Source organism: Rhinoderma darwinii, chromosome 3 (assembly GCF_050947455.1).
Source record: "Rhinoderma darwinii isolate aRhiDar2 chromosome 3, aRhiDar2.hap1, whole genome shotgun sequence".
NCBI classification, from domain to species: Eukaryota; Metazoa; Chordata; class Amphibia; order Anura; family Rhinodermatidae; genus Rhinoderma; species Rhinoderma darwinii.
Genome location: NC_134689.1, coordinates 397,988,912 through 398,118,907, shown reverse-complemented (window position 1 = coordinate 398,118,907; position 129,996 = coordinate 397,988,912). Strand labels below are relative to the sequence as shown.

The 129,996-nt window shown below is 42.5% G+C and overlaps 3 protein-coding genes across 11 annotated transcripts in view; 1 reads left to right on the top strand and 2 right to left on the bottom strand.

The window, feature by feature from the left end:
* The first annotated feature begins 9,855 nt into the window (after window positions 1-9,855).
* Window positions 9,856-73,679, top strand: CNN1 (calponin 1). The gene is made up of 7 exons (XM_075855463.1): window positions 9,856-9,937; window positions 65,593-65,714; window positions 65,852-65,918; window positions 67,173-67,310; window positions 69,112-69,222; window positions 69,650-69,796; window positions 71,653-73,679. The coding sequence occupies exons 1-7, from the start codon at window positions 9,878-9,880 to the stop codon at window positions 71,899-71,901; spliced, it is 894 nt and encodes a 297-aa protein (XP_075711578.1). The 5' UTR covers window positions 9,856-9,877; the 3' UTR covers window positions 71,902-73,679.
* A 12,916-nt stretch (window positions 73,680-86,595) lies between these two features.
* ELOF1 (elongation factor 1) lies at window positions 86,596-98,983 on the bottom strand. 2 transcript variants are annotated; one of them, XM_075859049.1, is made up of 4 exons: window positions 98,851-98,983; window positions 93,401-93,525; window positions 88,670-88,740; window positions 86,596-86,822 (listed from the first exon to the last, which is right to left on the bottom strand). In XM_075859049.1, the coding sequence occupies exons 2-4, from the start codon at window positions 93,514-93,516 to the stop codon at window positions 86,758-86,760; spliced, it is 252 nt and encodes an 83-aa protein (XP_075715164.1). In that variant the 5' UTR covers window positions 93,517-93,525; window positions 98,851-98,983; the 3' UTR covers window positions 86,596-86,757. The 2 variants fall into 2 exon arrangements, with proteins under 2 accessions (XP_075715164.1, XP_075715165.1); XM_075859050.1 differs by lacking the exon at window positions 98,851-98,983 and adding an exon at window positions 94,308-94,355.
* A 21,035-nt stretch (window positions 98,984-120,018) lies between these two features.
* The window catches only part of ACP5 (acid phosphatase 5, tartrate resistant), a 189,442-nt gene continuing 179,464 nt past the window's right edge, over window positions 120,019-129,996 (bottom strand). For 7 of the 8 annotated variants that reach the window (XM_075859042.1, XM_075859043.1, XM_075859044.1 and 4 more), the window contains 4 exons: window positions 127,019-127,294; window positions 124,522-124,649; window positions 123,516-123,861; window positions 120,019-121,305 (listed from right to left, as the gene is read on the bottom strand). In XM_075859042.1, coding sequence (XP_075715157.1) covers window positions 121,066-121,305; window positions 123,516-123,861; window positions 124,522-124,649; window positions 127,019-127,285 — 981 coding nt within the window. In that variant the 5' untranslated portion in view covers window positions 127,286-127,294 and the 3' untranslated portion in view covers window positions 120,019-121,065. Of the gene's footprint in view, window positions 121,306-123,515; window positions 123,862-124,521; window positions 124,650-127,018; window positions 127,295-129,925 lie in introns of all 8 variants that reach the window. The other variant, XM_075859040.1, reaches the window with a different exon arrangement.

Below are 129,996 nucleotides of genomic sequence, written 5' to 3'. Positions count from 1 at the left end.
AAGATGTTACAGGGGTAATAAGAGGCTCAGGAGCCGGGATACTGTAATAAGATGTTACAGGGGTAATAAGAGGCTCAGGAGCCGGGTTACTGTAATAAGATGTTACAGGGTAATAAAAGGATCAGAAGCCGGGTTACTGTAATAAGATGTTACAGGGGTAATAAGAGGATCAGGAGCCGGGTTACTGTAATAAGATGTTTCTGGGTAATAAGGGGATCAGGAGCCGGGTTACTGCAATAAGATGTTACAGGGGTAATAAGAGGCTCAGGAGCCGGGATACTGTAATAAGATGTTACAGGGGTAATAAGAGGCTCAGGAGCCGGGTTACTGTAATAAGATGTTACAGGGTAATAAAAGGATCAGAAGCCGGGTTACTGTAATAAGACTTTACAGGGTAATAAGAGGATTAGGAGTCGAGTTACTGTAATAAGATCTTACAGGGTAATAAGAGGATCAGGAGCCGGGTTACTGTAATAAGATGTTACAGGATAATAATAGGATCAGGAGCCGGGTTACTGTAATAAGATGTTACAGGGTAATAAGAGGATCAGGAGCCGGGTTACTGTAATAACATGTTACAGGATAATAAGAGGGTCAGGAGCCGGGTTACTGTAATAAGATGTTACAGGGTAATAATAGGATCAGGAGCCGGGTTACTGTAATAAGATGTTACAGGGTAATAAGAGGATCAGGAGCCGCGTTACTGTAATAAGATGTTACAGGGTAATAAGAGGATCAGGAGCCGGGTTACTGTAATAAGATGTTACAGGGTAATAAGAGGATCAGGAGCCGGGTTACTGTAATAAGATGTTACAGGGTAATAAGAGGATCAGGAGTCGGGTTACTGTAATAAGATGTTATAGTGTAATAAGAGGATCAGGGGCCGGGTTACTGTAATAAGATGTTACAGGGTAATAAGAGGATCAGGAGCCGGGTTACTGTAATAAGCTGTTACAGGGTAATAAGAGGATCAGGAGCCGGGTTACTGTAATAAGATGTTACAGGGTAATAAGAGGATCAGGAGCCGGGTTACTGTAATAAGATGTTACAGGGTAATAAGAGGATCAGGAGCCAGGTTACTGTAATAAGATGTTACAGGGTAATAAGAGGATAAGGAGCCGGGTTACTGTAATAAGATGTTACAGGGCAAGAAGAGGATCAGGAGTCGGGTTACTGTAATAAGATGTTACAGGGCAAGAAGAGGATCAGGAGTCGGGTTACTGTAATAAGATGTTACAGGGTAATAAGAGGATCAGGAGCCGGGTTACTGTAATAAGATGTTACAGGGTAATAAGAGGCTCAGGAGCCGGGTTACTGTAATAAGATATTACAGGGTAATAAGAAGATCAGGAGCCGGGTTACTGTAATAAGATGTTACAGGGTAATAAGAGGATCAGGAGCCGGGTTACTGTAATAAGATGTTACAGGGGTAATAAGAGGCTCAGGAGCCGGGTTACTGTAATAAGATGTTACAGTGGTAATAAGAGGATCAGGAGCCGGATTACTGTAATAAGATGTTACAGGGTAATAAGAGGATCAGGAGCCGGATTACTGTAATAAGATGTTACAGGGTAATAAGAGGATCAGGAGCCGGGTTACTGTAATAAGATGTTACAGGGGTAATAAGAGGCTCAGGAGCCGGGTTACTGTAATAAGATGTTACAGTGGTAATAAGAGGCTCAGGAGCCGGGTTACTGTAATAAGATGTTACAGGGTAATGGGAGGATCAGGAGCCGGGTTACTGTAATAAGATGTTACAGGGTAATAAGCGGATCAGGAGTCGGGTTACTGTAATAAGATGTTACAGGGTAATAAGAGGATCAGGAGTCGGGTTACTGTAATAAGATGTTACAGGGTAATAAGAGGATCAGGAGCCGGGTTACTGTAATAAGATGTTACAGGGTAATAAGAGGATCAGGAGCCAGGTTACTGTAATAAGATGTTACAGGGTAATAAGAGGATAAGGAGCCGGGTTACTGTAATAAGATGTTACAGGGCAAGAAGAGGATCAGGAGTCGGGTTACTGTAATAAGATGTTACAGGGCAAGAAGAGGATCAGGAGTCGGGTTACTGTAATAAGATGTTACAGGGTAATAAGAGGATCAGGAGCCGGGTTACTGTAATAAGATGTTACAGGGTAATAAGAGGCTCAGGAGCCGGGTTACTGTAATAAGATATTACAGGGTAATAAGAAGATCAGGAGCCGGGTTACTGTAATAAGATGTTACAGGGTAATAAGCGGATCAGGAGTCGGGTTACTGTAATAAGATGTTACAGGGTAATAAGAGGATCAGGAGTCGGGTTACTGTAATAAGATGTTACAGAGTAATAAGAGGATCAGGAGCCGGGTTACTGTAATAAGATGTTACAGGGTAATAATAGGATCAGTAGCCGGGTTACTGTAATAAGATGTTACAGGGTAATAAGAGGATCAGGAGCCGGGTTACTGTAATAAGATGTTATAGGGTAATAAGCGGATCAGGAGCCGGGTTACTGTAATAAGATGTTACAGGGTAATAAGAGGATCAGGAGTCGGGTTACTGTAATAAGATGTTACACGGTAATAAGAGGATCAGGAGCCGGGTTACTGTAATAAGATGTTACAGGGTAATAAGAGGCTCAGGAGCCGGGTTACTGTAATAAGATATTACAGGGTAATAAGAAGATCAGGAGCCGGGTTACTGTAATAAGATGTTACAGGGTAATAAGAGGATCAGGAGCCGGGTTACTGTAATAAGATGTTACAGGGGTAATAAGAGGCTCAGGAGCCGGGTTACTGTAATAAGATGTTACAGTGGTAATAAGAGGATCAGGAGCCGGATTACTGTAATAAGATGTTACAGGGTAATAAGAGGATCAGGAGCCGGGTTACTGTAATAAGATGTTACAGGGGTAATAAGAGGCTCAGGAGCCGGGTTACTGTAATAAGATGTTACAGTGGTAATAAGAGGCTCAGGAGCCGGGTTACTGTAATAAGATGTTACAGGGTAATGGGAGGATCAGGAGTCGGGTTACTGTAATAAGATGTTACAGAGTAATAAGAGGATCAGGAGCCGGGTTACTGTAATAAGATGTTACAGGGTAATAATAGGATCAGGAGCCGGGTTACTGTAATAAGATGTTACAGGGTAATAAGAGGATCAGGAGCCGGGTTACTGTAATAAGATGTTACAGGATAATAATAGGATCAGGAGCCGGGTTACTGTAATAAGGTGTTACAGGGTAATAAGAGGATCAGGAGCCGGGTTACTGTAATAAGATGTTACAGGATAATAAGAGGGTCAGGAGCCGGGTTACTGTAATAAGATGTTACAGGGTAATAATAGGATCAGGAGCCGGGTTACTGTAATAAGATGTTACAGGGTAATAAGAGGATCAGGAGCCGCGTTACTGTAATTAGATGTTACAGGGTAATAAGAGGATCAAGAGCCGGGTTACTGTAAGAAGATGTTACAGTGGTAATAAGAGGATCAGGAGCCGGATTACTGTAATAAGATGTTACAGGGTAATAAGAGGATCTGGAGCCGGGTTACTGTAATAAGATGGTACAGGATAATAATAGGATCAGGAGCCGGGTTACTGTAATAAGATGTTACAGGGTAATAAGAGGATCAGGAGCCGGGTTACTGTAATAAGATGTTACAGGATAATAAGAGGGTCAGGAGCCGGGTTACTGTAATAAGATGTTACAGGGTAATAAGAGGATCAGGAGCCGCGTTACTGTAATAAGGTGTTACAGGGTAATAAGAGGATCAAGAGCCGGGTTACTGTAATAAGATGTTACAGGGTAATAATAGGATCAGGAGCCGGGTTACTGTAATAAGATGTTACAGGGTAATAAGAGGATCAGGAGCCGGGTTACTGTAATAAGATGTTACAGGGTAATAAGAGGATCAGGAGCCGGGTTACTGTAATAAGGTGTTACAGGGTAATAAGAGGATCAGGAGCCGAGTTACTGTAATAAGAGGCTGAAGAGCCGGGTTACTGTAATAAGATGTTACACGGTAATAAGAGGATCAGGAGCCGGGTCACTGTAATAAGATGTTACAGGGTAATAAGAGGATCAGGAGCCGGGTTACTGTAATAAGATGTTACAGGTAATAAGAGGATCAGGAGCCGGGTTACTGTAATAAGATGTTACAGGGTAATAAGAGGATCAGGAGCCGGGTTACTGTAATAAGATGTTACAGGGTAATAAGAGGATCAGGAGCCAGGTTACTGTAATAAGATGTTACAGGGGTAATAAGAGGATCAGGAGCCGGGTTACTGTAATAAGATGTTACAGGGGTAATAAGAGGATCAGGAGCCGGGTTACTGTAATAAGATGTTACAGGTAATAAGAGGATCAGGAGCCGGGTTACTGTAATAAGATGTTACAGGGTAATAAGAGGATCAGGAGCCGGGTTACTGTAATAAGATGTTACAGGGTAATAAGAGGATCAGGAGCCGGGTTACTGTAATAAGATGTTACAGGGGTAATAAGAGGATCAGGAGCCGGGTTACTGTAATAAGATGTTACAGGGTAATAAGAGGATCAGGAGCCGGGTTACTGTAATAAGATGTTACAGGGTAATAAGAGGATCAGGAGCCGAGTTACTGTAATAAGATTTTACAGGGGTAATAAGAGGATCAGGAGCCGGGTTACTGTAATAAGATGTTACAGGGTAATAAGAGGATCAGGAGCCGGGTTACTGTAATAAGATTTTACAGGGGTAATAAGAGGATCAGGAGCCGGGTTACTGTAATAAGATGTTACAGGGTAATAAGAGCATCAGGAGCCGGGTTACTGTAATAAGATGTTACAGGGTAATAAGAGGATCAGGAGCCGGGTTACTGTAATAAGATGTTACAGGGATAATAAGAGGATCAGGAGCCGGGTTACTATAATAAGATGTTACAGGGTAATAAGAGGCTCATGAGCCGGGTTACTGTAATAAGACGTTACAGGGTAATAAGAGGATCAGGAGCCGGGTTACTGTAATAAGACGTTACAGGGTAATAAGAGGATCAGGAGCCGGGTTACTGTAATAAGATGTTACAGGGTAATAAGAGGATCAAGAGCCGGGTTACTGTAATAAGATGTTACAGGGTAATAAGAGGATCAGGAGCCGGGTTACTGTAATAAGATGTTACAGGGTAATAAGAGGATCAGGAGCCGGGTTACTGTAATAAGATGTTACAGGGTAATAAGAGGATCAGGAGCCGGGTTACTGTAATAAGATGTTACATGGTAATAAGAGGATCAAGAGCCGGGTTACTATAATAAGATGTTACAGAGTAATAAGAGGATCAGGAGCCGGGTTACTGTAATAAGAGGATCAGGAGCCGGGTTACTGTAATAAGATGTCACAGGGGTAGTAAGAGGATCAGGAGCCGGGTTACTGTAATAAGATGTTACTGGGGTAATAAGAGGATCAGGAGCCGGGTTACTGTAATAAGATGCTACAGGGTAATAAGAGGTTCAGGAGCCGGGTTACTGTAATAAGATGTTACAGGGTAATAAGAGGATCAGGAGCCGGGTTACTGTAATAAGATGTTACAGGGTAATAAGAGGATCAGGAGCCGGGTTACTGTAATAAGATGTTACAGGGTAATAATAGGATCAGGAGCCGGGTTACTGTAATAAGATGTTACAGGGTAATAAGAGGATCAGGAGCCGGGTTACTGTAATAAGATGTTACAGGGTAATAAGAGGATCAGGAGCCGGGTTACTGTAATAAGATGTTACAGGGTAATAAGAGGATCAGGATCCGGGTTACTGTAATAAGATGTTACAGGGTAATAAGAGGATCAGGAGCCGGGTTACTGTAATAAGATGTTACAGGGTAATAAGAGGATCAGGTGCCGGGTTACTGTAATAAGATGTTACAGGGGTAATAAGAGGATCAGGAGCCGGGTTACTGTAATAAGATGTTACAGGGGTAATAAGAGGATCAGGAGCCGGGTTACTGTAATAAGATGTTACAGGGTAATAAGAGGATCAGGAGCCGGGTTACTGTAATAAGATGTTACAGGGGTAATAAGAGGATTAGGAGCCGGGTTACTGTAATAAGATGTTACAGGGTAATAAGAGGCTCAGGAGCCGGGTTACTGTAATAAGATGTTACAGGGTAATAAGAGGATTAGGAGCCGGGTTACTGTAATAAGATGTTACAGGGTAATAAGAGGCTCAGGAGCCGGGTTACTGTAATAAGATGTTACAGGGTAATAAGAGGATCAGGAGCCGGGTTACTGTAATAAGATGTTACAGGGTAATAAGAGGATTAGGAGTCGGGTTACTGTAATAAGAAGTTACAGGGTAATAAGAGGATCAGGAGCCGGGTTACTGTAATAAGATGTTACAGGGGTAATAAGAGGATCAGGAGCCGGGTTACTGTAATAAGATGTTACAGGGGTAATAAGAGGATCAGGAGCCGGGTTACTGTAATAAGATGTTACAGGGTAATAAGAGGATCAGGAGCCGGGTTACTGTAATAAGATGTTACAGGGTAATAAGAGGATCAGGAGCCGGGTTACTGTAATAAGATGTTACAGGGTAATAAGAGGATCAGGAGCCGGGTTACTGTAATAAGATGTTACAGGGGTAATAAGAGGATCAGGAGCCGGGTTACTGTAATAAGATGTTACAGGGGTAATAAGAGGATGAGGAGCCGGGTTACTGTAATAAGATGTTACATGGTAATAAGAGGATCAGGAGTCGGGTTACTGGAATAAGATGTTACAGGGGTAATAAGAGGATCAGGAGCCGGGTTACTGTAATAAGATGTTACAGGGTAATAAGAGGATCAGGAGCCGGGTTACTGTAATAAGATGTTACAGGGGTAATAAGAGGATTAGGAGCCGGGTTACTGTAATAAGATGTTACAGGGTAATAAGAGGCTCAGGAGCCGGGTTACTGTAATAAGATGTTACAGGGTAATAAGAGGATCAGGAGGCGGGTTACTGGAATAAGATGTTACAGGGTAATAAGAGGCTCAGGAGCCGGGTTACTGTAATAAGATGTTACAGGGTAATAAGAGGATCAGGAGCCGGGTTACTGTAATAAGATGTTACAGGGTAATAAGAGGATCAGGAGCCGGGTTACTGTAATAAGATGTTACAGGGTAATAAGAGGATCAGGAGCCGGGTTACTGTAATAAGATGTTACAGGGTAATAAGAGGATCAGGAGCCGGGTTACTGTAATAAGATGTTACAGGGTAATAAGAGGATCAGGAGCCGGGTTACTGTAATAAGATGTTACAGGGGTAATAAGAGGATTAGGAGCCGGGTTACTGTAATAAGATGTTACAGGGTAATAAGAGGCTCAGGAGCCGGGTTACTGTAATAAGATGTTACAGGGTAATAAGAGGATTAGGAGCCGGGTTACTGTAATAAGATGTTACAGGGTAATAAGAGGCTCAGGAGTCGGGTTACTGTAATAAGATGTTACAGGGTAATAAGAGGATCAGGAGCCGGGTTACTGTAATAAGATGTTACAGGGTAATAAGAGGATTAGGAGTCGGGTTACTGTAATAAGATGTTACAGGGGTAATAAGAGGATCAGGAGCCGGGTTACTGTAATAAGATGTTACACGGTAATAAGAGGATCAGGAGCCGGGTTACTGTAATAAGATGTTACAGGGGTAATAAGAGGATCAGGAGCCGGGTTACTGTAATAAGATGTTACAGGGTAATAAGAGGATCAGGAGCCGGGTTACTGTAATAAGATGTTACATGGTAATAAGAGGATCAGGAGCCGGGTTACTGTAATAAGATGTTACAGGGGTAATAAGAGGATCAGGAGCCGGGTTACTGTAATAAGATGTTACAGGGTAATAAGAGGATCAGGAGCCGGGTTACTGTAATAAGATGTTACAGGGTAATAAGAGGATCAGGAGGCGGGTTACTGTAATAAGATGTTACAGGGTAATAAGAGGATCAGGAGCCGGGTTACTGTAATAAGATGTTACAGGGTAATAAGAGGATCAGGAGGCGGGTTACTGTAATAAGATGTTACAGGGGTAATAAGAGGATCAGGAGCCGGGTTACTGTAATAAGATGTTACAGGGGTAATAAGAGGATCAGGAGCCGGGTTACTGTAATAAGATGTTACAGGGTAATAAGAGGATCAGGAGCCGGGTTACTGTAATAAGATGTTACAGGGTAATAAGAGGATCAGGAGGCGGGTTACTGGAATAAGATGTTACAGGGTAATAAGAGGCTCAGGAGCCGGGTTACTGTAATAAGATGTTACAGGGTAATAAGAGGCTCAGGAGCCGGGTTACTGTAATAAGATGTTACAGGGTAATAAGAGGATCAGGAGCCGGGTTACTGTAATAAGGTGTTACAGGGGTAATAAGAGGATCAGGAGTCGAGTTACTGTAATAAGATGTTACAGGGTAATAAGAGGATCAGGAGCCGGGTTACTGTAATAAGATGTTACATGGTAATAAGAGGATCAGGAGCCGGGTTACTGTAATAAGATGTTACAGGGTAATAAGAGGATCAGGAGCCGGGTTACTGTAATAAGATGTTACAGGGGTAATAAGAGGATCAGGAGCCGGGTTACTGTAATAAGATGTTACAGGGTAATAAGAGGATCAGGAGCCGGGTTACTGTAATAAGATGTTACAGGGTAATAAGAGGATCAGGAGCCGGGTTACTGTAATAAGATGTTACAGGGTAATAAGAGGATCAGGAGCCGGGTTACTGTAATAAGATGTTACAGGGTAATAAGAGGATCAGGAGTCGGGTTACTGTAATAAGATGTTACAGGAGTAATAAGAGGCTCAGGAGTCGGGTTACTGTAATAAGATGTTACAGGGTAATAAGAGGATCAGGAGCCGGGTTACTGTAATAAGATGTTACAGGGTAATAAGAGGATCAGGAGCCGGGTTACTGTAATAAGATGTTACAGGGTAATAAGAGGATCAGGAGCCGGGTTACTGTAATATGATGTTACAGGGTAATAAGAGGATCAGGAGCCGGGTTACTGTAATAAGATGTTACAGGGTAATTAGAGGATCAGGAGCCAGGTTACTGTAGTAAGGTGTTAAAGGGGTAGTATGAGGGTCAGTAGTTGGTTACGGTAATTACCGGGGGGTAAAGAGCTAGGTTACTATTATAACACTTGGATTGGTTCATACATCTCTTCCACTCTGTGAAGTAAAATAAATATAAGATGTATATAATACAGGCAGGCAAGGAATTCCAGACATATACTCTCCTTATAAGTCCAAGCCTGTATATACAAACAGATCTTTATTTGAGGTCTGGATGAGAAGTGATAATGGATTTCTTGTATTTGTTGCTCTATGTAGGAGAGTATTGGAAACTGCCATGTTCTGCAGAGCTTACAATCTAGTCGGTTATTTTCTGTGTTTGGAGCAGATCACTCTCCGCCTCTGCTTCATTATTGGATCTCATCAGCTGTTGTTTAGCTCAATAACCTCTCTTATTAATGCTTTCTCACTCCGTCCCTTCCTCCTCCGTCTATTTAACCCTTTAGTCATCTGATCCTATTAAATTGTATTTGCATTCGCTTTCACTCTCTATCTTTATTTCTCAATCCTCTGTCTGGATTCCTCCCTCTCCCCTCTCCCCTCCCTCCCTCTCTCTGCCATCATCAGTCCAAAAAATTCCAAAGTTGGAAAATCTGACACAGTCCTGATATATCTCACTATATAAATATATATATATTTCATTTTTTTTTTTTTTTTTTTTTAATACCAACACGTTGACATCACAGGGAATACCGCTCCACAATTGGCCACACACTGAACCAATCCCTCACCCTCTCCACAGACACACATCTCCCGGATAATGAGACATTTAAAAAGTTGAAGGAAAGATTTTAAGAGCATCTTCTGAAGGAGCAAGGCTACAGGACAGATCAACATGTCTGCTCACTTTAACAGAGGCCCAGCCTATGGACTCAGTGCGGAGGTTAAGAGCAAGGTGAGAGGCTTGTCCCAAGAGCATGCAATCTAAAATATTATATGTAGCCCCTGTATTTCACATATATGGACCCCTAATCTGACAATATATTGTCTATATGAACGCCCACCTCAGGCTACTTACTACAGCTAACACTTTATATATAGAGTTTTCTGTCTGATCTGCGGAGCTGACACTCTTTCCTGCTGACACTCTTTCCTGCTGATGGGTTGTTGATATTGGATCTGAAGATGACTTGTTTCTTATATGAGAAAAGTTATATGACCCGTAGAGCTGACAATCTGATCTCAAAGCTTTTTGGTATTATTATGTGGTCCGCAAAACTTTCTATTGTCATGGTTCTATACCCCAAGTGTTCGTGTCCTGTATCCCAAGTGTCAGTGTCTCATTATCTTGTACCCCAAGTGTCAGTGTCATTATCCTGTACCCCAAGTGTCAGTGTGTCTTTGTACTGTACGGCAAGTGTCAGTGTGTCACTATCCTGTACCCCAAGTGTTAGTGGGTCATTATCCTGTAGCCCAAGTGTCAGTGTGTCATTGCCCTGTACCCCAAGTGTCAGGGTGTCATTATCCTGTACCCCAAGTGTCAGTGTGTCTTTGTACTGTACCGCAATTGTCAGTGTGTCACTATCCTGTACCCGAAGTGTTAGTGGGTCATTATCCTGTACCCCAAGTGTCAGTGTGTCATTATCCTGTACCCCGAGTGTTAGTGGGTCATTATCCTGTACCCCAAGTGTCAGTGTCATTATCCTGTACCCCAAGTGTCAGTGTGTCATTATCCTGAACCCCAAGTGTCATTGTGTCATTATCCTGTACCCCATGTGTCAGTGTATCATTATCCTGTACCCCAAGTGTCAGTGTGTCACTATCCTGTACCCCAAGTGTTAGTGGGTCATTATCCTGTACCCCAAGTGTCAGTGTGTCATTATCCTGTACCCCGAGTGTTAGTGGGTCATTATCCTGTACCCCAAGTGTCCGTGTCATTATCCTGTACCCCAAGTGTCAGTGTGTCATTATCCTGAACCCCAAGTGTCATTGTGTCATTATCCTGTACCCCATGTGTCAGTGTATCATTATCCTGTACCTCAAGTGTCAGTGTGTCTTTGTACTGTACCGCAAGGGTCAGTGTGTCACTATCCTGTACCCCAAGTGTTAGTGGGTCATTATCCTGTACCACAAGTGTCAGTGTGTCATTGCCCTGTACCCCAAGTGTCAGGGTGTCATTATCCTGTACCCCAAGTGTCAGTGTGTCTTTGTACTGTACCGCAATTGTCAGTGTGTCACTATCCTGTACCCGAAGTGTTAGTGGGTCATTATCCTGTACCCCAAGTGTCAGTGTGTCATTGCCCTGTACCCCAAGTGTCAGGGTGTCATTATCCTGTACCCCAAGTGTCAGGGTGTCATTATCCTGTCCCCCAAGTGTCAGTGTGTCATTATCCTGTACCAAGTGTCAGTGTCATTATCCTGTACCCCAAGTGTCAGTGTTCCATTATCCTGTCCCCCAAGTGTCATTGTCATTATCATGTACCCCAAGTGTCAGTGTGTCATTGTTCTGTACCCCAAGTGTCAGTGTGTCATTATCCTGTACCCCAAGTGTCAATGTGTCATTATCCCGTACCCCAAGTGTCAGTGTGTCATTGTCCCGTACCCCAAGTGTCAGTGTGTCATTGTCCTGTACCCCAAGTGTCAGTGTGTCATTATCCTGTACTCCGAGTCAGTGTGTCATTATCATGTACCCCAAGTGTCAGTGTGTCATTGTCCTGTACTCCGAGTCAGTGTGTCATTATCATGTACCCCAAGTGTCAGTGTGTCATTGTCCTGTACTCCGAGTCAGTGTGTCATTGTCCTGTACCCCAAGTGTCAGTATGTCATTGTCCTGTACTCCGAGTCAGTGTGTCATTATCATGTACCCCAAGTGTCAGTTTGTCATTGTCCTGTACTCCGAGTCAGTGTATTATTGTTCTGGGAGTCACATTTCCCCTGGATGTCCAGATGAGTATCTATGAACGTCTGATCTGTAGAGCTAGCACTCTATTAATATATTTCTGTCTTGTGTGTAATCATCTGGCAGCCTGAGCTGGATTCTTGAGACATGATGGATCAGTTTCACAACAGTGTAATAAGCTTGTTTGTTGACAGATTGTTGATTCTACTTAAAAGCATGCCTGATGCTACTGATGTGTGATTCACCTCGAGAGTAGACACTCATGCCCTGTCTACACTTATAACACGGGTCTGAGGGTCATTCATCTACTGCCCCCAATGACCAACCATATTCCCACCAACTGTTTATCATAATCAATGGATAGACCACTGGCTCATGCATAACATTCTAGGAGCCTATTCCAACCTCTAATGGTGGTCTTGGGCTTATTAGGAGAAGACGTACGGTATTACAGAATTCTTGGATTATGTATAGAGAACCTCCAAGGTACTGGTTGCAGTAAATGACGTTACGTGTATACGGTGTAGACTTGAAGACTGATTCTACATTGGTACATCGTCAGTAATAGTAGATATTACTAATTGCAGTATCCTGATCTCAGCGGTAGTTCAAGGCAAACATTGGGTTAACAAGTTCTAAAAATAAGGTCCACAACCACTTAACCTAAAGGGGATGAACTATCTCTCCAGTGATGTATTGTTGAGCTTATCTGCCATTTCTGACAGATTCTTCATTACTATCTTATTCAGTCACTTGCAGTACCATAATTCAACACTGTAATAGCAAATGCTTTCCCATAGACAACAATGCAACAGCGCCCCCCTTAGCTTGAATCTTGCTAGAACCAATGAAGCTAAACTGATCATTTTTGAAATGCATTAACTTTTATATGTCAAAGCAAGCCAATCATTTTGGAGAATTTATTAAACTTCACAAATTTGTTACACGGGGTGGAAATACAATTTATGCGGCTACACTGTAGCCTAGTAGGTATTGGGGCCCATTGCCACCTTAAGACCAGGTTCCTTCTAGATTGCATATTAGGGACAGAGCTATTGAATGGCTCACAATTATTGGTGGATTGTTAGAGAGGCATAAAGGGGGACTCTATGATGGGTAATTGGCGTGGGAGGTGCCCATGTGCTGTTCTTGCATGGGGGCCCTTTGCTGTCTATGTCGGCCTATGGTCATTGCACTTGAAGGTGGGTATGGTTGTCGGAGCTAATTTTAGCAATGATAATACTGGGGGTTTAAAGGCTTTAAGGCAGCAGCATATGTGAGGATTTAGCCTATAATGCACCATGAATGTGGTAAGTCACAAAGCATTTAGGTGGAGTAAGCAAGTCCTCCAAAAGGGGTAGGCAAAAAAACATCTTAACCCTTTACAAATTGACCTTTTTGTTTTCTCATCCAACTAATACAAAGTCATTCATTAAAGACTGATGGTCTTTAAATCCTAGGTTCTTCATTGTCTTTTTACAGAAGTAGGAGAGCAGGGGCTATGCATCTCTTGGACACCTGGGTGACTTTGTGACAAAATGATAACGTCATAGCTGCTAAATAAAGGTTGTTGTAATTTCTCTACTTCCTAAACCAAGCTACAGGAGGAAGAAGAGGTCTGAATTACAGCACCTTCTCAACCCTTTAATGCACTGTGATGTAGATGTACCTCATCGGTAGGATGTCATTCTCACATGATACCGTACATGTAGGTTATGGTGATCGCTATGCCCATGGGATCATGAACGGGGATCATGAACGGGAGTGTGGCTATGATTGACAGCCACATTCCAAGAGAGTGAGATTGGAGAAAACTGACACTTCGCTAACGCTTGTGTGAGATTTACAGCACCTCAAGCGTAATCTTGGAAGATTACGCTGTAAATGACAGCCCAGCGTGATCTCGATGTGCTGTGCTGTAAATCACACACAAACGGTAGCGAAGGGTCAGGATTCTGAATAGACATCACGTGCTGGCTGGTAGTGATGTCTATTAACTCTCAGGATACTTCAGTAACGTATGTGTGTATGTGGCTGCATATAGTGATCTAGTAAGAACACAATGCTGCTGTGTAAATGAATGGGGAGAAGTGTATGACGCTGATTGGTCACTGATTGGTCAGCGTCATACACTTCTCTCCACAACGCCCACTTGGTCAAAAACGAAAACACGCCCAGTTGGGCATTAAGAAACTCATTAAAATAGGTCATAACTCCGTCAAAAATGATCGTTTTTCTAAATAAAAACCACTGCTGTAATCTACATTACAGCGCCGATCACCTCATGTTCAAGATAGGCCACTTATAATGTGGTGACAGAGACTCTTTAAACTGTTTAAATCAGGACTGATTGGTAATAATGGTATGCCAGCTATTATCATAAGTAGTAAATGTAATAAGGAAAAAAATAGCTTTTTATTAATGCATTCTGCTATTTAAAAGAAAAATATTAAATGAATGAAACACTACCGTACATGTACCCAAAAATTATGTAAGACCTATACAAAATAAGAGCTCACATAGCTACATAGCCTTATCAATAGAAAAAAAGTTATGGCTGACCGGAATTGTAGGCCTTAAAAAGACAAAAGGTCCTAGTTTTACACAGGACGATTATCGGGTAGACAAGCATTTATATAACGCTCGTTCCCGATAAATGCCCTGTGTAAACGGGAACGATCAGCAGATGAACGAGCAAACGCTGGATCATCTGCTGGTCGTATCGTTTTAAAAAAGTTAAATATTATCGTTGTCGACAGCACATCTCTCGGTGTAAACAGAGAGACTAACTGACGACATGATGGTAATGAATGGGTACGAGTGATCGGAGTAACCACCGCTCGTCCCCATCCATAGCTCTGTGTGACAGGAGCAAATGAGTGCCGATCAACGATGTCTCGATCGGCGTTCGCTGCAACGGCCGATTATCGGCAGGTGTAATAGGGCCTTTAAAGGGGTCGTCTTATCAGAGACAACTCCTATTAGATTGCAGTTGCCGGAGGTTCGGCTTTCGGAAAACACTTGTCTGGCCAGACATTTCCCCTGCAGCGGCTGATAAATGGCCGTCCATGTAATCCATGTAATATTTTTAAGTCTCGCTAGAACGGGAGCGGCTCTTACTGAGCAACTCTTCGTTCTGGCTCATAGATGTCCCTCTAGGACATCCATATAGGGCATATGGACGGGGATTGTCATCTTTCCACTAGCAAAATATTCCTTAAAAGGTATCTAAGCAAGGGTTTGTGAAGAGCAGACCTCCCTTCTAATAATTCATGGAGGAGACTGTGTCAATTGAATTTCATTCCAGGTTTTAATTGCTTTTTATCCAATCGAAATTTTCTCCAGTCATTAGGCAATGGTGTAGATGGATGGGTTCCACATAGTGTGGGTGTTATCCTAACTTCTATAATGGGCATGTGTGGTTTGGCAACATGTGGAGATGCGGTTTAGTGCAATCTCCGAATGACAAAGATCATATTTAGCTGGCATGTGTGAAAGGATTTAATTTATGACATGACAATAGTTCAGTATTGTAGGGTGTAGACCAAAAAAGTACAAGTTCTTTAGAAAACCCTTGTCTTCTGTCAATGATGTAAGCAATAGAAGCTGGATCGAGTGCAAAATATGGGAGAGTTTAAGCTGCTTCACAACGATATGATTTTTTGGGATAGCTCTCAAGGATTCTCTTGTCCACCTTCTGATGGTCTCTTCCTTTAGACTAAAGCTTGGCAGTTTCTTCATGAGGTCCATAAATGTATACTGTACTGTGTGTAATAAAGCTCTTCTAATGACAATAAACATGTCAATGCATGCTGGGGAAGCTCCATGCATCTATACGATCCATCCAATGTGTCATAGAAAAATAAGGGTTGGAAGGTAAGAAGAAAATTGCAGTCTAATTACGGGCATCGGCGCCAGGCTGAAGAGAATCAGGAATGGAGTCGAGTGAATAGGATCTAGGAGATCTTTTATTGGGAAGATGACGCGTTTCTGGACCGGACTGGTCCCTTCGTCAGGTCGGATTGTATACCGACCTGACGAAGGGACCAGTCCGGTCCAGAAACGCGTCGTCTTCTCAATAAAAGATCTCCTAGATCCTACTCACTTGACTCCGTTCCTGATTCTCTTCAGCCTGGCGCCGATGCCCGTAATTAGACTGCAATTTTCTTCTTACCTTCTGACTCATACCTTGTCCCAGGTACTAAGGATTTAGCACCAAGGGACTGCAGTGGGTGGCAGCAGGCGATCTACACTTCACCACCTCACAATATTCTCGGAGGAGCGCCGCAATTCCCTCACCTGTTTTGCTGTACTAACTCATAGAAAAATAAGGGTCAGACTTATCTCAGCAGTGCCAGTTCGCGAAAAACCTCTTGCCTTGTTCAACCTCCAGATGTTCATTCATGGTCCTATTTTATGGCCTGATATGACTATTGTGCCAAGAATTAGGTAATGTCGAGAGATGAAAGAGCACCTCAGATGACCAGAAGCACTTGATATAACTCAAGAAGATCTTGCATGTTTAAAATAATTTGAACTGAAGAACAAGACCCTTCAAGAGAGAGATCACCTCCATATCTCAGTGGGTCTTACGACTGTATGTGTTAGTGACATATCTATGGCCACCCTTTTTCTTGTAAAGTATTAGTTACCTCCTTGAGCATTGACTATTTCTTGTCTACATTGTAGACGTGATGAGATGTCCAAAAGTTTTCTACACGTCATTATGGGATTTATTTACCATGTCGAGGTAGGGTGGGTCTTCAGAATCAGTCTTTGGTGCATTAAAGAGGTTATCCAAGACAAACTAACACTTCCAAAGTAGTTTATGAAGAACAGTCCACAAGGATTTTATATTGTCTATGTCCTAGCAATGCTAGTTACCATATATGAGGAGGTAGTTGAACGTGATGGTCACATCTTCAATGGCATAATGTCCATTGGGGCAAAGATCAGGGAATTCTGTTACAGGTGGCCTGGAGGTAACAGCTGGCCACCAATGAGAAATAATAGTGTTGACATTTTGTGTCCACTGTGCCGATAAATTGAGCGGAACAGAAAGAATACCAAGACCCCTTTGTGAAGACCAGCACCCATGAATGAGTTCAGTACACAGTGTCCTCCTCCCTTGTCTTATGATAACTGTTCTAGAATCCCTCTTCTTCTTCTGCCTCATCGGCCTACCCTATCAAACTATTAGATTCCCAGAGTCTTGCTCTTTCCTCAAGAGAACTGAATTTGTTCTCCTGTGACAGTTCTTCCTAATGTCCTCAATTTAAAATATCTTAGAGATGGCAGCCATAAGCCGGCCATAGATATTAGATATCTCTTGGAAGATTCCACTGATTTTGACAGGACAGGATCCAACGGGATAGATTTTAACTTGTGGCCTCTTTTCTCCATTCTACCATTCCACGTTGAATAGGAAGTGTAATCACGTCTATGGCCAGGTACAGACAATAGACCCCTATTGAGAGATCCATCGACATTTGCTTGAGATTTCTAACAATCTAATGTCTAAAAATTCTCTAACGGCTATTGTCACATATTTCTTCTATATTGACCACAATAACCTTCTGACCTGTCACTCCAAGAAAGGAATATAGAGGTCAATGGAAAACTGAATCAATTTTTCAAGATGCAGACCTCAAGGTCTGGAAATCACCCATCAATCCAACTAACTGGTATGTTTATATATCTACAGTTGGTATAATTTATGCATCTTCTAATAAATATAATTATATACAAGTATGTACAACTGCTATAAGTAAAACACCTTCTTGTATAAAGTGCTATGAACCATGCTGGTATAATCTGGGCATCATCTGATATATAATTATATATGAACAGCTGGTATAAGTTATACATCTTCTTGTATATAGTGATATGGAGCATGCTGGTATAATCTGGGCATCATCTGATATATAATTATATATGTACAGCTGGTATACGTTATACATCTTCTTGTATATAGTGATATGGAGCATGCTGGTATATACTGGGCATCTTCTGTATATAATTATATATGTACAGCTGGTATACGTTATACATCTTCTTGTATATAGTGATATGGAGCATGCTGGTATATACTAAGGCATCTTCTGCATATAATTATATATGTACAGCTGGTATAAGTTATACATCTTCTTGTATATAGTGATATGGAGCATGCTGGTATAACCTGGGCATCATCTGATATATAATTATATATGTACAGCTGGTATACGTTATACATCTTCTTGTATATAGTGATATGGAGCATGCTGGTATAACCTGGGCATCTTCTGTATATAATTATATATGTACAGCTGGTATAAGTTATACATCTTCTTGTATATAGTGATATGGAGCATGCTGGTATAACCTGGGTATCTTCTGTATATAATTATATATGTACAGCTGGTATAAGTTATACATCTTCTTGTATACAGTGATATGGAGCATGCTGGTATATACTGGGCATCTTCTGTATATAATTATATCTGTACAGCTGGTATAAGTTATACATCTTTTTGTATATAGTGATATAGAACATGCTGGTATAACCTGGGCATCTCCTGTATATAATTATATATGTACAGCTGGTATAAGTTATACATCTTCTTGTATATAGTGATATAGAACATGCTGGTATAACCTGGGCATCTCCTGTATATAATTATATATGTACAGCTGGTATAAGTTATACATCTTCTTGTATATAGTGATATAGAACATGCTGGTATAACCTGGGCATCTCCTGTATATAATTATATATGTACAGCTGGTATAAGTAATGCATCTTCTTGTATATAGTGATATGGACCATGCTGGTATAACCTGGGCATCTTCTGTATATAATTATATATGTACAGCTGGTATAAGTTATACATCTTCTTGTATATAGTGATATGGAGCATGCTGGTATATACTGGGCATCTTCTGTATATAATTATATATGTACAGCTGGTATAAGTTATACATCTTCTTGTCTATAGTGATATAGAACATGCTGGTATAACCTGGGCATCTTCTGTATATAATTATATATGTACAGCTGGTATAAGTTATACATCTTCTTGTATATAGTGATATGGAGCATGCTGGTATAACTTGGGTATATTCTGTATATAATTATATATGTACAGCTGGTGTAAGTTATAAATCTTGTATATAGTGATCTGGACAATGCTGGTATAACCTGGACATCTTCTGTATATAAATTATATATGTACAGCTGGTATAAGTATTACATCTTCTGTATATAATTATATATATGTACAGCTGGTATAAATTATACATCTTCTTGTATATAGTGATATGGAACATGCTGGTATAACCTGGGCATCTTCTGTATATAATTATATATGTACAGCTGGTGTAAGTTATACATCTTGTATATAGTGATCTGGACCATGCTGGTATAACCTAGACATCTTCTGTATATAAAGTATATATGTACAGCTGGTATAAGTAATACATCTTCTATATAGTGATATGGAGCATGCTGGTATAACCTGGGTATCTTCTGCATATAATTATATATGAACAGCTGGTATAAGTTATACATCTTCTTGTATATAGTGATATGGAGCATGCTGGTATAATCTGGGCATCTTCTGTATATAATTAGATATGAACAGCAGGTATACGTTATACATCTTCTTGTTTATAGTGATATGGAGCATGCTGGTATAACTTGGGTATCTTCTGTATATAATTATATATGTACAGCAGGTATAAGTTATACATCTTCTTGTATATAGTGATATGGAGCATGCTGGTATAACCTGGGTATCTTCTGTATATAATTATATATGTACAGCTGGTATAAGTTATACATCTTCTTGTATATAGTGATATGGAGCATGCTGGTATAACCTGGGCATCTTCTGTATATAATTATATATGTACAGCTGTTATAAGTTATATATCTTCTTGTATATAGTGATATGGAGCATGCTGGTATAACCTGGGCATCTTCTGTATATAATTATATATGTACAGCAGGTATAAGTTATACATCTTCTTGTATATAGTGATATGGAGCATGCTGGTATAACTTGGGTATCTTCTGTATATAATTATATATGTACAGCAGGTATAAGTTATACATCTTCTTGTATATAGTGATATGGAGCATGCTGGTGTAACCTGGGTATCTTCTGTATATAATTATATATGTACAGCTGGTATAAGTTATACATCATCTTGTATATAGTGATATGGAGCATGCTGGTATAACCTGGGTATCCTCTGTATATAATTATATATGAACAGCTGGTATAAGTTATACATCTTCTTGTATATAGTGATATGGATCATGCTGGTATAACCTGTGCATCTTCTGTATATAATTATACCAGCTGTACATATATAAGTTATGCATCTCCTTGTATATAGTGATATGGAGCATGCTGGTATAACCTGGGTATCTTCTGCATATAATTATATATGAACAGCAGGTATAAGTTATACATCTTCTTGTATATAGTGATATGGAGCATGCTGGTATAACCTGTGGATCTTCTGTATATAATTATATATGTACAGCTGGTATAAGTTATACATCTTCTTGTATATAGTGATATGGAGCATGCTGGTATAACCTGGGTATCTTCTGTATATAATTATATATATACAGCTGGTATAAGTTGTACATCTTCTTTTATATAGTGATAAGGATCATGCTGGTATAACCTGTGCATCTTCTGTATATAATTATACCAGCTGTACATATATAAGTTATGCATCTCCTTGTATATAGTGATATGGAGCATGCTGGTATAACCTGGGTATCTTCTGCATATAATTATATATGAACAGCAGGTATAAGTTATACATCTTCTTGTATATAGTGATATGGAGCATGCTGGTATAACCTGTGGATCTTCTGTATATAATTATATATGTACAGCTGGTATAAGTTATACATCTTCTTGTATATAGTGATATGGAGCATGCTGGTATAACCTGGGTATCCTCTGTATATAATTATATATGAACAGCTGGTATAAGTTATACATCATCTTGTATATAGTGATATGGAGCATGCTGGTATAACCTGGGTATCTTCTGTATATAATTATACCAGCTGTACATATATAAGTTATACATCTCCTTGTATATAGTGATATGGAGCATGCTGGTATAACCTGGGTATCTTCTGCATATAATTATATATGAACAGCAGGTATAAGTTATACATCTTCTTGTATATAGTGATATGGAGCATGCTGGTATAACCTGGGTATCTTCTGCATATAATTATATATGAACAGCAGGTATAAGTTATACATCATCTTGTATATAGTGATATGGAGCATGCTGGTATAACCTGGGTATCTTCTGTATATAATTATACCAGCTGTACATATATAAGTTATACATCTCCTTGTATATAGTGATATGGAGCATGCTGGTATAACCTGGGTATCTTCTGCATATAATTATATATGAACAGCAGGTATAAGTTATACATCTTCTTGTATATAGTGATATGCACCATGCTGGTATATGCGGGATTTCCTCTGGTTATGTTAGTGGGGTCTGGTTAGTTTGAAAAAAACTAAGAACTCAAATGGGGTGGTGCCAGGATCATTTTACAGAAATGTCTAATACATCATTTAAAACTCATATGTTTATAAGAAATTATTTAGAAACTGGACAAAAATTTTTTAGATGGGACGATTACTATTTTTCTTAGATTTTGCAGTGCATCTTATGTTGTAGAATATTTTGAAGGCAAAAAAATAAATACTTTAAATAGAGAGAAGACTGTGGTATGTACTCCATTCTACACAGAGTGACCAGATAGGAGGGAGGAGATATGTGTCATGGAGTCTGCCCCTCCCACCTCAGGGTGACACAGACAGGAGGGAGGAGCTATGTGACATGGAGTCTGTTCTACCCACCACAGGGTGACATGGAGTCTGCCCCTCCCACCTCAGGATGACACAGACAGGAGGGAGGAGCTATGTGACATGGAGTCTGTTCTTCCCACCACAGGGTGACACAAACAGGTAGGAGGAGCTATATATCATGAAGTCTGCTCCTCCCACCACAGGGTGACACAAACAGGTAGGAGGAGCTATATATCATGAAGTCTGCTCCTCCCACCTCAGGGTGACACAGAGGAGGGAGGAGCTTTGTGACATGGAATATGCTCCTCCCACCTCAGGGTGACAAAGGCAGTAGGGAGCAGACATATTTGGGCGACATACAGTGGCAGTGTGATCCTGACATGTGAACAGGGATCAGTTACAGCAAGTATATAAGAAATGACATATTTACCAGTCTGGAAGCGCACAGTGAATAGATGGATAATTTAACCCTGTGCCTTCCAGCAGGGAGCTGCCAGGCTGTACACTGTACAGGGAACCCGTCCTGGAAGAGAGAGCACAGACCATATAAGGCCGGCTCCTCTCACATGAAATGTCTCTACTATATAAGGGTATTGGTGAAATCCATAACCCAGGTGTGAATTGACCCCCTCCTTCCCTGCCACTATTCTCTCACATCCCCCATTCATACTGTCTGCCCCGTCTGTTAATTAGCAGCTGGCAATTACATGACAATCCTGGAGCAGAACATTCCTACATGAGAAATGCTCCGCCGCTGCCCCTTTCCTTCACTCTGCAGCTATTCTTAGGAAAAGGCTCTGTTCAGGGTGACTCTCAGGGATTTCTGGGTTCTCACAATCCATCTACACCACACGAGATTGGATATAGTACACTGTCCCTAACTTGGAGAATTAAAAGGGTTTTCCAGATTCATGTAAATAAGGTTAAATTAGGGTTCAATAGAAGTTCTGCAACATTCTAATATACTGTGTGATTCAATTCCTTATCATTTTCAAGATCTCTGCTTGCGGAATGGGAATATTCTTGTTTACCTCCGTCACCATTAATAGGGAAATAATCACCGAGTTATGCTCTGGACAACCCCAAACACAACCACCCGGTCACATCTTGCCACTGAGGAAACCTGCGTTGTACGACATGGAACACATTGAAATGATTAAGTAACCGTGTAATAGATGATCACGCCAAGTCTTGGAGGCTGAGATAGGAGGTGTTGTTTGTCGGACCCTCACACTGTAGAGCTGGTTTTATGTGGGTATTTAATGCCCCCTCTACCCTCAGCCAGATGTTGGGGACGTTCTGTGTCTGTGATTTCTAGGGACAGAGATCCTTGCACAGGCCTGAGGGTTATGGATATATTATAGATATAATGTACAGTTCGAAAACTTTCTTAGAACAATTTCTAAATGCAGAAAATCCAACAACCAGGGCTAAATCTCAAGTACAAATAGGTATTCTCTTGATGTAGTTTTATTTTGTATGATAATGTTTTGATTTTTTAATAAAAGATTGCCATATAAAAGTAATATTAAGGCTGGGTTCACACGACCATGTTACGTCCGTAATGTACGGAACGTATTTCGGCCGGAAGACCCGGACCGAACACACTACAGGGGGCCGGGCTCCTAGCATCATAGTGATGTACGATGTTAGGAGTCCCTGCCTCTGCGTGGAACTACTGTCCCGTACTGAAAACATGATTACAGTACGGGACAGTTGTCCGGCAGCGAGGCAGGGACTCCTAGCATCGTACATAACTATGATGCTAGGAGCCCGGCTCCCTGCACTGTGTTCGGTCCGGGTCTTCCGGCCGAAATACGTTCCGTACTTTACGGACGTAACATGGTCGTGTGAACCCAGCCTTAGTGTAGTTCTGACAGAATACTTACCTAAATAACAAAACTATACACAGCCTACATAAAAGTGCCCAAATAATATACAGTACACAGCCCACATAACAGTGCCATACACTGCCCATATAATAAGACCATACACAGCCCACATAACCGTGCCATACAGCATTCAAGTAATACGACCATGCGCAGCCCACATAACTGTGCCATACATTGCCCATATATTATATAGTACACAGCTCACATAACTGTGCCATACACCGCCCATATAATAAGTCCATACACAGCCCACATAACCGTGCCATACAGCATTCAAGTAATACGACCATGCGCAGCCCACATAACTGTGCCATACAGTGCCCATATATTATATAGTACACAACCCACATAACTGTGCCATACACTGCCCATATAATAAGACCATACACAGCCCACATAACCGTGCCATACAGCATTCAAGTAATACGACCATGCACAGCCCACATAACTGTGCCATACAGTGCCCATATATTATATAGTACACAGCCCACATAACTGTGCCATACACTGGCCATATAATAAGACCATACACAGCCCACATAACCGTGCCATACAGCATTCAAGTAATACGACCATGCGCAGCCCACATAACTGTGCCATACAGTGCCCATATATTATATAGTACACAGCCCACATAACTGTGCCATACACTGCCCATATAATAAGACCATACACAGCCCACATAACCGTGCCATACAGCATTCAAGTAATACGACCATGCACAGCCCACATAACTGTGCCATACACTGCCCATATAATAACACCATACACAGCACACATAACTGTGCCATACAGTGCCCAAATAATATATAGTACATAGCCCACATAACTGTGCCATACACTGCCCATATAATATACAGTACACAGCCCACATAACCGTGCCATACAGCATCCAAATAATATGACCATGCACAGCTCACAACTGTGCCATATAGTGCCCAAATAATATACAGTACACAGCCCACATAACAGCAACATACAGTACACAAATAATATATAGTACACGGCCCATATAACAGTGACATACAGCAGCCAAATAATATACAACACAGCCCACATAACAGCAACATACAGTACCCAAATAATATATAGTACACAGCCCACAAAATAGTGCCATACAGTGCCCAACTAATATATAGTGCACGGCCCACATAGTGCCATACAGTGCCCAAATAATATACAGTACACAGCCCACATAACAGCAACATACAGTACCCAAATAATATATAGTACACGGCCCATATAACAGTGCCATACAGCATCCAAATAATATACAGTACACAGCCCACATAAAAGTGCCACACACTGCCCATATAATAAGACTATGCACAATGTTCAAATAATAAGACCATGCACAGCCCACATAACCATGCCATACAGCATCGAAATAGGAAGACCATACACAGCCCAAATAATATGACCATGCACAGCCCACATAACTGTGCCATACAGTGCCCAAATAATATACAGTACACAGCCCTCATAACTGTGCCATACAGTGCTCATAATATACAGTACACAGCCCTCATAACAGTGCCATACAGTGCCCAAATAATATACAGTACACAGCCCACATAACTGTGCCATACAGTGCCCAAATAATATACAGTACACAGCCCGCATAACAGCAACATACAGTACCCAAATAATATACAGTACACAGCCCTCATAACAGTGCCATACAGTGCCCAAATAATATACAGTACACAGCCCACATAACTGTGCCATACAGTGCCCAAATAATATACAGTACACAGCCCACATAACAGGAACATACAGTACCCAAATAATATACAGTACACAGCCCACATAACAGCAACATACAGTACCCAAATAATATATAGTATACAGCCCACATAACCGCAACATACAGTACCCAAATAATATATAGTACATGGCCCACATAATAGTGCCATAGAGTGCCCAAATAATATATAGTACACAACCTGCATAACAGTGCCATACAGTGCCCAAATAATATACAGTACACAGTCCACATAACAGTGCCATACAGAGCCCAAATAATACACAGTACACAACCCCCATAAGAGTGCCATACAGAATCCAAATATTAAAACCATGCACCGCCCACATAACTGTACGATACATAGCCCAAATAATAAGACCATGCACCGCCCACAAAACAGTACCATACAGTGGCCAAATAATTAGACCATGCAGCCCACATAATAGTACATACAGTGCCCAAATAATATACAGTACACAGCCCACATAACCGTGCCATACAGTGTTCAAATAATAAGACCATACACAGTCCACATAACTGTGCCATACAGCATTCAAATAGTAAGACCATGCACAGCTCACATAACTGTGCCATACAGTGCCCAAATAATATGCAGTACACAGCCCACATAACAGTAACATACAGTGCCCAAATAACATATAGTACACGGCCCATATAACAGTGCCATACAGCATCCAAATAATGTACAGTACACAGCCCACATAACAGTGCCATACACATAGCAGTGCCATACAGAAATGAAAATATAACATATACTGTATATATCACAGTGTCATACTGTGCCCTATTTATAACAAGTGCCTAAATAATATGCTGTGCAGATCATATAATATCTATATACAATACCCAAATGATACCACGCTACTGTGCCCAAATAAAATAGCCATCCAGTGCAAAAGTAATCCCAACATACACATAAGATATAAAAATACCCACCTGGGCTCACGTTGTTATTAAAGGTTCCGTTTAACAGATCCATTGATTTTCTTTTTAAATTTTTTTTAGACAGATCAAAATGTATTCAAGGCAAACATATGTCATCTGTCGGCCCATTGACTTCTATTAACAAAAACAGGTACTGTCACATACGATTGTCTGCAGTGCTAAATGTCATCTGCCTCTTCCCAATATACACACTACCGTTCAAAAGTTTGGGGTCACCCAGACGATTTTGTGTTTTCCATGAAAACTCACACTTATATTTATCAAATGAGTTGCAAAATATAGTCAAGACATTGACAAGGTTAGAAATAATGATTTTTATTTGAAATAATAATTTTCTGCTTCAAACTTTGCTTTGGTCTTGGAATGCTCCATTTGCAGCAATTCCAGCATTGCAGACCTTTGGCATTCTAGCTCTTAATTTGCTGAGGTAATCAGGAGAAATTTCACCCCATGCTTCCAGAAGCCCCTCCCACAAGTTGGATTGGATTGATGGGCACTTCTTGCGTACCATACGGTCAAGCTGCTCCCACAACAGCTCTATGGGGTTGAGATCTGGTGACTGCGCTGGCCACTCCATTACAGATAGAATACCAGCTGCCTGCTTCTTCCCTAAATAGTTCTTGCATAATTTGGAGGTGTGCTTTGGGTCATTGTCCTGTTGTAGGATGAAATTGGCTCCAATCAAGCGCTGTCCACAGGGTATGGCATGGCGTTGCAAAATGGAGTGATAGCCTTCCTTATTCAAAATCCCTTTTACCTCCCACTTTACCAGCACCAAAGCAACCCCAGACCATCACATTACCTCCACCATGCTTGACAGATGGCGTCAGGCACTCTTCCAGCATCTTTTCAGTTGTTCTGCGTCTCACAAATGTTCTTCTGTGTGATCCAAACACCTGAAACTTCGATTCGTCTGTCTGTGAAGGATGGAGTGGACAGAAGTTAATGTTTATAATAATTTTCTTTCTTTAATAAAATATAGACTATAGAGTTGTGTACATAATTGTGATGAAGCAATAGTAGGATTAGATAAGTATACGTGGCAAGATGGCCCCTGAACATAACACTTTTTTCCAATCTTCCTCTGTCCAATGTCTGAGCTTTTGCCCATATTAATCTTTTCCTTTTATTAGCCAGTCTCAGATATGGCTTTTTCTTTGCCACTCTGCCCTGAAGGCCAGCATTCCGGAGTCGCCTCTTCACTGTAGACGTTGACACTGGCGTTTTGCGGGTACTATTTAATGAAGCTGCCAGTTGAGGACCTGTGAGGCGTCTATTTCTCAAACTAGAGACTCTAATGTACTTGTCTTGTTGCTCAGTTGTGCAGCGGGGCCTCCCACTTCTCTTTCTACTCTGGTTAGAGCCTGTTTGTGCTGTCCTCTGAAGGGAGTAGTACACACCGTTGTAGGAAATCTTCAGTTTCTTGGAAATTTCTCGCATGGAATAGCCTTCATTTCTAAGAACAAGAATAGACTGTCGAGTTTCACATGAAAGCTCTCTTTTTCTAGCCATTTTGAGAGTTTAATCGAACCTACAAATGTAATGTCCAGATTCTCAACTAGCTCAAAGGAAGGTCAGTTTTATAGCTCCTCTAAACAGCAAAACTGTTTACAGCGCTGCTAACCTAATTGCACAAGGCTTTTCAAGTGTTTTCTAATCATCCATTAGCCTTCTAACACAGTTAGCAAACACAATGTACCATTAGAACACTGGAGTGATGGTTGCTGGAAATGGGCCTCTATACACCTATGTAGATATTGCATTAAAAACCAGACGTTTGCAGCTAGAATAGTCATTTAGCACATTAACAATGTATAGAGTGTATTTCTGATTAATGTAATGTTATCTTCATTGAAAAAAACGGTGCTTTTCTTTCAAAAATAAGGAAATTTCTAAGTGACCCTAAACTTTTGAACGGTAGTGTATGTGTATATATATATATATATATATATATATATATATATATATATATATATATATATATAAAATATCCTGACAAACCTTTTTACATGTGACTCAAGGAAACCCTATAGGTGGTATATGTTAGCCTCACAGTGACCTACAGAGATGTAAATAGTACAATTTATTATACATTATTTACCTAAAACATATGTAAACCTTTTGCTACAATTGATTTACTTATTTAACATTAATGCAGTGTCATTATTACCAGTGTATAGATACTCGGTATTATTATACAGTGCAGTGTGATTATTACCAGTGTATAGATACTCGCTATCATTATACAGTGCAGTGTGATTATGATCAGTGTATAGATACTAGGTATTATTATACAGTGCAGTGTGATTATTATCAGTGTATAGATACTCGGTATTATTATACAGTGAGTGTGATTATTATCAGTATATAGATACTCAGTATTATTATAAAGTGCAGTGTGATTATTATCAGTGTATAGATACTCGGTATGATTATACAGTGTAGTGTGATTATTATCAGTGTATAGATACTCGGTATTATTATACAATGGAGTGTGATTATTATCAGTGTATAGATACTCGGTATTATTATACAGTGCAGTGTGATTATTATGAGTGTATAGATACTTGGTATTATTATACAGTGCAGTGTGATTATTATCAGTGTATAGATACTCGGTATTATTATACAGTGCAGTGTGATTATTACCAGTGTATAGGTACTCGCTATCATTATACAGTGCAGTGTGATTATGATCAGTGTATAGATACTAGGTATTATTATACAGTGCAGTGTGATTATTATCAGTGTATAGATACTCGGTATTATTATACAGTGCAGTGTGATTATTATCAGTGTATAGATACTCGGTATTATTATACAGTGCAGTGTGATTATTATCAGTGTATAGATACTCGGTATTATTATACAGTGCAGTGCGATTATTATCAGTGTATAGATACTCGGTATTATTATACAGTGCAGTGCGATTATTATCAGTGTATAGATACTCGGTATTATTATACAGTGCAGTGTGATTATTAGCAGTGTATAGATACTATCATTATACAGTGCAGTGTGATTATTAGCAGTGTATAGATACTATCATTATACAGTGCAGTGTGATCATTATCAGTGTATAGATGCTCAGTATCATTATACAGTGTAGTGTGATTATTATCAGTGTGTAGATACTCGGTATTATTATACAGTGCAGTGTGATTATTATCAGTGTATAGATACTCGGTATTATTATACAGTGCAGTGTGATTATTATCAGTGTATAGATACTCGGTATTATTATACAGTGCAGTGTGATTATTATCAGTGTATAGATACTCGGTATTATTATACAGTACAGTGTGATTATTATCAGTGTATAGATACTCGGTATTATTATACAGTGCAGTGTGATTATTATCAGTGTATAGATACTCAGTATTATTATACAGTGCAGTGTGATTATGATCAGTGTATAGATACTCGGTATTATTATACAGTGCAGTGTGATTATTATCAGTGTATAGATACTCAGTAATATTATACAGAGTAGTGTGATTATCATCAGTGTATAGATACTCTGTATTATTATACAGTGCAGTGCGATTATTATCAGTGTATAGATACTCTGTATTATTATACAGTGCAGTGTGATTATTATCAGTGTATAGATACTCCGTATTATTATACAGTGCAGTGTGATTATTATCAGTGTATAGATACTCGGTATTATTATACAGTGCAGTGTGATTATTATCAGTGTATAGATACTCGGTATTATTATACAGTGCAGTGTGATTATTATCAGTGTATAGATACTCGGTATTATTATACAGTGCAGTGTGATTATCAGTGTATAGATACTCGGTATTATTATACAGTGCAGTGTGATTATTATCAGTGTATAGATACTCAGTATTATTATACAGTGTAGTGTGATTATTATCAGTGTATAGATACTCTGCATTATTATACAGTGCAGTGTGATTATTATCAGTGTATAGATACTCTGTATTATTATTATACAGTGCAGTGTGATCATTATCAATGTATAGATACTCTGTATTATTATACAGTACAGTGTGATTATTATCAGTGTATAGATACTCAGTATTATTATACAGTGCAGTGTGATTATTATCAGTGTATAGATACTCGGTATCATTATACAGTGCAGTGTGATTATTATCAGTGTATAGATACTCGGTATTATTATACAGTGCGGTGTGATTATTATCAGTGTATAGATACTCAGTATTATTATACAGTGCGGTGTGATTATCAGTGTATAGATACTCAGTATTATTATACAGTGCAGTGTGATTATTATCAGTGTGTATAGATACTCAGTATTATTATACAGTGCAGTGTGATTATTATCAGTGTATAGATACTTGGTGTTATTATACAGTGCAGTGTGATTATTATCAGTGTATAGATAGTCAGTATTATTATACAGTGCAGTGTGATTATTATCAGTGTATAGATACTCAGTATTATTATACAGTGCAGTGTGATTATTATCAGTGTATAGATACTCGGTATTATTATACAGTGTAGTGTGATTATTATCAGTGTATGGATACTCGGTATCATTATACAGTGCAGTGTGATTATTATCAGTATATAGATACTCGGTATTATTATACAGTGCAGTGTGATTATTATCAGTGTGTAGATACTCGGTATCATTATACAGTACAGTGTGATTATTATCAGTGTATAGATAGTCAGTATTATTATACAGTGCAGTGTGATTATTATCAGTGTATAGATACTCAGTATTATTATACAGTGCAGTGTGATTATTATCAGTGTATAGATACTCGGTATTATTATACAGTGTAGTGTGATTATTATCAGTGTATGGATACTCGGTATCATTATACAGTGCAGTGTGATTATTATCAGTATATAGATACTCGGTATTATTATACAGTGCAGTGTGATTATTATCAGTGTGTAGATACTCGGTATCATTATACAGTACAGTGTGATTATTATCAGTGTATAGATAGTCAGTATTATTATACAGTGCAGTGTGATTATTATCAGTGTATAGATACTCGGTATTATTATACCGTGCAGTGTGATTATTATCAGTGTATAGATACTCGGTATTATTATACAGTGCAGTGTGATTATTATCAGTGTATAGATACTCGGTATTATTATACAGTGCAGTGTGATTATTATCAGTGTATAGATACTCAGTATCATTATACAGTGCAGTGTGATTATTATCAGTGTATAGATCAGGGGTGGGCAAACTTTTTGACTCGCGGGCCACAATGGGTTCTAAAATTTGACAGAGGGGCCGGGCCAGGAGCATTTGGAGGGAGTGTTTGGGCCGGATATACTAAAGCATTAAATGTAGTGTGTGCAAACCTCATAGCACAGTAAGAACACTACAACCCAATTTATTAACTGTCTTTCAAATGTGAAAAATAGCCCTTATCAGTTAATAAATTTGTCTCAAGGAATATGCAAGATATGGCATTTACATACTATTTCGCAGATACTGGGAGGAGGAAATGTAAATAGATTAAAATAACATACGCACTGTGATTTATCAAGATTGCGTCTGTTTTTAATAAGTTTCAATCGAAGGTGCAAAGTTAAAGAAATCAACATTTATTGAAAAATGGAATCACTTTCAACATTCAAAACATATTATTACACAACTAAATACTCAAGCTCAATAATATCTACTTGTGTTAAACTCCGCAAAATCATGGATGGATTGTCCTGACCGCGCGCTCTACAAACTCGCCACGGACACCCTCGCCTTCACGCGCAAACAGTACACGTGTATCGTTGCCAAGCACACAGACATAGGCTGTATTAAATATCCTACCTGCAGCTGAAGGGCTTAATGGTGACGTGAAACGAAGTGAAAATTAAAGTGAAATAAAGAGAAATACGCGCCACATTAACAACGGTCAATGTGTTTTGAGTGCGCCATCTATTGGGAAAACGTGGGCATTGCAGGGAAAGGGGAAAAAAAAGGAGGTTTTTACTATAATTTGGACAAGTTCGGCGGGCCGGATTAAAAAGCCTAACGGGCCGTATGTGGCCCGCGGGCCGTAGTTTGCCCATGTCTGGTATAGATACTCGCTATCATTCTATAGTGCAGTGTAATTTTTATCAGTGTATATATACTTGGTATTATTATACAGTGCAGTGTGATTATTATCAGTGTATAAATACTCGGTATTATTATACAGTACAGTGTGATTATTATCAGTGTATAGATACTCGGTATTATTATACAGTGCAGTGTGATTATTAGCAGTGTATAGATACTCTGTATTATTATACAGTGCAGTGTGATAATTATGAGTGTATAGATACTCGGTATTATTATACAGTGCAGTGTGATTATTATCAGTGTATAGATACTCAGTATTATTATACAGTGCAGTGTGATTATTATCAGTGTATAGATACTCGGTATTATTATACAGTGCAGTGTGATTATTATCAGTGTATAGATACTCAGTATTATTATACAGTGCAGTGTGATTATTATCAGTGTATAGATACTCAGTATTATTATACAGTGCAGTGTGATTATTATCAGTGTATAGATACTCTGTATTATTATACAGTGCAGTGTGATTATTATCAGTGTATAGATACTCAGTATTATTATACAGTGCAGTGTGATTATTATCAGTGTGTAGATACTCGGTATTATTATACAGGGCAGTGTGATTATTATCAGTGTATAGATACTCTGTATTATTATACAGTGCAGTGTGATTATTATCAGTGTATAGATACTCGGTATCATTATACAGTGCAGTGTGATTATTATCAGTGCATAGATACTCGGTATTATTATACAGTGCAGTGTGATTATTATCAGTGTATAGATACTCGGTATTATTATACAGTGTAGTGTGATTATTATCAGTGTATATATACTTAGTATTATTATACAGTGCAGTGTGATTATTATCAGTGTATAGATACTCAGTACTATTATACAGTGCAGTGTGATTATTATCAGTGTATAGATACTCAGTATTATTATACAGTGCAGTGTGATTATCATCAGTGTATAGATACTCAGTATTATTATACAGTGCAGTGGGATTATTATCAGTGTATAGATACTCGGTATTATTATACAGTGCAGTGTGATTATTATCAGTGTATAGATACTCATTATTATTATACAGTGCAGTGTGATTATTATCAGTGTATAGATACTCTGTATCATTATACAGTGCAGTGTGATTATTATCAGTGTGTAGATACCCGGTATTATTATACAGTGCAGTGTGATTATTATCAGTGTATAGATATCCGGTATCATTATACAGTGCAGTGTGAATATTATCAGTGTATAGATACTCGGTATTATTATACAGTGCAGTGTGATTATTATCAGTGTATAGATACTCCGTATTATTATACAGTGCAGTGTGATTATTATCAGTGTATAGATACTCAGTATTATTATACAGTGCAGTGTGATTATTATCAGTGTATAGATATTCAGTATTATTATACAGTGCAGTGTGATTATTATCAGTGTATAGATACTCGGTATTATTATACAGTGCAGTGGGATTATTATCAGTGTATAGATACTCGGTATTATTATACAGTGCAGTGTGATTATTATCAGTGTATAGATACTCAGTATTATTATACAGTGCAGTGTGATTATCATCAGTGTATAGATACTCGGTATCATTATACAGTGCATTGTGATTATTATCAGTGTATAGATACTCAGTATTATTATACAGTGCAGTGTGATTAGTATCAGTGTATACTCGGTATCATTATACAGTGCATTGTGATTATTATCAGTGTATAGATACTCAGTATTATTATACAGTGCAGTGTGATTATTATCAGTATATAGATACTCGGTATTATTATACAGTGCAGTGTGATTATTATCAGTGTATATATACTCAGTATTATTATACAGTGCAGTGTGAACATTATCAGTGTATAGATACTCGGTATCATTATACAGTGCAGTGTGATTATTATCAGTGTATAGATACTCGGTATTATTATACAGTGCAGTGTGATTATTATCAGTATATAGATACTCGGTATTATTATACAGTACAGTGTGATTATTATCAGTATATAGATACTCGGTATTATTATACAGTGCAGTGTGATTATTATCAGTATATAGATACTCGGTATTATTATAATGTACAGTGTGATTATTATCAGTGTAGAGATACTCGCTATCATTCTATAGTGCAGTGTAATTTTTATCAGTGTATATATACTTGGTATTATTATACAGTGCAGTGTATGAACATTCTATATACTAGTCCTTCTCAATGAATTAGAATATCATCAAAAAGTTAATTTATTTCAGTAATTCAATTCAAAAAGTTAAACTCATATATTATATAGATTCATTACACACAGAGGGATCTATTTCCAGCATTTTTCTCTATTAATGTTGATGATTATGGTAACAGTTAATGAAAACCCAAAATTTAGTCTCTCAGAAAATTTGAATATTATATAAGCCCAATTTCAAAATTGATTTTTAATACCGAAATGTTGTCCTACTAAAAAATATGTACAGTATATGCCCTCAATACGTGGTCGGTGCTCCGACTCTGCATGAATTACTGCATCAATGCGGCGTGGCATGGAGGTGATCAGCCTATGGTACTGCTGAGGTGTTATCAATGCGGCGTGGCATGGAGGCGATCAGCCTGTGGCGCTGCTGAGGTGTTATTGATGCAGCATGGCATGGAGGCGATCAGCCTGTGGCCCTGCTGAGGTGTTATCAATGCGGCGTGGCATGGAAGTGATCAGCCTGTGGCACTGCTGAGGTGTTATGGAAGCCCAGGTTACTTTGATATCGGCCTTCAGCTCGTCTGCATTGTTGGGTCTGGTGTCTCATCTTCCTCTTGGCAATACTCTATAGATTCTCTATGGGGTTTAGGTCAGGCGAGTTTTCTGCACAGTGATACTGTGGTTTTCAAACCAGGTATTGGTACTTTTGGCAGTGTGGGCAGGTGCCAAGTCCTGCTAGAAAATCAAATCAGCATCTCCATAAAGCTCGTCAGCAGAGGGAAGCATGAAGTGCTGGGAAATGTCCTGCTAGATGGATGTGTTGACTTTGGACTTGATATAACTCTAAATTTGGATTTGGCCAAGAAGTTGGGTATTGCCCCGCTGCTTCTGGAGAAACCCATTGACGTTTGTTCATTGCATGGTACTCCTGTGTCTGGAGGATTGGTTAGATACCGTACTCCTGGTCTTAAGTTTTCAGTGGGAAGTAACTACTGTGTGGCTATTTATTTTCTGTTGGTGTGCTCAACCCTCCTATCCAATTATTTTGGGGTATCCTTGGTTGTTTCTCCATAATCTAGTGTTTAATTGGACTTCAGGAAAATTTGTGCAGTGGGAAAAGTTTTGTTCAGGGAGATTGTAGTCCCCAAGTCTAGTCACAGTCATCAGTCTCCAGGGTCTGCCTGTTGAGTATCAAGAATTTGTGAAGACCCCTGCACCTATTTTCATCATTCCTCCTGATAAAATTGTGACAGGGATAACACAAGATAATTCTGATTTACTTTTGCAAGCTCAATCTCAGGCAACTCCAGAGAAACCCGCCCAATGGTTGTTTGTTCCTAGTAACCTTAGACCTGCTGTTCTTTTAGAGTGTCACGGTAGTAAGTTGGCGGGTCATCCAGGTATCACTAAAATGTGTAAGACCTTGTCTCGATCTGTTTAGTTTCCAGATATGAGAAGAGATGTGGAAAGGTTTGGGGAATGTGACATTTGTGCTCTCAATAAAACGTCTAGAGCATTACCATTTGGACAGTTAAAACTTTTGCCCAGTCCCAGGAAACCATGGACACACATATTAATGGACTTTGTTGTCGAGTTGCCCAGATACGGGAGGTTCCGTAAAATGGCCCATTTTATACCCTTACCTGCTTGCCCTCTGCTGATAAGCTGGCTACTCACTTTGGTCAACAAGTGGTGAGACTTCATGGTATTCCTGAAAATATTGCATCTGACAGAGGTTCACAGTTGGTGGCTAGATTTTGAAAGGCATTTTGTGCAAATTCAGGTATTGATTTGGGTTTCTCCACCGCCTATCATCCACAGACCGGACTGTTGCTATTTACAGATTCTGTTACCTCTGTGTTTGGGCGTTGGTAGGCAATGCCATTGGTCTGAATCTGGATTTGGTCATCATTTAGCTTTGCCTGGTTGATTAAGCCGGAGTACCTTTCTTGGGCTATATATATACTTCAGGCCTGGATTACTCAGGTGCTGGTTATATTATTTCTGGCCACAAGGGAGAGAAGAAAACTTGGACGGCACATCCACTTGCTATACTTGATCTATTGCAGCTCAGAAAAATGTAAAATATGTGCAAACATGAGGCTCTTCGTAAACATTTTGATCAAACGGTATAAGCCTATACTTATTTGTTCTAAATTTGGCCACTGAGACTACAAGGAAAGCTGAGCTTTTTCCATCTGTTCACTTTTTTGTGGTGTTGTGTGGTGGTCAGTGCTGCGGTGCTGTATCTGTGGGGGGACGTGACCCAGAGCCAAGGTGGCTTAGACTGGCAGCATGGGAGTAGTTAGTATCCTGGATTGCTCCCTCCATGGGTGCTGTGTTGCAGCGGCGCTGGTTGCCATGTGATACTGCACTTGATAGAGTAAGGACCCATTTAAAAGATGCCACCATGAAGTGGCAAATGGGCTTATACAGTTTGGTCAAAATGTAAATTAGAACCTCATGTTCATACATTTTCTAATTTTGCTGAGCCGCAATAGATCAAGTCTAGCAAGTGGATGTGCAGTCCAGGTTTTCTTCTCTCCCTTATGGATACTATTTCTGGCATGTACTAACACTTTCCAGATTCTTGTTTGAAGCTTTGACCCTTATCTGTCTGTTTGTTTCTGCTGTGGGACTCGTTGGCCCTCTGAGGGTTCTGGTTTTTGCATAGTGGTTTGATGTGTATCCTGGGATCAGCAGTTCCACTGGTTTGTGTGCCTTTCGTGTGCGTTTGGTCTGCTGCCAAGCTGTTGTCTTGCCCTGCTGTGGGATATTATTCAGATAGGGTCAGTGAGCGCTGTAAACTCTTGTCCAGTGTCTATTTGTCTGTTATCCGCCTGTATGCTATTTATCTGCCATCCACTTTTTTCGTGCATCGTCTCCATCTTCTACTACCTTTGGTGTTCGGCTCCGCTAATTGTGCCTTTCGTTTTTTGTTAGTGTTGATGCGTGCTTCACCCATGTGATAGCGCTTTCTGGTGTTGCGGTCTTGAGCACCACCAGTGGATAACTGGATACAAGCTGACAACAGACAGCAATAACAGACTGGATACAGGCTGGTAGTTGATAACTGGATACAGGCTGACAATAGATAGCAATAGCGGACTGGAATCAGATGCACACAGGAACCTTTGCATAATACAACTGAGTTTCTCTAATGTTGCTCAGGCACCAGGTGGACAATGGAGGTGCCTTAAAGAGGCTCTGTCACCAGATTTTGCAACCCCTATCTACTATTGCAGCAGATAGGCGCTGCAATGTAGATTACAGTAACGTTTTTATTTTTAAAAAACGAGCATTTTTGGCCAAGTTATGACCATTTTTGTATTTATGCAAATGAGGCTTGCAAAAGTCCAAGTGGGTGTGTTTAAAAGTAAAAGTACAACTGGGCGTGTATTATGTGCGTACATCGGGGCGTTTTTACTTCTTTTACTAGCTGGGCGTTCTGATGAGAAGTATCATCCACTTCTCTTCAGAACGCCCAGCTTCTGGCAGATCACGCTGTGACGTCACTTCCCCAGGTCCTGCATCATGTCAGACGAGCGAGGACACATCGGCACCAGAGGCTACAGTTGATTCTGCAGCAGCATCAGCGTTTGCACGTAAGTAGCTACATCGACTTACCTGCAAACTCCGATGCTGCTGCAGAATCATCTGTAGCCTCTGGTGCCGACTCGTCTGACACGATGCAGGACCTGGGGCAGGAAGTGAGTGATGTCACAGCGTGATCTCTCGAGAACACGGCTATGTCTGCACTGCCAGAAGCTGGGCGTTCTGAAGAGAAGTGGATGATACTTCTCGTCAGAACGCCCAGCTAGTAAAAGAAGTAAAAACGCCCCGATGTACGCACATAATACACACCCAGTTGTACTTTTACTTTTAAACACGCCCAGTTGTACTTTTGCAAGCCTCATTTACATAAATACAAAAATGGTCATAACTTGGCCAAAAATTCTCGTTTTTTTAAAATAAAAACGTTACTGTAATCTACATTGCAGCGCCTATCTGCTGCAATAGCAGATAAGGGTTCCAAATCTGGTGACAGAGCCTCTTTAAATAGTCCTAAGGGCAACAAAGATTAGATAAGGGAATTTAACACTTTGTGCGCCCTGGCCCTTTAAGAGGCGGCCAAAGCACGCTCACACTCAAGACATGACGGCCATGAGCGGAGGAAACCAGCAGTTGCCAGTGGCCTGGGAGAGAGGCAGGACCAGGTCGCTGGAGGAGGCAGGAGACCTGGCGGAGGGGACAGCCGGCAGGAGAAAAACGCGCCACCGGCGTTAAAGTATCATCATACAGTGCAGTGTAAGAATTTTCAGTGTATAGATACTCAGTATCATTATACAGTACAGTGTGATTATTATCAGTATATAGATACTCTGTATTATTATACAGTACAGTGTGATTATTATCAGTGTATAGATACTCGGTATTATTATACAGTGCAGTGTGATTATTATCAGTGTATAGATACTCGGTATTATTATACAGTACAGTGTGATTATTATCAGTATATAGATACTCTGTATTATTATACAGTACAGTGTGATTATTATCAGTGTATAGATACTCGGTATTATTATACAGTGCAGTGTGATTATTATCAGTGTATAGATACTCAGTATTATTATACAGTGCAGTGTGATTATTATCAGTGTATAGATACTCGGTATTATTATACAGTGCAGTGTGATTATTATCAGTGTATAGCTACTCAGTATTATTATACAGTACAGTGTGATTATTATCAGTATGTAGATACTCGGTATTATTATACAGTGCAGTGTGATTATTATCAGTGTATAGATACTCTGTATTATTATACAATGCAGTGTGATTATTATCAGTGTATAGATACTCTGTATTATTATACAGTGCAGTGTGATTATTATCAGTGTATAGATACTCAGTATTATTATTATACAGTGCAGTGTGATTATTATCAGTGTATAGATACTCAGTATTATTATACAGTGCAGTGTGATTATTATCAGTGTATAGATACTCAGTATTATTATTATACAGTGCAGTGTGATTATTATCAGTGTATATATACTCGGTATTATTATACAGTGCAGTGTGATTATTATCAGTGTATAGATACTCAGTATCCTTATACAGTGCAGTGTGATTATTATCAGTATGTAGATACTCGGTATTATTATACAGTACAGTGTGATTATTATCAGTATATAGATACTCTGTATTATTATACAGTACAGTGTGATTATTATCAGTGTATAGATACTCGGTATTATTATACAGTGCAGTGTGATTATTATCAGTGTATAGATACTCAGTATTATTATACAGTACAGTGTGATTATTATCAGTGTATAGATACTCTGTATTATTATACAGTGCAGTGTGATTATTATCAGTGTATAGATACTCAGTATTATTATACAGTGCAGTGTGATTATTATCAGTGTATAGATACTCAGTATTATTATACAGTGCAGTGTGATTATTATCAGTGTATAGATACTCTGTATTATTATACAGTGCAGTGTGATTATTATCAGTGTATAGATACTCAGTATTATTATTATACAGTGCAGTGTGATTATTATCAGTGTATAGATACTCAGTATTATTATACAGTGCAGTGTGATTATTATCAGTGTATAGATACTCTGTATTATTATACAGTGCAGTGTGATTATTATTAGTGTATAGATACTCAGTATTATTATACAGTGCAGTGTGATTATTATCAGTGTATAGATACTCTGTATTATTATACAGTGCAGTGTGATTATTATCAGTGTATAGATACTCAGTATTATTATTATTATACAGTGCAGTGTGATTATTATCAGTGTATAGATACTCAGTATTATTATACAGTGCAGTGTGATTATTATCAGTGTATAGATACTCTGTATTATTATACAGTGCAGTGTGATTATTATCAGTGTATAGATACTCGGTATTATTATACAGTGCAGTGTGATTATTATCAGTGTATAGATACTCGGTATCATTATACAGTGTAGTGTGATTATTATCAGTGTATAGATACTCGGTATTATTATACAGTGCAGTGTGATTATTATCAGTGTGTAGATACTCGGTATTATTATACAGTGCAGTGTGATTATTATCAGTGTGTAGATACTCGGTATTATTATACAGTGCAGTGTGATTATTATCAGTGTATAGATACTCGGTATTATTATACAGTGCAGTGTGATTATTATCAGTGTATAGATACTCGGTATTATTATACAGTGCAGTGTGATTATTATCAGTGTATAGGTACTCGGTATCATTATACAGTGCAGTGTGATTATTATCAGTGTGTAGATACTCTGTATTATTATACAGTGCAGTGTGATTATTATCAGTGTATAGATACTCGGTATTATTATACAGTGCAGTGTGATTATTATCAGTGTGTAGATACTCGGTATTATTATACAGTGCAGTGTGATTATTATCAGTGTATAGATACTCGGTATTATTATACAGTGCAGTGTGATTATTATCAGTGTATAGATACTCGGTATCATTATACAGTACAGTGTGATTATTATCAGTGTATAGATACTCAGTATTATTATACAGCACAGTGTGATTATTATCAGTGTTTAGATACTCGGTATTATTATACAGTGCAGTGTGATTATTATCAGTGTATAGATACTCGGTAATATTATACAGTGCAGTGTGATTATTATCAGTGTATAGATACTCAGTACTATTATACAGTGCAGTGTGATTATTATCAGTGTATATATACTCTGTATTATTATACAGTGCAGTGTGATTATTATCAGTGTATAGATACTCAGTATTATTATACAGTGCAGTGTGATTATTATCAGTGTATATATACTCGCTATCATTATACAATGCAGTGTGATTATTATCAGTGTATAAATACTCAGTATTATTATACAGTGCAGTGTGATCATTATCAGTGTATAGATACTCTGTATTATTATATAGTGCAGTGTGATTATTATCAGTGTATAGATACTCAGTATTATTATACAGTGAAGTGATTATTATCAGTGTATAGAAACTCAGTATCATTATACAGTGCAGTGTGATTTTTATCAGTGTTTAGAAACTCGCTATCATTATACAGTGCAGTGTGATTATTATCAGTGTATAGATACTCAGTATCATACGGTGCAGTGTGATTATGATCAGTGTATAGATACTCTGTATTATTATATAGTGCAGTGTGATTATTATCAGTGTATAGATACTCAGTATTATTATACAGTACAGTGTGATTATTATCAGTGTATAGATACTCAGTATTATTATACAGTGCAGTGTGATTATTATCAGTGTATAGATACTCATTATCATTATACAGTGCAGTGTGATTATTATCAGTGTATAGATACTCGGTATTATTATACAGTGCAGTGTGATTATTATCAGTGTATAGATACTCGGTATTATTATACAGTGCAGTGTGATTATTATCAGTGTATAGATACTCGGTATTATTATACAGTGCAGTGTGATTATTATCAGTGTATAGATACTCGGTATTATTATACAGTGCAGTGTGATTATTATCAGTGTATAGATACTCGGTATTATTATACAGTGCAGTATGATTGTTATCAGTGTATAGATACTCAGTATTATATACAGTGCAGTGTGATTATTATCAGTGTATAGATACTCATTATCATTATACAGTGCAGTGTGATTATTATCAGTGTATAGATACTCGGTATTATTATACAGTGCAGTGTGATTATTATTGGTGTATAGATACTCAGTATTATTATACAGCACAGTGTGATTATTATCAGTGTATAGATACTCTGTATCATTATACAGTGCAGTGTGATTATTATCAGTGTATAGATTCTCGGTATTATTATACGGTGCAGTGTGATTATTATCAGTGTATAGATACTCTGTATTATTATATAGTGCAGTGTGATTATTATCAGTGTATAGATACTCAGTATTATTATACAGTGCAGTGTGATTATTATCAGTGTATAAATACTCTGTATTATTATACAGTGCAGTGTGATTATTATCAGTGTATAGATACTCTGTATTATATAGTGCAGTGTGATTATTATCAGTGTATAGATACTCTGTATTATTATACAGTGCAGTGTGAATATTATCAGTGTATAGATACTATGTATTATTATAATACAGTGCAGTGTGATTATCAGTGTATAGATACTCAGTATTATTATACAGTGCAGTGTGATTATTATCAGTGTACAGATACTCGGTATCATTATACAGTGCAGTGTGATTATTATTAGTGTATAGATACTCGGTATCATACAGTGCAGTGTGATTATTATCAGTGTATAGATACTCTGTATTATTATTATACAGTGCAGTGTGATTATTAGTGTATAGATACTTTGTATTATTATACAGCGCAGTGTGATTATTATCAGTGTATAGATACTCAGTATTATTATACAGTGCAGTGTGATTATTATCAGTGTATAGATACTCGGTATTATTATACAGTGCAGTGTGATTATTATCAGTGTATAGATACTCTGTATTCTAATACAGTGCAGTGTGATTATCAGTGTATAGATACTCTGTATCATTATGCAGTGCAGTGTGATTATTATCAGTGTATATATACTTGGTATTATTATACAGTGCAGTGTGATTATCTGTGTATAGATACTCGTTGTTGTTATTATTATACAGCACAGTGTGATTATTATCAGTGTATAGATACTGAGTATTATTATAAAGTGCAGTGTGATTATTATCAGTGTATACTCCATATCATTATACAGTGCAGTGTGATTATTATCAGTGTATACTCCGTATCATTATACAGTGTAGTGTGATAATTGTCGGTATAATTATACAGTGCGGTGTGATTATCAGTGTATAGATACTTGGTACTGTTATACAGTGCAGTGTGATTATTATCAGTTTATAGATACTAGGTATCATTATACAGTACAGTGTGATTATTATCAGTGTATAGATACTATGTATTATTATACAGTGCAGTGTGATTATTATCAGTGTATAGATACTCGGTTTTATTATTATACAGTGCAGTGTGATTATTATCAGTGTATAGATACTCTGTATTATTATACAGTGCAGTGTGATTATTATCAGTGTATAGATACTTGGTATTATTATACAGTGCAGTGTGATTATTATCAGTGTATAGATACTCGGTATTATTATACAGTGCAGTGTGATTATTATCAGTGTATAGATACTCAGTATTATTATACAGTAGAGTGTGATTATTATCAGTGTATAGATACTCTGTATTATTATACAGTGCAGTGTGATTATTATCAGTGTATAGATACTCACTATTATTATACAGTGCAGTGTGATCATTATCAGTGTATAGATATTCGGTATCATTATACAGTACAGTGTGATTATTATCAGTGTATAGATACTCGGTATTATTATACAGTGCAGTGTGATTATTATCAGTGTATAGATACTCGGTATTATTATACAGTGCAGTGTGATTATTATCAGTGTATAGATACTCGGTATTATTATACAGTGCAGTGTGATTATTATCAGTGTATAGATACTCGGTATTATTATACAGTGCAGTGTGATTATTATCAGTGTATAGATACTCAGTATTATTATACAGTGCAGTGTGATTATTATCAGTGTATAGATATTCGGTATCATTATACAGTTCAGTGTGATTATTATCAGTGTATAGAAACTCTGTATTTTTATACAGTGTGATTATTATCAGAGTATAGATACTCAGTATTATTATACAGTGTAGTGTGATTATTATCAGTGTATAGATATTCGCTATCATTATACAGTGCAGTGTGATTATTATCAGTGTATAATACTCAGTATTATTATACAGTGCAGTGTGATTATTATCAGTGTATAGATACTCAGTATTATTATACAGGGCAGTGTGATTATTATCAGTGTATAGATACTCAGTATTATTATACAGGGCAGTGTGATTATTATCAGTGTATAGATACTCAGTATTATTATACAGTGCAGTGTGATTATTATCAGTGTATAGATACTCGGTATTATTATACAGTGCAGTGTGATTATTATCAGTGTATAGATACTCTATTATTATACAGTGCAGTGTGATTATTATCAGTGTATAGATACTCAGTATTATTATACAGTGCAGTGTGATTATTATCAGTGTATAATACTCAGTATTATTATACAGTGCAGTGTGATTATTATCAGTGTATAGATACTCAGTATTATTATACAGGGCAGTGTGATTATGATCAGTGTATAGATACTCAGTATTATTATACAGGGCAGTGTGATTATTATCAGTGTATAGATACTCAGTATTATTATACAGTGCAGTGTGATTATTATCAGTGTATAGATACTCAGTATTATTATACAGCGCAGTGTCATTATTATCAGTGTATAGATACTTGATATTATTATACAGTGCAGTGTGATTATTATCAGTGTATAGATACTCATTATCATTATACAGTGCAGTGTGATTATTATCAGTGTATAGATACTCAGTATTATTATACAGTGCAGTGTGATTATTATCAGTGTATAGATACTCGGTATTATTATACAGTGCAGTGTGATTATTATTGGTGTATAGATACTCAGTATTATTATACAGCACAGTGTGATTATTATCAGTGTATAGATACTCTGTATCATTATACAGTGCAGTGTGATTATTATCAGTGTATAGATTCTCGGTATTATTATACGGTGCAGTGTGATTATTATCAGTGTATAGATACTCTGTATTATTATATAGTGCAGTGTGATTATTATCAGTGTATAGATACTCAGTATTATTATACAGTGCAGTGTGATTATTATCAGTGTATAAATACTCTGTATTATTATACAGTGCAGTGTGATTATTATCAGTGTATAGATACTCTGTATTATATAGTGCAGTGTGATTATTATCAGTGTATAGATACTCTGTATTATTATACAGTGCAGTGTGAATATTATCAGTGTATAGATACTATGTATTATTATAATACAGTGCAGTGTGATTATCAGTGTATAGATACTCAGTATTATTATACAGTGCAGTGTGATTATTATCAGTGTACAGATACTCGGTATCATTATACAGTGCAGTGTGATTATTATTAGTGTATAGATACTCGGTATCATACAGTGCAGTGTGATTATTATCAGTGTATAGATACTCTGTATTATTATTATACAGTGCAGTGTGATTATTAGTGTATAGATACTTTGTATTATTATACAGCGCAGTGTGATTATTATCAGTGTATAGATACTCAGTATTATTATACAGTGCAGTGTGATTATTATCAGTGTATAGATACTCGGTATTATTATACAGTGCAGTGTGATTATTATCAGTGTATAGATACTCTGTATTCTAATACAGTGCAGTGTGATTATCAGTGTATAGATACTCTGTATCATTATGCAGTGCAGTGTGATTATTATCAGTGTATATATACTTGGTATTATTATACAGTGCAGTGTGATTATCTGTGTATAGATACTCGTTGTTGTTATTATTATACAGCACAGTGTGATTATTATCAGTGTATAGATACTGAGTATTATTATAAAGTGCAGTGTGATTATTATCAGTGTATACTCCATATCATTATACAGTGCAGTGTGATTATTATCAGTGTATACTCCGTATCATTATACAGTGTAGTGTGATAATTGTCGGTATAATTATACAGTGCGGTGTGATTATCAGTGTATAGATACTTGGTACTGTTATACAGTGCAGTGTGATTATTATCAGTTTATAGATACTAGGTATCATTATACAGTACAGTGTGATTATTATCAGTGTATAGATACTATGTATTATTATACAGTGCAGTGTGATTATTATCAGTGTATAGATACTCGGTTTTATTATTATACAGTGCAGTGTGATTATTATCAGTGTATAGATACTCTGTATTATTATACAGTGCAGTGTGATTATTATCAGTGTATAGATACTTGGTATTATTATACAGTGCAGTGTGATTATTATCAGTGTATAGATACTCGGTATTATTATACAGTGCAGTGTGATTATTATCAGTGTATAGATACTCAGTATTATTATACAGTAGAGTGTGATTATTATCAGTGTATAGATACTCTGTATTATTATACAGTGCAGTGTGATTATTATCAGTGTATAGATACTCACTATTATTATACAGTGCAGTGTGATCATTATCAGTGTATAGATATTCGGTATCATTATACAGTACAGTGTGATTATTATCAGTGTATAGATACTCGGTATTATTATACAGTGCAGTGTGATTATTATCAGTGTATAGATACTCGGTATTATTATACAGTGCAGTGTGATTATTATCAGTGTATAGATACTCGGTATTATTATACAGTGCAGTGTGATTATTATCAGTGTATAGATACTCGGTATTATTATACAGTGCAGTGTGATTATTATCAGTGTATAGATACTCAGTATTATTATACAGTGCAGTGTGATTATTATCAGTGTATAGATATTCGGTATCATTATACAGTTCAGTGTGATTATTATCAGTGTATAGAAACTCTGTATTTTTATACAGTGTGATTATTATCAGAGTATAGATACTCAGTATTATTATACAGTGTAGTGTGATTATTATCAGTGTATAGATATTCGCTATCATTATACAGTGCAGTGTGATTATTATCAGTGTATAATACTCAGTATTATTATACAGTGCAGTGTGATTATTATCAGTGTATAGATACTCAGTATTATTATACAGGGCAGTGTGATTATTATCAGTGTATAGATACTCAGTATTATTATACAGGGCAGTGTGATTATTATCAGTGTATAGATACTCAGTATTATTATACAGTGCAGTGTGATTATTATCAGTGTATAGATACTCGGTATTATTATACAGTGCAGTGTGATTATTATCAGTGTATAGATACTCTATTATTATACAGTGCAGTGTGATTATTATCAGTGTATAGATACTCAGTATTATTATACAGTGCAGTGTGATTATTATCAGTGTATAATACTCAGTATTATTATACAGTGCAGTGTGATTATTATCAGTGTATAGATACTCAGTATTATTATACAGGGCAGTGTGATTATGATCAGTGTATAGATACTCAGTATTATTATACAGGGCAGTGTGATTATTATCAGTGTATAGATACTCAGTATTATTATACAGTGCAGTGTGATTATTATCAGTGTATAGATACTCAGTATTATTATACAGCGCAGTGTCATTATTATCAGTGTATAGATACTTGATATTATTATACAGTGCAGTGTGATTATTATCAGTGTATAGATACTCGGTAACATTATACAGTGCAGTGCGATTATTATCAGTGTATAGATACTCGGTATTATTATACAGTGCAGTGTGATCGGCATCAGTGTATAGATACTCGGTATTATTATTATACAGTGCAGTGTGATTATTATCAGTGTATAGATATTCGGTATCATTATACAGTGCAGTGTGATTATTATCAGTGTATAGATACTCGGTATTATTATACAGTGCAGTGTGATTATTATCAGTGTATAGATACTCGGTATTATTATACAGTGCAGTGTGATTATTATCAGTGTATAGATACTCAGTATTATTATACAGTACAGTGTGATTATTATCAGTATGTAGATACTCGGTATTATTATACAGTGCAGTGTGATTATTATTAGTGTATAGATACTCAGTATTATTATACAGTGCAGTGTGATTATTATCAGTGTATAGATATCCGGTATCATTATACAGTGCAGTGTGATTATTATCAGTGTATAGATACTCAGTATTATTATAAAGTGCAGTGTGATTATTATCAGTGTATAGATACTTGGTATTATTATACAGTGCAGTGTGATTATTATCAGTGTGTAGATACTCGGTATTATTATACAGTGCAGTGTGGTTATTATCAGTGTGTAGATACTCGCTATCATTATACAGTGCAGTGTGATTATTATCAGTATATAGATACTCTGTATTATTATACAGTGCAGTGTGATTATTATCAGTGTATAGATACTCGATATCATTATACAGTGCAGTGTGATTATTATCAGTGTATAGATACTCGGTATTATTATACTGTGCAGTGTGATTATTATCAGTGTATATATACTCAGTATTATTATACAGTGCAGTGTGGTTATTATCAGTGTGTAGATACTCGCTATCATTATACAGTACAGTGTGATTATTATCAGTGTATATATACTCAGTATTATTATATTGTTTATTAATTTGCACCTACATACCATCCATTTTTTATGGCATCCGAGTGGCACCTGATAGTTTTCACGGACCCATTCTTGTTAGCGGGTGAAAACGGACCCAACTCACCGATCTGTGGAATGATAGGATGTGTCCTATATTTCCACGGATCGCAGACGGGACTTGGGCGGCACACACAATCATGTGCATCAGGCCTTATAGAGTTTGTTCCAGCCTCATAGTCAAATCTAGGTGCCTAGTAAGCCTAAGATACCTGTCACACAGGTAAGCCTTGGAGTACCCGCCAGAGAGATGCTTCCATCCAGTGCCAGGGATGCCCCCCATAGTGCTGGTTTAGCTACTCCGCGTCTGATGTGTGGCGCTTACATGCACCCGTCAGACATTGTAACTGATTTTATAGGTAACATCTGCAAGCAAATTCCCTAAAAAATTAGTTCCAAAATCAGTATACTTGGAGGGTATGCACCTTATTTACCAAGATTTTTTTTATAACTCCATTTTCTGTTTATGTTCATACAGAGTTTTTTGGTGCTGTTTCTGATGCAGAAAGCGCATTGGAAACTTGGCCAAAAAACGTCCGAAAACGCCTCCTATTGATTTAAATGAGAGGCGGAAGCTTTTGTTTCCCCCGCGAGAGGAAAATAATGCTCGCGGAAAAAAGAAGAGTCATGCCCTTTCTTCAGGCGTTTCCGTCTCTGACCTCGCATTGACATCAATGGGAGGCAGAGCAAGCGTTTTTTTGCACCTTTTTTTGCCCGCTGCACTCAATGGCAGCAGTAGAAGAACACTGCAAAAAAAATGCGGCAGAGACAGTGCAGGCAGGACAAAAATCAACCTCAAAATTCCGGTAGGAATTTTGAGGCTGATTTTTCCGCCTGCAAAAAACCTCTTTGTGATCAGGGCCTTACTCTCAGAACTATCCACTACAAGTATAATAATAACAATTTTATCCCTTGTGGTCCGGTGTGTTTAAAGCATTTGTGTTTGAGAAAATATTTTATTTATAATACCAAAATTGCTGGGCAGATGGAAATGACACTGTCTACAGGGGGGCTGTATAGCACAATCTACAGGGGGCACTATCTATAAGGTGGGTGCGTGTGGCACCTGGGGGGGCCCCAGTCAAAAGTCTCTCCTAGTTACCCCCCCCCCTGTATATAGTATAACCCTGGTGTTTAGGGCATTGATAGCTTTAATTAATTTATAGATAATAGGACTGAGCTACAATACCAGACACAGACTATGGACAAGAGTGGTGCTGTTTTTGGAAAGAGAAATTTGGTTTTTATTATGTAATCTCCTACAACCTCTTAAACAACATTCCTAGCGTCTAGTGGGTGCAACCGTCAAAGCCATTAATATTAGTCACAGAAAACCCCTTTAACAATAACATCCCTGGTGCGCACACCTCCCAACTTTCTAGTATTGCAAAGAGAATCAACTGATGCAGCCGCAGTAAATTTTTTCCCTGTTAAGCCACACCTCTAACCCTGCCCAATCATCGCCCATACACACACAGTTCAGCCCACACAGTATAAAGCCCCCATTGAGCCCCCCACACCATACAATGCCCCATAGTGGCCTCCACACAGTATAATACCCCAAAGTGCCTCACACACGGACACACAGTATAATGGCCCCATAGCTTCCCCCCATACAGTATAATGCCCCCATAGCTTCCCCCACATACAGTATAATGCCCCCATAGCTTCCCCCATACAGTATAATGACCCATAACTTACCCACACACAGTGTAGTGCCGCCATAGTGCCTCCCATGCAGTTTATTGCTTCATAGAGCCCCCTACACAGTATATTGACCAATAGTCCCTCCCACACAGTATAATGCCCCATAGCTACCCCATATCTAGTATAATGTCCCCATACAATATAATGCCCCCACAGCTGCCCCCATACAGTATAATTCCCTATAGTGCCAAATAAAAAAAAATATTCCCCTAACCCCATTCCCAAGACGAGTGGATGTGATCTTTCTGCTCCTCCGGTCCGTGCTATGAGTCGCTCGGCACAGACAGACACGATGATGTCACTGCACCACTCCTGTCTACACCGAGCCACTCATGGCCGACGTTGCATAGTGAATGCTCTAGCAGGGAGCTTACGGCTTCCTGCTCCAGCATTGGATTCAACTGCATCTGCATCCTGAGGAAGCAGGTACAGTAGAAACCAGGACATACCACCAGCCGCGCGGGACAGCAGGACACAGCCCGGAATCTGGGACTGTCCCGCTGGATCCAGTATGGCTGGGAAGTATGCTTGTGTGTAGTGGGTTTATAATATTTCTAGTATCTATTGAGTTAGTAATAATTTTTGGGGTATCTATTTGGTTAATATTATCTCTGGTATCTAGTGGGTTTAATGATAATATCCCTGGTGGCCAAGTGGTCAATCTCCTGTACAAGTTTAAGTGAGCACTGAGATTCTATTTTTGGAATCAAGAGTGACCTCAGATCATGGACCACCAACAATATCTATCTGCATTATGTCAGCATATACTCAGTGGTGAAAAAGTTCTCACCCTCCTCCAACATGTCCCCTTTTTTTGCATACTTGTCATACTGAATGGTTGCTGCCGGTCTTTTGAAGGCACCTTCCAGAAAAATGAAAAAAAAATCTAGTTTTCGCTGTATAAGAGTGTAGTCTGCTGCGCTTTCCTACACCGTGGACCATTGCATACGTTGGGGCTTTACTTTGGCACATACATGAGGTAAACAGAGCCGACCGCTAAATTCAGAATTCTGCTGATTTCCTGATAACAGAGAGCAGAACATTGTGGAAGCTCAGATGATACAGTTAGACATCGTGTTAGGTCACATGCCTGACAACGGGGTGGAGCTAAACTGCTGTCTGTCTCTAAGGGCAACCAGCAGAGTTCTAAAAGTTATGAATTTCAACGGAGAACAACATAAAATAACTCAAAATCTGTACAAATATAGAAAAGCAAAGGATTTGGAAAAGATATTGATTTTTTTGTTGAAAGTGCTATACATGCAGGTCACGTTTTTACCAGCAGATATTTTTAAGAGGAGCGCGTACAAAACCCAAATTTGGAGAAAAAGGGGCTAAGGTATTTTAGGACATCTGGGAACGCAGATCTGTCTGGATTTTCTTGTTGACATGGATGCGTCACAAGTCAAATGAGTCCAGACATTTTTTGAGTAGCTGAGAGGTATATTGGGACCGTTATAAAATGTATCTAAAACAGATTTTTATCTGCATGCACTTAAGAAAATGGCGCCCAGTCTGGAGGCATATTTAGAATGAGTGGTTAGATGGTATTTGTGTCTGATACCAGGGCTACATTAAAGCATGTTCAAATGGGGCATATGCTCCGGAATTTTGACCAGTTCTGGGACTCCACCATTCACCATGACCTACATTAATGTCATGACAACAGCTGCCACATTATTTATGAATTTTGTATTTCAGCACTACATAGCAGTTATCATGGCACTATTATGTGTGCACTCTATGGCAGTATTATATAGGCACTGTACAGTGGTTTTATATCAGTACCACATAGCAGTTATCATGGCGCTATTATGTGTGCACTCTATGGCAGTATTATATAGGCACTATACAGTGGTATTATATCGGCATTACATAGCAATGTTATTATAAGTGCACTCTATGGCACTATTCTATGGCAGTATTATATAGGCACTGTACAGAGGTATTATTTCAGCACTACATAGCAATGTAATTATTGTACTATTATGTGTGCACTCAATGGCACTATTATATGGCATTATTATATAGGCACCGGTACAGTGGTATTATATCAGCCCTACATAGCAATGTTATTATGGCACTATTATGTGTGGACTGTATGGCAGTATTATATAGGCACTATACAGTGGTATTATATCAGCACTACATAGCAATGTTATTATAGCACTATAATGCGTGCACGCTACGGCAGTATTATATAGGCACTGTACATTGGTATTTCAGTACTACATAGCAATGTTAATATGGCACTATTATGTGTGCGCTCTATGGCACTATTCTATGGCACTGTTATATAGGCACTGTACAGTGGTTTTATATCAGTACCACATAGCAATGTTATTATGGCACTATTATGTGTGCACTCTATGGCAGTATTATATAGACACTGTACATTGGTATTTCAGTACTACATAGCAATGTTAATATGGTACTATTATGTGTGCGCTCTTTGGCACTATTCTATGGCACTGTTATATAGGCACTGTACAGTGGTGTTATATCAGTACCACATAGCAATGGCACTATTATATGTGCACTCAATGGCACTATTATATGGCATTATTATATAGGCACTGTACAGTGGTGTTATATCAGTACCACATAGCAATGGCACTATTATATGTGCACTCAATGGCACTATTATATGGCATTATTATATAGGCACTGTACAGTGGTGTTATATCAGTACTACATAGCAATGTTATTATGGCACTATTATGTAGGCACTGTACAGTGGTATTATTTCAGTACTACATAGCAATGTTATTATGATACTATTATGTGTGCGCTCTATGGCACTATTCTATGGCACTGTTAGGCACTGTACAGTGGTATTATTTCAGTACTACATAGCAAATTTATTATGGAACTATTATGCATTCACTGTATGACACTATTATGTGCGCATTCTATGGCAGTATTATATGGGAACTGTATAGTGGTATTATTTTAGCACTGCAAAGCCATGTTGTTATGGCACTGCTATATGTTCACTATATGGCACTATTACGTACACACTCTATGGCAGAATTATAAGGACACTGTATGCTGGTATTGTTTAGCTACTTTTGGGATAATGGTACACTGCATTTCTCTCCTTTAAATAGAAAGGCATAGAAACACCCCCCCCCCCCCCCCCCACGCACACACATACTTATTTGCCCAATTACCTTGATCCTTTTGCTTAGGATGTGAGTAGTAGTGGTGCTGCGTATTCTGGAATTGTATAAGACGTTTTTTAGAGAAAAAAAATGCTGTCATATACGGTACATTGTTTTCTAATGGGCAATGAGCCTGTGTATCTAAGCCGATCATGTGTGATACTGTCTGTTGAGCAGGTGGATCTAAGCATATCATATGTGATACTGTCTCAGATAACCACATCGCACTACAGCGAGTTGAAACATGCTCTGGGTATAGCAGAGCTGTGTCTGTTTTGACTGTATATGGGAGATTGGGGTCTGTGCAGTTTCTTTTCTGCTCCCTAGTTTGGTCAATTCCAGATCTGTCAATGTTTGGGTTGGCAGAGCAGAGAGAGTTTCGTGTCATTGCATCATCTTCCTCATCATCCCACCCTCCTGTCCTCCCTGCTATTCTTGCTGAATCTATACTCCATTATATCTCCTCTACTGCCCCTACACAGCCTGGTCAATACACTGCTTTCCCTGCTCTGCCCCCAAATACCCCTGTACCAAACTTACAGCCCTAACCCTATAAACCCTGATATAACTCAATCATTCCCTGTGCCCCCCCATTGTGTTGTCCCTGTCACTACATCTTTACCCGCCCAGTGGACCTCTACACACAGGACCTCCCCTATTGAGGACCTTCTGACATTGTCTTTGACTTCATAACCCAGATTTAGAATGCTCAGTAGAGGTTCCATTGTTTGACCCCTGAGTACATATTATAGACTCTCGTACTATTATAATAATGTGCTCTAATATAAACAACTCTATTAACAGCCAGTACGACCAACACAATACGAGAAGCCTACAAATAGCGTTCTGCCTGTCCTAGAGGTGCTGCTGTGTGGTCCTAGCCGTCTGGCATGCAGTGAATGTTGGCACGTCCGCCTGGTGATTTCTCACATAGCTGACTCCTTGGTTCACGCTGAAATTTACTGGGTCATTGTTCTTTATATAAACTTCACAGACGCCAGAATGATGCCCCTGAGGGTTGGAAATTGCCCCCCTCCTCCTCATACCACCCACGCATAGTTCATCCAAGCCTCCACAATCTTCTCTGCCACATCCTGCCTGGCATCATGTATGAATGATACAAAAGATTCAGGGTGTATAGTGAACATTCTCCTCATGCCTGGCTATGGTACGGGTGTGCGTGCTACACAAGTCACATGACTTAGTCTCATACGCTACCATCCCGAAATTGGGGAGTAGAGATGAGCGAATCGATTCTACATAAATCGAATACGGTACGAATTTCACAAATGTGTCGGATTCGGCGAAATTCAAAACTTTTGGGGCTCATAGTGCACAAATCGTGGCAAAATGGCAGCCACCATTTAATATTTTTTTAAATAGGATCACATGACCTCAGGCAACCTTTCTGAAATTCACTGCGGTTATCCCTCCCCCTAGGATTGAAAATCATAAGGCCCCGTTCACACTGAGTTTTTTTGACGCAGAGACCGCTTCGGAATCCGCACCATAAAACAGCCGAAATCGCCCCCCATTGATTTCAATGGGAGACAGAGGCATTTATTTTCCCGGCCGGCTTCAATGGTTGGCAGAAAAAACCTGCGGCGCTCGTTTCCGTGCATTTTTCGCTGCATTTTTTGCCCACGGTCCTTGCATTTGCTTGAATGGCCGCGGGTGATAAACGCTGCGAAAAACCTAAAGGAATTCTGAGGCAGATTTTTTTTTCTGCCTGCAAAAAACTCTGTGTGAACTGGACCTAAGGGCATTACAAACGCTGGCTTGATATTAACCCCTTGCCGCCACAGCCATTTTTCATCTTTTTTATTTTTGTCTTTCAAAAGCCATACCTTTTTTTGTTTTTTCCGTCGATTTAGCCGTATGATGACTTTTTTTGCGGGACGAGTTGTAGTTTTTAAAGGTACCATTGATTGTACCACATAATGTAGTGGGAAACTGGAAAAAAATTCCTAGTGTGGTGGAATAGAAGAAACAGCGATTCCTCCGATGCTTTATGGGTTTCGTTTTTACGGTGTTCACTGTGTGGTAAAAACCACGTGTTAACTTTATTCTGTGGGTTGATACGATTACAGAGATACCAAATTTTTATACTTTTTTTTTATGTTTTACTACTTTTACAAAATAAAAACACTTTGTTTCTTTCGATGGAGTGGTGTGAGGGCTTGTGTTTTGTGGGACGAGCTGCAGTTCTGCAATTTTTTTATATACTTTGTGTTTCACTTTTTCAACATTTTCAAGATCTCTGCTTGCTGTGAAAAAAATGGAAACATTCTAATTTAGGCTTAAAATGTTTCCTGAGTTAATACTTCTTACAGCTTGTTCCAATATTGTAAGTCTACACAATCCTCTGTGAGCTAAATGAGCTGGACTCTAGACTGATACATTTTATCTGCACTGATACATTGTAACAATCTATCAGGACATGAGAGGTTTGTGGTACTGATGGATTTGGCTTAAAAAATGATTGTCTACAGTGTATACAACTGTAGCAATCCCGCAGCTATAAGAAATATTAGGCTTGTACAGGCAAGCACAAATATTTCCATTCACTCACAGCAAGCAGAGACCTTTAAATGATAAGTAATTGAAGTGAAAAGTATATTAGAAGGTTCCAGAATTTCTTGATACATTAGCTTTCTCTGCATAAACTTGAAAATGTCTTTAAATATACCGACTGGCATAACTCATGGGGGCACTCAGGGGCAAAGTCAGTATTTGAGGGCATGGGATAGATAGATAGATAGATAGATAGATAGATAGATAGATAGATAGATAGATAGATAGATAGATAGATAGATAGATAGATAGATAGATAGATAGATAGATAGATAGATAGATATGAGATAGATAGATAGATATGAGATAGATAGATAGATATGAGATAGATAGATAGATAGATATGAGATAGATAGATAGATAGATATGAGATAGATAGATAGATATGAGATAGATAGAGAGAGAGATAGATAGATTATGAGATAGATAGATATGAGATAGATAGATATGAGATAGATAGATAGCTAGATCGATATATTTGAGATAGATATATAGATAGATAGATAGATAGATAGATAGATATGAGATAGATAGATAGATAGATAGATAGATATGAGATAGATAGATAGATAGATAGATAGATAGATAGATAGATAGATAGATAGATAGATAGATAGATAGATAGATAGATAGATAGATAGATAGATAGATAGCTGTGTGCATAACCCCTAATAACCCAATTTTGGCTAGGGTGGAATCATAACGCTCTTGACAATAAATCACACGAGGTTTTCTATTTTTTAACAACGTGGGTTGACACGAGGGTCGGCCACAGCTTTATTATATTCATATATTCTATATTTTAGTTTTTTGTAATAATAAATTATTGCAAGAATATATATATAAAAAAACATAGCTTAATACCCGAATATCAGCCCGCCTTTGGCAGGGCATGTAGGTCAGACCTTAACCAAATACCGCCATGAGGAGGGTGTGCAATCTCAACTACACACGCCTACTCCCCACGACCCCCGGTCAACCGAACCATGGCCTCCTCCATACCATCCTGGAGCCCGGACAAAAATATGTCCAAACCCATATCGGTCAGGTGCACCCCATCCTGCAGTAGCAGACACATGTTGTCACCTTCCAGCTGCCTGTGCCTTATCACAATGCCGCCTCCAGCTCTAACATACCTCTAAACCCTAGTATTCAGGAGGCACCTACCTCGTTCAATGGCATACACATCCCTGGCCCCTTGCCATACCGCTCTAGTTATCACCTCCGACAAAACCAAAACCAACTCCTGAAAAAATGATGTGAACCTCTCCATGTCAGACTGAAGGAGAGCAATCAGCTCCCCCAAACGAACAGAACATAAATCGTTACCCCCAACATGGATCACCAACACCGTAGTAATCGAACGATGCCTGCGGATGGCAACCACCTCTGGCAAAACATCCAACCATCTCAGGCCTCTGAGACCCCGCCAGTGAACGTCGGCCCCCATCAGACCCAACGAGAGACCTCCTGGTCGTATGGCCGCTCTCCGTTCCGCCCAGAAAACATAGGAATGCCCGACGATCCATATTGCAGGGCGTGAACCTGAAACAAGAAACTAATTTTAATGCAAAACCAAATCAGCACATATATAGCCAGCAAAGCAAGCCGACCGCCAACGACCAATGCGGCGGACTTCGTTGTCGGGCAATCCCAAGCCGCTAGCAGTGGTAGCTGCTCCAATGTGGATCGAATGTGTCCCAAAATCCTTGGGCGGGAGGCCAGAACCCGCTAATGCCAATCTGAAAACTGATAAAAATTGAAACCTAGTAAGGGGCTTTCCGTCCGTATGGGACAGGAATTGTGAAACCCGACGACATGGAGTGCAGATATCGGGACACGGCCTCCACAGGGCATGCGGGACCGGGTACTGGTCGCAGTGAAACCCAACAACCCTTGCCAAATCTATCCGTTTTAGATTTGCGTATGTGGAAACAGACCCCAGAGTCTGACAACGCAACATCTTCCACTAACAAACCCCCAGGGCGGGACGTGCTAATAGCTATAAGTTCGGAGATGCGCAATGCGCCAAAAAAGGCTAAGACAAAGGCCGCAGTAAACAGGGAAACCTCAAACGGGGAAGAGCATATGTCCGGGAGGACAAGTAACAGAGAGACAGGTATTCTAACACATAAGTTAACAAGGGACCTCCCGCGAGGCCTAATTCGCGCACCCCCACCACATCCAGCTATTCTTTCGACGCTTTACCGTATGCTGCCCAGGTAGACGGAGCAAGAGATGACCTCACAAGGGAGACCAGCTGAGATCCAGCATTCTCCACAACACATCCGGGCAGCTGGCCCCTTCCATATTCGCCTGAGGGCATAGCGAACGAAATACCTGCCAATTAAAACGTGACAAAGCATCAGCTATTTTATTTTGAACACCTGGAATATGGCGAGCCCTGAATTGTATGTTGTGCTGAAGACATCTCAGCACCAAGCGTCTAATCAGGACAACCACCGGCTCTGAGGAAGAAGATAAATGATTAACAGCATGAACCACACTAGAGTTATCAGACCAAAACACAACTGAAGAATTGGACATTGCCAACCCCCACAGTTCAATGGCTACTATAATGGGAAACAGTTCCAGGACTGTCAAATTGCTACACCACCCCCGCAAGCGCCACAAGTGGGGCCACGGGGCCGCGCACCATGCAGAGCCCAGAATTGCCCCAAAACCAGTGCCACCAGCAGCGTCAGTGAACAGCTGTATCTCATTGTTGGTGGCCGGGGGTGACCTCCAGCAATTATGGCCATTGTAATCCGCAAGGAATGTAGGCCACACCTGAAAATTGAACCGGAGGGTTGAAGTGATGCGTACATAATGCAACGGGGAACGAACACCGGCCGTGGCAAGGGACAGATGGCGGGAAAAACTGCCCATAGGCATAACTCTGCTAGCAAACACCAACAGGCCCAAAAGCAATTTGACCTGGCGGAGCTGTAGCTTTTTAACCGACATAGCAGCCGCTAAATGAGAACGCACTTATCCTCTGGCAACCGAAAAACCATCTAAAGTGAATCAATTTTCGACGCTCACGAAAGATAAGACAGTAGTGGGTCTTTTCAGCTGAAAGTGGGACGCCGAAATGAACGGCTAACCTACGAAATTAGTCTAACAAAATTTGGCAACGTGGCGAGGCCGCGGGGCCTACAAAAAGAAAGTCATCCAAGTAGTGTGACGTGGAGAATGAGCCTGTGAAATCCCTTAACACCCACTCAAGGAATGAACTAAACACCTCAAAGTAGAAACAAGAAATGGAACACCCCATGGGAAGGCACATGTCATAATAATAAAGTCCGTCAACGTGACAACCGAGAAGGTGGTAACAATCGGGGTGGACTGGTAACAAACGAAATTGGCCATAAGGGCACCCCGGCCTGCGCGACAAACTAAATCAACTGCCCTATCGAACGACACTTATGACACTGCAGCAAGGTCTTTATCAATCCCTTCGTTCACGGAATTGCCTTTTGGGTAGGACAGGTGGTGAATTAAACTAAACTTGCCGGGCTCTTTTTTGGGAACCACTGCTAGGGGAGAAACGAGCAGGTTAGGGAACGGTAAATCCACAAAGGGGCCGGCCATACGGCCCAGCTCCAACTCCTTTCCTATTTTTCCCGCAATTACAAACGGAAATTCCCGATTTTAAATTGCCCTAAAAAATGGGCGAGGGGCTATAAACAAACGGAATAAAGAAACCAAAAGAAAAAACTGTTCTAAGCAATGCGACTTCCCCCATCTTGGGGTACCTGTCTAACCACGTTAACATCTCTAACACGCAAACTGTGGTCCTCGATCCTACCCGTATTATTGGAACAGGGGGGCCCGCAGCGGAACGGCGGCTGCAACGGACTGCGGGATGGGGGCCACCACAGGAAGAGCACTCATGCTTAAACTTGCAGGATCTGTAAAACTTGCAGTGGCCGTCGTTGAAAAGCCAGCAAGTCCCCTGCTGCTGAGGCCCCCAGGCAGAGCCGACGAACACGGGACTGAAAGGGGCACTGCGACATCATAAACCGAAGCCACACGTCCGTCGCCTTGGTGTCCACCTCAAGTTTTTGTGCCATGCGCCTGCGGAACTCTTCATCGTACCGCCACCACGCCGTTCCCCCATGGGACTTATATGCACTGAAGATGGTGTCTAGGTAGACGAAGAGCTGGAAGGACTTATCTGGGAATCTTTGGGATACTACACAACCTAAAACCGCAAAAGCCTGCAACCAATTATTAAATTATTTAGCTACCCTAGGCTTAGAGGGAATGCCTCTTTCAAAGCGGCACTCCTTGTCGATTGTCGTCGAATCCACCGACACCAAGGACCAGATATCAATGTACTCATTCCTTGCTATCTTTTCCTTGGTATCGTCGGACAAGTGAGTGCCGAGGGGAGCTATACCGCAAAAATACGTATCCCTGAAGGCGGGCAGAGAAGGAGTGGCAGTGGACGTGGATGCCTACACTAAGATCTTGCCAGTCTCCGCCTGCGAGGCCGGTGCAATGGAAGCCGATGGGGTACCTGACCAACAGGGATTGTAACACAGTCAACCAACAATTCAGAATCAGAAGTCCCCCCCCCCCCCCGTACCCCATGCCCGAAGGCAATCCAACTCACAGAGTCCAGGAGCTGAAGCAGGAGCTAGAGCCATTGAGGGTGGAGGTGGAGGAACAGGTGCTGAAGCTGCTACTGTAACCTCCGTGTCCCACGTTCTCGTCTGGCAATGACCATGAGATGAGCGGTGGCTATGGCGACGCCCTGCGGTCGTGGACCTTGAACTCGAGAAAGGCGATCTCCTATGTCATGTACGACGACGGCTGGCACGGTGTGAAGACCGACACCTAGAAGAACGCCGCGAGCGGGACCGACCTGTATGGCTAGTGTCCTTGGAGCTGCCGGATGAAGCACGTTCAATATTGTCAGCCAGCCTGAAGGTATGACTATTGCAGCATTGGGAATAGGGGGAGGGTTTTGCCTCACCGTTGGTATGTCCTGTTCGCAGGGGAAGAAATCCTCGCCGCTGTCCACCAATGAACAGTTATCTCCGTCACCCAGCGGTGGAGGGGCGGTCCCATGCCAGCCTCCGGTGGCAGTCGCTTGTGGGCGGAGCTGTGGAGCCCGTCCTGATGGTGCACTGCCGACAGCTGTCCTGACTGTTGGGGGCAGCGGAGCCCCCCTCGGCAGATCCAAAGTGGTGGCAGCGGTAAATGCCACCTGAGTCGTGGCTTGTATGGCCATACTCCGCACGGCCGCTGGGCGAGCTCTCGCACAACCCAGGCCGGAGGAATTTGCTAGTGAATAACATCCTCGCTATCGCCGGCCGCCAAGTCTCGCGAGCTTTTCAGCGGGACAGGACGCCGGGATACTGTCTGCGCATGCGCCGGCGGTCTTGCCGACGCGGAGCAAGCTCTATGACTGTTGGAGGGGGACAAACACACTAGCGGCCTGGAGCAGCGAGTGGAGCGCCGTGCAGGGAGTGTGCTCTGAAGAGAGGATGCCGGCGCCACAATCTCGTTAAGGAGAAACTGCAACCAGACGGAGCCCTCATCCTGGAGGCGGATGCGGATTATCTCCTCCAACTCTTGCTGGTCCATCGTCAGGTAAGTAAAGCAAGGTAAGTAACTCACTGTGATTGCTGACAAGTAACGGCCAAAAGAGGAAGATGTCCTCCCTCCCTTGCCTTATAAACCCAGGCAAGGAGGAGGGGGGTGAACCCGCCCATGCCCCCTCTAACAACACCCCTATAAGAGGGGACCTATAGCCCACCCTAATTAACCGGCTAAAAAGCGGGGGGGGGGGATAACTAAACTTCCCCCTAGCCCTGCTGTACACATATTCTTCCTTGCCCACAGTCATAGTCCCAATGGCCAATAAGCCTGAGGGCCTGTAAAGATAGATATGAGATAGATAGATAGATAGATAGATAGATAGATAGATAGATAGATAGATAGATAGATAGATAGATAGATAGATAGATAGATAGATAGATAGATAGATAGATAGATAGATAGATAGATAGATCTGGAGTGCACTAAATTCTTCCTAGAAATGTCTCTTAAAAGCTGGCAAAGTTGACTAGGTTCCACTGCAGGTATACACCCAAATGATGTCACATGACCACATGAGCTGCATCTAATGAGCGTGAAATGTGATTGGTAATTGTTGGCAACGCCATCTTTTTCTCTTGCGACAACTTCCATAAATGTTCCCTGATCTGTTGCACATGTTTCGGCCAGATGTGAAAACGCATTTCCCTAACTAATCACAGCCCAAGTGAACAAAGCCAGAACTGGGCACATATGTGCCAACCTGCCGCCTGGTCACAACAAGAACACTGGTTATCCACATTCGCCAAAGCTGAATTTGGTAGCAATAAAACCGTTAAAGGGACACTAACCTAAAAATATGTGCATCAATGAATAATGTCTCGTACACGAAAATCTCTTTTTTCACTTTAAGGCCACACGCACACGACCGTAGATTTCATCCGTAATTACGGACACCTTTCCCATATATTTGGGGGAAGTTGTCTGGGCCGTAGAAAGCCTCTGCAAAATAGAGGACATGTCCTATCTTTTGCTTTTTATGGACCGTGCTCCTATACTTTGTGGGAGCACGGCCCGAAAATGCGGGTAGCTGTCCGCGGCCGTCCGTGCCTGTAATCATGGACCGTGATTACAGGCACGGACGTGTGCATAAAGCCTTAGTAATCATAGCGCCTATCATGATGAAATTTACCAGATCTACCATTTAAAGGGCCCAGACATATAATAATGTTTTTGATAACATCTACCATGCCCCACTAAGCCCCCAGGCCTGTAAATTGACATAACAGAGATAGTTTGGGGTACGGGTGTGGACTGTTGAAATGCTTCCTTTTATGACATACAGTGAAGGAAATAAGTATTTGATCCCTTGCTGATTTTGTAAGTTTGCCCACTGTCAAAGTCATGAACAGTCTAGAATTTTTAGGCTAGGTTAATTTTACCAGTGAGAGATAGATTATATTAAAAAAAAACAGAAAATCACATAGTCAAAATTATATATATTTATTTGCATTGTGCACAGAGAGATAAGTATTTGATCCCCTACCAACCATTAAGAGTTCAGCCTCCTCCAGACCAGTTACACGCTCCAAATCAACTTGGTGCCTGCATTAAAGACAGCTCTTACATGGTCACCTGTATAAAAGACTCCTGTCCACAGACTCAATGAATCAGTCTGACTCTAACCTCTACAACATGGGCAAGACCAAAGAGCTTTCTAAGGATGTCAGGGACAAGATCATAGACCTGCACAAGGCTGGAATGGGCTACAAAACCATAAGAAAGACGCTGGGTGAGAAGGAGACAACTGTTGGTGCAATAGTAAGAAAATGGAAGACATACAAAATGACTGTCAATCGACATCGATCTGGGGCTCCATGCAAAATCTCACCTCGTGGGGTATCCTTGATCCTGAGGAAGGTAAGAGCTCAGCCGAAAACTACACGGGGGGAACTTGTTAATGATCTCAAGGCAGCTGGGACCACAGTCACCAAGAAAACCATTGGTAACACATTACGCCGTAATGGATTAAAATCCTGCAGTGCCCGCAAGGTCCCCCTGCTCAAGAAGGCACATGTGCAGGCCCGTCTGAAGTTTGCAAATGAACATCTGGATGATTCTGAGAGTGATTGGGAGAAGGTGCTGTGGTCAGATGAGACTAAAATTGAGCTCTTTGGCATTAACTCAACTCGACGTGTTTGGAGGAATAGAAATGCTGCCTATGACCCAAAGAACACCATCCCCACTGTCAAGCATGGAAGTGGAAACATTATGTTTTGGGGGTGTTTCTCTGCTAAGGGCACAGGACTACTTCACCGCATCAATGGGAGAATGGATGGAGCCATGTACCGTCAAATCCTGAGTGACAACCTCCTTCCCTCCACCAGGACATTAAAAATGGCTCGTGGCTGGGTCTTCCAGCACGACAATGACCCGAAACATACAGCCAAACCAACAAAGGAGTGGCTCAAAAAGAAGCACATTAAGGTCATGGAGTGGCCCAGCCAGTCTCCAGACCTTAATCCCATCGAAAACTTATGGAGGGAGCTGAAGATCTGAGTTGCCAAGCGACAGCCTCGAAATCTTAATGATTTACAGATGATCTGCAAAGAGGAGTGGGCCAAAATTTCATCTAACATGTGTGCAAACCTCATCATCAACTACAAAAAACGTCTGACTGCTGTGCTTGCCAACAAGGGTTTTGCCACCAAGTATTAAGTCTTGTTTGCCAAAGGGATCAAATACTTATTTCTCTGTGCACAATGCAAATAAATATATATAATTTTGACAATGTGATTTTCTGTTTTTTTTTTTTATATAATCTATCTCTCACTGGTAAAATTAACCTAGCCTAAAAATTCTAGACTGTTCATGTCTTTGACAGTGGGCAAACTTACAAAATCAGCAAGGGATCAAATACTTATTTCCTTCACTGTATAATAAACCCCACCCCTTCCCCGATTCAGCTTCGTGGACAGTCCTGCAAAAATAGAGACTGTTGACAACTGGTATTTTTAGTTTAGTTTTATGTCTTCCGTTTTATGCCAGCCTGCTGGTGGGCACAGAGATGTGACTTTTTTGAGCTTTTTTAATAAAATCAATTTTCATAAATATGGCTAAAAAGTAACTCCACCTATAACCACACCCACTTGGCTAACATGAATCACAAACTGACCCACATAGTGCAAAAAGTAATTTGTTTGGGTGCAAATACTTAATAAATCAAATACAGTTTACGCCAAAGTTTTCACCGAAAATGTGCCAATAAATGGCGCATGGCGCTTGATACATGAAGGCCATTGTGTGTAAATATTATTGTGGTGCTATCTGTATAAAGATTTGTTTTTTATCTGAAGGGGAGAGGGTCATTTTCTTCTTTGATTGTAATATGGAAGCATTTCTAGGCCGGGGATGCACAGTCAATACTACTGAAATGGCCAAGGGACCCCAATGTTTTTACAGCTGCCTGCAGGGACACAATTCATATTACTATATTGTTGCTTCCACTAGTGGATTAGGTATACACCAGGGTAAGATATGCAGCTATAGTGTGTGCCGAGGATGGTGGTTGTGGGGGCCCCCATCTGCCACATAAATGCCACGTGATAGTTGGGGGACCCTGCTACAGATTTTCATAGGAGCCCCAGGAGCTTAAAGATAAGTCTATGGTTGGAATCCATGAAAATATTCTGCACTGATATATAATGGTGATGAATGCTGGGGTGGTAGTTACATGAACTGCTGCTTACACTCTGCTTTCTCTGTTTTCAGTTGGCATCCAAGTATGACCCTCACTTGGAGGCTGAGTTGAGAGAGTGGATAGAGAGCATAACCGGAAAGAACATTGGAAACAAGTTCATGGAGTCTCTGAAAGATGGAATCATCCTGTGCGAGTGAGTAGAGCATAGATCCAATGAAGCTTATCTATAGGACTGTGAATATCTGTCCTCGTTGTAGGGGTCATATAAAGCTTAATCAGTGAAAAGTTCTGTAACTTTTTTACATACTTTGCTCCTTCTTTCTCCCATAGATTTATTAATAAGCTGCAGCCTGGATCCGTCAAGAAGATCAATGAGTCTACGCAAAATTGGCATCAGGTAACTTACATAGTGATTGCTTTCCTGCACCATACTGGTACTGAGCACCAGAGTTACATAAGTGGTAAGGTTTAATAAAGACACAAGTGTGTGGCCCATTATCTTCCTGTTGTGTTGATCCATAGGAAGCAAAAACGAAAAACCCCAGTGAAGTAGGTGCCAATGTGTCCTCAGAAAAGTGGGGTAATTCCGGAAAACATCAAACACAGCAAAATTAATTCTTTGGTCAGAAGCGCTTTTGGGCCCCAATGATAAAACTGTAACAGGGCCCCCCACCTTCCTTGTATCATTTATAATAATGGTATCTTCTCAAGTGGCCTTTGCAGCATCAGGATAGGTGATAAATGTTTGATCGCAAGTTCCACCACCAATCACTAAAACAGGGGTGCCAAACCCCCGATCCTCCTCGCTGCGATCATGCGTGAATGGAGGGTGCGCTCTATTCAATGTTTATGGGGCTGGTGAAAAACAGCTGAGCACTGTCCTCGGCTGTCTCCACGAGTCCCATTAACCTTAAACGGAGTGGCAGGGCACGTTAGACCACTCACTGCTCCATTCAAAGTTCTCCTGACTGCGGTTGTGCAGTGAGGAGGAAGGGGGGCTTAGGATCGCCGTTCTAGTAATCGATGGGGGTCGCAGTGGTGGGAACCTAGCAAGTAGACCCCTGTGAATAGGTGACTATCAACCGTAGGAATAAAAAACTTCAACTGAAAGGATTTTTTTTCCCCCCCACCCGGGTTGTTTTGCATTCCCGTGGAAAGGTCTGAAAAAAAATGTATTTGATGGACAGGTATTTTTTAAGCCTTAGTTGACCCTCACTTGCTCCATAGCAAACAGACTACAAATTGTCACTTAAAAGTATTTTACGGGACTTAAATATTGACAGCCTTAAATATTTGATCGGTCGGGGTCCAACTTTTTTGACTCCTGCCATTCAGCAGAATGAAGGGACTGGGGCACTCCACCTGTGCCCCCTTCATTGCTTACACAGGCACAGTGCCGTACATATAAGTGTGGCTGCACCTGGTACTACAGCTCAGTCTCATTCACTTTGTTGAACATTTAGTTACACTTTAGACATATCATAGTGACATGTCAGAAGTTTTGATTGGTGGGGGTCGGAGCACTGAGACCCCTCACTGATCAAAACTTCTGATGTTACTATGACATGTCTGAAGTTTACTGAAAGTTTAATTACCCTTTAAGGAATCATTTTTACCCTCATCATTTACAATCTCCTTCATGTCTTTGCAGCTGGAAAATATTGGAAACTTCATTAGGGGCATCACAGCGTACGGCGTCAGACAACATGACATATTTGAGGCAAACGATCTTTTTGAGAACACTAACCTGACCCAAGTCCAGTCCACACTGCTCGCCCTGGCCAGCATGGTAAGTCGCTGTAGTCAACCAGCATCCAATAAGCATCCATGGGTCCTATGTATGAAGACAAGTGGACATGTCCTCCACTTATATGGCCGCTGGTCTTTTGCCATGACATTGTATGTCTACCATTCAGCGCCATTATACAATTTACATATAGTTTTAATCATTGACAGACTGTAATACACTCCAGCGCTGCATTCACTATTCTGCAGGCTTCAGAGCTGAAATCTAAAGAGAATTCCCTGTTTTTCCAGTGTATTCCCAGAGCAACTGCATTAATAAATTTCCCTAACTCTCTTTCTCAAGTGGTCATGTGACTGAGATGACATCACTTCTCTCCAAATATATTTACAGAATATTTTACAGATATTTCCTAACAGCCCCAATGTGCAGGCTCAAGCCTGTGTATATTATTCATCTCTCATTATCTGACATAGCATATTGAAGAGTAGGACATGACATAAGATAGTCATTATTATTTAGGGCAGCTGTATTAGTAATCATTTGTATTTCTCAGACAAGTATCAGCCTTAGGGCCTCTCTACACAGTATACATGAGCAGCCGTTACTCAAGCCCCACCCAGGTATCATTGCATGATGTAATGTACAGCTCTTGCGGAAGTTAAAAACTGCTATATGTGAAGATCACATCATCCAAAAAGATTTTATTCTGCTCTAAAACCTTGAAAAATCACAATAGATTAGAGATTTCTTCTGCCACCTGGTGGTCAATATGGGCAATGCAGCAGGACAGTCAATTACGTTTAAAATGTTGATGTTTGATTTCACATATATACTTTACTATTTGCTGATTTGCTATGTACAAAACAGTCATCAGAGGAAATTAAGAAAAAAAAAGCCGGAAATTTCTGGACCATAGTGCTTTGCAGCATTCAAAGTCCCAACGACAGATTAGCAGTACATTGCCCAAGGATCTGGCGTTTTAAGAGTCCTACATTACTTACTTACTTATCTTATACTGATCTGATCGTGAATTATACACCAGTCACATCCGGAGCTGCATTCTGTTTTTATTAATTGCTGCTGGTTTCGTGTCTTTACAATCATACTTCATTGTGATGCATTATGAGTTTACCTCCGATAATGTATAGTAATCTAAGCTAGAAAAGAACGACATCTCCCACAATGCAATGAACCAGAGTTTAGACATCAGCACAGGGTTCTAATTGCAGCTCTGGTTGCGACTGGAGAAGAGGACGCAGAGTAACTCTGTAGCCCATTTAATTTTAGCCAGGTCTGAGACTATTTTCCCATGAGTGGCTTAGTTTCTCGTAGTTTTATAATTATTCTGTCCTTGCTGAAGTTGAAATCCGCTCTCTCTATGTACTGACTTCCTGCTGAGATTGTGTTTATACACAAAACTTAATCTGAATAAGCAGAGCAGCAGTGTAAAGCATGGGGGCGAAGAGATAGTAACAGACTGAGCCTCAGGTGAGACAGAAAGTGGATTTCAGATGACCTCAGACTCCAATAGGCAATGCAGCTAAGCTGGAGCCACTGATCATATCTGCATTCTAATGCAGAAGAACACGCACTTGAATATTTACCAGTATAGACTGTCTAGGGGCGATGAAATTGTTAAATCTATGATGCATATGTCACTATATATATATATATATATATATATATATATATATATATGTGTGTATATATATAATATATATACATACACACATATATATTTATAATGTGTATATATATGTGTGTGTGTGTATATATATATATGTGTGTGTATATATTTATAATGTGTATATATATGTATATATATATTCTTTATTACTTTCAGGCCAAGTCAAAAGGTGCCAAGGTCAGCATTGGCGTTAAGTATGCCGACCGACAGGAGAGGAAATTCAACCCTGATAAACTCAAGGAAGGAAGAAATATCATTGGACTTCAGGTGAGTGAGTTTTGGGTGTGTGCAATCTCGCATGTCACCAGCAGGGGTAGCTGATATAAGGGCACATTAGAAGGGAAGAAATGCACACATAGTATACAGAAATGTCTCATATACATTCCATATATATCATGAGCACATAGGTCAGACATAAGCCGAACAGTCTGTGTTTGCTGATTGATTTGCAGGGAAAGGGAGTTAAATAATAATAGAGAATTACACATTTTGGGTAGAGCTCCCTTTTAAAATAAGAATTAATTGATATTCTAATGTTCACCACAAGGTGGCAGCACAGTAATAACAGATTAGGAAATGTCGAGGTCTGTCAGTCAAGTTTCAGTGAAGTATATAAAGATACTGCAGATATAACATGTACAAAATGCTTCATACACAAAGGAACATTTTATTAAAACCTTTGGTCTTCTTGCAGATGGGAACCAACAAGTTTGCCAGCCAAAAAGGGATGACATCATATGGCACCCGAAGACATCTGTATGATCCCAAACTGGGCAATGACCAGCCACTGGACCAAGCTACCATCAGCTTACAAATGGGCACCAATAAAGGGGCATCCCAGGTGAGTTTAGCAGAAGCGAGTAGTCATCAAACATTATAATGGGCTGAGTAATACTTCTGTGAGCCTGCCAAATTAGGAGATCTCCCCCGATCCTGTAAAAGACTGCTGACAGACCCCGCAAGGAAGAGTTTGCTGCATATGTATTTATATTGCTCCCATTGAGTTTAAAGGGGTTCTCCTACCATGAAATATATTCATTGTATAGATTATAAAAAATTAACGGTTTGCCATTTACATGCGGTTTAAAAAAAATGTTCCAGTGAAGAGTTACATGCTCAGTCACTCTCCCCACAGCCAGGTTTCTGCATAGTGATCCTCTGTTCACTGCAGGGCAGCCAATAGAAATAGCTTTCTGCCCTGCTTGTCAGGGAAGGAGCAGAGCCTCTGTAGTAGCCAGGCAGTATAACGGAGTAGACTCCTTCTTGTTAGGGAAGAGCAGAACCTCTGCAGTAACATTGCAGTAAAGCTGAGGAGACTCATTGTCAGGGAAGGAGCAGAACCTCTGCAGTAACATGGCAGTATAGCTGAGGAGACTTCTTTTCAGCTTGTCAGGTAAGGAGCAGAACCTCTGCAGTAACATGGCGGTACAGATGAGGAGACTCCTTTTCAGCTTGTCAGGGAAGAGGCAGAGTCTGCAGTAGCCCGGATGTATAGCTGAGGAGACTCCTTGTCAGGGGGGGGGAGCAGATTCTGCAGTAGCCTGGATGTATAGCTGAGGAGACTCCTTGTCAGGGAGGGAGCAGATTCTGCAGTAGCCTGGATGTATAGCTGAGGAGACTCCTTGTCAGGGAAGGAGCAGAGTCTCTGCAGTAGCCTGGCAGTATAGCTGGAGACTCCTTGTCAGGGAAGGAACAGAGTCTCTACAGTAGCCTGGATGTATAGCTGAGGAGACTCCTTGTCAGGGAAGGAACAGAGTCTCTACAGTAGCCTGGATGTATAGCTGAGGAGACTCCTTGTCAGGGAAGGAGCAGAGTCTCTACAGTAGCCTGGATGTATAGATGAGGAGACTCCTTGTCAGGGAAGGAGCAGAGTCTCTACAGTAGCTTGGCAGTACATCTGAGGGGATTCCTTCCAAGTTTGTCAGGACTGCAAAGTTCTGCATCCTAACAGCAGACATGAATCCTGCACATGCCCACTCAGTCTTGTGCGGTTTCTAAGGGCCCATACTGTGGATGTTACAGTATATACCTTCACTACTCTGGATCTCATGTTACCAATTTGCAGGGAAAGTAAGGCCCCATGCACACAAATGTATTTCTGCGGGTAAATTGCGGTCCCATTCATTTCTATGGGCCCATGCACATGACCGTGGTTACCACGGTCCGTGGATTGCCCGGGAGCCTGGACCGCAGAAAGATAGGACAGGTCATATTATGGCAGCATTTTGCGTTCCGGGCTCATTGAAATGAATGTGCACAGCTCGTGATTTCCAGGCGGCCCGCAGATGACACTCCGCGGACGCCCCAGCCAAAAATCACTGGCCGTGCACACCACTACGGTCGTGTGCTTGGGCCCTAAGAAGGGACTATTGTGACTTGTCAGAGCGGAAAGGACACGGATTCTGCTCAGAGCCCCACCCTCAGAAGCACAGATTAGCAGCAGTACAAAGGGGGACACAGGGAGGAAAAAAATAATGGAAAAAGTATTTGTTTTTATTCTATAAACACTGTTTGGTGGGGCAGTCTGCAGTGGGGGCAGTAGGGGTGATCCCCTGTAGCAACCAGATTGTAGATTGTGGTGGAGGCCCAGTGTCAGGCATGAGGTACTTTGCGATTCGCACTTACTGAATTGACCGGTTTAATACTGTTTTACATAATAAAAGGCAACGCAACTAATGCATTATTCTGTTTCCTCAGGCTGGCATGACGGCTCCAGGCACCAAGCGCCAGATCTTCGAGCAGAAGCTTGGCATGGAGCAATGCGACACCCAGACCATACCCCTGCAAATGGGAACAAACAAGGGGGCATCTCAGCAAGGCATGACCGTGTACGGGCTCCCACGTCAGGTCTACGATGCCAAGTACTGCATGGATCCCAACATGGGTCTGATCCCTGATGAGGACGGGCACTACGATAACAGCCATCAGTATTTCAACTCTGAGTAACACCATCCATTCCCAAATTAACCTGTACACCACCCTCTTCTGTACCAGTGTGTGCCTGCTACCGTGGCAGAGAACGGTGTTAATGCTGCCCATTCTATGCCAGTGTGTGCTAGTTGCTCTGGCAAAGGGGGTTAAATGCTACCCACTATACGTGTTTGCTCTTGCAAAGGAAGAAATAGATGATGCCCGCTCTGTGCCAGCCTGCCTTCTGGCAATTACATGCTGCCCGTCTCATACCTGCTGTTCTGGCAGAGAATGATGTTCATCCTACCCACTTTCTGCTCTCCTGGCAGAAAAGGGGTAAAGCTTTCCATTCTGTGCCAGCTTATGCCCGCTGCTTTGGCAGTAAAGAAATAAACCCATTTCCCCTGTGCCTGATACCACCTTACAAGAGACTGACTGACAATAAGCTGTCACATTTCCTTTTTTACGTTTTTTTATTCCACTAAAACGCAACATTCAGGTGGACGTCTGCAGAGCATTGCTCCTCCTGTCTCGGATATTTAGCAGAACATTGCACGCTGTCCGCTTTTTCTTTTTTCACTTTAATTCTATACATTCACAGGCCGGACGATATTATGGTTAACAAGGGGGGCATAAACTATATTATTGTTATTTTAATGGGAGACATGACGGTCTTCGAGGGTGTGGGGATATATAAGCTACACATCACAATCCTTCTCCTGTGCATGGACTGAGCACTGCTACTTCTCGAAAGTTACGACTGGTCTGCAGAGCATCGCGACATAGGCGGACAGGAGCGATATAGGTGGAAGACGTCAGGGCAGCGATGCTCTGCAGATTTCCTAGTCTTACTGGTGATAGAGATATGAGTGGATGGGACACTGCAGGTCTCGGGTGAGAGGGACGAATGTAGAATAATGTTCTGGCAGGGGAGAGGTTAATAGGACTACGACAACCGCTGAGATGGGCGCAATGCTCTGCAGACTAGTGTAATGAATGACTCGCCGGGCTATGTTTTGCGCATGTCCCTCGCTCCCCTCCCCCCTCCACGCTTTCCTCTCATCCCCACAGTAATCCACACTTCACCTCTGCTCAAGAACCGACTGCAAATACATTTCTAGATATATATTTCTAAATGGGCTCCGTGTGGTTTATTTGTGCGCCATGGTGGCAACAAAAATGTGGGTATGTGTGGTGGGCGAGGGCTGATGCCAGGCCATTGTACACACTAGGCCTTGTTTATGAAAACTGGCCCTGTTGCCCATAGCAACCAATTACAGATTTCATTTTACTAGACAAGTTAAGAAATGAAAGCAGAGCTTTGAATGGTTGCTAGGGGCAACAAGGCCAGTTTTCATAAATCTACACTGTGTTTACAAATGAGCTGGAAAGAAGAGGTTAATCCTGGCCCCTCATCATCCTCGTTACCCCCAATGTGTTAATGTGGGCACAGTCAGGTCTTAAGACAAAGATTTCCCATCATGCTTGTCGTCTCCCCATTCATAAGCTGATGGCTGACCACCCCCCTACAGGACCTCAGTGATGGTTGAGCCTAAAATTTTTATAAAGGAGATACTGTATATGGTCATGTCCAGCCTCCATTTTATCACCTGACCCCTTCCCTGGGAGGAGCTTAGTTGTCACATGACTGGGAGCACATTCCAGCTGACGCCATGTTGGAAAAGGGAATTAAAGGGGCGTTCTGGGATTTTTTTTTATCTTCCAACTGGTCATTCCCTAGCTGTAGCAAAACGACAAATTTCAGCATGTTGGGAGTTGTAGTATTGCAACAGCCAGAGAGGCACAGGCTAGAGAACACTGAATAAAAAAATAAAACATTGTAATATACCTGTTGAAATTCTTCTCTGCCGTCAGCGTGATTTAATAAAGCAGCAACGTCATATGACCACGCCATCCAACCGCCACAGTCTATAGTGGTGTAATGTCCGTCACTGCGGCCTACTCATCCCAAGGAGCCAACAGATACAAGTGAAGGCGTCACAACAGTTACATAGTTTGTACGGTTGAAACAAGACATGTCCATCAAGTTCAACCAAGGGACGGGAAAAGGGAAGGAAAAAATGTCTACACATAGGAGCTAATATTTTTTTGTTCTAGGAAATTATCTTTGCCTTTTGTAAAGCCATCTACTGTCCCTGCTGTGACGGCTCCTGCGGTGACCATTCCATAAATTCACAGTTCTCACAGTAAAGAAGGTTTGTCGCCTCTGCAGGTTGAACCTTTTTTTCTCCAGACGGAGGAAGCGCCCCCTTGTTTTTTGAGGGGGTTTTACATGGAACAGGATTTCACCATATTTTTTGTATGGGCCGTTAATATATTTATATAAGTTAATCATGTCTCCCCTTAGTCGTCTTTTCTCAGGGCTAAATAGGTTTAATTCTTTTAATCTTCCATCATAACTTAGATTCTCCATGAACTGCATATTCTAGATGAGGCCTTACTAATGCTTTGTAAAGTGGTAATATTACATCCCTGTCCCGTGAGTCCATGCCTCTTTTAATACACGACAATATCCTGCTGGCCTTTGAAGCAGCTGATTGACACTGCATGCTGTTATTGAGTTTATGATTTACAAGTACACCCAGATCCTTCTCAACAAGTGAATCCGCCAGTGTAGCTCCCCCTAGGACATATGATGCATGCAGGTTGTTGGTACCCAGATGCATAACTTTACATTTATCTACATTAAACTTCATCTGCCAAGTGGACGCCCAAACACTTAGTTTGTTTAAATCTGCCTGCAATTCATGAACATCTTCCATAGTCTGAACTATATTACATAGCTTAGTGTCATCTGCAAAAATAGAAATAGTTCTATTAATCCCATCCTCTATATAATTAATAAATAAGTTGAATAATAGTGGTCCCAGCACTGAACCCTGGGGTACACCACTTATAACCGGGGACCATTCAGAGTAGGAATCATTGACCACAACTCTCTGGATATGGTCCTTGAGCCAATTCTCAATCCAATTACAAACTATATTTTCTAAACCCATAGTCCTTAAATTTACCCATTAGACGTCTATGAGGGACAGTGTCAAATGCCTTTGCAAAGTCCAAAAACACTACATCCACAGCGGCCCCTCTGTCTAGGCTTCTGCTCGCCTCTTCATAAAAACAAATCAGGTTAGTTTGACAACTTCTGTCCTTAGTAAAACCGTGCTGGCTGTCACTTATAATACTATTTTTTGTCACATAATCCTGTATATAGTCCCTCAAACATTTTCCCCACGATGGATGTTAAGCTTACTGGTCTATAATTACCCGGGGAAGACCTAGAACCCTTTTTGAAAATAGGCACCACATTTGCCCTGCGCCAGTCCCTTGGCACTATACCAGTCACAAGAGAATCTCTAAATATTATGAAGAGGGGGACAGAAATAACTGAACTAAGCTCCTTAAGAACTCTAGGGTGTAACCCATCTGGTCCCGGGGCCTTGTGCACATTTATTTTATTAATTTAGCTTGGACCATATCTACATTCAGCCAATTCAGTATATCAACTGATATATTAACAGCACTGGCACCGGATACATCAGCTGCTCTTTCTTCTGTTGTATATACAGAGCTAAAGAACCCATTTAGTAACTGCCTTCTCTTGATCCCCTGTGACCAACTCCCCATTACCATTATCTAGGGGTCCTACATGTTCAGACCTTGGCTTTTTTGCATTTATATACTTGAAGAATTTCTTGGGATTTGTTTTACTATCCTTGGCCACCTGCCTTTCATTTTGTATTTTTGCTGATTTTATTACCTTTTTACAGATTTTATTAAGCTCTTTATATTTTACAAAGTCTACAGATGTACCCTCAGATTTGTATTTTTGAAATGCCCTTTTTTTTGTCACGTATTGCCCTTTTTACAGAAGGTGTAAGCCATGTGTGGTTTAATTTTAGTCGTTTATACTTGTTACCTATAGGAATAAACTTTGCACTATAATTATACATAGTGGATTTTAAAATCTCCCATTTATCATTTGTCCCATTATTTGACATTAGTTCTTCCCAGTCCATATCCTGAATTGCCGCCCTCATCCTGGGGAAATTGGCCTTCTTAAAATTAAGTGTTTTTGCCCCCCCAGCCTGTGTTTGTTTTTTACAGTATAAGTAAAATATAACTATATTGTGATCACTGTTACCGAGGTTTTTCCACAAACATTGACATTCCCAACAAGCTTTGCATTATTAGAAATGACCAGATCCAACAGAGCGTCACCTCTAGTCGGGTCTTCCACAAACTGGCCCATAAAATTTTCCTGCAACAGGTTGAGGAAACTTCTCCCCTTTGAAGTTGAAGCCGAACCATGACCCCAATTAATATCCCGGTAATTAAAATCTCCCATTATCACCACAGCACCCGCCTGTGCAGCCCGCTCCATCTGTTTATATAACTGACCTTCCATCTACTTAATTATATTGGGGGGGGGGGGTCCTTAGATTACACCAAAAGTAATTGTTTCAGTGTTTACCTTTTTTTGTAATTCCACCCACAATGTTTTAACCTCCTCAAAATCTTCTCCCACTATTGTCTCTTTCACACACACCTTCATATCACTTCTCACATACAGACATACACCACCGCCTTCATATCACTTCTCACATACAGACATGCACCACCGCCTTCATATCACTTCTCACATACAGACATGCACCACCTCCTTTCCTATTTGTCCTGTCTTTCCGAAACAGTATAAAACCCTGTAGATTTATGGCCCAGTCGTGTGAAGAGTCTGGCCCTGTTTCAGCAACACCAACTATATGAATATGTTCCTCCAGTACCAAGGCCTCCAGCTGCCCCATTTTGCTTGCTAGATTTCAGGCATTTGTGGACATACACTTTAACTTGCATTTCAAATTGCCATGTTTGGTATCAGAAATATAATTATTTGACATTATTTGGGCGTTTTTATTTTCATTTCTGTTTTGTAACCAAAAGGATCTCCCTATCCTGTTGTCTTGTACTCTCCCCACCGTCTATTTCTCCCCCCACCAATATAATCTATAATCTGACCCCTCTCTAACCTGACTACCCCTTTATCTTCTACATTGACCTCCCTCCTCAGCCCTGGTTTAAATACTCCGCCACCCCGGCTAGAATTCTCTCCCCCAGCACAGCGGACCCCCTTCCATTTAGGTGCAAATCTGCAGAATACAGTTTGTACCCCAATGAAAAAAAAGTCAGCCCAGTGCTCTAGGAACCCAAAACCTTCTCCTCTACACCAAGACTTAAAGAGGCTCTGTCACCAGATTTTGCAACCCCCATCTCCGATTGCAGCAGATCGGCGCTGCAATGGAGATAAGAGTAACGTTTGTTTTTTTTAAAACGAGCATTTTTGGCCAAGTTATGACCATTTTTATATTTATGCAAATGAGGCTTTCTAAAGTACAACTGGGCGTGTTTACAGTAAAAGTACAACTGGGCGTGTATTGTGTTCGTTACATCAGGGCGTTTTTACTTCTTTTACTAGCTGGGCGTTGTGTATAGAAGTATCATCCACTTCTCTTCAGAACGCTCAGCTTCTGGCAGTGCAGACACAGCCGTGTTCTCGAGAGATCACGCTGTGACGTCACTCACTTCCTGCCCCAGGTCCTGCATCGTGTCGGACGAGCGAGGACACAACGGCACCAGAGGCTACAGTTGATTCTGCAGCAGCATCAGCGTTTGCAGGTAAGTAGCTACATCGACTTACCTGCAAACGCTGATGCTGCTGCAGAATCAACTGTAGCCTCTGGTGCCGATGTGTCCTCGCTCGTCCGACACGATGCAGGACCTGGGGCAGGAAGTGAGTGACGTCACAGCGTGATCTCTCGAGAACACGCTGTGTCTGCACTGCCAGAAGCTGGGCGTTGTGAAGAGAAGTGGATGATACTTCTATACACAACGCCCAGCTAGTAAAAGAAGTAAAAACGCCCTGATGTAACGAACACAATACACGCCCAGTTGGACTTTTACTGTAAACACGCCCAGTTGTACTTTAGAAAGCCTCATTTACATAAATACAAAAATGGTCATAACTTGGCCAAAAATGCTCGTTTTTAAAAGAAAAAACCGTTACTCTTATCTCCATTGCAGCGTCGATCTGCTGCAATAGGAGATAGGGGTTGCAAAATCTGGTGAGAGCGCCTCTTTAAGCCATGCATTTAACTCCCTGAGCTCCCGCTGTCTTTCCTGTGATGCGCATGGCACAGGCAGTATTCCTGAGAATACAACCTTGGAGGTCCTTCCCTTCAGCTTGTAGCCTAGTTCTTTACAATTATTCTTAAGGCTCCTCCACCTACCATGTATTCTGTCATTGGTTCCCACATGGACCACGACAGCTGGATCATCACCAGCCACTCCCAATAATTTGTCCACCCGTTCCACCACATGACGAACCCTGGCACAGGGAGACAGCAAACCATTCAGTTGAGGCGGTCTTGGCGACAAATTATTCTATCCGTCTTCCTGATTATAGAATCCCCTACAACTACCAATTGTCTTGCCTTACCTGCATTACCACCCGCCGACTACTAGCTGGGCTGTTCTCCCGGCTGTTAGGGAGATCAGTATCCACTAGGGCTGCCATTTCTGAGATCGACACCCTCGCATCATCACCCAACTTAGCAATTTTGCTTGGAATATCAGAAACAGGATTGGCCTTCCTTTTCTTGGACCCCTTTCAAATGCCCCCAACTACATTAACCCAGCTAAGAGAAAAAAAGAGAGGAAACCTCCAGCTCACCCGATACGTAGTTTTGTATCGTTGACCGCGCACGGATCCTCGTGTCGGCACACGACGGGTAGACAGCAGTGAAGAAAAAATTGAGTCCAGCGCTGGTATGGATAAAATAGAAACTATTTCCAAGTTTTAATAGATCATGGTTAAAAAGGATCAATAGACTAATATCCTAGCGTGCAAGGAGGGGTATCAACCCGATGGGGAGCCTACGCGTTTCAGACGCCTCCTGCGTCCTTAGTCATGGCTTATGCCATTTTTTTCTTCACTGCCGATTAACCCAGCTACTTGCCTGGTCCTACTGACCCATGTCTTCATCCTCCAGGTCTACCCCACTAACTGCTTGTTCCATCAGCAGCATGCTCCGCTCAAGATTGTCTATCGCCCTCTGTGTTGCATTTTGCTCCTCCAGATCTCTAATGCTAGCTTCCAGAAGAAAACAACATGCTCACACCTGCCACAGAGGTAGTCACCCTGGAACTCCGGCTCCAGTCCTGCATACATATGGCGAACTGTGCACTGAAGAAAACCTCCAATCTTGCCGTCCATTATCCCAGTAATAAAAAAAACTGAACAATTCAAAAAGTAAAAGAAAAGAAGAAGAGGAGTACTTACAAGGACTTGAACGCCACTTTTTAGCTCCAGTTTAATAACTCCACTTATATCACAAGCCACTTAATCCAGCTAGCCCAAAAGAGAGAAAAATCAGTCTTGGAAAGCCCCTCGATGGGGTTTGAGTTCAGACATTGTTTCTATAGTTTTGCAGCCCTTTTCTTTCCCACAAATTTGCTGCGGTTGCAACAAAGACTGACAGCAGTGAGAACATAGCGTTATACAGTAGATACCATACTGTAACCACAAATATGCAGCTGCAGGCTTTTATATGTTGTAGTCAGGCAGCATTTCCCTAGCAACCAGTCTGTCTCAGATTACCCAGATCTTCGCTGCCCTCTTTCCTTGTCTATTGATGTTTAAAGGGTAACTAAACTTTCAACAAACTTCTGACATGTCCGAGCACTGTGACCCCCACCAATCGCTAGAACGAAGTGGCAGGAGCACTCGTGTGAGCGCTGAGCCGCTTGGTTCCTGATCGGCTTTTCTCAGAAAGCTGATGTAGCGGTGCACGGACTCAATACAAAGTCTATGAGCCCGTACACCAACTGCTCGGCTTCCTGAAAAAAGCAGATCAGAAACTAAGCGGCTCACACGAGCACTTCTGCCGCTTCATTTTAGCGATCGGTGCGGGTCTCAGTGCTCGGACCCACACCCTTCTAACACTTTGAAATGTCAGAAGTTTGTTGAAGGTTTAGTAACACTTTAAGGCTATATGAACACATTGCGTATTTTGCTGCAGGAAATACGCACCATTACCGCAGCAATACGCAGGAAATTCACAGGTAAAAACCGCACCTAAGGCCGGATTCACATGAGCGTGTTCAGTCCGTGAAATACGGTCCGCATGTCGGCAGTATTTCCCTGACTGAACACACTGCAGGGAACCGGGATCTCATCATCATAGTTATCTATGACGCTAGGAGTCCATGCCTCGCTGCGGGAAAACTGTCCCGTACCGTTATGTTTTCAGTACGGGACGGTTTTCCGCAGCGAGGCAGGGACTCCTAGAGTCAAAGTTAACTATGACGCTAGGAGCCCGGGGCTCCCTGCACTGTGTTCGGTCCGGGAAATACTGTCGGCATATGGTCCGAATATCATGGACCGAACACGCTCGTGTGAATCCAGCTTAATCATGCGGTTTTTATGTTTTGATGCGTTTTCTTTCGGCGCATTTCCATGCTGTGGGTTTTGGTGCGATTTCCACAGCATTAGGCCTCAAGCACACGGCCGTGCCCGTAATCACCCACGGGCTGCATTTTCACGCCGTGCTCCTATACAAAAGTATGGGAGCACGGCCCGCAAAACCTGAAAAGTAGGACATGCTCCATATTTCCCGGCACAGTTCTATGGCACGGACACCTTGCCGTAACGCTATGGAAAGGTGTCCGCGGGCAACAGAACCGGGCGGGTCTGTAATTACGGAGTATTTTTACAGTCGCGTGCACGGGGCCTTAGGCAGATAAAGTTCGCAAGCAGTAATGCAAGATAAATTGACATGCTGCGGATCTTAAATTACGCACCGCAGGTCAATTTCCGTCCCGAAAATTACCGCAGAGTGTACATGAGATTTCCTGGAATATCATGGACAATGCTGGTACTGTATTACACTGCGGATTTGCCGCACACACATACGCACCGTGTGCATTGAGTCTAAGGTTCTGACTTCACTATTGACAACAACCACAAAAAGTGTGCTGCAGAACTGCAGAGTTTCTTCACTCGGATAGACAAATTTATTGTCTGGTATCCAAGGGAGACGTCCATACTTGTTCATGGACAGAGGGGGCAGGTTTCTTCCTGATGGTATATATGGGCTCTGGGAACAATCATCTAATGATCTCCTCTCTGATGGTGGTGTCTGCAGAGACTAAATATTCACCCATCAGACCTGGATACGAGTAGTTTTCTGCCAGCCCCATCGTCCCAAATAAAAGACCAAATACGACCGAATGTTTTACCAAATTATTGTTTTTACTCTATTGGTCACGTGCTCAACCGCCATGGTTAGGAGAGAGAAAGTGGGGTCAGAAAAGGGGAAAAGCTACACAACCACTGGATGTGAGGAGTATAAAATGCTTTCCAATATACATTGGGGCTCATTTACTAAGACTGACATTTTATACACCAGTCTCAGCATAGAGCACGCCCTCCCTTAATCGGACATAAAGAATAAAAAAATTAAATAATGATCTAACCTCATCGCTTCTCTCCGGTTCCTCTCGAGCTCCCACATCAGATCACAATGAAGCACACAAGGACCTTGAATACAATGGGGCCTTATGTGGGTGCCTGAGGGGATCCAGTGAGAAGAAGCAGTGAGTTATGTGTGTATGTATATATATATATATACATACACACACACACACACACACACACACACATCCCATTATTGTGACCACTAATATCCAGAGTAACCGCCGTATGCAGCACAGACAGCAGCTAGACGGGCGGGCAGTGACTCAATAAGGTGCTGGTCTCCGGTGCCATGCTGATGGCAGTGTATCCCAGATTTGCTGGAGGGTGCGTGGGGAAGGATCCAGAGAGCGAACAAGACCATCGAGATCCCACAGATGCTCAGTTGGGTTCAAGTCTGGCGAATTAGGGGCCAGGGAAGTGCTTGGAAGTCTTGGTCGTGCTCCGCCAACCACTGTCGGACATTTCTAGCCGTGTGACGTCGCATTGTCTTGCTGGAAGATTCCATCTGCCCCAGGGAAGACAAACAGCATGTATGGGGGGACGTGATCTGCAATGATGGATTCACACCCAAATCGGTTCAGAGCCTTCCACATGGATGAGTGGCCCAGAGAATGCCATGAAAATATTCCCCAGACCATAACTCTGCCGCCACCAGCCTGTGTTCTTCCAGCAATGGTTGCAGGGTGTTTGTTCTCTGAAGTTTCTCGCCCGACACACCAAAGTCCATCCGTTCCATGAAGCAGAAAACGGGAATAATCGGAGAAGGCCAATAACTGTGGCCCAATTCCAATACTGCCGTACAAATTGAAGCTTTTTATTCCGATGCGCCTTGGTTAGCACAAGAGCAGTGACCATCCGTCTGCTTCGGAGCCCCATACGCCTTAGGGTTCGCTGAACGGTTGTTTTATACACATTTGGTGGTCCCCTGGTAGATTTTCACAGTGAGCTGCTCCACCGTAGCGTGTCGTTCGGCCCTCGCACTCCTTCATAGCCGATATTCACCTCACATCAATGGCACGTGCATCAATGGTGCTCCAGTTTCCACGTCGGTTATTCCCAATGGTGCCATTTGCCCACTCACAATACACTTTCACCACAGCAGCACGCAAACATTTCACAACCGGCACTGTGTGAGAAATACTGCCACCCTTGGCCCGAAAACCAATAGTCATCCCTTTATGCAACTCTTTACCCATGGCACTAATGAGTGATATGTGTTCAGACAGCCCATCGCACACCTTATATACACACCACGGGGGTGGTGTGTGCGTGTGCGTGCGTGCGCGCGCGCGTGCGTGCGTCAACCTTGGGCTGCCCTGCCTTACACGAGAAAACCCACAAGGTTGGCAGTTTTTAAACCAGGGGCCCCGGCTAGTCTAGCACTGATGCACAGGTCTCTTCCTAAGTTGCTTGATTTTCCTATTCTGATGTGGAATCTCACGAAAACGGATTCACGGAAAACGTGCTCGCTTGATTTTATGCTGCACTTCGGAGTCGTGACTCATTTCCATGCAGGGAAGCTGCGTTTGTGAAAGGGCAGGCGTCTAATACGAGTGGTCATTCAGCACATCAAGCAAATTTGGCTCCGTAATATAAAATTTGTCTTTTGGTAAATAAAAATAAACATGCTGATCTCTTATCATAAGGCCAGTTTCACACGAGCGCAATATGGCCGCAGATCCCAGCCTGACCGTGGCTCTTATTACCCAAACTAACATCAGTATCAGGATCGATGATGCCGCGTGTTCAGAGCATCAGACCCCCAGAAATGCACGGGTATTACGCTGACTTTTAAGGGTAGGAACACACTGGGAGTCGACACTGCAGATTTCATTGCGGAAAACCGGCGGCGTATTATAATAGCAGCAGTGTGGGCGAGATCTGAACGAATCTCATCCACACAGAGGACAAAACCCACCGAGAAACCGAACATAAATTGACATGCGGTGCTTTTTTTTTTTTTTTTTTTTCCTAGTCCGTAGTATGTCAATATATGCTGTGAAATCGCTGCTGTTCTGTCGCCGGTTTTCTCGAATCAATTCAATGGGGAGACAAAACCCACAACAAAGTGTTTTCTTTTGTGGCAAAAGAGAAAAAAAAAACCGACAATTTTTATTTCTATATTTCAAATTAATACTTGCAATGACAACAGCAGGGGGAGCCGCAGTCCTCTGTTCTGAGCGCGGCCGCCTGGAATATTTCATCCCATGTGACTGCAGCAGCCAAACAATGGAGGCAGCGGTGACGAGGACTACAGCGTCATCCCAGGAGGCCGGGCTGCGCTCAGAGCAGAGAGGCGCGTCGCCATGACTTTTTCTTCCTCCCTGCAGTATTTCCACAGCGGACATGGCGCCCAAAAAAAAAAAACGACACAATTTGATGCAGTTTTCAGGCGGAATTTCCTGCGGGTTCCAGGACGCGGTGTACTTTTACGCAGCGTATCCATTGCGTGGGTTCATGCTGCCAAGGTGTTTCGTTAACAGAGAATTGGCTAGATTGGATATAAGGCCACGTTTACACGGCTTACTTTCAGGCATATTTCGGGGCGTAAAAATACGCGTCGCAAAAAAGCACTTCTTGAAGCGTTTTACAAGCGGATTTTTCCAATTGACGTTTCAAAAAAACGCTCTAAAAAAATCAAAATTGCTTTGAAAATCAGCTCCAAAAATGCCTGGATTTAGAGAGTGTTTTCGTATCGGCCTCGTATTTTTCAGCCTGTACATATGGCCTTATTGTAAAAAAAAACCCTGTGAGAAGTGTTAGAATGCTTCCGTTTACTGACAGCAAGCAGCTCTTGAGAACATTGAAACACAAAGTATATATGAGAAATGTCCAGAACTTTACACTATATATTAAATCGCTTTAAAGACTGTACAGAATTCGAAAAACATGGCTGCTCTCCTAAAACAGCGCCACACCTGTCCACAGGTTGTGTGTGGTATTGCAGCTCAGCTTCAATTGAGCTCTGCTGCAATACCACAACACAACCTGTGGACAGGTGTGGCGCTGTTTTTAAAGACAGTCGCCATTTCCTAATCACAACCCCTTTAAAGCTTATTTACAATCAAGGTTAATAAAAGCGGCAATGTAAATGAAGGACATTGCAAATAAACTTCCATGTAGGCCCGTTTCCAACCAGTATCCAGTCAGATCTGGCTCGACAAGACGCCGGCAGTCATTTTGTCATCTGAATCTCATTACAACACGGCCAATGCTTGGGTGATAGCGTGCGGTGAGAAGTCCATGTATATAATACAGCGTCACATCCCGGTCAGAACCTCGCGCTTCTCTACAAAACGTCACAACGCACTTTTTACCTCACAGTCTGTTTTATTAAAAAAAAAAAAGAAAAAATACTCACTTCTACATTAAAGTGGGAACAGATTGCGGCGCTGTGGGGTCAAGACATGTCAGACATGACGTTTGCATTAATTATCTACAAAATAAAATAAAAATCATGATTTCTAACCCGGTAACATCGAACACTTCAGTTCAGGATGAATATGGTAAATACAATTAAAAAAATAAAATAAAAAAAAAAAGGTATACACCGTATGGCGGGTCTCGTCTTATGCTGATCCTGTGTTGGCTTTTTAAAAAGAGGGAGGGGCACGACACAAGTTGCTAATTTACCGTTATCATGCATATGTATATATAGTGACTCGCGTTAAATGACAGCACCCTCTTGTGGTAGAACCATGCTACAACACATCACAATACACCCCGTGATATACAAGAGCCTCTGAAAATCTCATTCTTTGTAAAGGAGGAGGGGCATTGACAACATCTGCCGCACCGGTGAGAGGATCCTGGCCACAGTTAACCCTACCAAGACCGTGCTCTATCCAACCTGGGAGGAGTTATCCTGTAACAAAACAAGAACTTTATATTCTTATAGACAATGTCAATTATTTCAGGATTTAGGACGCCCCTCGATGATCAAGGATAACAGCGCTAAACCCCTCCATATAGGCTCCTCCTCCTTAGCTAAAATCACTAGGACACTTTAGTACATAGGACATTTAGGGAGAATTCACACGCTGCAGATTTTCGGTGCGGATTGTACCTTGAAAATTCATGCCAACTTACAGTACAATGCATGTGCACTTATACAGGGTTAGTGATCTCACAGATCCGTTGAGCAGTCGAGGCGCATGTCTTAACATCAAGTATGGGGGAGGGGGGGGGTTCAGATTACCAGCTGATGCGCCTCTTTGCAAGTTTTCCTAAAAGCAAATACTTCACTTTTCTTACGCAATGACATATGCTTCAGTCACACCCAAAGCTGCAGTCAGGATTCGTCTGCCTTATGCTTTGCACTGAGGAAGGCGTGCGTGGTGTAAACACTACATCTCCTACAATGCACCACAGCACAGAGTATGATGTGTAAAGCAGTGAAATGTGATGTCAGAGCCAACAACCGGGATTTTTTTGCTGCAGCTATGGTTGGGACTAGAGTACAAGACATGATGCAATACTATATATACTTTAGGTCTTCATGCAACTTGGCAAAGACTTTACTGTACTCACCTAAAGTGATGAAAAGCAGAGATAAGTGTCTGATAGCCGGGTCCTCCAACTGATCACTAGACCGGGGGAAGCGAGCCCCCCCAGTCCTCCTCACCGCTATCCCCCCAGTGAGGAGATTGAATGAAGCGCTGTACTCTGGTCTCAGTCAGTCCCACAGATTTTTAATGGGGTAGCACCGCGCATGCTTGTCCTCCGCACTGCAGTCTTGCAGTGAGAAGGAGCGGGAGGCTTGGGGTCCCCTTTTCTAGTGATCAGTGGGGTCCCGGCGATCAGAAACGTATCACCTATCCTGTAGATAGGTGGTAAATGTCTATTCTGGGAATACCCCTTTAAGAGGGACATACCTATGCCTTCCCTGACAGCCGTCTACACGCACAGTCTTGCACCTATGACAGCAGGAGAACGGAGTCACCAACATATTTTTCGTTCGGACCCCAAAAAGCCAACAGCTGCAGCATCTAGACCCTCGTGCATACATGTTCTGGGTGTCAGGAGGGAAGCGACTCCTTGAATACAGTATATAAATAACTCACGCAGGATAATAAATCACTAGAGGGGGGGGGGGGGGAAATAATAAGAAGTTAAACCTAAAGCACCCTTTAAATTCGCTGGTCTAATACGCCCTGTTAGAATCAGCCACTAGCAGCCAATGTTCTGCGTTTTATTCATAGTGAAGTCTTGAACGCCGCCATCTTGGTGCCACCAGAGGGCGCTCTGAACTTGTCCCTCGTGAAGTCAGGTGAGAAATACAGGCCAGTATACGGAGGGCATCTGGTACAGATTGCGAAGATCGCCCTCCTGGCACAACGCTACTGGTTAGCGGCTTCACAAGCGTCGATCCAGTCACTGTAAACGTCCACGGGCTCGGACAGATCTGGGGAGAAGTGTTAAGGAAATGACGCATTGGGAGTACAAAGTCTACGTTCCGTAACGATCCGCGCCCTCCCACATTGCTTTAATATCCGTAGACAGATGCCATGTGATACTTCTGCCATGAGATGTGCCAGGTGACCTGCACCGTTTCTTGCGGTGACCTACTGACCTCAGACAATAAGCGCCACTTTTTAAAGGAGACCTGCACGCACAGGACGCGTCGAAACGCTCTTTAAAGAACTGTTTTTCGATTTTATTTTTGCATATAAAGTAATCATTGTATAATGGAAAGATCTGCAACTTTCTAACATATTTTGTGTTTCAATTCCTTAGCATTTTCAATATCTCTGCTTACTGTCAGTGAATGGAAATGTCTTTATTTGCATCCAGGGGCTGAAAACCTTGTAAACACAAAATGCTTCTCACAGCTGAGGGTTTGTTACAGCTACATCCAGTCCTCTGTGGCCTTAATAGTAAGGACTCCAGGCTGATATATTTTACCTGCAGTGATACATTGTAACAAAGTATCAGATACTATTGCATCAAATCCTAAAACAAGGGTCGGAAACCGTAGGCACTCCGGCTGTTGTGAACCTACATAATAAAGCCTTTGGCTGTCAGGGCATGCTGGGAGTTGTAGTTTCAGAACAGCTGGAGTGCCAAAGGTTGTGACTCGTGCTAAGCGGTGAGAAATATTAGGTTTTCAGTCACCGAAAGCGAATACATTTTCCATTAACTGATAGTAAGCAGAGATCTTGAAGACGGGTGAGAGCTTAAAGGGGTTGTCCACTAGTGGACAACCGATGACCTATCCACCGCATAGGCGATCAGTATACGATTGGCAGGGTCCGACCCCCGGACCGATCAGCTGGTCAGATTGCCTCCGGGCACCGGATGTCATGTCACAGTATGCCCAGAGGCAGCTGTAGCAGCTGATCGGTGCGGGGTCTAAGTGTCGGACCCCCACCGATCGTATATGGATGACCTATCCGGTAGATAGGCCATCAGTTGTCCGGTAGGGGACAACCCCTTTAACCCTGGGGGAGATTTACGAAGCAAAATGGGCCACAATTTATGCTCAAATTGCACCAAAACACTGGTATACCCGCCGTGCGCCAGATTTATTACGCGCTGTAAACACGGATTACAGTCTTAAATTTAGGCAGACCAAAACTAGGCGCAAAAAGTATCTAAAACGTATAATAAATATGCCGCCAGGCACGGGCGCCAGCTCTATGCCGCAACATGACAGAATTCTGCTGCATTTTGCTTTATAAAACTCCCCCTTTTTGCACTGAACTAGAAAGTTTAGAAAAGTGGCGTAGCTAAGAGGGGTCATAAAATGCGCCATTTGTATAGCAAATCAATAAAGAGGTGGCGTACGGACGAGAAAAGCATCCAACATGTCTACTAAGCTGCGCCACATTTATAATAGAACGTGCACCACTCATCAATTTGGCGCAGTTTCTGCCTGGTCTAGTCTTATCCTCTGTAATAATAAATCTCGCCATTGTGCGAGAACGCGGCAGAACCTTCTCTCTACAACGATTAAGCGTTACATACATTATAGGGGATCTTCTCTATAAACACCCGTCCCCTAAGACGGGCGGCCGGGACAGGGTTTACATTACAAACACGAAAGCCGCCCGATAAGCCTCAGAAAAGCTCCTTCACCCGCGTAGTCTCGATACTTCGGATTATCCTCAGGCTCTCAGTAGATTTTTAACACTTTCACCTCTGTGAGAGCAGAGCGGGCGGCTATATGGCAGAAGGGGGTGCGGGACCTCCTCCCATCCTGTTGTCCGGGGGGGGGGGGGATACCATGGGATGGTGTGAAGGAAAGGATACATGTTATAGGGGTCTGGAACTCTTCGAGGCACACCGTGCAGGAGATGACCCCCGTGTTACGAGCTCGGTCCCTGTAGGAAGAAGCAGATAAGGTCACAATCCTTACACACTGAAGCTATTGCCATAAGACTCTGTTCACATCAGCGTCAGAGTGCTGTGTAAGACGCCTCCGTTGCTGGACAAAATAGTGCAGCAATATTCTGCCCGGCAAAGCCACGAACACCGTGACGGAAACCATTATACGCAATGGGTTCTGTAGGGCACCCTTGGTTTCCATTACTCGACCGATCCGGCAGCTCTGGATTTTCGTTGTTCTGCTCCCATGACTAAATAGAAAAACAGAATGCCTCGGCGCAGATGTGAACAGAGCCGAAACAACACATATCCGGGAGAATTTATTTTTTGTGCTCTTTAAAAAAGGGGATACATTTGTTTTGTGGGAAAACTCCTTTAACCCCTTCAGGACCAAGCTCATTTTGGCCTTCAGGACCAGACCCATTTTTTCAAATCTGACATATTTCACTTTATGTGGTAATAACTCCGGAACGCTTTTACCTATCAAAGTGATTCTGAGATTGTTTTCTCGTGACACATTGGACTTTATGATAGTGGAAAAATGTGGTCGATAAATTCAATATTTACCAGTGAAAAACACCAAAATTTGGTGAAAAATTGCAAAAATTTGCATTTTTCTAAATGTAAATGTATCTGCTTGTAAGACAGGCAGTTATACCACACAAAATTGTTGCTAATTAACATCCCCCATATGTCTACTTTAGATTGGCATCGTTTTTTGAACATCCTTTTACTTTTCTAGGACGTTACAAGGCTTAGAACTTTAGCAGCAATTTCTCACATTTTCAAGAAAATTTCAAAAGGCTATTTTTACAGGGGCCAGTTCAGTTGTGAAGCGGCTTTTAGGGCCTTATATATTAGAAACCGCCAAAAAGTCACCCCATTTTAAAATCTTCACCCCTCAAAGTATTCAAAACAGCATTTAGAAAGTTTCTTAACCCTTTAAACGTTTCACAGGAATTAAAGCAACGTAGAGGTGAAATTTTCAAATTTCATTTTTTTTTTGCAGAAATTCATTTTTATTCTATTTTTTTTGTAACACAGAAGTTTTTACCAGAGAAATGCAACTCAATATTTATTGCCCAGATTCTGCAGTTTTTAGAAATATCCCACATGTGGCCCTAGTGTGGTAATGGACTGAAGCACCGGCCTCAGAAGCAAAGGAGCACCCAGTGGATTTTGGGCCTCCTTTTTATTAGAAAATATTTTAGGCTCCATGTCAGGTTTCAAGGGCTCTTTCGGTGCCAAAACAGTGGAAATCCACCAAAAGTGACCCCATTTTGGAAACTACACCCCTTGAGGAAATTATCTAGGGGTATAGTGAGCATTTTGACCCCGCAGGTTTTTTGCAGAAATTATTGGAAGTAGGCCGTGAAAATAAAAATCGTCATTCTTTCAAAGATTATGTAGGTTTAGCTAATTTTTTCTAATTTCCACGAGGACTAAAGGAGAAAAAGCACCACAACATTTGTAAAGCAATTTCTCCCGAGTAAAACAATACCCCACATGTGGTTATAAACGGATGTTTGGACACACGGCGGAGCTTAGAAGGGAAAGAGCGCCATTTGGCTTTTGGAGCTCAAATTTAGCAGGAATGGTTTGCGGAGGCCATGTCGCATTTACAAAGCCCCTGAGGTACCAAAACAGTGAAAACGCCAAAAAAGTGACTCCATTGAGAAAACTACACCCCTTGAGGAATCCATCTAGGGGTGTAGTGAGCATTTTGCCCCCACAGGTGTTTCATAGATTTTATTAGAATTGGGCAGTGAAAATAAAAAAAATCCTTTTTCTTCAATAAGACGTAGCTTTAGCTCCAAATTTTTAATTTTCTCAACAAATAAAGGAAAAAAAGAACCCCAACGCTTGTAAAGCAACTTCTCTGGAGTACGGCAATACCCCACACGTGGTCGTAAAATGCTGTTTGGGCACACGGCAGGGCTCAGAAGGGAAGGAGCGCCATTTGCTTTTGGAGTACAGATTTTGCTGCATTTGGTTTCTGGTCGCTATGTTGCATTTGCAAAGTCCATGTGGGACCAAAACAGTGGATCCCCCCCAGAAGTGACGCCATTTTGGAAACAACACCCTCAAGGTATTCACCTAGGGGTGTAGTGAGCATGTTAACCCCACAGGTGTTTTGCAGAAATTCGTGTGCACACGATGTGGGAGAATGAAAATGGGAATTTTTCCTTAGATACGCCAATATGTGGTGCCCGGCTTGTGCCACCATAACAAGACAGCTCTCAATTATTATGCGGTGTTTCCCTGTTTTAGAATCACCCTACATGTGGCCCTAATCTTTTGCCTGGACATTCGACAGGGCTCAGGAGTGAAAGAGTACCATGTAAAATTGAGGCCTAATTTGGCGACTTATAAAGTATTGGTTCACAATTGCAGAGGCTTTGATGTGAAATAATAAAAGAAACCCCTGAGAAGTGACCCCATTTTGGAAACTGCACCCCTCAAGGCATTTATTAAGAGGTGTAGTGAGCATTTTCACCCCACGTGTCTTTTCCATAAATGATTGCGCTGCGGAAGGTACAAATTAAATAGTTTCCCTAGATATGCCAATTCAGTGTCAAATGTCATGCCCAGCTTGTGCCACTTTTTTTTTTATATACACCGTTCACCGTACGTTATAAACTACATGTTACCTTTATTCTGCGGGTCAGTACGATTCCGGCGATACCAAATTTATAGAACTTTTTTATAACTTTTTGCACAATAAAATTACTTTTGGAAAGAGAATGTATTTTTTCTGTCGCCAAGTTGTGAGAGCCATAACTTTTACATTTTTTCGTCGATGGAGCTGTGTGAGGGCTTGTTTTTTTTGCGAGACGAGGTATAGATTTTATCGGTACCATTTTTGGATACATGCAACTTTTTGATCACTTTTTATTTCAATTTTTGGAAGACAGTGACCAAAAAAACAGTAATTATGGCAGTGTTTTTGAGTTGTTTTTTTACGGCGTTCACTGTGCAGAATAAATAACATAATATTTTTATAGTTCAGGTCGTTACGGTCGCTGCGATACCAAATATGTATGGCTTTATTATTTTTTTCAATAATAAATGACTTATAAGGGAAAAAGGGCGATTGTGTTTTGTGTTATTATTTGAAACTTTTATTGTATGTTTTCCAACTTTTATTTTTACTTTTTTTACACTTTTCTTTAGTCCCACTAGGGGACTTGAATGTCCAACTATTTGTTTGATGTTCTAATACATTGCACTACCTATGTAGTGCAATGTATTGGAACTGTCAGTTGTTCACTGACAGCAAGCCGATTAGGCTCCGCCTCTGGGCGGGGCCTAATCAGCTTACGTAATGGCAGACAGGAGTCCATTGTTAGGGCTCCTGTTGCCATGGTAGCAGTCGCCAGCCTTGCCATCGCATGGCAAGGCTGCCGATTTTCTACAAACCTCTAGGATGCAGCGATCACAATGGATCGCTGCATCGAAGGGGTTAATGCCAGGAATCGGAGCTAGCTCCGGTTCCTGGCGATAGATCGGGGTGTCCGCTGTAACATACAGCGGACACCCACTGCTGATGACGCCGGCTCAGCTTCTGAGCCGGAAGCTGAGCCGGCGCCATCTTGCCGATGTTACCGGAAGCCTCCTGGGCCCCGCCGACGACGGGGCATAGGAGGATTCCGTTACAGGCTGATCGGGAGGTAAGCATTAGCCCTCCGATCGCCTTTGCAGCCACCGGCAACCCAGCGATCACGTTGCTGGGGTGCCGGTGGCTATAAACTCCTCACATGCTGCGATCTCTATTGAACGCAGCATGTGAGGGGTTAATCGGTCGGATCGGAGGCTAGCTCCGGTCCTGGCCGATACCTTAGGGTGCCAGCTGTAACATACAGCTGTCACCCGGTGGTGATGTCGCTGGCTCAGCTCCTGAGCCAGCTTCATCTCCATGACGTATATTTACGTGAAAAGGCGGTAAGCCACCGATTTTAATGACGTATATATACGTGATCCGGCGGGAAGGGGTTAAACGGGGTTCTCCGCATTGGACATTTCCTACTTGTTAAACAGGTCACAAAGTGTCTCAGTGCTGAAACCCCCAGTGATCACCTGCAATCTGCATGAAAACCTGTCAATAACTGTTACATTTCCCTGCAGCGCCACCACAGGAGAAATTAAGTATTACACAGTGCCTATTCACATCAATGTGTTGTCTGTGTAATACAGGACAGGTCCTCCCGAGAGACATTCTTTGGTATCGCTCTCCACTCTGACCAAGAAATGAGGATCCTGTATTAACTCAAAAAACTCCCTAAAAGGGTGTATGGAAGAAAAAAATAAAAAAAAAAAATACGTTTTTGCCTGGAAACCCAGTAAAAAAAAAAAAAAAAAAAAAAAAAAAAGGGTTCCCCATAACAGGCTCATTTATACACAGCAGTTCAGTGGAATTACATGATCGCTCTCAGCCAGTCAGCAGCTCTGAAAACAATCACATGGTGCACTGGGTGACTCGCGTCTCCAAGGAGTAGCGCCACGCGATCCATTTCAGAGCAATTAATTGGCTGGGAGGGATCACGTGACTTCACAGAACCAGAAAGTTAATTTCAACCCCTATCGTAAAAAAATCTTCTTTTCGGAGACACTGACCGCTTCTTATGTCCCCGCATCAGGACGACGTCGCACACTTACATTTTGACGTCACAGGATTTCTCGTGGTTACAAAACGGACAGGTGAACTGGGTGTCTAGATTTCCGGTCATCTTCTTCTTGGGGGGAGGCTTTCTCTTTGACTTTCTGCGTCCCATCTTCTACAACTACAAAGAAAGAGGAAAGGTAAACTAAATGTACCAACGAAAACCACTCTCGACATCCACAGTCCTCCCCTGCTGAGAGTAATGGTGCTTTACTTCTATATAATGCTCTATCCCATAATAGACTTTATACCCGGCCCAATCACAGCGGAACGGTGGTGACGTCATACAACGTGAGGTCACGCGATCGCAGGAGGTCTGATCACTCAGTTTTGGGATTTGCTGCCTGATGTGGAGTTATTTAGAGAGACCAATAGGAAGGCCACGTTTACAGAACCATACACGAGATGGGATTTTAAAAACCTCATCCACACGTGGCATAATAATTCAATATAAGCACGCCCTGGATCACTACGGATTTTCCCCCTTTCAATGCATAGGGTAATTCTGCCGCAAAACCCGCAGGTTACACACGTAGATCTGGACTTAGAATGAGCGGTTTTGCCTCAAAATCCACAGCGGATTTCTTCTGCGACATCTGAACTTACCCACTGTATAACCCACAGCAAAAAAAAATGCCGGCGCACACTACGTTAATGTAAACAAAAAGGGCACACTTGGCATACGCTGGGTGAATGGGGTCCTACGAATGGAGCCTGATGTTTACGGGGCCTCCCAACATCTCTTGGAGGATTTGAAAACCCACAGAATTCCCTAAAATCCACTGAGATTGTAGCGCCCCCCCCCATTGACTAGAACATTGTGCTGTAATTTGGAACAGATCTTATGTGCGGGGGCACGTCGGTCACGTGTGCGCCATCTGTGAGGACGGGTCATTTACACACCTCTGACTGTATATGGAAAATGCACACCACCGATTCTACCAGAACACGCATGATGCTCCACCTGTGAGTCACTAAGATGAGATCATAGAACGGCCTTATCTGCAACTCCTTTATACACGAGCCTGACGCAAAGGCACCGAGTTATTACACAGCAGAACAACCAATTAGTGCACAGCTGTCATTTTATTCAGTCCAAAACTTGGACTCTGACTGGGTGCTATAAGGAGGCCTAGTATGATAGCCCTGCCCCCCTAAATGATAGGAGCTTGGCTAAGCGGTAAGGCGGGGGCTGTCAACAAGTTTGTTGGCAGCTATCTTTAACCAGCAGAATAATGAGTGCAGCTCTGGAGTATAATACAGGATGTAACTCAGGATCAGTACAGGAGAAGTAATGTAATGTATGTACACAGTGACTTCACCAGCAGAATAGTGAGTGCAGCTGTGGAGTATAATACAGGATGTAACTCAGGATCAGTACAGGATAAGTAATGTAATGTATGTACACAGTGACTCCACCAGCAGAATAGTGAGTGCAGCTCTGGAGTATAATACAGGATGTAACTCAGGATCAGTACAGGAGAAGTAATGTAATGTATGTACACAGTGACTCCACCAGCAGAATAGTGAGTGCAGCTCTGGAGTATAATACAGGATGTAACTCAGGATCAGTACAGGATAAGTAATGTAATGTATGTACACAGTGACTCCACCAGCAGAATAGTGAGTGCAGCTCTGGAGTATAATACAGGATGTAACGCAGGATCAGTACAGGAGAAGTAATGTAATGTATGTACACAGTGACTCCACCAGCAGAATAGTGAGTGCAGCTGTGGAGTAGAATACAGGATGTAACTCAGGATCAGTACAGGATAAGTAATGTAATGTATGTACACAGTGACTCCACCAGCAGAATAGTGAGTGCAGCTCTGGAGTATAATACAGGATGTAACTCAGGATCAGTACAGGAGAAGTAATGTAATGTATGTACACAGTGACTCCACCAGCAGAATAGTGAGTGCAGCTCTGGAGTATAATACAGGATGTAACTCAGGATCAGTACAGGATAAGTAATGTAATGTATGTACACAGTGACTCCACCAGCAGAATAGTGAGTGCAGCTCTGGAGTATAATACAGGATGTAACGCAGGATCAGTACAGGAGAAGTAATGTAATGTATGTACACAGTGACTCCACCAGCAGAATAGTGAGTGCAGCTGTGGAGTAGAATACAGGATGTAACTCAGGATCAGTACAGGATAAGTAATGTAATGTATGTACACAGTGACTCCACCAGCAGATTAGTGAGTGCAGCTGTGGAGTATAATACAGGATATAACTCAGGATCAGTACACGATAAGTAATGTAATGTATGTACACAGTGACTCCACCAGCAGAATAGTGAGTGCAGCTCTGGAGTATAATACAGGATGTAACTCAGGATCAGTACAGGATAAGTAATGTAATGTATGTACACAGTGACTCCACCAGCAGAATAGTGAGTGCAGCTCTGGAGTATAATACAGGATGTAACTCAGGATCAGTACAGGATAAGTAATGTAATGTATGTATACAGTGACTCCACCAGCAGAATAGTGAGTGCAGCTCTGGAGTATAATACAGGCTATAACTCCGGATCAGTACAGGATAAGTAATGTATGTACACAGTGACTCCACCAGCAGAATAGTGAATGCAGCTCTGGAGTATAATACAGGCTGTAACTCCGGATCAGTACAGGATAAGTAATGTAATGTATGTACACAGTGACTCCACCAGCAGAATAGTGAGTGCAGCTCTGGAGTATAATACAGGATGTAACGCAGGATCAGTACAGGATAAGTAATGTAATGTATGTACACAGTGACTCCACCAGCAGAATAGTGAGTGCAGCTCTGGAGTATAATACAGGATGTAACGCAGGATCAGTACAGGAGAAGTAATGTAATGTATGTACACAGTGACTCCACCAGCAGAATAGTGAGTGCAGCTCTGGAGTATAATACAGGATGTAACTCAGAATCAGTACAGGAGAAGTAATGTAATGTATGTACACAGTGACTCCACCAGCAGAATAGTGAGTGCAGCTCTGGAGTATAATACAGGATGTAACTCAGGATCAGTACAGGATAAGTAATGTAATGTATGTACACAGTGACTTCACCAGCAGAATAGTGAGTGCAGCTCTGGAGTATAATACAGGATGTAACTCAGAATCAGTACAGGAGAAGTAATGTAATGTATGTACACAGTGACTCCACCAGCAGAATAGTGAGTGCAGCTCTGGAGTATAATACAGGATGTAACTCAGGATCAGTACAGGATAAGTAATGTAATGTATGTACACAGTGACTCCACCAGCAGAATAGTGAGTGCAGCTCTGGAGTATAATACAGGATGTAACTCAGGATCAGTACAGGATAAGTAATGTAATGTATGTATACAGTGACTCCACCAGCAGAATAGTGAGTGCAGCTCTGGAGTATAATACAGGCTATAACTCCGGATCAGTACAGGATAAGTAATGTATGTACACAGTGACTCCACCAGCAGAATAGTGAATGCAGCTCTGGAGTATAATACAGGCTGTAACTCCGGATCAGTACAGGATAAGTAATGTAATGTATGTACACAGTGACTCCACCAGCAGAATAGTGAGTGCAGCTCTGGAGTATAATACAGGATGTAACGCAGGATCAGTACAGGATAAGTAATGTAATGTATGTACACAGTGACTCCACCAGCAGAATAGTGAGTGCAGCTCTGGAGTATAATACAGGATGTAACGCAGGATCAGTACAGGAGAAGTAATGTAATGTATGTACACAGTGACTCCACCAGCAGAATAGTGAGTGCAGCTCTGGAGTATAATACAGGATGTAACTCAGAATCAGTACAGGAGAAGTAATGTAATGTATGTACACAGTGACTCCACCAGCAGAATAGTGAGTGCAGCTCTGGAGTATAATACAGGATGTAACTCAGGATCAGTACAGGAGAAGTAATATAATGTATGTACACAGTGACTCCACCAGCAGAATAGTGAGTGCAGCTGTGGAGTATAATACAGGATATAACTCAGGATCAGTACAGGATAAGTAATGTATTGTATGTACACAGTGACTCCACCAGCAGAATAGTGAGTGCAGCTCTGGAGTATAATACAGGATGTAACTCAGGATCAGTACAGGATAAGTAATGTAATGTATGTACACAGTGACTCCACCAGCAGAATAGTGAGTGCAGCTCTGGAGTATAATACAGGATATAACTCAGGATCAGTACAGGATAAGGCCTGATTTATACTGCATTTAACCCTTCTGTCAGGGGAATACGTGGGAAGGAGTCCCGACGTACAGCTTCGATGGAGGTAGTGACGTATCCCGCTGTATAGGCATACAGTGGGATACGTCACCTGAACTTCCCAGGCAAGGCGCTACTTGAAGCAATGTGCCCAGGGAACCCCGTCTCTGTCCACGTATGGACAGTGATGTGAGGGGGCTTTCAACTACGGAGTGCCCGGCCAGAGCATCACAAGCGCTATGGCCAGGGACACCTCTCTTGGGAAAGCAATCGACGTCACTGTCCATATATGGTCAGTGGCGTCTCCAGTCCGAGTCCCCGGCCAGAGCACTACCAATGCTCCGATCGGGCTGAGTTCTATTTAATGCTCCTCCCACAGACTTCGGCCCTGGGGAAACTTTGACGAATGCTATACAATGTCATCCATCACCCATGTTAAAAAGACGTATACCGCAGTCCACATTATTTTAGCTAGATCCCGCAGGATGGACGAGTGTGGTATACTACGTTATTCCAGTCTGAAAAAAAATATTAAAAAGTATAAACCGACATATCCCAACCAAACAGTGGCCAAAAAGAGCACCGACTTCCAGGTGAAGACCTTAAATGGGACACAGCGCTAAAGCAGCCCCTCGACCCCTTTAATCTCAGGCTCGTGGGGGTCCCACCAGTCAGAAAGTTAGGACATATACTATCAATATGCTGTCCCTTGAAGTGACTTAACCATTTCATAGTATTAGTTTGTTTAACATTGACACCCTCAGCTCCCACAGAGCTGGGCATCCAGACTCCTGGGTGGCAGCCATATTGGTCCACCCAGCTTTCCTAGACTCCTGGGTGGCAACCATATTGGTCCACCCAGCTTTCCCAGACTCCTGGGTGGCAACCATATTGGTCCACCCAGCTTTCCCAGACTCCTGGGTGGCAGCCATATTGGTCCACCCAGCTTTCCCAGACTCCTGGGTGAAAGCCATATTGACGATAACCCAGCTTCTCCAGGCACAGATATAACGCAGATTCAAAAGAAATGTAACTTTTTTTTTTTTTTATAGGAGACGACTCAATTACTTATTTACAGTCACTCTCTTCTATACAGAGAAGTTATAGGAGTCCTGATCGGAGACAACTATGTTTATACGCACGCCATATGTTAGTATAAAACGTGGAGGAGCTGGGGACACAGGACTGTATAATACCCAGTGCGGCGCGCAATAATACACATTATAATAACTAGCAATATTCACCTCTCCTTTCCCGCCGGATACTTCGTGTCTCCACCCTCACGTCTCTGATCGGCAATGTGTGGACGGAAATCCCCCCCTCTCTGACTACACTTCCTATTTCCGGTCAACAACCAATCGGTTGTTGCATAACACAAGTTGTCCCTCCTCCTCTGCCTTCCGATTGGACGACTTAACGGTAACGTCCTATTGGACAGAATGACGCGTCAATCATCGTGTTGGAATTCGGGATGTGATTGGTGGATTGGTGAATACACGTTGCCACTGATTGCGTGGGTCTTACGTCATGGGTGTGCGTGGTTCCTAAGCGTTGCTGGTTACTAAGGAGGCCTAGAGCATGTGGCCAAGCCAGAGCTGTAGTGAAAATGTGAATCACTCAGACTTGACGGGACTTTCTTACACAGGTCCTTCACTGGAGCCATGAAAGAGTCAACAGACATGGCCTCCAGCCGCGCCAGGAGATTAACCCCTTCCCACTGCAGCCACTTTTGACCTCCCTGACAGCCTTATTTTTCAAATCTGACATGTGTCACTTTATGTGGTAATAACTTCGAAATGCTTTTACCTATCCAAGCGATTCTGAGATTGTTTTCTCGTGACACATTGAACTTTATGTTACTGCCAAAATTTGGTCGATACATTCAATATTTAATTGTGAAAAACACCAAAATTTAGCAAAATATTTGAAAAATTAGCATTTTTATCCATTTAAATGTATCTGCTTGTAAGACAGGCAGTTATACCACACAAAATAGTCACTAGTTTATATTTCCCATATGTCTACGTTATGTTTGCATCGTTTTTTTGAACGTCCTTTTATTTTTCTATGACCTCACAAGGCTTAGAACTTTAGCAGCAATTTCTCACATTTTCAAGAAACTTTCAAAAGGCTATTTTTACAGGGGCCAGTTCAGCTGTGAAGTGTCTTTGAGGGGCCTATACAATACAAACCCCCATAAGTCACCCCATTTTAAAAACTTCACCCCTCAAAGTATTAAAAACAGCATTTAGAAAGTTTCTTAACCCTTTAGGCGTTTCACAGGAATTAAAGAGGCTCTGTCACCAGATTTTACAACCTCTATCTGCTATTGCAGCAGATCAGCGCTGCAATGTAGATTACAGTAACGTTTTTATTTTTTAAAAACGAGCATTTTTGGCCAAGTTATGACCATTTTTGTATTTATGCAAATGAGGCTTGCAAAAGTCCAACTGGGCGTGTATTATGTGCGTACATCGGGGCGTTTTTAATACTTTTACTAGCTGGGCGCTCTGATGAGAAGTATCATCCACTTCTCTTCAGAACGCCCAGCTTCTGGCAGTGCAGACACACAGCGTGTTCTCGAGAGATCACGCTGTGACGTCACTCACAGGTCCTGCATCGTGTCAGACGAGCGGGGACACATCGGCACCAGAGGCTACAGATGATTCTGCAGCAGCATCAGCGTTTGCAGATAAGTAGCTACATCGATTTACCTGCAAACGCCGATGCTGCTGCAGAATCAAATGTAGGCTCTGGTGCCGATGTGTCCTCGCTCGTCTGACACGATGCAGGACCTGTGAGTGACGTCACAGCGTGATCTCTGGAGAACACGGCTGTGTCTGCACTGCCAGAAGCTGGGCGTTGTGAAGAGAAGTGGATGATACTTCTCATCAGAACGCCCAGCTAGTAAAAGTAGTAAAAACGCCCCGATGTACGCACATAATACACGCCCACTTGGACTTTTACTTTAAACACGCCCACTTGGACTTTTGCAAGCCTTATTTGCATAAATACAAAAATGGTCATAACTTGGCCAAAAATGCTCGTTTTTAAAAAATAAAAACGTTACTGTAATCTACATTGCAGCGCCGATCTGCTGCAATAGCAGATAGGGGTTGCAAAATCTGGTGACACTGGTGACAGAGCCTCTTTAAAGCAATGTAGAGGGGAAATTCATTTTTAATAAATTTTTTCCTGTAACAAGGTTTTACCAGAGAAACGCAACTCAATATTTATTGCCCAGGTTCTGCAGTTTTTAGAAATATCCGACATGTGGCCCTGGTGTGCTAATGGACTGAAGCACCGGCCTCAGAAGCAAAGGAGCACCTAGTGGATTTTGGGGCCTCTTTTTTTATTAGATTATATTTTAGGCACCATGTCCAGTTTGAAGAGGTCTTGTGGCGCCAAAATAGTGGAAACACCCCAAAAAATACACAATTTTGAAAACTACACACCACAAGGAATTCATCTAGGGGTGTAGTGAGCATTTTGACCCCACAGGTGTTTCATAGATTTTATTAGAATTTAGACGTAAAAATGATTTTTTTTTTACAATAAGATGTCGTTTTAGCTAAAAAAATACAATGTCCACAAGGTATAAAGAAGAAAAAGCCCCTCAACATTTGTAGAGGAACTTCTCTGGAGTACGGAAATACCCTATATGTGGTCATAAATTGCTGTTTGGGCACACGGCAGGGCTCAGAAGAGAAGGAGCGCTATTTGGCTTTTGGAGCACAGATTTTCTGTATTGGTTTCTTGACACCATGTCGCATTTGCAAATCCCCTAAGGAACCAGAACAGTGGAAACCCCCCAAATGTGACTCAACACCCCACAGGTGTTTCATAGATTTTATTTGGATTGGGCAGTGAAAATAACAATTTAATTTTTTTCCAATAAGACGTAGCTTTAGTGCAAAATTTTTCATTTTCTCAAGAAATAAAGGAGAAAAAGCACCAGAACATTTGTAAAGCAACTTCTCCAGAGTACGGCAATACCCCATATGTGGTCATAAACTGCTGTTTGGGCACACGGCAAGGCTCAGAAGGGAAGGAGCGCCATTTGGCTTTTGGAGTGCAGATTTTGCTGGTTTCAGGGCGCTATGATACTTGCATGGCTGGATATGACATCACCATGCCGTGGCTTGGTTCTCAGCGTATTGTACGCCACGTCTGCTACATGTTCCCGTTGAAATCGGGTGTGTTACCGGGTCTAAGTTGCTACCCTGGATCTAGGACGTTCTGAGACTGCTCACGTGGTTAACCGTGAACTGAGAACTGCTGTATGACTTTGGCAATTACCAGCGTCTTGGATGCCACATGTGCTATAAACCCTCGGCCGAAACCTGGTCTCTTACCTGGACCGGACCGCTACCCTGGATCAAGGACGCTCTGCTTTTGCAAAAAACCACCTAGCGCTGTTGACCGTGAATAGAGAACTGCTATTTGACATCGGCAACTACCAGATCAGTTTACTATGCATTCATCCGAACGGTGAACTATCAATTGCAACCTAAGGGGAATTGCGCAGCTTGGTTACCTCCACCTCTCCAATCTATTACTTAGGAAATAGATATTTTACCAAATGTATCCTTCTTTAGATATATCATGAAGGGCATTGCTATATATATTTTTTGTGATCATTGAAAAGCAGGATCGTTCTACTACGGACCAATATTGATTTGAATTTTTCACTTGGCCGTACCCCTTTATAATTAGTGGAATAAGGGGGAGAATTTATTGCCGGATGCATTGACATTTCATGAAGGGAAATGGACATATTTTTCTATTGTTGATATTTAATTCCGATTATAGATGTCTATTATACATATTTTAGGAGAGATATACTGATACCTTCTGTTTTACATCCATGTATGTTACTATTCTTTTGTTGTTTTTTTTGTTTGAATTTTTCACATATTTCTGGTCTTACAGGACGGCACCGTGTAGTATTATTAACCTAGGCTTTCATTTAGGTTATTGGATTAAATATTTTCTTTTCATGCTTGGGCCTTCCCCTTCCTGGTTCCCTAATTTTAGGGACTTGATAAATCGCCTCTTGAAACAGAAGAAACGTTCCCCTCGGGCCGGCACAACTGCAGATTTTTCTTTCCTGACTTATTGGAGCCTTAACTTATTTTATTTTTCAATAGACGTAGTGGTATGAGGGCTGTTTTTTTTTGCGGGACGAGCTGTAGTTATTATTGGTATCATTTTGGGGTACATGCAACTTTTTGATCCTATTTTTTTGGGAGACAACGTGACCAGAAAACAGCAATTCTGGCATAGTTTTTAAGTTTTTTTTATATAGCACTCACTACGCATTATAAATTACATGTTGACTATATTCTGCGGGTCAGTACGATTCCGGCGATTCCAAATTTATATCATTTTTACAAGTTTTTGCACAATAAAATTACTTTTGTAAAAAGAATGTATTTTTACTGTCGCCAAGTAGGGATGTCACGATACCAGAATTTGGACTTCGATACCGATACTTCGTTTAGTATTGCGATTTCGATACCAATTTCGATACTTTTGCCAACAGTAATAAAAAAAAAATTCTTCCGTTTTCTGATGTGAGGCGCGACGTGTGATGAATTTTGAACGCGCCTCACATTAATAGTAATTAACCCCATCATGTTTCTCAGTCATAATGGGTTAATGTGCGAAGTACATGATGGGGTTAATTACTATTAATGTGAGGAACATGGAGGGTAAATTCATCGCACCTCGCGCCTCACATTAATAAGTGAATGAAAGCCGTGTTTATTTCATTTTTTTACAGCGTACACATCATAAATGATGCAAAAAAATTGTTGTGCAGGTTATTACGGCCGCGCCATTACTGAATGTGTGAATATTTTATGTATTGAGACTTATTTTAATGTTTATTGTAAAAAAGGTGAATTTGTATTTTTTTTTAATTTTAACAATACTTTGTTTTTATTTTATTTTTACACTTTAATGTACTGACATATATCAGATATATCCCAGTACATCAGCCTGTGGACAGATAGCACACAGACATATATCAGATATATCCCAGTACATTAGCCTGTAGACAGATAGCACACAGGCAGTTGTTAGGACATACTTGGGTATGTCCTAACAACATGAAATATGGTAGGACAGCCCTGGGGTCCGTCAATAGACCCTGGGCTGTCTGCCCATATATGGTATGGCCCTCGATCACGTCACAGGAATTCCCTGTGACGCGATCCAGGGGCATCCCCCCTGCTCATTTTCTCCTGAATGCTGCAGTCAGCTGTGATCGCAACATTCAGGGGAATAGCGGCGGAGATGAGAGGTTTCTCTGATCTCCGCCGTTATAGAGCGGGGCTGTGGCTGTGTAATACAGCCATTGCCCCGCTCCTGACAGGAAGTGCGCGCGCGGTCAGCATGAGGAGGTGCGACCGGCGCTGCACTAATGAGCGGCAGTTCAGGCACTGAGGACAGAACATGGGGGTGTTTTGTAGCGCGCCCGCCATGTTCTGTCTCCAGTGCCGCAGATCATTAGTGCAGCGCCGGCCGAATCACATCATCCTGACGGCGCGCACTTATCATGACTCAGGAGCGGGGCTGTGGCAGAATTACACAGCCGCAGCCGCGCTCCCATACATACATGTATTACTATACTGAGCTGTGCGGCTGCGCAGCGAAGTATCGAAATACAGGAAATAGCGGTATTGAACCGTTTAGGGATGCAAAGTATCGAAACAGTATCGAAGTTTCGATGCACCGTGCATCCCTATCGCCAAGTTGTAAGAGCCATAACTTTTACATTTTTTTCGTCGACAGAGCTGTATGAGGGCTTGTTTGTTGCGAGACGAGTTATAGTTTTTATAGGTACCATGTTTGGATACATGCCACCTTTTGATCACTTTTTATTGACATTTTTGGAAGACAAAGTGACCAAAAACAGTTCAGGCCATTACAGATGCAGCGATAGTAAATATGTATGGTTTATTCAATAATAAATTACTTGATAAGGAAAAAAGGGCAATTGTGTTTTATTTTATTACTTGAAACATTTATTTTATTTTTTACAACTTTATTTTTATTTTTTTTACACTTTTTCTTACACTTTTTTTTAGTTCCACTAGAGGACTTGAAGGTCCAACTGTTTGATTGCTGTTCTAATACATTATTCTAACTATGTAGTGCAATGTATTAGAAATGTCAGTTGTTCACTAGTAGCAAGCTGATTAGGCTCCGCCAAATCGGCTTCCATAAGGGCAGACCAGGAGGCCATTGTTAGGCCATTGTTGCCATAGTAGCAGTCAGCAGCCCTGCCATCGCATGGCAGGGCTGCAGATTTGCTATAAAACACTAAGATGCAGCGATGGCTTCCGATCGCTGTATCTAAGGGGTTAATGGCAGGGATCGGAGCTAGCTCCGGTTCCTGATGTTCCAGCAGGGTGTCCGCTGTAACATACAGCGGACACCCACTGCTGATGACACCGGCTCAGCTTCTGAGCTGGAAGCTGAGCCGGTGGCATTTTGCCGTTGGTACCTGAAGCCTTTTAGGCCCCGCCTCCGAGTGGGGCATAGTGGGCTTCCATAGCTGGTAGATCGGGAGGCCAGTATCAGGCCTCCGGTTGCCATTGCAGCCACCGGCAACCCAGTGCTCACGTTACTGGGGTGCCAGTGGCTAAAAACCCCTCAGATGCTGCGATCTCTATTGAACGCAGCATCTGAGGGGTTAATCGGCCAGATCGGAGGCTAGCTTCAGTCCTAGCCGTTACAGCAGGGTGTCAGCTGTTACATACAGCTGGCGGTGATCGTGCAGGCTCAGCTCCTGAGCCTGGACTATCACCGCGACGTAACTGTACTGGGGTTTGTGGTAACCCCTGCCCGACAGCGCCGTATATATACAGCGGATGTCGGGAACGAGTTAATGCTGAGTTCAGTTGCAACCGTTTTGCCGCATTGCTGCGATTTTGCAGTGTATTTTGCATTGCAAATGGTGAAATCCGTGAATAATAGGCATACTGTGGGTTTGAAAATCGTCTGCATGTCCTCAAATCCACCACGTCAAAAATTCACTACGTGTGAATGGAGTTTTTTCTTTTTTTTTCAAATTCAAAATTTTTATTCATTTTAAAGGAACAGTGTCACGAAATTTTTTTTTTTTACATCAGTTTGATTTTAGTGTTTTATTTAAAACTTTTATATTTATTTGTGTGTTTGTGTTTTACTTTTTTTATTTTTTCACTTTTTCTTCCCTATGGGGGCTGCCATTTTTTGCCCATTTCTGTATGTGTCGATTAACGACACATACAGACATGGAATACGGCAGCTACAGTCCCATAGTGAATGCGAACGGGGCCCGTTCCATCCACTATGCTGTACGCCGTCTGTGTGGGAACGGCGCATGCGCCGCTCCCACACAGTCTAAGTTGAACTGTGCGCCGTCCGGCGCCATTTTCCAGTGGACCGGAAGTCGTGGGCGGACAATAAGATTACTACTTCCGGTCGCGGCTTCCGGACTTGTGCACTTGGAGCGGCGGTAGCAGACGGAGCGGACGGACAGGAGGGAGCGGCGGCGACTGGAGCAGGTAAGTGATTTCTGTGTATGTAAGTGTTTTACTGTGTGTTTACTAGTGTATGTAAACCTACTACACTGTGTGTTAGCTCAAAAAATGGCGACACACAGTGTAGGAGGTTAGACCGTTCAAACCCCTCGTTTCTCCCGGCAGGAGGGGGGGATTCTGAGAGCTCACTAGAGCGAGTGAGTTTTCTCAAATTTTGCAGCATAAAGCAATGTGGTTGCTTTACCACATGCAATGCTGCAATTTTGGGAATTGCTCCATCTAGTGACAAGCACTGGGAAATATTATAAATTAGAATCTAATTTATAATATTTCCTGACTCGTGAAAAAAATTAAAAAAATTAGAACAATGTTTAATCACCTACACACTAATTGTTTAACTAAAAAAAATATTAATTTTTTTCTGGCGTCACATTCCCTTTAAGACAGATATTAGGTGAATCACATTGGAAGTAAATACTTCTGTAAAGAAGGAAAATAACAGATAGGGGTATAACCCCAACAAGAGGTGAGAATCACATCTCATGACAAAAAGAAAATTGGTGTACAATAGTAGTAGGGACAAGTATAATGATAAAAGAACAGTACGTGATAATGAACGAGAGACATAATAGCTTAGTCTCAGGATGTGAAACACGCCTAAACAATAGGAGAGAGGGATGGAGGAAAAAACAAGAGAGAGTACAGGACAAGGGCGAGGAGGAAATAAGGGTGCATGGGGATCGTGGTGAGCCTGGACACCTACTCTGGACTGTTATTAGGGATGAGGGATGACTAGGCCTGAGGAAGCATAAGGGGGCCAGGGTGTCCCTGATAAAGGTGGTTAGGTGTAGCAGGGGTTATAAAATGGTGCTGGCCGCATGGCCAACGGCACCAGCATGTCTGGGTGAGGAGGGTGAACTCTTTTTTCACTTGGAGATAAGTGTAAGAAAGGGGAGTGATGGTGGGAAGAGCTAGGTAAGCGCATAAGTAATGAGCGATAGAGGAGGGGGAGTGGTGTAAGGGTTTATAAGGGCAGGAAGCAGAGAGAGGTAAGGCAGTACTTCCCAAAAGAAGGAAAGACCCACCCAACCCTCCCTTGTTATAAATAATGTTATGCTATGTTATGTGATGTAAAGCTGTATCGCATCGTGGCACTGCACTCCTGCTAAGAGCGGTTTCGGTGGTGGACCACGGCGGGTTTACCACTAGCTATACGGCGGGGTGAACTTGCACGTGGCGGGACTCTAGTTATACGGCAGGTCCTTAGGATGTTTTTGGCCTGGACAGTCACGAAAGCTGGACGGCGGTCCGGCGGCTGCCTGGGGGGACAGCCGTGGCAGGGGGCATGGCTGTCCTGGTTTACAGCATGCGAGCTGGGGGCAGGCGGACCCCAGCTCAGGGAGTGCCGTGTCGTGATTGAGGTCAGGCTCCTCCTGTGCTGTATTGCCTATGGCAAATGTTTTTTAATAAATGGTGACGCATGCCACAATTTACTTGCCAATTTAAGACTGATGTGTTTTTAATGTTTAAAGTATGTTACTAAGGGTTTAGCACGTGCACACCTTGTAGGCAAGGAAAAAAGAGAGTGACTACTCGCATGGCGTACACATAATTATTGCAGGAGAAATCACGAAAAGCGTCACTTTGTGTTTTCATAGTTAGGTTTAAAGGTGGGTTGTGTATTAGGCTACCGGTGTGTGATATATAGATGAGGAGAGGTGTAAAGGATCTGCCAGACACAGCTTCTGTGTCGACGCCCGTGGTTAGTCTGTCTGCACCTGCTCCTAAGTCTGATAGAGTGACTCCTTCTTCTACCACTCAGGCTGGGAGGCTGAGGAGTGGGAGAGCCTATCACAGCCTGGCCAGATGGAGCTAGCTCCCGCCCTCTGTCTATTTATACCTTCATTTCCTGCTTCTCCTTTGCCTGTGATTCTGCTTGTTTCCTGGCTCTGCTGCTTCTGCTTGTACTATTTGTCCTCTGCTTCATATTGACCCTGGCTTTACTGACTACTCTCTTGCTCTGCGTTTGGTACCTCGTACACTCCTGGTTTGACTCGGCTCGTTCACTACTCTTGTAGCTCACGGTGTTGCCGTGGGCATCTGCCCCTTTTCCCTTAGCTTCTTTGTACCCTTGTCTGTCTGCCTGTCGTGCACATAGTGAGAGTAGGGACCGTCGCCCAGTTGTACGCCGTCACCTAGGACGGGCCGTTGCAAGTAGGCAGGGACTGAGTGGCAGGTAGATTAGGGCTGACCTGTCTGTCTCCGTACCCTGGCATTACAAGAGGAATGTAGTCCACTGAGACCATGTGGATATGCAGCTTGCGGAAGCTGCTGGGGATTGTGCTACCAGATGTTCCATCCTTTGTATTAGAGTTGGGGATCTGTTGATTTCCAATTACGCGGGATGACTGACTTGGCAGCCTGGAGGAGGTGTCTAGTTAGGGAACGTTTATATGTAGATAATGGCAAAGGGAACATAAATAGCACGGCTGCTTCAGGGGAATCTGTTACCTTCACCCCAGTAACCTCCAATATAACTTTAAGTACTGCAGACCCAAATTTCCGCAGGGAGGGACAACTCCACCAGACGTGAGACATGGAGCCACCACCGACACCACAGCGCCAACATTTATCCGGTACAGATGGTTACCACTTATGGAGTGAGTTTGGAACCAGATACCCAGTGGTGGATTAAGTAGACCATACCCCCTGGGCTGTTACCCAAACTTGGGCCACCCTTCTCTACCGCCGCCCGCCGTAGCTATTGTTAACACTACCTATTTGTGCAAGCATTAACAAATGGATGTTATGATTCCCCTTGTCACAGGGCTGTGTTCCTACATACTGACAGTCTCCAACCATCGCGGACAGTATCACACTGTGCAGGGACACATCCTCTTGAAAGGGGAAGGGTAACACACATTTTTCTATCAGTCCTGGACTGCTTAAAGTCTTTTTGTGAAATACAAGGATTTCTTATAATAAACATGGACAGAGAGGGGACAGATTCTCTATAAATCTGGTGACTCACAGGTGACAACTTCTCAGATTCTAGTATTTTTTTTCCTATTCTCTTCTCCATCTTGTTCAGACTTCATGACGACTTTTCCCGGCCATGACCCATTTTTGCAGAATTTTCCACTCAGATGTCTTGGGCTCCTCACTTTTCCAACATTTCCACACCTATAAACGAAGATAAAATTATCATGGTGCCAAACACTATGCCCATAAATATAATAACACCAAACACCTTGCCCCTGAATGAAATAGTACCAAACGCTGTCCCCCTGAATGAGATTGAACCAAACACTGTGCCCCTGAATATAATTGTCACACATTGTAAAGTAAAGCACCACATACACAGTGCCCCCTGTAGATAGTTCCACACACATCCCCCTGTAGATAGCGCCACACACACCCCCTGTAGATAGCATCATACACAGCCCCCTATAGATAGCACCACACCCAGCCCTATAGATAGCGCCACACAGAGCCCCTGTATATAGCGCCACACACATCCCCCTGTAGATAGTGCCACACACAGCCCCCTATAGATAGCACCACACACAGCCCCCTATAGATAGCGCCACACAGACCCCCCGTAGACAGTGCACGCAGATCCCATGTAGATAGCATCACACACATCCCCTTGTAGATAGCATCACACACAGCCCCTTGAAGATAGTGCCACACACATCCCCCTGTAGATAGTGGCACACACAGCCCCCTATAGATAGCACCACACACAGCCCCCTATAAATAGCGCCACACAGACTCCCCGTAAACAGTGCACGCAGATCCCATGTAGATAGCATCACACACAGCCCCTTGAAGATAGTGCCACACACAGCGCTTCCCCCTTGTATATAGTGCCCTACAGCACCTCCCCCCTTGTATATAGTGCTACAAAGTGATCTCCCTTGTATATAGTGCTACACAGCCCCCTGTTCCCTTGCATATAGTACCACAGTGCTCCCCCCTTGTATATAGTGCTACACAGCGCTTCCCTCCCATGTATATAGTGCTACACAGCGCTCCCCCCTTGTATATATAGTGCCACACAGCGCTCCCCCTCTTGTATATAGTGTCACACAGTGCTTCCCCCCCCCCCAAAAAAAACAAATCAAATAAAAAATATATTACTTTTACTATTACTATTTAATATTGTACTTACCGTGCCCCGTTCCACGGCGGACGGAGCGAGCACTGAACATCCTCCAGGCGGAACGCATGCGCAGACCAGCGTGATGCAGTGACGTCATCACGCCGGCCTGCGAAGGGAGCCTTAAATGCTGTAGGCCTAACGTGAACTGCAGCCTATAGTATTTATTTGTATCTGCATCCTGAGTACACAAATACAAGTGAATGTGGCTGTCGCTAGCACCGGGGCCCTCTCTAGTGGTAGCAACGCCACTGGGCATGAGAGGGCCCATGCGGTCACGTGCGGTACCGTCCTAATGATGATCCGCCACTGCCGATACCACCTGGCTATAATTTTATAACTGGTTTCTTGATCCCGTATTGCAATGGAGGCCTTATGGGAGAGGAAAAACCACTGTTTCCATTGCAGGTCTGTGAATTGTTTGCACAGCTCTTTTTCCCAAGCTCTACAATAAGATGGGAGTGATTGTGAAAGGAGTAATTGATATGGACGTGCACAGGCATTCAAAATCTGTTAGCGTGCGGTCGGAATGTTTTTTTTTTTAAAGTACTACTCACTAAAATCTTACAGTAAATTTGTTGTCGATTTTTAGTGCAGAATTCGCATTAAAAAAAATCTGCGACAAATCCTAACTATTGTGGCCACCTGAATAATTATGGAACTTCCACAAAAATCCTTCTATGTCCAGACAATCTTGGATCAAGGTCCCCATCGGAAGAGGAAAATTCCACCCAAAGAAGAAAATGAATTTGTTTTTCCGACAATAAACTCATGGATTAGATTTGCCCTCAATGTCTGATTGGTAGACGTCGTAACCTCCACTGATGTCTAGGACATAGGGTCCGCTGTTTTCTTTTTTAGATGTTGCTCTACTTCTGCACAGAGCCTGTAGTGAAGTAACAATACGGCTTTATTCACACACAGGGATTCGTTGCATTTCGCTACACACAGTCCAGTTGGGGGGTGGCACCATTTTTATATTTGTAAGTCCCTTCTCATTATTGGCGCGGATATATAATGACAGAGTTGTGTGGGGGTCACGAAGATTAATCAAACAGTGGGACAGTGCTCTAGGACTGTCCCACCAATATCAGGAATCTTTGAAAGCCTGATATTACCTCTATTGACATTATGTCTTACGGAGGTACATAGGGTCCTTGTGGTTCTGTATTATGGAGCTGTAGGCACTCCGCACATCACCGCATTATCACGTTATAACCCCCCCCCAGATACAATGCCTCGATTTAATTAAAAGGCATCCAATGAAACAAGTCCCAACCTTTTTCTTGTCAAATTCATATAGAATCCGATAGAAAACACCTCTGTATTAAATTGGAGGCATACAGAGTTACAGTAGGGCCCCATAAACTTCTATGGGTGCCATATTATGACTCCGTACAACTCAGAGGTTTTGTGGAGTCATAATAGGATTGTGTTCACGAGGTGTTAAAAGGGGTTGTCCAGGATTAGAAAATTAATGTTGCTTTTTTTTCAAAAACAGCGCCACACCTGGCCACAGGTTGTGTGTAGTATTGCAGCTCAGCCCCATAACTGCAATGATGCTGAGCCACAATGCCAAACAACTCAGGGACAGGTGTGCCACTGTTTTTGGAAGAAAGCAGCCATGTTTTTCTACTCCTTGACAACCCCTTTACAGACATAAAAACCGCACACCCCCCACCTCCAGTCTAGCTCTTTACAAAGCTGCTTCTTTACATGGAATCATAACGACCCATTAAACAGTTGCCCCGTAGTAAAGCATTGCGGTGCAATTACTACATTGTGACGGTGGAGTAGAGACAGTCACACTCGAATAGTAGTAACAATGCAGTGGAGCAGTTTTCTCATGACGTAATCAATTTCATGAAGTTGCACCGATATACTGCGCCAGAGGCCATACTGTCACTGACTGCATGTAGGACAGAGGTCATACTGTCACTGACTGTGAATAGGACATCGGTCCTACTGTAAATGATTGTGTAACCTAGCTGGCCTAACACTAAACTCATAATATTGCAGCCTAAGGCCACGACCATATGGGTTTTTCGGTCCGCAAAATCAAGTAATCCGTTGAGGATAACAAAAAAAAAAACTTTTGTTGTGGATCCGGTTGTTATCATGACCTGCCTAGGTAGAGTCGTGTGTTAACCTTAGACCATACTATCCCCCCACCCCCATTTAGTAAAGACACATGACACCGAGGTTGGATGTGAAATGGCCACAGCAGCCGTTTATTAATTTCACAGTTTTATAAAAACAATTTAAATCCGAAACATTCGGATAACTAGTTAGGAATCCACCAGAGAATTCCTCCTAATAATTCACATGACCCAACATGGGTCAGAATCATAAATAACAATTAAACGTTAACATTAACCCGAGCAGAGGAAGTCCTTGAAGCCCCTTCAGATGTTCCTTTCAAGAACACACCGAATTAGCCATCTGCAAACCACCAATTACCTCCAGCCGTAAACCAGCTCGGAAGCACCGTTCACCTCTGCAGATGGCTCCAACCACTAGAAGTCCACTTCAAGGGGATAACACCCGATGAAGCCCTCAAGTGATATACCGACCACTAGAAGTCCACTTCAAAGGGATAACACCCGATGAAGCCTTCAAGTGATATACCTTCTACCAGAAGACCACTTCAAAGGGATAACACCCGATGAAGTCTTCAACCATGTACCTTTTTTGGGGGACGCATACCCCCGATGCGACCCCCCCACCATTTTGTACTGACTGGCCTCAAGGACTCCCCCCGCCACCGCGAAACAGGCCTTGACCACCTTAAGCCTGTGAGTTCCTCCACACCACCACCGCCCTTTCTATGCCTTCTGCTATCGCCAAACTCCAAAGATCAATGCCAACCTCGGTCAGATGAACCCCGTCACTTCTCCAGAAATTCCCCACTCCTGACTCCAAATCCCTATGCCTCACGCAAATGCCCCCGTTCTTTGCCACAAAACGAGACACCGCCCGGTTAACTTTTATGCGAGCCTTATTGACTCTCTCCACCGATCTAGCTAACCGCCAATGCTTTCTTGGGACTATGTCCGACCACACTACCACCAACTTGGGATAAGATACCCACAAACACAACATATCATGTTTGATATCCCGCACCAACTCACGAAAAGGTCGGACTCCTAAATCATTCCCACCCACGTGCAACACTAGAACCTCCGGAACCCTATCAAGCCGCACATATGTCTGGAATTCCGCCAACACCCTGTTCCAAGACATACCTCTAAAACCCAGCCAATGCACAACCGCATCCTGTCGCGGAATGCGCAACTGGCGACCATCCGGGCGGACGTCCGCCCTCAAAGCCCCCCAGTGCACGTACGAATGACCCATCAACCACACCAGACAAGGAGGCGAATCTGAAACGGAAAACACAGTTAGGCACCACCATATAACATTTTCAAACATAAACAACAAAATTACAACATATGGGGGCGGACATAGGACTTAAACCTTTTAGACTCCCAACGACCAATACGCCTCACCCCCTCGTCATCCAAACCCCAGCGCCCCGCTTCCGTTGCTGCGCCAATCCGGAAGGAATGAGATGAATATGAGCCTGCCGCAACCCCCACTGCCGTCAAACATTTTTTAAATACAGCTCCAAACTGAAACCTGGACAAAAACGACCCGTCCTCATGACGTAACAAAGGCAAATCTGGAGACCCCCTGTTTCTCGTAAAACCCCGCATGCACTCCACTGGACACATGACCGACCCCGGGAGAGCGAACAAAACTATCAGTTTACCCTTCCCTACTTGGTCAGTTTTAGATCTACGCAACCATACCTCCAGCCGATCTGCAAAAAGGCTCACCTCCCCAGATCTCAGCCCCCCTGCCTGTTTAGTACTTGGCGACACCAACTCACCTATTCTAAATGCTCCGAAGAACGCTAACGAAAAAGCCAACCGGAACAGATCCATTTCATCTGAAGAACGACATACCGATGCTAATGAACCCCCCAACGAGCCAAGCAAAGCAAACGACACCGGCCTTCTACTATCCGCCTCCACCCTACCTCTGCGCAACCCCTTCAAAGCCTGCGATACCAGAAATTCCTTCGATACATCCCGCAAGCCCCGCAACTTAAGCCCAAACGCCACAGCAGATATGAACCGGTTCACCTTCGCTACTGAAAACCCCGCCTCCCAGGCATCCCCTAACCAATACAAAAGTGCCACCAACCTGTCTCTATCCGTATTGACGTCACCCAACTCTCTTACCCACTCCTCCCACTGCCTCCAACAAGCAGCATAAGCACTCCACGTCGTGCGCGCCAAAGACCTTTGTAACAGCTGCTCTACGGGACCGATACCAGATCCCAAAGATGCTCCGGACAAGCCAAACCGAGACGTTCCGCTCCCGGGGCCAATTGCCGAAACCGGTCCCACTGCGAGCGAGAAAGAGCATCAGCAATACAATTCCGTACACCCGGGACATGCACCGCCACCACCCACGCGTTCAACGACAAACACACCAACACTAAATGTCGCAACAATTGAACTACCGGAGGAGAAGACGCCGTGATGTTGTTAATGGCAAGCACCACCCCCATGTTGTCGCAGTAAAAACGGACCTTCTTATCCCTGAGCCTGTCCCCCCAAATGGTAGCCGCCACCACGATGGGAAACAGCTCGAGCAGGGCCAGATTCCGCGTGAGTCCACTGGACACCCAGCTAGCCGGCCATTGACCTGCGCACCACGGACCTCCCCCGTAAGCTCCAAAGCCACCCGCCCCAGCCGCATCCGTGAAAATATTCAAATCACTCGTATCCTGCGCTGGGGCCATCCATAGCGAGCGACCATTGTACTGGCCCAAGAAGTCATCCCAAACCTGAAGATCAGCTCGGTGCTCCTCCTTGAGCCGCACAAAATGATGCGGCGCACGCACTCCCGCCGTTGCCGCCGCCAACCTTCTACCAAACACCCTTCCCATCGGCATAATCCGGCAAGCGAAATTCAACTTCCCCAGCAGCGACTGAAGCTCCCTCAGCGACATTTTCTTCCTTCTACAAGCCCGTCGAACCTCCAGCCTCAAAGCACCCAACTTATCCGCCGGGAGACGACACTCCATTGCCACCGAGTCTATTTCGATTCCCAAAAAACAAATCGTCGCTACCGGGCCCTCCGTTTTTTCCGGCGCCAAAGGAATCCCAAAATCCCTCGCCACCTTCTGTAGAGCATGAAGCAGATTACCGCAAACCGGCGAACCCCCCGGGCCAACGCACAAAAAATCATCCAAGTAATGGATCAACGAGTCGACCCCGGATGCCCCCCTCGTTACCCACTCCACGAAGCTACTAAACGCCTCGAAGTATGCACAAGAAAGGGAACACCCCATCGGAAGGCACCGATCCACGTAAAAAGCCCCATTCCAAAAACAACCCAACAGCCGTTGGCTTTCTGGATGAACCGGCAACAACCTGAACGCCGCCTCGATGTCAGTTTTTGCTAGCAGCGCCCTAGGGCCCGCAGCCCGCACTAACCCCACCGCCTTATCGAATGAGGTATAAACTACGGAACACAACTCGTGATCAATCCCGTCATTTACCGACGAACCTTTGGGATACGATAAATGTTGAATCAAACGAAACTTTCCGGGCTCGCGTTTAGGGACAATACCCAAAGGGGACACAACTAAATCTTTTACCGGCGACTCAACAAATGGCCCCGACATGCGACCCAACGAAACTTCTTTTAACAACTTTTCCGACACGACTTCCGCATGCAAGTAAGCCGATTTTAAATTCCTCCGCGTAACCGGAACCTCATAAGGAGGTGGAGGAATAACAAACCCAACACGAAACCCTTCATAAAGCAACTTAGCTGCCGCCCTATCCGGATACTCATTTAGATAAGGGGCCATCCTTTCCACCCTCACCGGCGACACCCCCTTGACCAGTCCCGTGCTGGTTCCCTGACCTCTTTTTTCGCAGGCATTTTGCCGCCCCGTGTGATGCACCATTACACTCGGAGCACACGTGCTTGAACTTGCACGTGGCCCCGAACTTGCACTGACCTTCATTAAATTGCCAGCAAAACCCCGCCTTTCCCCCGCCGCTTTGTCCACTCTGACTAGACTGGCCTCCCTGGCCACCGCTCCCGGGAAAGGGCTGCCTAACCGGAGCCGTAACCCGTAACCAGAGAGCAATATCCTTCTGGTCCCACCGAATCGCCGGCCGAACCGCCTTCCGCTGACGGAATTGCTCATCATATCGCAGCCACGCCTGACCCCCATACGCCCTATGAGCCTCCCCAATGGCATCAAAATAACAAAACAGCGCCGAACAATTTTCCGGCGCCTTTTCCCCTATCACACTAGCCAATATGGCGAACGCCTGCGACCAATTAACGAACGTCTGCGGGATCAGCCTATACCGCCGCCGTTCCTCCTCGTCCTTTTTACTCTCATCCCGCTTGCTCTTATCCAAATTAAATTTAGCCAGCGGCAAGAGAGAAAAAATTTCAACATATTCGTCTTTCCAGATCCGATCGCGCACCTCCTGCTTTAAATGCGCACCCAACGGACCCTCAAAACAAACATACACCTCCCCCCGAGCACGATCGTCCATACGCACTCGATCGCCGTCCTTCTGTGCCTCGGTCTGTACCGACACCGCGACCGCCTCTCTAACCGCCACCGCAGGACGCGCCTGTAACGATCCCACGTCCCTGGGGCCTTCCCAAACTATCGCAGGAGACACTTCCGTTACTACCGGCGCCGCGGCCCTATCCAGGCGCCCCACCAGCTCCCGTAAGCAACCCACTAAATCTGCCAAACCCGCTCCGTCGCGTCCGCCCGCGCCACTACCAGCCCCCGATGCAATGCTAGCAGCCCCCCCGCCGACACCCGACATAAAAATCGCTGGATAAGACAATGATGGAGTTATACACTCACCGGGCTGCACAGGCGCTGTGTTCCCGTCAGCCGGACCATCCTGACCTCGACGATACACGTCCAGTTCACCTTCCTCCAGTTCTTCTCTCGCCGACGACTGTCCCTCCCAACGACCTCTTCGGAACGGGGATGAGGACGCGCTGACCAATGGGCCGGCAACCTGCCGCCCGACCGCCGGGACCCAGACTTCCGACCGGACCTGTTGCCTCGACGTCGCTGCAGCTCTAGGCGTCCGTCTAGACGATCCTGACGAAGCCTGCCCCCTGGCCGGAACATCACCATGCGGGGCGGCCGTACCTTGCTCTCCACGTCTTCCATCTGATGGGGGAGGGGTGACAGGGAGCCCAGCCTGCGACTCCCTGCTTACCGCCGGACCCCGTCGCGGCCTGGGATTCCTGCCAGGACGCAGGGCCTGGGAAGGGGCGGTCCTCCCAGCTGCCTGGCCTGCAGCGTCCGGGATCGGGCTCCCTCTGCGACGCCGTGTCCGCGGGACTACCTCCGGACTGAGGCGCTCTGGAGGTCGGGACCGCCGAGAGGGACGGGTCGACCCAGCCTGCATCGCCGTCACCCCTGGCACCGCTCTCTGCCTGCCCAGCGCAGGAGCGGTTGTTGCCGACTCCCCCCCCGCCGCCATAGCCATGCTCGTAAGGGGGCCGGGGGAGGGGAGCCTGTCCCTTTCAACAGACCCCGAACGCCGTGCCCGACGTGGCGAAACGGCGTCCGGGATCCTCGTTATTGCAGCCACGGTCTCCTCTAGCCATCCGGGACCGTGGTGCACAGCAGCGGCCCGCAGCCGCTCTAACATAATGGCTTCTGCCATTTCTAAAAACCGGGCAACGGGGAGCTTGCTTACTCTATGTTACTCCTCCCGCTGCTTCCGGCTCAATGCCGAGAAACAGCGGGAAGCGCAGTAACAGCCCCCCCCCCGTCCCCCTTAACTCCTCCCCGTCCCTCCTTCAGCTCCTTCCAACCCAACTTTCCCTCACCTCATTAACCCTTTCCCTACCAGGACGGTCATGCCGGCTTCCCTTAACCCTGCGGCTGCGTCCAGCCTCTTCTGGATTCACAGAACTGCAAAAAAAAATGTACCGGTTTGAAGCCGCAAATCTGGACCGTAAAATGACTTGTTCAGAGTTTTTGCAGTCGTATGCATGGGGCCATGGTAATGAATGGGTTGACAATTTATCTGCAAAAATGTGGACGCAAAAGCACGGTTGTGTGCATGAGGCCTTTTTAAGATTGCAGCATTTTTTTTCGGCTACGTTACATTCAGCCGCCCATCACACACCAAAAGTGGAAATGTATCCCCAGCCTAAGGACTCATTCATACGAGCGTGTATCACGTCCGTGTGACGGTCGTTAAAACAACGGCCGTCACACGGACTCATGTATTTCAATGGGGCCATTCACACGACCGTTGTTTCAACAGAGCGCGTGAAGGGTCCATGAAAAAATAAGACGTGTCCTATTTTACTGCGTGTGACGCATCCCTTCATAGACTCTAGTTTATAGGGGAATCCGTGACAATGCGACCCGCACGGGTGCACCTCGGATGAAAAACGCTTGTCTGAATGTAGCCTATGGTGCACATGTTTCATGAGCTGTTGATTTATATTAGATGCGGAGCAGCAAGAAATGTGCGTAACCTCTATTTTTCCTCGGATGGTTTCTGTAAATGCAGTGGGCAGGCTCTACCTGGTGTGATGTCACGCTCCCCCTCCCCTCTCACAGCATTGTCTGATGCACAGTTTCTGCAGCTGCATCTACCTCCTCCGCTCTGACTGATAAGATTATCATATAGTCACCAAAATAAAATCTGTCAAATTTTTTCTTTAAAGTGTAATTACAATCACTCAATAGCTGGCTGCAGATGTATATTAGATGTAGTGCAGACAGAAAATGTCTTTCCATCCTTCTACCTATCAAACATGCATACGTTTTGCTCTCTCCATGCCTGCTGGTTGGGCAGAGTGGGTTTGCTCTTGATGCTGTTGTAATGTCCGTGGCTACGGGCTGTCAGCTCCAACCTCCCCCTGACAGCCGCAGCCACGAGTCGGCAAGCGCTGGACCCAGCCTCCTCCTCAGGAGATGCCAACGCTCGTGTCCACTCACCTCTGCCGGATTCCGTAGGGTGCGCGCGCACGCTCGTGCTCACTCTTAAAGGGGCAGCGCGCGCACCGGACCTCATGGACGAACTTTGACCCGCGAGTACCCTGGACTATAAGAGGGGTCCAGCCCCCTAGTTCTATGCCTGAGCTTTGTTGTGTTCCCTAGAGTTTATCTATGTGAAGGCCTCCTAGTTTGTTTCCTGTTCCAGTCCCTGTCCCTATACTTGTTTCCAGTTCCTGTACCTAGCAGTCCATGCCTTCCTGGTCTAGCATGGAGCTGTGCCAAAGTCGTGCTGCGCTACATCCACGTCTGACCTGCTTCACCTCGCCTGACATCCGCCTGCTACCCAAGTCCCAGCCGAGCCTGCCCTGCTGCTGTCTGAGCTGCCACAGGTACTTATAGAACTATAGACAGTCACCTGCTCCCTGTTGGCCAGCTGCCTTACCGCCAAGGCGGTACAGCCCAGTGGGTCCACAGACCCTTCGTGACAGCTGTGATATTAGATTGGAACAGAGTGCTAAGCATGGCATGAGCCAATCATATATCCTGCCACTTCTGCTCCACATTTTTTTCAGAGAATAAAAGAAGCTGCAGCTGCATCCCCCTCCTCCCAGTTTACAAATTACTATTTAACACTATACCGATTTTTTTCAAATAAAAAAAAAAAAACACCAAAACAGTCAACTACTGCATACATTTTATTTTTGTACAATTAAAATAGACAGCTATTAATATACAACAAAAAAATAAAAAATGTAAACATAACCTCAACAAGAAAAATGACAATACAAAAAAATAATAAAAAAACAATTTTTTGGCAATGAAAACATCAGATTTGACTGCCATAAATCAACAAACATCTATAGGTGTTACAGAGATACACTGCGTATTGTGCGGATCACATGGCCACGATCTTCTTTATACTAGTTTAAATAAACCATGAATTCCTAATGCCTGTTTTTTTTCGGACAAATCATATTTGTTCACAAAACGTGACCTGATCAAAAAGGTTCTTAAGGGAACAGTCGAAACACAATGGAGACACTATGTTATGCGCAGTGCACACCTGAGGGGGTGGAGCATGAAACAAGGATTCAAAGATCAAAGAGATTAGTCATGCTCCGCCCCTCAGACACGAAGCACAACACAGTATTAGTTTTGCATGGAGTGTTCCTTTAAATAATTAAAAAAATACTGATTTGTCATCGAAACACTTAAAATTCTCCTAGCAATTGCAAAATAACTCTATATTGATAACAAATTTGGAAAATTTACATTTTTTAAATTCTAAATTACTGACTGCGTACAGCCATTTTGACTATTGTTACATTTTTACACAATCACATGGTTTAGGGACATTTCCAGTGAAGCCCTAGCCCAGTGGTTACCGACTGTTTGCGAAACTATAACTCCCAGTCTGCGGCTTTTTGGGCATGCTGGGAGTCGTAGTTTCGAAACATGTTGGACACCCTTACCATCTAGTCCTTCAAAATGGCTGCAACCACTGCATATAGGGAGCAGCTAAACTTTCCAACGGATTTGGAGAAGTATTAAAATTTTAAAACTAACACTAGACCATAAAAATGGCACAAATACAATAATGATCTGTACACTGCAAACGACACATATCCTAAAATCAGCAGCTTGTCCATCAGGGATAAGACTTGTACCTGGTTGTGGAGCTACATTTCTAAAAGAAGTATTGATCCTTATGATGTGGAGACAGAGGAGCCTATAGATTACGTGGATATAGGGTAGTTTGGAATAGACTTTTGCCCCCTGACTGTATATATGTTATGTTCATTTCTTTAGGTGTGACCTGCATATACACAAAGCTTCCCATAGTCTCCAGATCACCTTGGAAAAAGCGCAAGTAACCTTGGGGAACCTTTTCTTCATGTTTGCGGGAGTTTTCCATAAAGTTTCCTGCTCCGCTCAACACGTATCCAATTCCGCTGTCATCCTGCAGGTACTGAAAAAGTAGTACAGGCATATTGTGGTCAGGATATACATGAACTGTGCAACATGGCAAAGGTATTTCTAACTTCTTCTTAAGGGGATTGTCTGGTTTAGAAAAAAACATTTTCGAAGTATTCTATTAGGGAATCATGAGTTATTATAAGAGGGTCCCGCTGTCAAGACCCCCCTCCATCAGCCAGAGAGGAGAACGGCTACAAAAAGGGCTTATTTTACTCCAGAGGACACGGCGTGTCAGTGCATTACATGGGCACCGTATGGATTTCAATTGGAACCCTGTAATAATTAATTTCCCCTGCAGGAGAATTGAACATTTGCTGCTGGGTTCCCCTTCACATTACAGCTGATCGATGAGGGTACCAGCAGCAGGACACCCTATTGGGTGTGTGTAGGTGCAGACTATTGGCTGCATTTAAATAAACTGCTGATTGTTGCTTCCAATTGTGCTGGGATTTTCTGCTATGAGAGAGAGACAGGCAGAGCAGTTTCATTGTGTTTGGACACCGAGCTGTTCACATCAGGGAACACATTGCGTAAAATACTGATAAAACAAGGAAATTTAAAAAAAACTCCCAAAGAAAAAACACATTTTTTTAGTACTCTGAGATGAGTCATCTACGCAGGAGTTTATCACCAGTAACCATTCTAACGCAGCCCCTTCAAAGTGGCGAAAAACCACAGCAGATCTTTGGTTCTTAGTTCAATTTCTGGTTCTTGTATCAGTCTAATCCACTGGTCTCCAACCTGTGCCTGCCGCTTTCATAGCATGTTGGGGGTTGTAATTTTTCTTAAAAGCTGGAGAACCACAGGTTAGAGATCACTGGACTAGTTTCAGTCAGATTGTCTCCTGGCTCTGATTAAGAGACCATCCAATGCCATTTTTTAAGAATATTCCTGACCATTTCCTGAACCCCTAGTTTGTCTGACAAGATCCATCAGATGCTTCAGAATAGAATTTAGCCACTGTTCCCTGACCTTGGCCCATCTGGACTTCACCCCCTCCCCCTTGATTCATCCCAATTCGAGTTCTCCTGTAATGATGGGGGTAGGGAAACAGACAAGTGAGCACTAATCTACCCGCCACTCAGTCCCTGCCTACTGGCAACGACCCGCCCTAGGCGATGGGGTACAACTGGGCGACGGTCCCTACGCTCAATAAGTGCACGACAGACAAACAGACAAGGGTACACAGAAGCTAAGGGAAATGGGGCAGTTGTCCACGGCAACACCGTGAGCAACAAGAGTGGTGAACGAGCTGAGTCAAACCAGGAGTGTACAAGGTACCAAACGCAGATCAGGAGAGTAGTGAACGAGCCGAGTCAAACCAGGAGTGTACGAGGTAACAAACGCAGAGCAGGAAAGTAGTCAGTAAGCCAGGGTCAATATGAAGCAGGGTCAAATATTTCAGAAGCTGCAGCAGGGCTAGGAAACCAAACGAGAAGAATCACAAGCAAGGAGGAACAGGAAAGGCAGGTATAAATAGACAGACGGCGGGAGCTAGCTCCGTCTGGCCAGGCTGCGATAGGCTCTCCCACTCCTAAGCCTGCCATCCTGAGTGGTGGAAGATGGAGTCAGTCTCACAGACATAGAAGCAGGTGCAGACTGATTACCTATGGGCGTTGACACAGAAGCTGTACCTGGCAGATCCTTTACATCTCCCTTAAATATTTCCGATTTCTTAAGTTGGCCATACACATTAGATAAAAGTTGGCTGAACTTGCCAATTTGAGTGGGACTGGCCAATAAATGTTATATGTACGGTGGCCCATCAACTGCAGATGTCAGAGGAAAGGAGGATCGGGCATGTTGGATCAGTACGCCAGATCCCTTGTTCATGCTGCAGAGAAGCCGCTGCCAAAGGGCTCTTGCAGCGGCTTAGTCTCCTCTCCCAATTGAAATAAACATTCCTGCTAGGCCGAGCGGGCATGTTTGTGGTGGTGAAATATGGCTAGCTTTACCAGCTTTTATTAGTGGGACAATGCCATGACCTGTGGTTCCTCCTCCTTGCTGTGGACTCACGTGAAGACTGTCCATCTATTTAGAGTCCGTACCTGTGGGGAGCACGCCTCATACTTATAAGGCTGGAAATCCACATCCCTACCGGCAAAGTGGAGGCTTTCGTTTTATTTTTGGGTATCATTAAGCCTGTAGACATCTGACAACCATTACTCACTCTACTACTTTCTAGTGAAGACAAATGCCTACCTGCACGTTGTGATCGTGTCCACATAAATAAGCGGTCACATTGTACTTCTTAAGTAGAGGCTCTACATGGTGAAGGAGGCAGGTGGTAGGCCCATGCTCTGCTATTGACCACACGGGGTAATGCCCAGCCACCAGTAAGTAGTCGTCTTTAGAGGTCTGCAGTTTCTCCACCAGCCAACCTAATTGTTCATCTGCCAACTTCAAGTTTCCAGCTCCCATCGGTTGATCACCTAGAAAGTCGTCAGAATTCCCACACAAGACGATGGTGTCTAACATCAGAAGTCTCACAGACACATTGGTGTTTGGGATCTTGAAGGACAAGTCATAGTATAAATCTGGATATTTCCTGTATGGAGGGTAGAAAGAGGGTGTCAGAGATAGCATCACTCAGAATGAGTATTAGGCTGGGTTCACACGTGCACGTCCGTTACGGCTGAAATTACTGAGCGGTTTTCAGGAGAAAACAGCTCCTGAATTTCAGACGTAATGGCAAGTGCAGGTGTTTTTCGCAGCGTCCATTACGGATGTAATTAGAGCTGTTTTTCTATGGAGTCAATGGAAAACGGCTCCAATAACGTCCCAAGAAGTGACATGCACTTCTTTGACACGGGCGTCTTTTTTACGCACCGTCTTTTGACAGCGGCGCGTTAAAAAAACGACCGTCGGCACAGAACATCGTAAAACCCATTCAAATGAATGGGCAGATGTTTGCCAGCGCTTTGGAGCCGTATTTTCGGACGTAATTCGTGGTTAAAACGCCCGAATTACGTCCGTAAATAGGTCGTGTGAACCCAGCCTCAAAGGGACTCTGACCTGAATAATAACATTACCTGCAGCCACCACTAGGAGGAGCTCACTGCATTCAGATTTATACAGCTCCCTCTAGTGGTGACTGCAGGCAGCCAATATTTTATCAATGCGATAATTTAATTAAAAAAAACAAAACAATAAAGTCAAACACATTTAAGAGCTGTAATAAATATACAGGTGGAATTGTTAACATTACCAGCGAGAAGACACATTGGTGTAGGCCATCTGAGCTGTGACGTTTCCATTGTGGTCGTGATTGCCCGCGATAACGTACCATGGGACGTTGAGCAGAGACTCTCCACTAAACACATTCTCAAATGTTTCCTGGATGGGAAATAAAAAAAGACAAAAAAAAACAAACCACATGGGATGAAGCCAATTGCCCAAGAGAAATCCCTTTACAAGCTTAAAGGGCATGTCCAGTTTTAGGTCAACACAGCTCGATCATAAATGAAAAGTTCTGCGACTACACAGTATACCCAGGATCATTGTCAGTGACTGTATTAGGCTAAAAACAAATCTATAAGTGGCTCTAGTGCAATACAAGGAGGATGACCGGAAGCGCTGGTTTGATTTCCTACCCACAAGATTATTTAGAAATAACCGGCTTTCAAGGTATCCATTGCTTACCGTCTGTAATAACAACCACCAGTTTGGTATATATTGCAATGAACCCTTTTTCAAAACTATTTCGTTTTAACCCCTTGCCTCCCTAGCCATTTTTTTGTTTTTTCATTTTCACTATTTCCTCCCCACCTACCAAAATCCACAACTTTTTATTTTATTTTTCCCCATCGATATATAGCCATTTGAGGACTTTTTTTTTTTGTGGGTGAGGTTGTAGTTCTTTTTTTTTGTACCATATACTGAACTGGGAAAAAAAATGTTGTGGGGTAGAATGGGAGAAAAATAAAAAAAATAAAAAATCAGCGATTCATATTGTTTTCTGAGTTTTGTTTTTTTACGGTGTTCACTGTGCAGCAAAAAAGTCATGTTAACTTTATTCTGTGGGTCAATAGGATTACGGCGATACTGATTTCTGAAGTTTTTTTTGGTTTTAGGGTATGTGCACACGGTAGCAGGCTTTTACGTCTGAAAAGACAGACTGTTTTCAGGAGAAAACAGCTGCCTCGTTTCAGTCGTAAATGCTCCTCCTCGCATTTTGCGAGGCTTCTCTGACAGCCGTAAATTTTGAGCTGCTCTTCATTGAGTTCAATGAAGAACAGCTCAAATTACGTCTGAAAGAAGTGCCCTGCACTTCTTTTGCCGGGGCTGTATTTTTACGCGTCGTCGTTTGACAGCTGTCAAACGACGACGCGTAAATGACAGGTCGTCGGCACAGTACGTCGGCAAACCCATTCAGATGAATGGGCAGATGTTTGCCGACGTATTGTAGTCCTATTTTCAGACGTAAAACGAGGTATAATACGCCTCGTTTACGTCTGAAAATAGGTTGTGTGAACCCAGCCTTACAAGGAAGAAACGAATTGTTAAAAATGAAATTTGTTTTGTGTCGCCAAATTCGGAGAGCCATAATTTTATTTTTCCATAAATTGAGTGTTGTGAGGAATTATTTGCGGGGCGAGCTGCTGTTTTTATGGATACCATTTTGAAGTACATAAGACTTTTTGATCACTTTTTATTCAATTTTTTTGTGTGAGATGTGGTGACTAAAAAAACAGCAATTCTGACTTAATTATTATTTTTACAGTATTTACCGTGCGGACGGGAAACATTTTTTACATTGCTTTTGGTGGAAACTAGGAAAGCTTTTTTCATTAAACTTGTATTTTACTTTTTTTTATTGGTCCCTTTAGGGAACTTGAACCAGCGATCCTTGGATCGCTTGTACGATATACTGCAGGCTCCTATTAGAGTACAAATATGGTAGACCTGGGACTCTTCATTAGGCCCCCATAACAACCAATTAATTTACCCCCAAAAAGATCCTGAGTAAATAAGTCACCGAGTCATCCTTACGGTCATACTGTTTTATATAAATAAAGCTCAACCCCTGCATGAGGAGTGGCGATTATATCCGCCGTAGAGCGTTGTTTGATTCCGCATAGCGATGAATATATTAGTCACTGATCTGGTGGATACTGCGCAGTGCACCCAAGAGATTGCAGCGGGTACCCGGGTGTTATAAAACAGCCCGATGTCCATCCTAGGGCAGTGGAGGGGGTGGGGACGTGTCTCAGACAACACTCTCCCCGTGCAAGTTTGGGACAGCGGTGGACATCTTGGAAACCGGACAACGGCGACTGGTACGTGGGAATGGAGCCAGGAGGAAAAGGTCACCAGGTATGTTTGCTATAATTTTGCAGTATATAGTTAATGTTTTGTTTTTGATTGGAGGCTCGCTTTAAATACAATTCTGTCTCCCTGCAGCCACCACTAGAGGGAGCTTAATGATTACCAGGTATACATTGAACTCAATAACACAGCATGCAGTAACGCCACCTAGTGGTGGCTGCTGGACCCAATAGGGACATGTCGGCAGAAGGTGGACAGTCTGTAGAACAGAAGATGCCCCTTGTAGCAAGGTCCATGTAAAACTTCCCTCCCCATTGGGGTAATGACCCAGCGCTGCTTTGAGCATGAAGTGTTGCTAGAGGGGCATTTACTTTCCTTTATCCACATAGCAGGGGGGGCAGGACAAGTTACCACCAATCATACATTTATTTCTTCACCTTAAATCGGAGGTCTGTAACGTTCGTCACGCCGTCATAATAGAAGTTGTCACCCACAGACACGATAAAGTCGGCCCCCCATTTGGATACGGTATTGGCAAGCTCAGCTGCAACCAGAGTTTCTTGCTTGGTGTAATAAGGGGGGAGGGGGAGTCCGCCCCAGTCACCAATCACAGCAAAGCGAAGAGCATTGTCCTTGAGGGGATTCGAGAGGGTCTTCATACTAATACATGGCAAAATGGTGAAGAGGACAACAAGCTTCTCCATTGTGGATCTCTGTGGGAAACAGATTAATAATTTATCATCAAGATTAAGACGCAGAAGAAATTACAGACAATTTATAGTGTGAATGCCAAAACCCATTAGGTTTTATACAACTACATAGATACCTACATGATAAAATGTGTGATACTGTCTACTGAGCCCTGTATCTAATCCTATCCTGTGTGATACCGTCTGCTGAGCCGCTGTATCTAATCCCATCATCTGTGATACCGTCTTCTTAGCTTGTGTATCTACGGCCCCATGCACACGACCGTAATTTTGATCCGCAATTACGGATCCGTAGTTGCAGATCAAAATACTGATCCATTCACTTCTATGGCCCACGTACACCTTCCCGTATATGTGATACTGTCTGCTGAGCAGTTTATCTAAGCCCATTATGTGTGACCCGGTGTATCTAATCCTGTCATGTGTGATACAGTCTGCTGACCCGGTGTATCTAATCCTATAACGTATGATACGGTCTGCTGACACTGTGTATCTAATCCGGTCATGTGTGATACGGTCTGCTGAGCTGCTATTTTTTAGCCGTCATTCTGTTTTTGTTATGGTGGACAACAAGGACATTGCCAGGGTCACCTGGGACGGTCCGTGGAGGTTAGGAACAATTTGTGTCTATGAGGGGAGCTGCGAGGCGTTCTCTAGGGCACCGGCTAGAATATTGTATGTTATTATCAGTACTTTTCCTGCACCCAGTCCCATAGTTTGTTATCACACCCGGTCACATTACCAGGGCAGGATTTCTTATCGTCCGCATACAAACACTGACTTGTGACTATACATTAACCTGGTTCTGAACAAATCCTTGTCATATACCTTTATGTTCAGCTATGAGAGGGGGGGGGAGCTGTGGCGGGGGCAGGGGGTCTACAGGTCACACCTCCCCATTGGCTGAATCCAGTACAGACCTTTACCCACTAGATACTATGGACAGTCACCCCCAACAGCGGGTCAGGGGGTTCACAGCAGCACGACCGACCCGGAATCATCCCATCACAAGGGACGTCTGTACGAGAGGAGACAAGACTGGAAAACTCAAAGAACACTACTAGGCCCAAAACAATGGGGGGGGGGCACACTTTGCATTTTTCCCTTTGTAATACCTAGAACGGACAGCGAATATAAGAAATGCGCATTATATCCTGCACTAGGTGTATAGATCCCACGGATTCACTATTGTTTTACAGGTCACTTGACATCCTGGGATTAAATAGAGGTTGGGGGTTAAAGCGCCACTGTAGTAATTGCATAAATATTGACCAGGGGAGGGAGGATTTTCTTAATGAATAGCCCAGGTAGCTGTAAAGGAAATGACACTTGTTTTTGTAAAGAAAAAAACGAAATAAATTTTTAAAAAAAAGCCACCATGGAGGAGTGGAGCCACGTCTCATGGCAGCCGCTCCCCTACACATGCATGATAACCGCAGGTATGGAGGGTGTGAATATCATTTCTATGGCCAGCTTTGGAGAGTTTGCTCATTAGGTCGGAAAAGTATATTTGCATTGTGTTGTGTTTACTGCTGCTGTGTATATAATGGTTATTAAAGGGGAAGGAAGGACGAGTGTGCGATTATATAAATATGGTCATGTGAGAGGGGAGGAGCCAAAGGGTTAAATACACAAAACCAGTGCTACAATATACAGCGTACACAAGTCACCCGATGAGACCTACTAAGCAATGTCCTGATGTATATCTGCTTTATTAGTAGAAATTATTAACCAGAGCAGTGAGGATTCTGTGGACTTATAAACCACATTTTACACCATTCACAGACCCCTCCTCATCCACAGCCACGCTCTGCGTAAACAAATGTGACCGCAGTCCCCGACAGGGACGGAATTATAACACAATAGGGGGGGGGGGGGATTTACCCAACAACCAATCGGGTTTCAGCCTCCATTCTCCAGGGGGCTTTTGAAAAACGAGAGCTGGAATTGGATTGGTCGCTATGGTGGTCTATAGTGAAATATTCAAAGTTCTACATACACAGCGTTTTGCTTTGTGGCATTTTTATCAAATCGCAGCATGCTCGAGTTATGGCTTTCTTTTCCAAAGGTTTCTATACAGGGCTTAAAATATTTTTGTATAAAATTATATATATATATATATATATATATATATAAAAAAAACACACACACACACACCACTAAAACACATGTTAAAAAAAAAAAAAAAAAAAAGCTAGAAACTGAAGGGGCTTTGCAGAACATAAACCCTGGGTGAAAGGGGTCAATAAAATATAAACTATATGCAGCAACTTATCCGAGAGTTCTCGCTTTACGGCTGCTGTCACAAAGAAAAACCCAATATAAAAAGTATAGTAAATACATCACAGCTATATATATATATTCTTATCATCAGGAGGCACTAAAGTAAAGTTCAGCTACATGTTAATACAGAACTACAAGTGCTTGGACAACATAGTGTGTCGCTTGCTAGAACTTGTAGTTCCACAACCACTCTCATCCAGGGCTATGGTCCGTCCATGCATGACGCATCAATAACGAGCTATATATATATATATATATATATATATATATATATATATATATATATATATACATACCAAACAGACACATTATGGCTGTAAAGGAATACTTAGAAGAAGCCGCATTCCTTACCTCGCACCCTGAGACGAGCTCCTCTCTCTGCTCTGCTGTCCTCACACAGGAGCACTTTGCCCTCTTTAAAA

Excerpts from the sequence above, each read along its gene's own strand:
- ELOF1 (XM_075859049.1), bottom strand. The coding sequence starts at position 93,516 with ATGGGACGCAGAAAGTCAAAGAGAAAGCCTCCCCCCAAGAAGAAGATG. Across the intron at positions 88,741-93,400 it reads AAATCCTGTGACGTCAAAAT|GGACCGAGCTCGTAACACGG; the intron begins GTAAGTGTGCGA and ends TTCTTCCTACAG. Across the intron at positions 86,823-88,669 it reads GTTCCAGACCCCTATAACAT|ATCTGTCCGAGCCCGTGGAC; the intron begins GTATCCTTTCCT and ends ACTTCTCCCCAG.
- CNN1 (XM_075855463.1), top strand. The coding sequence starts at position 9,878 with ATGTCTGCTCACTTTAACAGAGGCCCAGCCTATGGACTCAGTGCGGAG. Across the intron at positions 69,223-69,649 it reads GAAATATCATTGGACTTCAG|ATGGGAACCAACAAGTTTGC; the intron begins GTGAGTGAGTTT and ends GTCTTCTTGCAG. Across the intron at positions 69,797-71,652 it reads CCAATAAAGGGGCATCCCAG|GCTGGCATGACGGCTCCAGG; the intron begins GTGAGTTTAGCA and ends CTGTTTCCTCAG.